We start from the raw sequence: 132,735 nt of genomic DNA on the forward strand, positions 1-132,735 counted from the left end.
TTTACAAAACAGGTTTGTCAGAACTCCGACGTAACCGTGGGGAAGGTACAAAGGGAGCCTGCGTGGGCAGGGGAAGCACAACGTGTCGGTGAGCAGCGAGCTCTGTGTCCCTGTGCGTGGCATGAGACAGGGGCTTGGGTTTTAATCTCGATCTGCCGGGCTCAGCTGTTGGACTCCAGATCCCAACTAGGAGTAACTTCTGCTCCGACCTTGCTGACATGTGAACAGTTTCCCTCCATAAGTCTATACATGCATGCATGGGTATATATGTACCATAGGTATACGTATATGCACATCTCGCCATTCTCCCAGTCTCTGGAGGGGTGTCTGCAGCCGACCTTGGGCGCTCTCGGCCATGGTTACCAGAGCAGTGATGGAGCCAAAGCCCCGTCCTTGCCCCACGGGCTGCAGGAAGGTGCTCGGTGGCTCCCAGTAAGCGCCGAGCAGCCTCGCCCTCAATATTTGCTCATTGAATAATTTGGAAAGGTTAAGCTTGATAGCTACAGAAGGAAATGTGTAGGTAGTACCATGAGTAACCAGACTGTGCCTGAGAGATTAGACACGCCGTGCCAGCGATTACCAGCATGATTTCCCACCAAGTGTGCAGGGAGGGCACGCGAGAACCTGCTCCAAATGCGAGCCCTGTGCAGCAGTTCAGTTTTGCTGATGCTTGCCACTCTTCGATCCCAGGCCTGGGGTCTCGCTGCTGCCGGACTGACCTATAGGTGTTTAAATGTAAAACGTAGAAAGATTTTTCATCTATTTATTTATTTATTTTACTTCATAAAAGTGTGTCATGAATTAGGCGCATGGATGTCCTCAGAATTGGGCCAGTTAGATGAAAATTACGACGATGGGGGGACTCCAAGGGCCGGGTGGCCGCAGCGCGGAGCTGCCCCGGTTCCCCCTTCCTCTTCTTCCTCCTCCTCCGGGGTTACACGGGGAGAGGAGCCGAGCGCGACCCGCCGCCGGCCCCGGGCGTAGGGAGCACCCGGCCCGCGGGGCTCCGCCGCCGGGGAGGGACCTCAAAAACCGGCTTTTTTTTTTTTTTTTTTCCTCCGGTGCTGCGCCCCGGCAGAGTGGAGTTGCCATAGAAACGGGGGGAAACCCGGCGGGGGGGGCACCCGCGCCGCCGTCGCTTTAAGAGCGCAGAGGAGGGAGGCAAATTACGCAGCTGCAAGGCTCATCCCTCCCTCCCTCCCTGCCTCCATCCATCCCTGCCTCCCTCCCTCCCTCCATCCCTCCGCCGCCGCGCTCCCCGGCCGCCCCGCCGCACCCATGAAGGCCGGCGCAGGTGATGGAGGCGGGGGAGGGCGCGGGTCGGGGTGGGGGGTGCACGGCACCGCGCTCCGCTCAGCGCCCCGCGCAGCCACCGCTCACCCCCCCCGCTCTCTCCCTTCCCCGCCAGGTCGCTGAGCCCCCCCCCGCCAGCGCTGCCGCCCCGGACATCGGCGGGGCCCCGCGCAGGTGAGCGGGGCGCGGTGCGGACCGTGGGCGGGGGGCGGCGGGACCCGGCGGCCGCCGTGACTCATCCCTTTCTGGCTGCAGACTCGGGGGGGGGGGGGCGCAACATGGGGCTGCCAGCGCCGCTCCGCATCGCGGGGCGACGGGGGGGTGTCCACAGGGCAGAGGTTGCTTGGGGCGAGTCATGCATCGGGCCCGCAGCACACCCGCATTGCATGCACCGGACCCCCACGGCATGCACCGGACACACGTCACGCCCGCCAGACCTGCAACGCATGCACCGGACCTGCATTGCATGCACCAGACCCACGTCACACGCACCAGACCCATGTCACACTCACCAGACCCATATCGCATGCACCTGGACCCACATCCTGCACACTGGTCCTGCATCACAAGCACCGGACCCATATTGCATGCACTAGACCCACACAGCATGCATCGGACACACATCACGCTCATCAGACCTGCAGTGCACTCACCGGACCCTCCCTGCGTGCACCGGACCCTCCCTGCGTGCACCAGACCCTCCCTGCATGCACCAGACCCTCCCTGCATGCACCAGACCCACATCTGCTCATACAGCATCGAAATGTGTCTCCCGGCACCGTGGGGCGTTGCAGGAGTCGGAGCTGCTGTGCAATTGAGATTTTATTATTTAATGGCTTAACGCTTCATCTCCGAAGGGATACAGAAAATACATGAGCTGATTGATGAGCCGGGTGCTCCTTTTCTCTCTTCTCCGCAAGGTCAGTGCTGCCTGGTTGTCGCACAGAAACCCGCTGCTGTGCATTTGTTGTGCTTATAAAATACTGGCGTTCCCACCCTCCCTAGGCAATGGGTGCGTTGTGCCTTGACCTTGTCCAAGAAGGTGCAAATCCTGGTTTCCAGGGCTGCAGAGGTCCCTGGTTGGAGGGTCAGGAGGACACAATGCCTGTGCTCTCACCCCAGCAGCTTTGCCGTGGGCTGAGACAGGAGATTTGGCGTGTTGTTAAAGTAGGCCATTCCCAGGTGCAGAGACCCAGGGCTAATCTTCTGTGACCACCATCTTTCCCAGGCCTCGTTCAAGGTGGATGGTGGTTAGGGGAGACCTGTTTCCGCCATGCCGAGACTGCGCGGGGGTGTGGAGGGGAGGAGTAGCTGTTGTGCTGGAAGCTGGGTTTCTCTTCCATGTTTTTGCCTGTGTATCCCAAAGGAGTGGGCTCTTCCTTCTGCTTACCGGACCTCAGCTCGGCTCCCCAGCAGAGCCCCCGCAGAGGATGGGCTGTGCATCCCCAGCCTGCCGACCTTCCCAGCCTTGGGTAAGACCATAGGGTCTGCATCCCGGGTATCCTGCTCCTACTCTCATGGCAATTGCTGCTGCTACAGCATTTGTCACGGAGCTCTTTTCCCTTTTCCCTTTGCCTCCAGAGGCCACAGCAAGAGACCAGCCTGTTCTCTCTGGTCAGACACCTTATTTTTAGCTAGTGAGGGCCAGGAATTGCCACCTCCCTGTTTGGCACTGCAGCCAGGTCAGCTGGAAAAGTGATGAGCTGCATAACCCGATCTTTTCGAATGGTCTCTATTTTCCTGTAATCTCTGGGTGTCAACTCAGCATTTGATAACAAACAAGAGAATAAAAGGAGATGCTCCTGTGTTTCATTATGTGATCCAACAACTCTTAGCAAAATTGATTTTTCTGGTGCTGTTGTATAAGCATCCTGTGCATTTTGTCCCTGCTCTTGCCCTGAGCGCTCTGCTCTGGTGGGAACTGGAGCATGTCCCTCTGTCCAGCACCCAGGTGAAGCTCTGCTGGAGCAGGGAGCAGGGTTTCCCAGCCCCTGGAGATACCACCGCTCCCTTGGAAACTCCCAAGCAGGAGCAAAGTGGCCCTTGGTCCTGAGGAGCATGAAGCAAAGTGGGCACCAGATTGGCCTGAAGTCTTACCATTTATTCAGTGAATTTCCTCAGGAATTGGTCTCCCAAAAAGTGGCAGAAGGAGGAGCGCGGGCATGGCCACCGCCATGCACCGGGCAGCTGGTGTTTGCCGCTGGCAGCCCCGCGGTGCTGCCCCCCTCCTTGGCTGGACTTGTGCCGGCCTCGGCAGCGGCCCCGACTGCCAGGTCCTGCTTCTTCCCGCTGCCACCCAAGTCCCGGTCCCTTTTCAAACACCAACCAATCCTGGCATTGCCACTGTTTCGGGGACACGGCTCTCTGTCCCAAATCAGGTTGCTGGTTGTTTGCCATGTTCAGTGCTTTGCTTATTTTTAGTGTGAAGGAAAAGCAGAGCCTGTGTCAGAAAGGCAGGGAGGTCTCCTCGGGAGCCCTTTTTGTTCCCCGGAAAAATGAAGCTGTGATTTCCCTCCCCCTGTTGCTCTCTGCTTTTAATCTTGTTAGTACTGGAAGGCTGAAAATCTCCCGGCCACCCCCTGCCCAGTGGGGAGGAACCCGCAGGGAAGGCACGGTTCTTCTCCCAAGGTTTCTGCAGAATCAGTAAAGCTGCTCTTAGATGCTTGGCCTTGGTGCCACCATTGCAAAAGGCTCCTAACGCAGGATGTGTCAAGGAAAACAAGGGAATACGGCAGCGGGCAGGGTGATGGGAGCCCTGACAAAAGAAGCAGTGAGCGAGAAATCCAGGCAAATCCAGTGGCTGCTGAGCCCGGGCGGCTGCGTGCCGAGGGCTGGGGCTGGTGCTGCCAAACGAGCCCGCCTGCTCTTGCACCTTCTCTGCGTGTTCCCCGCGGGGACGGGATGAGCTGGTGGGGCAGCTCAGGCCAGCGCAGCAGCTGGTTCCTTCTGAACCCTGCAGAAGTCAAGCGAAGAGAGACTCCTCAGAAGCGAGAGCCTGCGGCGGCAAAACCCCCAGAGGAACGGGCCGAGGAATTGTCAGAGGTTCACTGAGCCGATGGCAAGGGTCTCTCCGGGGGTCCCGTGGCCCCGTTTCCCATGCAGGAAGCTTCTAGGAGGAGCGATGCCTGACCAGCCCCGTCTGTCTGTTGCTGGCGCAGTCAGACGATGGAGCGTGGAGTGGGGAAGCAGCAGTGTTCAAGCCAAAGAGGCATCTCTGCAGGGCAGCAATACCAAAATGACCGCCGAGCCACAATTCTTAAGGAAATCCTCCCCTGGGGCGCCGGGCTGAGCCTTGGGGTGCTCTGCTGGCACTCCGTCACCGCTCTGCCACTGCTCTGCCACCCACCTGCCTTTGCATCACTGGCGTGGTGTGATCTGTGGGGCGGCAGTGCCCCAGACCCCCTCTGCGGCTGGTGGGAGCTGGGGACCCGCTGGGGGTTGCAGCTCAGGAGCACGCAGAGCCCCATGGTGTCACCCACCCCAGGGCGGTGGCAGCGTGGGGGACGTGCCGAGGTGCTAGTGGGGACCCGGCTGAGCGACCTGTGCTGGTGGGGACAGGGCACATGCCCTGCCTGGGGGTGCTGGTGCCGGACGCTGTTACCAGTGCGGGTGTGGGGAGCCCTGCCCAGGGCTGAGTGCTGCCCGGGGCTGAGCGCTGCTGACCACAGCAGGCACGGAAAGTGCTTGGAGCGGTTACGGCACAATGTGCCAGTGAGGAGGGTCTCTGGTCCTGGGGGCGAGAGGATCTTGTGCCCGGTTGTGCTCCATTCCACCCTGCACGGGGTATCAGCTTTTCGTGCTGTAACTCCAGCTGTTTCCTTATCAAGGACCATTGCTTTTATTTGGTGTGAATTCCCCAGGCTAGTTGTGTTGCACAGAATAAGCACTATTTCGTGCTGTTGTTTTTAAAAGAGCTGCCTTTCTGTTCTGCTATGGGCCGGGAGATTCGCAAGGAATTTTGCTGTTGATGTCTCCAGGAGGGAGCATTAGACCTTGCAACAGGCAGTGTTCATCCCACCTGTACCCCAAGTTGCATTTTGGGGTGGTTTGCAAGATGCTGGAACAGATTTGGATGGTTTGCAGCATGAACTCTGGATCTGATGCAAGTTGGACCATCAGACCCTGGCCCATACCAGCATCCCTGGGGAGCAGGAGTGGCTGCAGAGCTGGTGTGCTGAGCGGGGTCCCACTGGTTCCCCCAGCACAGGGATGAGCCAGCGCTCCCTGAATCACCCTACCATCGCTCCTGGTGCCTGTGCACTCGCACTGGTGGTGGCTGTTAAAATCTCTGTAGAATTGCAAGCTCGGGCTGCGCTACAGAGCCAGGACTGCGCGTCTCGGTGGGGTAACGGTGCGGAGATGAACTCTTTGGCTGTGGGGATCAGCATTTGCAGTTTGTGTCGCTGGGCTCAGCGCCTGTTTGTGATACTGGTTTACTGCTGCTCGGGGTCCCTCCAGAGCCTGTGCCACGGACACGTCCACTCTCCTGGGGCACAAGCTGTTTTCATCAGCTCCATAAGGGTCCACCCACAAGCAAGGGATTCTCCTGCATTTCTTCTTTGTCCTGCAAGACGTTCCCCATGTTCCTCATTCTGCAAAGATGAAGGTGAAATCCCTTCCCCACACCGGCTCTCAGCTTGCACGTGACACCTGGCTTCATCTCATCCACCCTTTGCACGACTTCAGATTTGCGGCCAGGAGTCGACACATCATCCTCCGGCCCCACAGGTTTCCTCTCCCTCTGCTGAAGCTCCTGATGTTCGTTTTTGGGGTTTTGTCCCTGTGCTGAGCGGGAGCTGTCTTCCCATGGGCAGCTCTGCTAGCCCCGTCCCCGATGCTTCTGACACGGAGCAGCAAGCCTGCCCGCCCTCTGCCCTGGCTTGGGTTGCTTTCCACCCCCAAGGTTTTATGGGATTTCTTCTTTTCTGCTCGCCCTTGCAGCTTTGCTCTGACTTCTGCCTCAAGCCCCATCCATTAGATGTTTTTTAGGTTTTAGTGACCTGCTTGGTTTCTCCCCGGTGTTTCTTGGGCCTCGCAGCTGCCGTTGTCTTCCTTGCTGGGAAGCACGCATCGTGCTTGGGGATGCGGTTATTCATCTTTGAACACTTTTCATTTCCTCTCTGTGCGTTTTTCCTAACGCCTAATTGATAAGCAGCCACGGCAGCGTTGCAGGGAGGTGGGGGCCAGGCTGGCGTGGGCTGTGAGAACGGACCCCTCTGCAAATCACCAGGAAAGCAGAGGTCTTCTGCTTCTCCCTTGCTTGCACTTCAAATGTGCTGAGATAATCTTGGATTTTCTCATGCTTCCATGGCGAAGCTCCCTTTGCCCTATAGCTGCTCATCCTGGTCCACGCGACAGTGGTAATTCTGAGTGCAAATAAGTAATTCCCTTTGCCTTTAGGCGCAAAGTAGCCACGTGCCATGTGGGAAGGTGTGTTTTCAGCTTTGGTGCTAAGTCTGCCCAACCTGCCTGTCCTTGGCAGCCTGTGGGCATGGTGAGGCTTTTGGGGAGGTTGGAATGGCCTGTTGATTCCTTGGGAATAAAGGCAGTGACAATTTATTACCGGTGATAACATGCAAACCTGCTTGTTCAAGCTGCCCTGGGGCAGCCCTGTGAGGCAGAGCTGGTACCCGGCTGGGACGGGACGCACAGCCCGTCGTGTTTGTGAGACCGGGGCAGGGTGCAGGATGGTGCTCCCCCTTCCATGGGATTTCCGTGCCCGCTGGCAGACCTCGGCCAGGCTCCCTGTGGCAGCAGCATGGGGCTGCTCTGAGTTTCTCATTCCCTAAACCTGCCGACACCACGAGAGGCATCGAGCCTCGGCGTGGGCGCCAGGTGAGTCTGCAGCAGTGGGAGGAGGAGGAGGAAGAGGAACTGAGCTCGCCAGGCATGAGGCCGAATCCAGAGCCATTCCTGGCTGTGGATGCTGGGACAGGTACCTGGGGTGCAGCGAGGGGTGCTTGCAGGACCCCCCCCCCCCGGCACGGTAGCAGCCCGTGTGCTGGACACACACATGCCATCTGTCATGCTGCCACTTGCCTGGTGCTGCATTAACCCCCCAGCACCGCCGGGGAGAGCAGAGGGACCCCCGAGCGGAGAGGTTTTGTGTGCAGGTAACTTTGCTGTGACCAGGGAAGGGCAGGAGGCAGCGGCGATGCTGGGTGCTGCCGGGCTGCGTCGGGCCAGGGCACGGGGCTTGGGGCTGCGAGAGGGCAGGGAGTTAATCCCTGTGGCCGCAAATCTCCCTAAAGCCCTGCCTGAGAGCTGCTCGGGGAGCACCCTGCAGCATGAAAAGTGAGGGATGGGCTGTCCTCACCGCCCAGCTCTGCGGGGTCCCATGGCTGGAGCCTGGGCTGTGCCGCAGCCCCGCACGGCGCTGCTGGAGGATGCTCCTGCTGGTGCCGGGGCCGCGCTCGGCTCTCGCGCTGGATGCTGATTCACGCTGCTGCATTAGAAAAGCCTACAGCCGCCTGCCTGCGCATCCTGCCGACCCGGGAGCAGTTATCTGGCGGGGCAGAGCGCTGCCTCCCGCTGCCAGGTCCTCCCCCAGCATGTCCATCCCAGAGGGGAGCAGCAGGGCCCCTAAATCCCAGTTTCTGTGTCCCAGTGGTGCTGGCACCCCCCCAGTGTGGGGCACCGTGCCTACCGGGGCTGGGGGCTCACCATGGCTGCACATTGCCGGTTCCTCTACTCTGGTTCTCTGGGCTCTTCAGTGCCCTGGTTTGGGGATCAGGGAGCGGCAAATCCTGGGGAGAGGAGAGCTCTGGGCTGGCCGCTGCGGGCTTTGAGCGTTACACAGGAGGTAGCCCGGAAAAAACAGCCCTGGGGCGGCAAATGCAAAAGGCTGCACTGGGGTGAGCTGGCTGTGCTCCCTCCTCTTGTCCTGCTCCTCACACTCCTCTGGACAGGGGCCGAGCAGCAAACCACGTTTCCCATCGATTATCAGCTGGCCAGTCCCATCACTTGTGTTGTTCTGGGCCGGAGCTGCCAAAATCTGGGACAATACCGACATCGTGAATGTGCTCGGGGATGGGGAGGGATCCCGTGCGGTGCCCCCGGCCTGGTCATCCCCGCAGCTTGCGAGCGCAGCGGGGCATGGCAGCAGTGCCATGGGAAGCTCGGCGGCATGGATGTGCTGAGCAGATGCTTTCCGTAGCTCCCCTCCACTGCGGCAGTTCACATCCCTGCGTGTGCCCGAGCTGCTGCCTCCTCGAGCAGCTCCCGCCAGTTGCTACAAGCCTCTGGATCTGGCCTATTTATTTACAGGAAAATGGGCTCTGTGTTTCCTGAGGGATTAGCTGCTGCTGCCACATCATGCAGTGATCTGTGCTTCCTTACCTGATTTCACTGGTGAATGGGTGATTCTGACTTAATTAAGGAAAAGCAGGCGCCCAGCCTGCTGTGGAGACAACCGCCAGCCCGGGCAGAAACTCAGCAAGGTCCGGGGCTGGGTGTCGGAGCCCTCGTCCCATCTCTGCCCCGAGTAATGTCACTACCATGGGCACCCTGCGTGCCTGTGGCAGACCTCCCTTCCCCGGTGGGGACGGGGACCTGGGGTCATGGGAAAGCTTGACCTGTGCCCAGAGCCTGGGGGGAAAGGAGCTTTAGACCAAGGGGATGGAGCAAGACCGTGTTGTAGGAAACTGCCTGCTGGGAGGGAAGATGAGCAGCGCAGGCATGGGCAGGTACCTTTGCCTTGTAAATGGAGGAAGCATTCATCCTGCACCCTGCCTGCCAGGGCAGGACCCTGGGCATGCAGCATCCCGGTGTTCCTGGGCCATGGGGGGCACGGGCAGGGAGCGGAGCCCAGATGTGCAGGGGATGCAGTCCACATCTGTCCTCATACACGTGGCCTGAGGGTCTACACTGATGCCCTGGTGTGGGGGCTCACCCCTGCACTGGTGCTTTGCATGGCTCCCGTCTCGCTGGGGCGGTTTCCCTGCCTTCACCTCCTCTCTCTGTTGCATTTAACCCGCAGTTCCCTCGCGCCCAGAACCCGCGGCACCACGGCAATGTCTCTGCCGGGGAGCAGACGCTCGTCCACTGGATCGCGAAGGTGAATATGCTTCGGGCTCTGGCCCCTGGGACCGGGCACTGGTGCCTGCCCAGCACTTCTCCTGGCTGGCAGCAGGGAGGGAACGATCCCCACCTACACCACAAGCTGCCACTTTGCAGCACGAACCCCCAGCCCGGCTTTTGGGGGGTTGCATGTCGCTGCCTGCCACACAGCACTTCCAAGTCCGTGCATGCAGCCCCCCAAGCGCTGCACCCCCCCTGTCCCTCTCTGTCTGTCTCTGCTGCAGCCGGGACCAACCCCTCTGTCCGTCTGGGCAAAGGCAGGCGATGACAGACCCCAGCCCCGGGCAGTGGCACAGGGGCGCTGGGGTGGGGATGGTGAAGCTGGGAGGTGTGTTAGCCCTTGAAAAGCCTCTCCTTGAGCTGCAGTGATAAAGAGCAAGCAGAAAAAAAGAGGAAAAGAAAGCATTTATTCCCTTCCAAATGTGTCCATGACCTGGGCTGCCGTTACTTAGGAACTGGCTGTCAGCAGCAGCATGGGTGGAGAGAAAAAGCAGATCTGCCCACGTGTAGGTACTGACCCGGAGTGGGGTGGCTCGAGCTCTGCCAGGGCCATGCTCCCAGGCGTCTCCCAAGGGGCTCCCAGTCCTCGGGGTGCAGGGATGCCATGCTGGCATCCTGGGGACGCCAAACTGGGGGGGAGCGGGTGGACAGCCCCCCTAGCCCTGCCTTTGCACCCATTGCCGTGTCCGTGCCATTTTGATCCCTGCTGTTTGTTTTGTCCTTTTGTCTTGTGTGTTTTCGGTGTGGTGGTTGGCAGTCGCGGGGTTTATGGACGGAGTGGCTTTGCCTCCTTCTTTAAGTCTTCAGCGCCCTCAGCCACTCGGCCTGAGACACAGCCTCTTCTCCCTGCCTCCAGGCGCCCCTCGCCCCCCGGGAGGGACACCTACGGCACCTCCTCGCTGAGCAGCAGCAGCAATTCTGGCTCCTGCAAGGGCAGCGACAGCAGCCCCACCCCAAGGTAACCCATCACCCGTGGCCCCAGGGCGGCTGCCGGGTGCCCCTGGGCAGGGGGGAGCAGCACCCGTGCTGCCAGTGCCCGGCGGGGACAGGAGCGCAGGGGCCGGAGGAGCGAGGCTGTGCGCTTGGCAGCTGGGGGAGCCGGAGCTGGCGGAGCCGCTGGTGCATCTCGCAAAGACCCCCACCATCCTCCTCCAAACCTCTCCGCCGTCATTGTCGTGTCTTCTCCCTTCCCGTCCCCCCGCCTGCCAGCCCAGTGCCCCGTCCCCTTCCCTCTGTCCTGCCGTGGCTGTGGCTTGCACGCTGCACACATCCCTCCCTCCGCTCCTGCAACCCGAGGGGCACCCCGGGTCCTTCGGGACCAAGGGCGCAGCGGGCAAGAGCTTTGTTTCCATCCCCTTGCGCTGCCTAGCAGAGGTCTGGCGAGAGTGGGTGGCAGCCTGGCTTCTCGGCAGGGAGCTCCCGCTGCGCTTGGGTCATAAACAGCCGAGCACCGAGCTGCGGAACGGGCACCAGCTCCGGCCCTGCAGGCACAGCAGCCTATACTGGTGTTTCGGGCCATCCCCGGGCTGAGCTCCTCCTGCCTGTCCCCAGCCACCTTCCAGCTCCCAGAGGTGGCATCAAATCTGGGAGGATGTGAAGGGTAACCTGATGGTCAGAGCCCGTGCACACCTCAGCAAGGAGCGGATGGCCATCCCGTTGCTGCGGGGCGTTGCAAGGCCACGGTCCTGCCTTGCTGCTCCTAACGCGATGCTTATGTCTCTGGTTGGAGGCTGCTGGGCTGCCTGCTGCCATGCACGGGGGTTTGGGGCTGGCCTGCCTCCATGCACACAGAGTACCCACCACCCTACTGTCATGCACCGGGGTTTTGGTCCACCCTGCTGCAATGCAGGAGCGTCTCGCGCTGCGCACAGCTCTCTGCGTGCCTCCCAGCCCTGACGTGCAGCCCCGTCCCCTGGCCAGCCCCTGCTCTCCGTGCTGCCCTGGGCTTTGGGCCAGAGATGTCACCTCATCCACCCCGGTGGCGGCAAGAGGAAGGTCCGGACATGCCGCTGTCCCAGCCTGGAGCAGATGCCGGATGCCCCAGCTTGCTCTCCACAGGCAGGATGGTCACTGGCTCCAGACCTGCTCCATCCTGAACCCTCCCATTACCCATCTTCCATTGCCATCTCCAATGAGGCTGCTCCCACCCTGGGGTCTCCATCCGCATCTGCCATTCCCCAGAAAGCTCGCTCTGGGCACACAGACCTCGGTGCTGCCTGCTCCCAGCTCTGCTCGTGCACCCACCACCCTGGTGAAGCTGCGGGCTGTGCCAGCGGGGTCGGGAGCTGCACAAACACCCCCCCCCCCCCGCACCCCGAGAGGAGGCCTTTCCCTTGGGGTCCCTCTGCTGAGCCTGCGCCAGTGCCAGCACCGGTGAGTGGGTGACGGCCGTGTTCCCGCAGGCGCTCGGCCAAGTACAACCTCTGCAGCGACAACCATGGGATAAAGCCGCCGACGCCGGAGCAGTACCTGACACCCCTGCAGCAGAAGGAGGTCTGCATCAGGCACCTGAAAGCTCGCCTGAAGGACACGCAGGAGCGGCTGCAGGATAGGTGAGCACGGCGGCCCAGCCACCAGGTTCAGGGCTTTGCAGCGGCTTTGCAGGCACATGGGTATCTGGCACTGCTGCCCATCTAACCGGGGAGCCATGGATTTGGGGGGGGTGGAGCCTGTACGTCCCACCTGCAGCGGCTGCGCGCTCCCCTGCACTGCCCATTAAGTCTCTGCCATGCTTTTTCTGAATTTCAGCGTCAGAGGGTGGCTAATCCCCATCTGCTCCTCTCGGGCTTAGGCACGTCCTTGCCGGCGTGCCAGCTGCCACGCACCCGCCTGGGGCACCTGCCCGTCCCCACGCAGCCCTCGGGAGCCCTGGGCTCTGCAGCCCCTCCAGGACAGGGCTGAGCATCGCTCCCGAGGGTCCCTGAGCATCACTCCTGAGGGTCCCCGAGCCGCTGGATCCATTCCTGGGTCCCAGCTGTGGGTTTTACTGGGTGATCTGGCTCCAACTCAGGGCCGGATATGTGAGGACAGGGCTGGCCCCGCAGCCCCCTCAGCGCCGTGGCGGTGCCCTCCCCGTCTCTCGCAGGGATGCTGAGATCGAGGACCTGAAGACGCAGCTGTCACGGATGCAGGAGGACTGGATCGAGGAGGAGTGCCACCGCGTGGAGGCCCAGCTAGCGCTGAAGGAGGCCCGCAAGGAGATCAAGCAGCTGAAGCAGGTCATCGACACGGTGAAGAACAACCTGCTGGAGAAGGACAAGGGGCTCCAGAAGTATTTCGTGGACATCAACATCCAGAACAAGAAGCTGGAGACGCTGCTGCACAGCATGGAGGTGGCGCAGAATGGGGCGCTGAAGGAGGAGGGGGCCGGCGAGTCGGCTGGGGGGTCCCCGGCCCGTTCCCTCACCCGCAGCTCCACCTACACCAAGCTGAGCGACCAGGGGGCCGGGGACCGCAACGTGGGGGGCTCGCAGACCATCTCGCTGGACGAGGGGGCCGACAGCGGCTTCGTGGGGGCAGAGGAGGCTCCTGGCCATACGGACCCGTTGGAGGGGGGGGCCGAGCCCGGTGCCCGCCTGCCCCCCAGCTCCACCTATGAGAAGCTGCTGGGGCTGCGGGGCAGCGTGGAGGCCGGGGTGCAGGCCAGCTGCATGCAGGAGCGGGCCATCCAGACGGACTTCGTGCCCTGCCAGCCCGACCTGGACACCATCCTGGAGAAGGTGATAAAGTCCCAGGCTTGCAGCTTAGGCAGCCCCACCTCGGCTTGGGTCTCCGAAATGGAAGACATGATGCCCGGCCCCGAGCTCTCCAACCCTGCTGGAGCCATGGACCTGCTGGCGGCCGAGCCCGACGCCGCGACAGCGGGTGCCGGTGCCGAGGTGGGTGCCTCCTGCAACCCGCCGGTGCGACAGCCCGTCAGCGCCAGCCCCTCCGTGGCCATCGCCTGCATGGCAGAGGAGGAGATGACAGAGGTGACCGGCTGCGAGGCCGCTCCCTCCAAGAGCTACTGGAGCCGCCACTTCATCGTGGATCTGCTGGCGGTGGTGGTGCCGGCGGTGCCCACGGTAGCCTGGCTGTGCCGCTCGCAGCGCCGGCAGGGCCAGCCCATCTACAACATCAGCTCGCTGCTGCGGGGCTGCTGCACCGTGGCCCTCCACTCCATCCGCAGGATGGGCTGTCGCCCCGTCACCAGCCCCGGCCCCGGGGGTAGCGCCCAGCCCTGACAGCCCCCCGACACCCCCGCCTGCCCCCACGGACCCGACCGCTGATTGTAAAGCCCCGGCATCCTTCTTTGGCTCCGGCTCGTTACGCAGCCCCAGGGCGTGGGAAGGGGCCGGGGGGGTGGGGGGGGTCTGTGGGTGCATCAGGGTGTGCTGTGCCCCCCCACACCCTGCCCCCCCCACCTCCTTTGTCCTGCCGGAGGGAAAGGATCGGTGCTGGAAGGGAGGTGCCAAGCAGCAATGTGGGACCTGGCAGCAAGCATCACACTGCGACCCCCTGCCTGATGGACGCCGCTGCCCGGCTGCTGCTGCTGTGCCTCTGGCTGCTGGGGGGCTACGAGGCTGCACCCCCACCGGGTGGGCTTTCCTTTCATTGCACTCGCTTTCCGGTTGTCCTTGCCGTGCCCCGAAGCCACCCCTGCCACTGGCGGGCAGCGGCAGGGAGAGCCAGGGGCCACAGCAGGACGCCCTGGATGTGTTTCTTGCTCCAGGTGCAGGTTGCACTGTGACAGCAATGCCTGGCCACGGGCAGGAGGATGGGGGGAACCCACCCAGACATGGGGACGGGCTCTGGACTGGGGTGGGAGCCAGTGGGAGCCTGTGGGGCACCTTCACCCTGGCCCGCTGATCCACTTTGGTGTCCGTCCTCCTCCCTCCAGTAGGATGGTGCCCTGGCCAGGCCCTGCTCAGCCCCTCTTCAAGCCACCCATCGCTTGGGAGATGCCTCCCCGCACCGGAACGGAACTGGGCTGTGGCTCCTATGCCACTGCACGAGGCCGAGCGGCCCCGGAGGAAGCCTTGGACCCTCCCTCCCTTTGCTTTGCACTATATTCACTTTTTTTTTTTTTTTGGTACAGACTGAAGCCCTGTTGTTGCGGGGGGCCGAGGCAGAGGCAAGCGGGTGGGGGAAGCCCCAGCCCTGGCTGTGGCTGCCATGGAGCGGGACTGGGGCCTCTTGCGGTTCCAGCAGCAGCGATGCCGGTGATCCTGGCCTGGGCTGGAGCTCGGGGATGCCTTTACTGGGAGGCAGCGAGGGGGTGCGGGCAAGGCTGTGCAGGCAGAGCTGAGCGTCTTTGCCTGTCCCAGTCCAGCTGAATCCTCGCTTTGTTGGTGGCCTCCGGAAAAAAAAAAAACGCCTTTTTTTTTTTTTCTTTGAAAAGCAAAGACAGCAATGATTGCTCAGCGGGGGCTGGCGAAGCGCAAGACTTGGGGCTCCCCCGAGCACACGGCGCTCCCACCCCACGAATGTCTGTGGCTTCTTCGTGACTTGAACTACCGGTGTTTCCCCACCACCATCCCACTCCACCAGCCCCTGGGTGCTGCCGACCGGGCGCCCTGGGAGTTGGCGACGCTCCACGCACCGGCATCCAGCAGACCCCACAGGGGCATGTGCCATGTCCCGCATACCCCGTGCTTCCCCGCATCCCCCATCCGGCAGCTGGGGCACGGGGCAGCGGCTCTGCCCGCGCTGGGGGGTGGCGGAGGCAGCGGCAGGCGCTGGCACAGCACCGGGTGCCGGGTGAAGTATTTGGGCAGAAACGGTGGCAAGGCAGCCAGGGCGGCCGATGGAAGTGGAGCTAGGATATACGCCTCTTGTGCAATGTATTTGTGGATCTGTGTACACGTCTGTTAGACTATCCAAAGCTTTGCCAAGAAATAAATGTAACGATTATATTTGAAAGACAAATCTATATAATATATTTTTTAAATACAGAACTGAAAAAGCTGTAACCCCCCTTTTCTTGTTTCCCCTGTCCTGTACTCGCTGTCTGTGGTGGATGTAATAAACGTCGCTGGGTCTGTGTCTGCTTTGGCTGGAGCCGGCCTTTGGCAACACGGGGGGACACAGGGACCCCAGGGACAGGGAGAGACATATGCCCCATCCCTGCTGATGAGACACAGGAGAGGACCGGGGGGGACACAGTGGACATCCCAGGCTGCTGGTCCCCCCCATGCCGCCCAGCAGCCACCAGCCTCTGTAGGGATGAAGGTTTTTGTGCTAAAACAGCTGCTTTTGGGGATGCTGTGGGGGTACCTTCAGTGGCCCCTCCAGGCTTCCAGAAGCGTGTTCAGGCTTGGCTGCAGAGAATGCCAGCGTGAGCCTCCCCCGGCACGGCAGGACAGCAGCGATCGCATCAGAGGTCGGGGATGGAGTGATCCATGGCCGACTTCACCAGCCCCGCCGAGAGCCTGGGCACAGGGATAGGTGCTCAGTGGGGGGAGCCCAGGGGGCCCTTCAAGGGGCCCCATGGGGTCACAATGGGGTAAGGGTGGGCACCACAGCCCCACGGTCTCACCGTTTGACCATGTGCTCGTAGATCACGGTGGGAATGATGGTCAGCGTGACCACGTTCCCAGCCCCTGCCAGCACCTCCGTGAGCTGCTTATCCTGCAGGAGAGAGCGGGTGGGTCCTGTGGGTGCCCAGCTCTGCCCACCGTCCCGCGGCAGTTCCTTACAGGTCCCCTGGCCAGATCCTGGGCACCCCATGCACATTTGCACCATCAGTTGTGCACAGCCCCTACCTTCATGCCGATGACGTTCTGGCCATTCACCTCGCAGATGTAGTGGTGGGTAAGGAGGCCATTGCGGGCAGCAGAGCTGTCCTTGGCCAGCGACACAATTTTCCCCTTCTTGACCACAATGCCAATGTTGCCGCTGCTATCCTTGTGCACGGTGACGGTGCGCTGGAAAGGCCTATGGAGAGAGCGCAGTCAGTGCCAGCACCGATGCCAGCACTGATGCCAGCACCGCCTGTCCACTCACCTGTCCCGCACCACCATGACGATTTTCTCCGGGGATGCCTTCTTCAACACCCGCTGCGCCTTGTCGCTGCTCCAGCCCGTGCAGTTCTTGCCATCGATCTGCAGGATCTGGTCACCGAAGCGCAGCCCCACCAGTGCTGCTGGCGAGTTGGCCTTCACCAGCTGCACGAAGATGCCCTGGGGACATGGGGGGAGCGATGGCATGGGGTCTGGGCAGCTGTGCCATGCCCCTTACCATGCCATCCCATGCCACGTACCACGACGTGCCATGCCACGCTGTGCTGCACCATGGCATGCTGTGCCATTTAATGCCACACGTTGCCATGCCACGATGCACTGCGCCATGTCATGCTGCACTGTACCGTCACGCTTGTGCCTGCCTTGCCATACAACGTCATGCCCATGCTGCACCGTGCCGTGCTGTACCATGCCATGCCGTGCCACACCGTGCCATGCCGTGCACGGCCCTGCGCCAGCCCAGCCCCCTCACCTGGTCAACGTTTTTCAGCTGCAGCCCTGTCTTGCCCCGCTCGTCCTTGCAGAGGTGGATCTCCCTCACACCAGGCTTGATCTCTGCCCGGCGCAGCCCTGCATTGTTCCCGCTCAGGGGGGCGACCAGCTGGCCCGGAGCAGGCCCGGCGGGGGTCAGTGCCTGCGATGGAGGTGGGTGTCAGCAGGGCTGGCGACGGCATGGGGCCCTGAGCACATCAGCCCTCGGGGGGATGCGGCGTCCCTTCCCCAGGCAGGATGTGGCCCCCGAGGGACCCCCGCCAGCAGCGATGCCGTGGCATAGGGGCCCCGTGCAGGGCAGGCAAGAGCCACCAGCCCAGACACCTACAGTGCTGCCTTCCGGGTGCAGGTTCTTCTGGATCTCCTCGCTGGAGAGAGCGAGCCCCATGTAGTTCTCCAGCTCGGCCAGGTTGGGGTACAGCACGGGCGGCGCTGCGGGACACACCAAGGGCAGCATCAGCTTGTGGGGTCCCCAACCCATGGCCATTGCTTCCCCCCCACTGGGAGCCACCTGGGACCATGGGCCAGCAGAAAGAAATCCCAAATCCTGTCCCTTAGCCATGCACTGGGCGGGGGGGGTGTATGTCTCAGCTGAGCCCCCCTGAATGGTGAGCATCACTCCCCCCCACCCTCAGACAGCCCCTCGACAGGGAGGGCCGATCGCAACCTGCATTACCAGTGTCTGAGACAAGCTTTGGCTTCTCCGTGACCACTGTTGTGGCGGGGGTCCTCACCCCAGCAGCTGCCTGTGCCTGCCAAGAGATGGGGTTTGCTCGAGGCTGTGCCCCCCAGCCCTGGGGACCCTCCGAGGGCAGGACCCCACAGGGACCCTTCGGGCCCTGCTCACCCCCCCTAATGCTGCTGTGCTGACACTGACCTGCAAGATCTGGTGGCCCTTCATGTCCTCCAGGGAGGGGTAGAGCGTTGCCATCGCTGCTGGTGCCACAGCCGTGCCTGGGGATGGGATGGTTCAGGGACAGGGTGCCTCTCCCAGAGCATCCCTCCCTGCCTGCATGCCTGGCTCCGTGTGCTGGAGGCAGGCTGTCACCCGAGGCATCTGGTGTGACTCAGGGCCGTGTCACCAAGGCCACCACCTCCACCACTTCCCGGCAGCCAGGACACAGGCGGTCGCGTGCTGGGCACAGGCACCCTGGGCATCGTTCAGCTGGTGGCGGGTCCTGGTCCCCGTGTCCACCTGCCCAGCGGGGCCATTCCAGCATCACCCAGACACGGGAGCAGGATGTCCCATGGGAACAGCCGCTCTGACTCCTCCTCGCAGTCCCTTGTGCCCCCCCATCAGACCCCTCTGTCCCCCAACGCGCCTCACGCTGTGCCCACGGCAAGGCTGTGCCACCCAGCCCTGCCCCATGGTATCGTGTGCCCCAAAATGCACCATCCAAACCTCAGGGTATAGGGGACAAATCCAGACCCAGCTCTGAGCCCTGCAGGAACCAGGCAGGATCCCACACACAGCCAGGGACCACAGCAGCATCCCCCGATAGGCGACACCCCCAGAGCCCAACCCCAGCACCCCAGCACTCACCTGCCAACAGGTCCCGGCTCCCTCTGTCACCCTCTGCCCGGCCCGGGGCTTTTATAGCCGTGCCCAGCCCAGGGAGGGGCCAGGCAGCCTCAGCTGACCGCCACCCCCGCCAGGTAGGGCACAGGTGAGGAAGAGGAAGGTGAAGCCAAAGCTGCTCAGGGCCCTGGCACTGCAGGGATGGGGACAGGGATTGGGATGGCTTTCTGTGGGTTCGGGCATCCTGGGCGAGCAGGGATGGGGCTGTGCCCCCCCTTGGCCACCACGGTGGCCCCCCCTCCACTGCCTCACCACTCCTGCCGGTACCGGCACACGGCTTGGCCCCACCGCAGCCCTCATGCCCCACTGTGGGCCACCACAGCTCGGTGCCCCAGATCAGGGACCAAGGGTGCTGCCGGGGGGGTGCCAAGTGGGGTGCCCCACTGCGAGCAGCCCTGCGTGGGCGGCTGGCTCCTGCTGACACTTCGCTGCCCAGGCGCGTGGGGCTGATGCGGCCGTGACCGGGATGCCGTGTCCCACACCCTTCCAGCCGTCACCAGTGGCCCCAGGGCACAGTTCAGGTGTGACGGCCCCGTGGGAGTCCCACGCCACAGGTGGAAAAACTGGGCGAGCACAGAGCTTGTCTAAGTCAGGGCACGAGGCGAACACGGGCACCTCGCTGCCGTGGGACATCACTGTGTCGCCCTGGGATCCAGCCTTCCAGCACCCACCTGCGGCATCCCGCTGCTGACACCGGGGATGCCATGGGCCACCGTGTCCCCAGGAGCCAGGCAGTGGGGTCCTGTGGGCACCCAGCCAGGCACAGAGCCAGCGGCACCAGCCCAGGACCTCACCGGCACAGGGCCAGCCCCGCCGCAGAGCAGCAGCCGGGCACGTCCCAGCTTCCTCTGCCTCCGCTCCTGTGTGCCAGGCCAGGAGGAAGCGTTTTATTTACTGGTGCTATTTTTAGCCTGATGGTGCCTGGCTGCCTCGGCCAGCCCAGGAGGAGAGCAGATCGACCGCTGATAAACACAGCCAGGAGCAGGGCAATGTCCTACAGCAGCCAGAGAAGGATGGTTCTGGGGGTCTGTGCCTGCCCTGAAACCCTCATCCCTGCCAAACTGGAGCTGGAAGGACCCGCACCCCATCCGCACTTGTGGGTGCAGCGGGAGCCGCTGCAGGGGACTGCATGCTGAGAGCATGGGGGGCAGCAGCTGGCCCTGAGGGCACTGAGCTCCCCCCAGCCTCCTGCCAGCCCTGGCTTATCTCCAGCCAGAAGCCATGGCACTGCCTGGCATCAGTTAATAATTAAAGCAAAAAGCTTTGCAGGCAGAGAAACTCAAGCTCTCCTTGAGTCTCTGTCTAGAAGTGGTTGCAGCGATGTGCAGAGCATGATGCTGGCACCCCAGCAGCTCCCTGTTCTGCTTAACTGAGTAACAATTAAGGGTAGTGCTAATATCTGCACAGCGTGGCCCCAATCCCACGTGATCCTGTGCAAGCATCGGTGTTCCCGAATGCAGCCCAGGCAGCAGAGCTGCTCCTGCCCCACAGCCGCTGTTCCCTCCAGCGCCTTCCCCAGCCTCCCGTTAAACACAGACTTTGCTCCCGACAAACCTGCTCAGGGAGCTGGGACTTGCTTGTTATTGATCATGGCCGCGTTATTGATCGTGGCAAATGGAGCAAAGGCCGTTTGTGGAGGAGCTGGGTGCTGGCACGCAGCGGTGCCCGAGCAGCACCCATGCTGCCAGCCACGCAATGTTCACCAGCCGCCACTGGCAAATGTCCGAGCTGCAAAAGCAAAGATGAGAAGCGGGGGCTCAGGGAGCCCCACCAACCAGGCGCAGTGGGGAATCATTAAGAAAGGCACTGAAAAAACCCCAGGAGGCTTTTCAGGTCTGTGGTGATCTGGCCCGCAAATACCAGCTACTGGATGTGCCATGTCACACGTTGGAGTCCAGCCTCCAAAGAGGACCAAAATAAATACCCAGGGATGTACCGATATGCTTCTCCGGAGCCAGAGGAACCCTGGGAGCACACGTCCGTCTGCCTTTCACGCTCCCAGTCCAGGCTGAGTCACAGCCCCAATGGCGAGAGGCTGCGAGGGCAATGCTTAATAGGTTATAGTAAGGCAATTAATTATGCAAATTCCAGCAGGCCACCATCACCTCTCCACAGAGCCCAGTGAGTCCCAGGCATCCCTCTGTGCTCCCAGGGCCAAGCACCCGAGCCTCACGCCAAAGCAAGCCAGCACAGCCAGAGGCCGGTCCTTCCTGCTGCCACAGCACCGCACCAGCCCAGCACAGAACCCCGGCACAGCACCCACAGCGCCCCGTGAGCCTGGCACAGCACCCATTGTGCTGAGCGACAGACAGGCGAGGGAAAAACCTCCAAGACACAGCGTTGAGAAAAGCCAGCATAAAGCGTTTTTATTGCAATAATAAAACTTGATACCTTTATGCAGTGGAGAAGGAAGTGAACGGCGGCAATTTCTCTTACCAAATCACTAGGCAGGGCGGAGGGAGAGGGCAGATAGGACAGCAGCAGGGGAAGCTACGCATCGTATGAGACCAGACAAGCGGCGATGACCAGCATCAGGTGTCAGAAGAGAACGGTCAGGTGTGCTCAGACCGGGGACAACTGGGGTCTGATGTTTCCTTTTCAGGGGGGAGAGAGGGGATGGGGGTGTTTTCTTTGAGCTGACTCCCCACCAGCCCTGCCACCTCCCCTGTAGACAGCACCTTCTGATTGCTGTTTTCCTTTTTCTTTAAAGAAAGCTCAATGTAAGCTACTGAGTTTTCAAGGTGTGGTGGAGCTCTGATGGAAACCCACCTCCATAAATTCAAAAGTGGGCTGGGGCAGGGAAGGAAGGTCCACCGTGAGATGGCAGAGTGAAGCAGGGGCAGAGCAGTCCCCCTTCCCGGGAGCAAACCCACGGTGCCCACAGCAATGCTGCGCCCTCCCCAGAGGGCCGGGAAAGGACACGCTGCTCCCTTGCCGCCCCAGTTCCAGGCAGGGTACCTACACACAATCCTAGCGCTACTTTGCTCTCCGCATCCATTCAGCCTCGACAGCCTCACTCTGCTATGGCTTTTGCAGCAGCAGCAATTTCTGGTTTGAAAATACCATAGAGATCTGCACCAAAACAAGTAACTAACAGGTTTCCTTTTGTTCAAATGACTCCTATCTAAGGTCAGCCCATCTGCGTGCTACTGGTAAAATGTAGTCTACACCTGGAACGAAAATAAGATTAAGAACTTGACCCAAAAAGAGTTGAGGTTTACGGCGTATAGTTTAAAAAGACATAAAAACACGATACAAGGAGGAAGAGTCAGACGCAAAGCTTAGTGACCAAAGGCATTCAATCAAGGTGTAAGGTTATACAATGAGTGTAGTGGACTATCAGGAAAAGCTCCGTACAAAGTCATGTGCACTCTTCTTGAAGCTGAGATTCTGGATTCCTCCATGTGCCAAACCTGCTGGGAGAGAGGAGAGGCAGCGTGACAAAGCCGCCCGCCTGCCTTCCCGCTGCCTGTGAAGGAAACCCGGCAGAGGAGGGAGCGCGCTCATGAAACGGCTGTCTCATTGCAAACCACAGTTTGCTCAAAGCAGAAGTCAAGCCCCAATTACAGAGGGGTAGCAAAGCCCCATCCTGCCTGCACCGCCAGACCCACACACCTCAGAGCACAGCCCCATCCTGCCTGCACCACGGGACCCACACACCTCAGAGCACAGCCCCATCCTGCCTGCACCACGGGACCCACACACCTCAGAGCACAGCCCCATCCTGCCTGCACTGCCAGACCCACACACCTCAGAGCACAGCCCCATCCTGCCTGCACTGCCAGACCCACACACCTCAGAGCACAGCCCCATCCTGCCTGCACCACGGGACCCACACACCCCACAGTGCAGCCCCACCCTGCTTGCACTGCTAGACCCCTGCACCAGCAGCAAGAAAGGCACGAGGGGGAGCAGGCAGCCAAGCCCTGTAGTGCAGCAACACAATGCAAGGAACCCAAGGCACAGTCAGCCGGCACCGCAATGCCTCCATGCCATGAACCTGCTCTGCCGGGCTGGGAACTCTGCTCGTACCACTGTAGTGATCCCCAGCTCACCAGCCTCCTGAGAGCAACTTCCACCCACAGCCAGAAATTCGCCCTGTGCTTCTCATACGCCCCACTGCCATCACCTCCATCCCACCTCCCCACACTGGCCTGAGACAAAAGACAGGGGCCTTGAGTCTCCCCCAAGCCCCAACACCCCCCGCCAGCAGCTGCCCCTCCTTACCCAAGGACAGGGTGCTGGGGTAGGTCATTCCAATTTCATGAGCTCCACGTCAAAAATTAGAGTGGCATTTGGTGGGATGATCCCTGGGTGGCCAGTAGAGCCATAGGCGTAATCTGGGGAGATGGTCATCTTTGCCCGCTGACCAACGCTCATCTGGGGACAGGGAAAGAAACACAGGGATGTCAGGAGATGTGCGCAAACACCACGTGAGTGACAGCAAGAAAGATACAGACCTGTCCCCAAGAGGGACACAGACCTGTCCTTACTCCTTTCCCTACACTGGGACAGAGCAAGGACCCAGGCTGGACAAGCCAGAGGGGACAGAAAAGGAATAGGAAGAACATCAGAAGGGAAATGCAGGCAGCAGGGGTTGGAAAAGGAGTAGAGCTTGAGATGTCCTTCACACAAGTGTTTTCTCAGACTGGCAGGAGTGCCAGGCCATTCCCTACAGCCACCAGCATCCCCAGCAGCACACAAGAGCTGGCCACAGTCACACACACTGGAGCCGAAGCCACAGTGTGCCCACTAGCCCTCCCTCCGCGTGGGCTTCGCAGCCCAGGAGTCGTCTCTGCTCGGAGCGGGAGGCCTGAGCACTCCCCACTGCGTTTGTTCAGAGCTGACTCAGTAGAGAAATGTCACCACTGAGTCACTGACGTGCCGTAGGTGTTCCTGGGACCCGGCCCTGCTCCATTCCTGCCATCTGGCAGGTGGCAATGCAGAAGGTGATATTCACACCCACACCTCCCAGCACCAAGGGGGCGGAGGGGCGGAAAACACAGGGGAATAAAAAAAATAAAGTAAAATAGAGAACGAGCAGCACACAGTGATTTCTGCCCACGCTGCAGCTCCCCAGGCGCGCGGCTCTGCACAGCCCTGCAGGGGAGACCGCGAGGTGGAGAAGCACCGGGCACCTGAGCGACTCCTTCCTCCCAGCCGCGGATCACCTCCTGCTTGCCCATCACAAACTTGAACGGCTTGTTCCTATCGCGGGAGGAATCAAACTTCTTCCCATCCTCCAGCATACCTGGGGAGAGAGGGAGACAGACGATGGTGACACAGGGACAGAGCCACGCACACCTGCGTGAAACAGGCTGTGACCTGGCAGCCTGAGTGGGTGACAGTCACCCCTGGAAGAGCTCACATGGCCTTGAGTCAAAGATGTTTCTCAGCTCAGCCTCCTTTCCCCCAGGGAAACACCTGCACTGGGCAGCCTTGGGGGGCGGGGGCAGAAATCCCCACCAGCACCCCCCCGGGGCATCATCCAGCCCGGCAAGAGTAGCCCTGGAGCAGAGCAGGATTGCTCCTGGCTCCTTCAACCCAGAGAGAAGCGCTTCTCTGGGCTCAGACCAAGGACAGATGAGGGGAGCAGACGGGGTGGGGGGACACAGGACGACATTTCGCGGCCTCACAGCACCACTGCCAGCCGTTTTGCAGGCAGCAGGATCCCATCCCACCAGCAAACATGCCTCCTGCTCCTCCCCACAGTCAGGCTTCCATCCTCAGGCACCCAAAACCCAAGTCAGGGCTCAGTGCCCCATCGTGTCTGCTGCTGACCTCTAGTCCTCCCCGCACCCAACAATATCCTGCTGATCTTCAGGCAAATCACTCCCATACCCGGGAATGACGATGGGGAGAGGCAGCACCAAGTGTTGGACACACGTGCCCAGGGCAGCCCTTGTTCCCCTGGCACACGCTGCATGGTGAGGGCTGAGCAAGGCTGATATCCCCAGGGCTAAATATAACTTCTCAACATGAGCAAAGGAGGAATCTCCTCCCCTCCCTTGCTCCCTGCCTGACCTTCTTGGGGAATCTTGGAGCTGGAGCTGCCTTATAGGAGCAGCAACTCCGCTGGCCGGTGGACTTGCTGCTCCTGTAAGGCAGCTGCAACTCTGCATTAACACAGCCTGTGCCCTGTGCAGTAAGAGCAATATTATACCCTTCTCCAAATGCTTCTCACTCCTTCACTTCCCAAAACAGCCTAAAAATCTGTTTTCCTGGCTGGAAACTGCTCTATAGTCTTGAAAAACCAACCTTGTCCAGCAATGCATGAGGCACAGCGATTTCCCTTCACCAGGGCACTGCCCACGGGTAAGAGAAAATGCATCTGTGCATAAGATGGGTCAGGACATCTCAGCCCTGGCTCATGATGCAATGGCGGCCAGAGTGAATGGCAAACAAACACGGGCAATCGTCGTAATGGGAAGCACTGAACAGAAAGAAGGGAATGGGGAAAAAAATACATCACCTTTGCAGGGGCAATGAGCACCAAAACCTCTGGGCTGCAGGAAGATGCAGGGGGTGGGAGCCAGCAGCCCCTCGTTTCAGTCAAGGAGTAGAATTAAGCTTTTAATTTCACAGAAAGGAAAAATCCCCCTCTAGGGCTCTGAGCATCAGCACCAGCTCAGCCAGTCAGGCTGCAGCCCTGGACTTTGGAACAGTAAATCTGCAGTTTTCTCGTTTCCTCCTTCCAGGATAAACCTCTTGTCGTTGAACCTGCTTCCAGCTCCGTCTGGCGCTGCTCCACGCTCCTGTCCACTGGCCTTTCTCCCACCCGGCGGGGATGCTGGCAGCAGGGGCATGGGGCAGGCCATGCCGGCTGGCACAGGCAGCGTCGCTTGGCTGTGATACAAGCTGACCCTGAGCTCAGCTCTGAGCCTTCAGGCATCACAACGAGCTGGGGTGGCTGCAGAAGGACAGTGGGGACAGCTCACACCTGCCACCCTTCTCCCCGGGCACCCGCAGAGGAAAAACCCCGAGGGCCATGCAGCACAACCCTCCTGCTTGTCACAGCAAACAGGGACCTGTGGGATGCTTGCAGGGCACCCGCTGCCTGCAGAAGTGCATCCCATTTAATGCCCTGGCCAGGGGGATGTAAAGGCACCATTAGTGACACAGAAGATGCTGCAGACCTTCTGCAGGAGCGGACAGCACTGCCCACCCCTGTCACCGAGCTCACCTGTCCAAATCCAGCCTCGGGAAGCATTTTGGAGCTGGCAGCACACTGGCTGCAGGAGAAAGGGATTAACAAACTAAGCTGGTTGCAGTAGCCCAGGGAGATCGATCACTCAGGCTTCCCCTGGCCCAGGATGGTGCAGGTTGCACACAGGAGCTTGTCCCTGCTCCCCAGCGTGGGGCTGCTGCGCTCCCCCCCATCACACCAGCAGAGAAAACAAAGAGGCTCCGATGCTTCAGAGACAGCATCCTCATCTCAGGCACTTCCTCTGCCTGTGAGGCTCCCGGGAGATTTCTCCAGCCCTGGACAAGTATGAGCAACCATTTCCTCATCCCTGCCATCCCCAAGCAAGGAGATAACAAGATCTTAAAGCTATTACAGAGGCAAAGCATCCTCTGGCAAAAGCAGTCGCCTGGCCAGAGCCCCAGGAGCAGCAGCCAGCCCCTGGCTGGGCCCCTTGTGCACGGCCAACACCAGCCCCAAAGGGAGGGCAGAGCCCACCAAGGTGGGTCACAGAGACCCACCTGCCACAGCTCCCAGCCCAAGTGAAAGATCTGACCCCCCAGGAGGTCTTGGCTGGATGATACGGACACCAGGGGGTCTTGGAGGAACCAGAGCGAGGAAGGACATGGACCCCTGTGGCTAGGGCTGTGCCAGGTACAAGATGGAGGGGGGCTCCAAAGAGCAGCCCCAGCTCCGAACAGGCAGGCAGCACAGCCCTGCCAGGTCTCTGCCACACTTGGCAGGCAGCAGCCGGGAGACGCCGGCTGCAACGTGCGACTTGGCTCCAGTCTCCCCTGGGTGGGCAGAGGCAGCAGAGAGCGGCGCTGGAGCAGGCAGGGGCAGCCCTCGAGATAAACCTGCAGGTTCGGGTTTATCCAGGGAGGTGGAGCCCCACCCACACCCCCTGCATCCCCCCTCACCCGGGGTCCTGATCCTCCGCATCACTGTTGCCCAGGGGTGCCTGCACAGAGCCAACTTCCCGAGGAGAGACAGGGAGAGATCGGAGCACCTGGGCAGGTACCTCTGCCCAGCCAGAGGAAAGGACAGGATGGGAAACCCTTCCCAAAAGCCCTGGGATACCCGGTATGCTCCTGACCCCTGTGTCAGGACAGGGCTGCCCAGCTGAGGTTAAATCCTGCCTCCACCAGCAACCTCTGCCAGATGCTTTATATCCCAGGGCCCGAGCTACCTGCACCCATCACCCAGCCCACCCCCATCACCACCCGTAGCTGGATGTGGGAAGGGGCTCTGCCCACCGTTTGACCCCCAGCGCAGGTGGGGAAGGTGTGCTTTGGAAGGCACCGAGTTCCTACAACCCACCGACCAGCAGTTGCACACCTCGATAGGAAACGTCTCTCAACCGCAGAGTGCTGCTGCTACGCGAGCATGGCAGCACCCAGACACAGCGGGGAGGGAACCGCACACCAGGTGCCGTGCAGACAACAGAAAGAGCTGGCAGCTGAGGCTGCGTCCAGCCCGCGCAGCAATGCACGAGTGCTGGGGGATGGACAGTGGTCCCCTCTGCACTATCCTGCCAGAGAAAGCCAGTTTTCTTGAGTGTCCTTCCCAGCATTTCCATCCTCCGGCTCCGAGCCCACCTCCCTCCCAGATGCAACAAGCTAGGTGCGCTTTGCTGCTCTGGCAAGGCCATTTCGCCAAGCCCAGTCAGACTTACTCCTAACCCAGCACTCCCCAACACAGCCACAGGCCCCCACTTCCCCTCCAGAAGCACACTGGGGTGGCTGCAGTCCCCCCTCGGTTTAGTTTCCTTAACAGCCCTTTGTAGCAGACTTCACATCAAAGGCTGTTTTGGACACGCTGCCGTGCAAGCTCTCCGACAGCGCTCCCCCTGCTCCCCACGGGTTGCAGGTCCTGCAAAGAGCAAGGACCTGGGACCAAAGGAGGGGGAAAGGGTCCAGTTCCCCCAGCTCTCCCCACACGTCTCCACCTCTGCAACCCCAACACGAGCAACCAGTGCCTCCCCAGTGGGGGCCTAGAGGATGCTCTGCTCTCCACCTCCTTCCCCAGTGCAGCCTTCCCGCACGGGGGCTGTCTGTCCCTCGCCCCTGGGATGAAATAGCTGCTCTCGGTGGGGCCAGGCCCCACACAGCAGGGGTTTGGGCACAGGCAGAAGCAGCGGCAGCCGCTGGATGGCCAACCAAGCTAGGTCCCCACGCTCCTTCACCCTTGGGTCACCAGGATTTTTTTTCAAAAATGTTTTTTAACCAAGTCACTGCACGTCCGTAACCCAGCGGAGCAAGAGCTGAGTTGCCGCACACCCGCCACGGTGCATCACGGGCTGGATCTCCCCACCACCGGCAAGTTTCTGCGCGGGAGCAAAGGGCAGTTGGGGACGGAGCTGACGCAGGGCTCTGGAAGGAGCCTCGGAGAACATCACCTCCCGTACCGCGCTCTGCCGCCATCCCTGATGCTGCTCCGGGCTTGGCAATCAAAGGTTTCTAACGTTTCCCAAGAGCAAAGTCGCACTCTGGCCTCTTGCAGGGCAGGCTGCGGGGAGCCGCGCTGCTGATGCAGGCAGTGTTCAGCAACGAAAACAGCGTCAGGGCCTGAAGGTGTTTGATTTCTGCTGCCTGCCGAGGCCGGGGGCGGGGGGGGGGGGGGAGAAGCTGCCTGCAGAGGGAACTGGGGGGGGTAAAGGACAAAAGGAGACAATAGTAACAAACAAACAACAAAAAAAGGAAATTACAGAACCGCTCCCACGCGCAGCGGATCGCTGCTGCTGGGGAAGGTCTGTCAGGAAAAAGTCACCACGCAGCACTTTGCCTGAAGCGTGGGGATGGAAAGCTGGTGACCCACGAGCAGCTCTGCCGGGGTGGGGGCCGGAGCCGGGAAGAGCAGCAGAGCTCTGGCAACACCGCGGGAGGGGAGAGACGGCACTGAGAGCCAGGAGAGCTGGCAGGCGGCAGGGCTGGCCCACCGGGAGCCACTTGACTGCCTGCCAGCCTCCCTTTGTTCTTCCACCGGCGGAGGAAACCGGGCGGCTGGGGGAGACCGAGTCGCTTCCTCTGCCTCCTGATGAAGAACGGGCCGGGGGGAGATGGAGGAACAGCAGATGGGCTGGATGCCCACCGAGCCCTCCCGGCAGGCAGGGCTGCCTGGGCCCCGCTCCGCAGAGGGGGGCACACTCGGTCTCCCACTGTGGGTGAGAGGAGGGTAAAAAGCACTGTGGCAGGAAGGGGAATCGGTTATAAGCAGAACCAGCCAGAAATGGGTTCACTCGTTTTTAGCCCGGAGCACAGCAGCCACCCTGATGAGCTGTAGTTGTTTGAAGGGCAGCCGAGGGGAAAAGGAGACCCCCGGGGTGACCCCCAAACCATTTTTTGGGGTCCCAAGGTTAGTTTCTTTCCCCAGAGCTCGCAGAAGGCTGCTAGAGGACACCATGCGGAGTATGACTCTCCCTGGCTCTTAGGGCAGCCCCTCATCAAAATACCATGCCTGAACCCCAAAAAGCACCCTGCATTACCCACACCGGGGTCCGCCTGCCAGACTGGTGCCCCATACTGCCCAGCCCTAAAAACGGCCCAGGGTGGGCTGTGGGTCTGGGCCTGCCCCACGGGCACCCCTGGTGTCACCCCCACACGGGAGAAGGGACTGGGGCAGCAGGGTCGGTGTCGGGGAGGGGACCATACCCCTGCAGGGACCGCTGGCAGGGGGCACCCCGCTCCGACACAACAAACCCCAAAGCTCCTGGGGGGCTGACTCGCTGCCAGCCGGGGAGACACCGGTGTCCCGTGGGAGCACCCAACGTGGGGGCTCCCAGCTCGGCAGCTCCATGGCCCACAGACCTCTGCTGCCCTAGGACCCCCCAGGGACCCGCTGGGTGCTGGTCAGGGGGTCCTGCCTGCCAGGGGTGCCCCTGCCCACCCCCTGGGCCGTTTCCCGGTGGGAAAGCCCCCCCACAGATGAGGCAGTGGGGGAGATGGCTCCCACGGACACCATCGGGGCCTCCCCACGGCCACGGGGCACTGCCAGGACCCCCTTCCCCGCCTGGGCACAGCCAGACCCCCGCCCTGGGGCACAACCCCCCCACACACACACCGGGAAATCCCTCCTGCCCCCCGGCCCCACAGGGCGGGGCAGGTCGGACCCCCCTCGGTTCGCCCGGGGAGCGCCGCGGCCCAACCGGGCCGCCCACACGGGCCGGGCCCGGGGTCTCCGCAGGGCTGCCGGGGAGGAGGAGCAGACCCCGCTCCCCCATCGCGCCCCTCGGTCGCTGGGCCGGGCCCAGACGACCCTTCCCCGGTAGCGACGGGGCAGCCCCACCCTGCAGGGCCCGTGGCGGGCAGTACTCACCCGTGTAGTGCACCACGCAGGTCTGGCCGCGTTTGGGGAACGTCCGCCCTGCGGGGAGATACGCACTGTCAGCTCGGCACCAGGACCCGCACCGGAACCGGGACCCGGACCGACACCGGAACCGGGACCAACACCGGAACGGGACCGGTCCGGAGGGAAGGAAGAGGAGAGGAGATGAGGGAGAGGGGAGGGCATGCCGCAGCTCACCGTCGCCGGGGGCGATAGTCTCCACATGCACGCCCATGCCGGTGCCGGTGCCGCTCGCGCACCCGCAGCGCCCGCAGCCCGAGGGAGGAGGAGCCACGTGTGCGCAGCCTCGTCCACCGCGCCGCCATAGAGCCCGCCCGCCCGCCGCCTAGACGGGCCCCGCCCCTGGCCCCGGCCGCCGCCATCTTCCGCACTCTTCCCCCCCCGCCCCCAGCCTCCTTCCTGCCCGGCCCCGGCCGCCATCTTGGCACCGCGCGGTTGCCGTGGAAACGCGGGGGCCCCCGCGGTGAGGAAGCGGCGGGCCCGGGCAGAGCCGCCCCCGGTGCCCGGCCAGCCCTCCTCCCGGCCGCCGCAGCTGGGTACCGCAGTGTCACCCTGGCAAGCCCCAGGGCTCGACTCCTCGCAGGCTTTGCCCATTTATCCGCCATTTACAGGCCCAAGAAGCACAGGGCCTGGCAGCAGCGAGCCCGCTCAGCCCCGGGTGCGTGGGCCGGTGCAGGCCGCTGTGGAGGCCCCGGGACCCCGAGGTGCCAGCAGGGACTGGCCACACCCCCCAGGCTCAGACTTAATTATTGCCACAGTTCCCAAGACTAGGCTGAGCCTAAATAGATAGCGTTGGGCATATGCAGTGACTGTTCAATAGATGTGTATTAACGCTGCTCCTTGCAGCTCTGGCAGAGGTCAGCACTGTCCTTGTGTTTCTGGGGCAGGTTCAGCAGAAGACACACAGGTTTGAACAATCCCACATTCAAAAGGCCTTTCTTCTGGGAACAACAGCAACTACTTTCTTTTTTGGTAAAAAAAGAATCACTGCAGGCACAGGATTTTTGCCTCAAAGTGTCCTATTTCCTTACTTCAAGGAGACAAACTTGAGTGTCCACAAGGGAACAGAAGTTCCAAGGACAGCCAAGAGACTAATAAAAAGTCAGTATTCTCAGCAAGTGCATTAAAATGGGACACAAGAGGAAGAGATTCTTAAAATAACAGATAATGGGATGAAACGAGTTTTAATTGCTTCTGTTCCTTGCTTGCATCTTTTAAATACTGAAGTACCAAGATGGTTTGGTTTTTTCCCTGCTTTATAGAAAAGCATTATTTTCCTATGTTGAATCTGCAACACACAGATGGCGCCTGTGGTCCCCAACTTTTCACAAACACCGGTGAAATGAAAACAGGAGAAAAAAGGGTACGCTCTCATCCTTCCTGATTAATGCTATTTCATTAAAGAGGGCCAGCAATAAACAAAGAAAATACTGCTTCACGTATGCCCACACTACAGCCCTTGCCATGCTGGCGCAAGCACGCTTGGACGAGTCAGACACGGCAGCTCTCGCGCTGGGTGGGGTGTTTTGGGTTTGGTTTTTTTTTTTTTGCTCCCTGGCATACCCTGCTCATCTTGCCAGCAAGCAAGGTCACTGCAACAACCAGGGACAAGGAGCTCAGCCAGGTTTGACCACCCCTCACTGCTATGGGTCCAGCTGGTCGAGACCCAGGAAAGGTTCAGGTCAGATTCTGGTGTCTGAACGCTGGAGAAAACACAAAGTTTTGAAAACAAGTGAATTCTGCCCAAACTGCTCCCTGCCTTCTGGATCATCTGCTGGCAGAACTCACAAAATAAGAAATACCAAGAGGAAAAAGCATGACCGTTCAGATTTAATACTGTAAAAAATAAGTGGGACATTGTTTGATACACAGCAGCACCACCCCGGGCGGCATCAGGGTTGGCAGGCACCACGCACGCCAGCAGCAGCTCCCTGCTTTGCACCAGGTCAGGTCTTGCTCTGCAGTGGCCCATGGCCCGTTCACAGCCCGTGCTACAGGCTGGAAGCTCCAGATCAAGCCCGCTCCTCTGTCCTGAGGAGCACATGCCTTTGAAGACAATTCATGCCTTCTGCAGGGCTTTAAGCTCTCAGCAATCAGAGCGTTTCCTTGATGTTCAAAGGCACTTGCTCGTTCATAAATCCATGGGCAGCAAGGCTGAAAGCAGCGTGGTGGCAGAGGGCAGTGCATCCCAACACCTGGCTGTGGGCTTAGTCAGGCAATCCCAAGGGACATCCTTCACGCTCCAGAAAACAAAACAACAAAAAAAGAAAAAAAAAAAAGGCATCTGAGAAATTGTTCTGAATCTGGACTGCTGCAACGATCCTGCAGGTACCCTGACGCAGCTCTAAAACACGATCTCCCCCACTGACTGCAAAGTTGCACCACAAGACTTAAGGCTTAAAATTAATTCAACGCACAACTGGGGAGTAATTTGCTCAGATCCTGCCAGTGTGCACCAGACTGGAGAGCTGCAAGGTCAACCAACGGTCAGATACAGCTCTAGCCCTAAAAATAACCAGCCTCACCCTCTGCCTCTGCACAAGGCTGAACACAGCTCAACACTACCAGCCATGAGATGTCTGATTTCTCCTTTCTTCCCCCCGCTGCGCCCTCACTGTTGCCAGGAGAGATGTGGAGGTGCCGAGCAGCTCTTGCAAGATGCTGCTGTGGGAGATCTAGCAATGGGCTATGATTTAAAAGCGACTCAGCTCTTCTTGACATTTGACACTTCTACCATAACTTCCCAACCTGGCAAAAAACAGGACAAGCTGCTAGAAACCCACCCAGCTGCCTGACCGGAGGTAGTGCAGCCCATTTCCATGGCTTCTTGCACCAAGAAGCTCCTGGTTCCCCAGAAGTGACTCAGCTAACAAGGCCCAGCCAGATGGACGGAGCTAGTTTCCACCACCCTACTGCCAGATGTCGTTGTTTCTGCATATGCTTTAAAACACTGCTGGCTTGAACTTCACCCTTGTTCAAAGAAATTCTAAACCTGTCTCTGTGAAATGGCAGTGCATGTATTTGTGCTTAGACTATCTCAGCAGTCTATCTCCCCTAAAACCTGGTCAAAAAATAGTTTCCTCTCCAAAGCAATCCCTGAGTTCTTTGTGCATGCTTTCACACAAGGTTAAGTGACACCTCTGCACCCCAGTGTGTGCGAGCCCTGCTCCAAGGCTGGTGGGCACCTTTCCTCCCCAGCATTGCAGTCTCTCCCAGAAGGAGAACGTGGATCTGCCTTGCCCAGATCTGTCAGGACCTGCCAAAAGACCATTGAGGCCAAGCCCTGGAGAAAGCAGCTCTGGTGAGGTGGCTGCAGCAGGACCCCCTCCCCATCCTGTGCCTGCCAGCTGGGAGAGGGAGGGGGTCAGGATGCAAACCAGGCCTTTGGGACAGGGAACAGGAAACAACAGGAAGCGATGACTTTCCCCGACAGCAGCACATCCTGACAGCACAGCAAATCCATGTCCTTCCCGATGAACTCACCCACTTCAGGCCTGGGTTAATTCTCTGCTACCGAGCTGTACCTGATGCCTGTTAAAAGGCACACGAGCACTCATGACATCTGGTGTGAAGTCAGCAGCCCCAAAAATATCCCCAAACCCTTCAGAAAATGCACCCCTAGAGAGGATCTCAGCCCAACCACGGGGACCTGGACTGGACACACGCAATCCCTCCACCGTACAACATTTCTGTGTCAGGCTAGGACTAAGGCAGATACCCAGATTAGTGCTATGTGACCCAGCTCCTTCAGGGAACTTGAAGTTACCCCATTGTCTCCATCTCCATTCTCATCTGCTTCCTCCTCTCCTCATTGATGGGATGAAGGCAGAAGATGACTATGGCAATGAGCAGCAGGCTTATGGGGACTGGGGCCATGAGCAGCTGCAAGGTGAGGATGACTGAGGGGTTGTATGTGCAGTCTCCAACATGGTAACCTGCAAAACTAAAGGGGAGAATGGTTTTCCTTCCCCCAGCCCCACCGGGTCACTGCAGAAAGGCAAGCAGGCACCTCCATTGCTGTCCTCTAGAGTCTGGTATCAGAGGCCCAGTTTTGGGGAATACCAAAACCATCTGGTCCTCTTGCTCCCAGTAGATGTTAGAAAGGCAAATTTGGATACCCCTGTGACTCATTCCAGCATCTCCTATCAGACATTCTAGAAAACAGCAGTAGAAAGTGCCTGTGCTGGACTGACAAAATAGGGGAGGTAGTGTTTGGGGCTTACTGTAAACTCAGCGTTGATATCCCCACAGCAAGGCCACCTGCAAACTTGTTGAAGAAGACATAAAACGAGTAGAAGAGAGCCTCCAGGTTGAGGCAGCTGGGGTTCCTCAGCATGAAGTCATCCACCGTATCTGGCAGCATGGACCTGGGGACAGACAGCCCCACAGACACATGGGTGACACCCACACCAGCACCTGCCGAACTCAGCTGCAGCTGCTCCAAGGCCTCTCCAAGCAGCAGAGAGAGACAGAAATCCCTTGCAGAACCCCACTCTGGAGACCGCTTTGTGCCTGTCCTCTGCCTTAGGCAAACAGGGCAGAGAGCATCTTACAGAGAGGGTGCGGCAGCTGCTTCAGAAAAAGAGAAGAAAAACAGTGCCTTGTGCAATGACTGGCGTCCTGCTCCTGAACCCAATCACAGAGTGATCGATGCTGCTGGGGAACCACGGATCACATCCACGTCCCTTCCCAGTCCCACCTTCACGTGTCTCTCTGCAGCTCAAAAGCCGCCGTATTGAGCAAACAGGCAGTCTTGGCACATCATGGGTAGCGCTTTCCCCAAAACCTTCCCCTCCTCTCCACCTGACAAGCGGCTCAGAGGTGCCTCTGCTCACCACGGTAAAAGGTAGAGCACAGCCATGCTGCAGCCTGCCATGATCACCAGGAAGACGAAGGCCAGGAAGTTGTGCATCACCTGGGTGACAGCTACCAGGGCTGGGATCATCAGCTGTGCAGCAAGAGGAAAAGAAAAACCAAAAGCACATAGGTCCTCTCTGCTGCTCACAGGCCGCTTGCACTCCTCTGCCCAACCAAAGGCCACACTTCCCCCTTCCCCACGCATTTCATAAACAGAACTGCTCCCATTCCCTGTGCAGTGCAGCATGGAGGCCCTGGACAGGCTGACACTGGCAGCGAAACCTTCCTCATGGGTAAAGAAGGGATGGTTATGGAGGGCAATGGAGCTGGGCGTTTAAACTGGAAGGCTGGATCTGCTATGGATTGCACCCAACGTCTGTGAGGAAGGCATCTGAAGATAGATCCTCAGTGGGATTTTAGGACCTAATTCTGAAAAAAAACCCTAAATGGGATTTCCTTGCTGACCTGGAAAGCCAGGCAGCAGCTGGGATGCGTGTCTGATGAGCAGGCTGTTTCCTAGCCACTACCAAGAGTGGTGCACAGCCCTTCATTCCCTCACCCATGCCTCTCATGGAACTGGCTGGCAGAACTCAGATCGCTTGCATCAAGCATGCAAGATCCTGGAGATCCACAAGATCCACAGAGGTCACAGGATGATGTTTGTGTGAGCACATGAGACTGGTGCATTGGTACAGTATCTGATCACACACTGCTCACCAGATCTGCAGCCACAGAGTCTTGGAGCTCGAGCCCTTGTTTGCATGATGCTGCAAAAAAATCATTTCCCCACTGTCCGAGGGACGGTCCCTCGGCCTCCCTGCACCTCAACACAAAGCTCTGTGGAGCAACGGCCACTGATACCAGCAGTGACCAGATACAAGGAAGTGCAGAGCTGCTATCAACTACTGGCTTAACTCCTAGTCACCTGCAGTGCAGAGGACACTGCACTCAGGGCCATCTCAGCCAGCTCTTCTCCCCAGACACCATGAGCGGCTAGGGGCAAGGCTGTCCCCTCACAGGGCTTCTCAGTCCACAGCCCCACAACCATGGGCAAACTCACCACCAGGCCCAGTGATGCTGCTGTTTTCTTCCCAAATCTCCTCAAAAAACACTGCCAAAAGGGAATAGAGAGGGAAGCTGTGACCTGAGGAGAGAACAAAGGCGAGGGTCTTAAAAATGCCCCCCAGGACTGCCAGTCTCTGCCTGGTGACGTCCTTGCTGATGGGCAGAAGCAGCAATGCATGACTCCACGAGGCTGAGCTGCCCATGCTCGAGGACTGGGGTGACCCAGGGATCAACCCCCTCCACCAGGAAGGCCTCCTCAGGGCTCACTTACCAACATGATAAGCACTAAATGCTGGAACTTCCCTGCCAGCCCCGCGGCATGAGTACAGAAGAAGGCAAAGATCCCCTGTGTGATCTGAGAAAGGAATATGGAGAGTTTCATGTCTGGGGGTCCCAAGTTCACTGACTAGATAACTTGCCCAGACATCTCATCACCCAAGTTCTCCTACTGCCATGGCAGGTCTCGTACCTGGAAGGCCAGGGATGCAAAGAGGAAGCCACACAGCAGCTGGGTGTAGGGCTTGTGTCCCATGATCATCCTCAAGCAGCTGGCAAAGGGCAGCTCAACCTTCCCCAGGGGGCTGAGGGGTCCTGAGAGGAGAGACAGCAGGGCTTGCACTGGAGCTGCCAGAAAAAACGCAACGGGATGGGAGGCACAGGGGGACTGTGCCGCTATGTCTGGGGTTCAGCTCAGCTGGGTGAGGAGCTATTGGAGTCTGACATCTCAGTGCAGAGACAACAGCCATGGTGTCAGCTATGGGCAGGATTTTGCCTCTTTACACTGTGCGCTCGGGCTGGCCTGTGTAGCTCTGCAGGGTGTGCGTTGGTGAGACTGGCTCAGTGTGAAGCAGTGAGCTACAGACCCAGGCCCAGGGCTCCCTGCAGGAGCTCCCAGGCAGCCGGAGCCTTCCTTTCTCCATCTCCCCTCTCCTCTGCAGGAGCAAGATGCTGCCAGCACAGACCAAGGAGGGTCTCAGCATCCAAGTATGTGTTGTGTTTCTGAGCCCCACACCCAGAGAGCCATCCCCCACACAGGAGCCCAGCTCCTCTGCCTCACACCTTCCTCTGCAGCCTCATCCTCACCATCCACTGCCACTGGGCACCCTCCAAAATTGCATCTAAATGGACCTTACCAGGCTGCTCCCTGACTCCAAAGATGAGAATCAGACAGGACAGGCAATAGATTGAGCCCAGGGCCAGGGATGCAAACACATAGGCCCTACGCTGGAAAATGAGAGACAATGCACAGTGACAATGCAGGTACCACACACAGAGCTGGCAGCACAGCCAGCAGCGCCTGCCCCAGACCTTACGGGAGGAGCAGAGGGGCAGCCGGGCCTGCCCTTACCGTGTTCTCCAGAGAATCGGTGAGGCTGTAGATGCTGGTGTTGTGCAGGGTCTCGTTTGATACGTAACAGCTGTTCATCGTGTGGGCATGGTATCTGCCCACAATCTGCCCCTGGATTCCTGACCCAAGGAGTGTGCTGAACACTTCCATCCCCATTCCTGCCAGGAAAACCAGGAGAGAAACCTCAGTCCCACTCCCTGGCTGATGGGACACATCCCTCAGACAGGGTAAGAGATCAGCTTTGGGAACAGAATTGGAGGCATCAACATCCAGAGCTGCCCCAGAAGAAAAGATCTGCTATTTCCACCTGCTCTGATTTTTTCCCTTGGCTCCAACAGTAAATGCTCTGATGTTTGAAACCAATAAATCTGTGTCCTGAGTCCCCTAGGGATGACACAGATATAAGAAATGTTTCTGCAGGCAAATTCTTTGCAGCAGATGACTGGTTTCATCCCTCTTTTCATATCCCTGGTGTACCCCATCCACTGTGCAGCCTGATCAAAGCCAGATGAAGTTCACTTCTCCTCTGGGGAGGGTCTCCCAGAACACAGGCAGACTGGGGCTGTAGGGGCACAGACACTTACTGTAGGCAGTGGCCGAGTCACGGTCTCTCTGGGTTCCTCCCAGGAACATTGTCAAGGAGGAGTATGGCACGTGGTGGCACTAGGGAGAGCACAGTTCAAACACAGTTCCGGCTGCTACTTCCTTGTTTTGCTGGTCATGACCCCCCTCCTCCCTACACACAGCAGATAATGCTGCCTTCCGTGACACCCCTGCACACAGGTGGCTTTTCACCCTCTTCTGTGATTTTCTGCATTCCCACAAACCTGTGATGGAGAAGTTCACATCACCATACACAGGCAGCCCAGCCAAATCCTCAGCATTCAAATGCACCCCTCCATCTCACCATCCCTGCAGGGATGGCTGGCAACATTCCGCATCCCGCACCGCTCCCCAGCTAGAGTTCTCCCAGACACCGCTCCAGGTCCCCTCCTGGAGAGGCTGGGGCTAATACTCCCCAGCTGACCATGTTCCCATTGCTGTATAGGATGATGTGTAAGACAGTCAGCCCCAGGTGCCATGTTCCTTACAGTCATGCAAGTCTGGAAGAAGCTGTACATGAACAGGTGCCACAGGAATTTCAGGGAGGTGGGGGTGGCATCCGAGAGGGTGAACCACATCATGCAGTAGCAGAGCACCCCGAATGGCATGGAGCATGCGATCCTGGGGAAGAAGCAGAGCTGGTCAGATGTGACCCTCAATAAGGTGGTCACACTTCTCATTGCACAATCTGAGCTACGTAGCGCAGCCTCTTCCCCAGCTTTCAAACCACAACCCAGCTACTACAAGATCAAGATCTGCAAGAGGAAGCAGCTTTGCTCAAACTTCCATCAGTCCTGTCCATCAGTCAGGCTGGTGGTAGCTAAGCACAAAGGTTGCGAGAAAAAGTAATGTCCAAGTTGTACAACATTTTTTATTCTCTTGCTTAACCACTTCAAGTCCTTGCCCTGCAGCAGAACCTTGGGGGCAGCTGTAACCCTCTATGTGCAAGATTTGCCTGTGGTTAAAGCCTGGTGGAGACCTGCTGGCAGAGCTCACTACTAAACTCTGTACGTACCACCGCGTGGGACTCTCAGAGCGCTTAACCCCACGTGAGGCCTCAGAAACAGCAAGTATACAAGTTTGCAGTACATTCCTCTTCTTTCATTGCAATGAGATATTGACCTCACCGCAAGTTATGTTAAAGTGTCCTTGTGATCTTAAAGTTTTGTAATTCCCAATCACATTAAACTCCCAGTGAGGCATCCCAGCTACCTCCTTGTGCTAGCACTGAAGGAATTTGAGCCCAGCAAAGACCCTTCCAAGGCTCCAGCCTGGACACTCACCATGGGACCAGCTTGCCATATTTTGTCCTTGGGCTCTTGCTGACCAGGAAGCCAATAGCAGGGTCAGTAACTGCGTCCCAAGCTCTTCCAAGGAAAATGATCAGAGAGGCATGGAATGGATCCAGCTGGGAGAAATGGAAACCGCAGCTCAAAAGGGAAAGAAGTCCTGGCAAAAAGCTGCAAACAGTCAGCACGATCCAGCTTGCTCTAGCCAATGTTTCATCTGCAACCCCTGGAGACCACTCCAAGCACTGAAATGGCCTGAAAACGTCTCCTGCACACCCACCAACGTTTACATCACATGATTTTGATCCAGTTTGAATACTTAATTCTGATAAGCATTTATTTCCATGGGCTTTGGCCACCCACCAAACTCTACCCTTGCCCCGGTCTGCTGGGCTTATGCTAAGCTCCTTTGCAGATAACCCCATCTCACGCGGCCACTCACCTGCACAACATCCAACAGGAAGATTTGGAGGAAAAACCCAAGGGCGTTGCCTGTCATCTGGTAGGGAATGCCCCCAACAGCATAGCAAACCTTTCTGCAGAGCGTCAGTCCTGGCTTCTCCTGCAGCCGAGACACCAGGGAACAAGCCCACCTGAGAAATGATACGCACCTCTGGCCAACAGCCAACCTCCAGCCGCTGCTTGTCCCATCCGCTGGGTTCTCCGAGGGCCACTTAAACCCTGAGTCACGTCACAACGCCCCCCCAACCTGCTCAAGACACACATACCTGTCCTTTGGCTGGACATCACTCCACCTGATACCCACGAGCAAGGTGGACATGGCAGTTGGGGTGCTGTAGGGTGCTTCCCCATCTGCTGGTAATCTTGGTGGGTCACGCACAGTGCTTCCTACACACGACTCATCCTCGGGCAGCAGCCTGGCTCCCGAGGTCCTGCTCAGTGGCGTTTCATATTATTCATAAGCCTTCAGGGTCTCTTGCACAGCCTCTCTCCTTGCTCCAGCCCCTCAGCCCACATCCACTCCTCCACCAGCCAAAGCCCCAAGGCAAGAGCTGATCAGTGGGCATCTGTCTCATTTGCCTGTCTTGGGCTTGTCTTGTCACCAGGACCACATCCTTGGTGTTTCACCTTGATTCTCCTTGGCAGCATGTTTGCATGAAATCACAGGCTGCTAACGTAAATGAGATACATATCTAATGCCAGACACAGAGCTATCTGCTGAGCTGGTCTAACATTGTTCTTTCCTATTCTATTGAGCCACAATCCAGTGGTTCAAGTTCATTAATATTAAAAAGTACAAACTGCATCCGGCTTAAAGTGACTGTAACAGAGGCAGTCTGAGGAGAGAGACTGCAAAGGCCAGAGCTCAGGGGATTTCTATAGATCAACAGGGAAAGCACAAGGAACGTTTCAGCGCGCAGGAAAAGGGCTCATGGCAAAGCTTCTATTTTATTTGGATGTGGTTAGCTTTAGTAAATACCATGCCAAGCCTCAAGTATCTGGCAAGTTCCCAGAGGCAACCTACAGCACTGACTTCCTCCCAGCCCTGAAATGAACTTGCTGCCTAGCATGATACACCTCTACATCACACAAGACTGGGAGTATCCTGCAGAATACAGGATGAGACCACATAGAAAGCAGGCTGCCCGTCCGGGCTCAGCTTTCCACTTGGCTGAAGCAGCATGCAGCCTTGGTTGCAGCTCAACTCTCCTATGAGCAGACCACTGCTAAAGGTCATTTCTGTCGGGATAGGGTGAGCGGTGGTGGGGTCGCAGCACAGACACCTGGAGACCAGGGCTGACCTCCCATCTCAGCACATGGTCCCTGGGATGATGCTCAGGTCTAACACAGTCATCGGCGACCTAGGTTCCTGGTCTATACCACGTTTCGGCTTTCCCAATCATTGAGCAGCTCCAGCACAGCTCAGGGCATGGCAGGCAGGTTGCTGTCCTGCACCCAAAAAATACACAGCCCTTTCTGGAAAGATTTGGAAAGTTTCCCTGCACACGCAGGGCAGATGGTCATCCCAGGCGACAGGCCTGGTCCAGGCATGGCTATAAAAGGCTGTGAGCTCCTCCAGCAAGAGCTCTGCAGAAGAGCAGACAGTGAGGAGGGATGAACACTTGGCACAGAGGCAGCTGTGCAAGAGGCTGGGCTGAGGGACAGACTGCAGGGTCACATCAACAGCTGGATAACAGGGAAATCAAGTCAGGGATCGCTTCAAATTCCCACTTGCCCTCATCTGTCATGGGGTGAGGGAGCAACCTGCCAGTTCCCCAGCCTGTTTGGGCTGGAGATGGCTTGCTGTGCCTCTAACATCAATCACGCTGACAGCCACCCTTGAGGGATGGCAGACCTTCATTGTAATGGTACTAGGGAGCAGCTTCCAAAAACACAGGCACAATCCCAAAAAGCAGCATTCCAGAAGGCACCGAGCACATTTCCCTCACACAGTGATCAGCAATAACTCCTCCACAGCCCACGTCACAGAAAAAGCACTGACGCTGCTGTACCCACCAGGCTGGAGGGCCCAGCCTCTTCCTGCACACCCAGGAGAGCGGAGCGCCTGCTTTTCCTGTGCCAGGTAACCGTGGCAGTCCGGTTGTGCCTTTCAGCTTCTGGTCCCAGTTCACTTTCTGCCTTTTACAGCATGCAGTGAAAGCCAGGTCCCTTTTATTTCAAATTACAGGCCAACCGTGTCCCGCAGGGATGGCTGAAGCACTAGGCTTGCACCACCACTGAGGAGCACTTATGCAACATCTTGTTTCCACAGCAGCTCTCTTTCTAAAATTACAAAGGCATTTTTCTCGGCTGTAAGGTTTCATGGCAGGTTTTGTTCCCTTTATGCTCTCAGCAGGTAAGACAGCGCTCGGCACGTCTCTGCCCATTTCACTTGAAAATCAGCAGCAACAAGAACAAAATGCAAAGCCTTGCTTTAACAATGTGTTCTTGAGCTTGAGTCATAAACACCTCGAAACACTCCCACACCCTGTGGCTGGCAGGCTCTGCGTGGGTGTGCATGCTCGCGACGGTTAGCGTGTACATGTGAAATACATTTCTGCGTGTAAGAAAGAAGCACCCTGGGACACTGATCTTACCTCTCTGTGGACCACTCTCCTCTGTGGAGGAGCTCCTTCTTGGGTTAACCTGTGCAGCTCAGCATCTTCGTGACCACCTGGAAGCATGACTGCAGACACGACCGCGCACGCAGTGGGGAAGCAGAAGCTTCCTCACTCAGGGCGAGTAAGAAGTTGCCTCGTACGTCAAAGAGCACACCACAGACGCAGATCAGAGCTGGATGGAGATTTGACAAGTGAACATACAACATCTGCGGGGCCCCAGTGGGAGCTGATGGAGGGGAAATGACCGGCTCTGAGGGAGGAGCGTGGGCAGACTCTGCCCATGGAGGCAGGAAACCTGCTCACAGTGGGCTCACAGTGCAGCATGTGCTCAAGGCAGTAGCTCCCAGTCTCTCTGCAGTCAAGTGGAGAAATCCAGTGCTCTTCAAATCTCAAGCTGGGTGCAGCACTTCCTCCCCATCCCAGAGCTGCTCCCACGCTGGGATCTTAGGGGCGTGGAGAACAAGTCCTTTGCCTGAGCTCCAGACTACCACAGGAACATGCTTGAGCCAGTCCAGGACTCCTGCCTCAGCACCAGCAACCCCCAGCTGCAAAGAACCAGCATGTGAAACCTAGAGCAGGCAGCCAAAGTGGCTGGAGCAGCCAGGGAGAGGGCAGCAGGAACAGGCAAGTTCTTGCTGTGAGTCGCTCCCCACCAAAGCCCCTCTCTCCCAAGGCAGTCCAGGAAGACCAGGAGCCCAGCTCTGGCTCCTTATTCGGGGCTGTGGAAACCTCCTGTCCCTTTGCTTTGCCCTCTCCTTAATGGGTGCGAGATCTTGGCACTGCCTTAGCTCAGGACAATGTCAGTGAGAGTAGGAGGCGTGGGATACATTTTCCTTTCTTTATTAAGCGAGATCAGTAATTATCAACCTCTTTCAGTGTGTGAGCTCCTGAGAGATCTCCCACAGCAATGCAGACTCCACACAGTATGTTTTAGCCTAGTGAGAAGAAACGTGCTTTCCTTAGTCCCCTTTCACAGACCCTTCATAGCCCCTACAGCCCAGCAGTCTTTGTATCACAAACCAAAAATTACTCGTACATTAAGAGCAGTAGGAGCCTAGTTACTCTGTGCTGACTGTGTGGGAGCAGCCAAGTTCCCAAGGCAGCGGTGCTCACAGCACGCAGCCAGACACTGTTACGAGCACTTGGCAAAGCAAAGGCAGAGGGAGAAATCGGCTTCAGAGGACAGAAGGCACACAGCAAAAGGCTGGCAGGAAAGGGATCACACTGCCACTCTGCCCACTAATCATGCATTTGGCACATTACTCTCATCAGGCAGCTCTCTAAAAACAGGCTTCTCCAGCTTGATCAAACTCAGTCTCCAAGACTGAGCTTATATGCAGCAGCCGGGGCAGAACAACACAGGCAAAACCCTCTCCCTGCTCTCCTTCCAGGTTACCAAAAGCCACTGGGAGCATTAAATCCACGTTAGTGTCTCTGCACCGCCACCCATACCCAAGGGGAACGCAAGCACCCATTCTGCAAGCTTCATCACAACACTGTTAAAAAAATGTGTCATCTTCAACTCAGCCTTGCCTTGTCCAGTGGGGGCTAATCTAAAAAAAACTCTGAATTTTGCAGGCTGAGTCAGAACTTGGTTAATAAGCCACAGTACAACTGAGTCAGCAGCATCTCTCTTCACTGCTATTTTACTGTCATCCCAGATAATGAATATCACTCACGCTGGACCCTAGCCAGTGCAGTGGGAGCCAAATCCCTGTCTCCCACCAGCATATCTAAGCATACATCTCTATAGGAAAGCAAAATACATCTCTCCCCACCCAAGAGGAAAGGGGAAACTCAAAAGGAAATATAAAAACCTGACTTTTTTTTTCCCTAGGCCATTTTGTACCCACTCACCACACACAATTACATATGGATAGACACAAGGTACCTTTGGAAACTGTACTCAGCACTTAATCCTCTGGCTCTTTGGCACTCATTTACTCTCCAGGTGCAAATAGCTGCCTTTTCTGCTCACAGACTAGAAAGCCAACAGATGACCAACAGTTACCTCCCAGAGGAGCTGTGTAGCTCTCGCTCCCTGGCTAGTTCAGTGCACAATTATCTTCAACACAGGAAAGCTTTATTTCTGCTCTGCTCAGATCCTCCCAAAGCCTTTTGTCATGTTGCTCAGTGCCTTACACAAGACAGCATCACCCGTTGGGTCTAGACAGGATGTCACGATTGCTAGAGCAGCATGGGGAGTTCTCAGCCCGCCTCTGCGCAAGAGTGGGGTACAGCTTTGTGCTGGAAAGGCACATTTCGGTGAAAAGCACCGATCTCACTGGTAATCACTGGGCTACTTGCTACAAGCAGTGAGCTTTCTAATAACACCATGTGCCAAGGCCTGAAATCTAACCAAACCGGCTTGCTGTGTACACCAAGGGTCTGGAGCAAAAGGACGATGCCTCTTCCATTGCTACATCGATCTTTTGCTATCAGTTGCTTAGAAATAGGTTTGAAAGAATAGCAAGAGCACTCAGCAACACTGCAGCTACACCCATTTTTCTGTTGCACAAATACTCAGCAAAAGGCTCAGAGAAGCCAAAGCTCTGCAGTTTAAGAAACAAGGTCATGTTGGAGTTTACTCATTGCAAAGGAAAGGTCCCTTCCCCAGAATCCGCTTCTCCACTGCAAAAGCATGACATCTTATCTCTCAAGGCAGCCCAGGGCCCAGGAATGTGTGATACAAACAACTCCAGTCCAAGCCATGCTAGCTGAACAGCTTTTCTCAGGGTACTATGACCTAGAGATGGGCTGCTCAGGCAAGGGAGCCCCACTGGAAAAAAACAAAAAACAAACCCTAAAGAAGTCTAATGCCAGCAAATGGGATTTTTTTTGGCACAGAAGCAAATGGCAGCATTTGGATACATTCCACTAGCAAGTCCTCCGAAGGTTTACCCCTCCTTGACTGCTTCTAAGCACAGCCAGTGGCTCTCGTGTTCCCCATAGCACAGCTATCTTCCCTTGGTAGAACTGGAGTTGTGACTTCAACAGCCACCGAGATGGATGAGAAAGGAAGTGCTGTTACGACTGTAGGCCCCATAAGCCAATAAAGAGTTAATTTAATGTAGAGTCATGAAATGTACCTGAGTAAATAAGAACATCTGGAATCTATTCAGGAACTCCCAGTGCTGGGACAGGCAGGCACAGTGCAGACAAGACAGAACAGCAAATAAGATAAACATTTAGGAATGTGGTAAATAAGTCAGAAAATGATAAATAAGTAAATCGAGAGGTGCTTGACACAGGAGCTGTTCAACTGCCAAAGATGTGGGCCTGTTGCATAATTAGTGTTATACTACTCTCTGTAGAAGTGTCTAATTGGGAAACGTGGGACTCATTTGGAAAAAACATTTGCTAACAATATCTAGAAAGGATTTCTCTTCCCGTTTCTGTTGAACTCTGCAGGATCCCTGCTGACAGCCAGCCCATCACCTGGCCAGCAGCTGCAATAAGCTGCTACCTTGGTTTAGACTGTGTGTGTTTCCTTACTTGTTCCATCAGTGTTGCCGTAGGAGTCCAGTTAGCACTTTGGCAGCAGCCAACACATGAAAGTCCCCGAGCAGTCTGCAGTGACACACACTCCACCAGCTCCCAGAGCCACTCAGCGCCATTGTGCCCGCTGTATGTTTATGCCACGTGGTACAGCACGAGCATTATTTACCAGAGCAAGAACAAGACTTGCAGCTGAAGTCTCAGCAGACATCACTTACCTTTAAGCTTTTCTCCTTCCTAAAGCAAAGTCAAACTGCCTAAAACACACTACAAAAGCTGGCAGGGCAATCGTACCTCATTAACAAGGGCTGTAGGTGAGGAGATCCAGCTCTGCACGATTCAGCAAGTGAGTGTGTGCGCAATGGCTAATTCCCTTCACACCGGGCAGAGCACCGATGCATATGTTCATCACCGCTGTGCCTGAAGGACAGGTACAGAAGCACACGGCTTGGAGAAGCCTGGTCTGAGTCTTGAAGTGCGAGAGGAGCTGAAAGTCTTTTCTTTCATCGGGGAGGCGGCTGGGTCGCCAGGAAAGCACGCCTGGCAGCTGGCATGGCTGAGAACCACGCTCTGGCTTCCCAGCTCTGCCTCCAGTGACTGTCAGACACTTCCCTGGATGAGGCTAGGTGTTTACTATACAAGCACCAATGGAAACCCACAACCTGGTAAGAAAAACAACTTTGTTGCTTAATTAAATCTGTCATTTAAAATCACCAGTCTCCATCTATAAACACTCTGGTTCACCAACAGGAACAAGACCATTTAGAAGCAGTAAGGGAGTAGCACTGTCTTGCTTTCACAATCTAGTAATTCTTCACACAGGCTTACCTAGAACAGCAAACTCCTGAGCAGACACCAGCTCCTGCCCAAGGATTAACGCAGACATCACAGATCCTCCCCTCACGGTGGTGGGCTTTGAAGAAAGCCATAAGTGTCTTGTTTTACATGACTATGACACCAATCCCCCAAGCCAGTTTTCCGCTGTAACTACAGAGTCAGAGAAAACATCAACTCAAGGTCCTTTTTCTTGATAACAAATGATCTGTAAAGCAGTGCTGCTTTCAAAAGAAAACTCTCCTGACTGAACTTCCAAAGAACATCCCAGGAGCAGACTGACATCCTTGTGATCACTCCTCTAAAGACACCAGGGAGCTAAAGACTCACTCAAGAAGCTGCCATGGCACAAAGGTCACTTTCTTCTTCTGGAAAGATTTAGTGTTGTCCAGCAATGAGGAGCAAAGACTAAATTAAATATAACTGATTATAACCAAAAGCAACAAGAAAAAAAAAAAAGCCAAAATTTACAGTCATCCTCTGTAGGTGCAGGTGTGCCCATTGAGATTTTTTGCTCCCTATCTCTTGTCGCTGCTTCCATTTATCCACTAGCTGAGCTACCTGAGTTTTGTGCCAAAACAAGCCAACCAACTAGCTGGTTGAGATAAGCAGACCACTGACCGTGCAAGAAACACGGACCAGGGAACATCCTGTGGCAAAAGCAGCATTACAGAGGGGAGGCAAAGTTCCCAGGAAGTGGTGCAAACCAGACTTTTGTGGGGAAGTGCTATCAGAAAACACAGAAACTAAACGAGGACATGTGAAAAGGGAAAAGAGGAAACAATCAACTGCGTGAACTGTTAAAATACAGCACTCAAAGAAAAACACTCAGATACAGTGAAAGACATCAGCCCCAGATAGGACAGCACAGTTGTAAAACTATGCTGTATTTTATCATACAGAAATTGAAAAGAAGTGACTTTTCCCACGAGATGTGGAGCACTGCCTTAACACCAGTGTGTGAAAGAGCAGGAAGACAGGCAAGACTCCCTTGTGGAGGGAATAATCAGAGAAAGAAAGAAAAATTTCAAAGTGAAACACTTCTCCGGGCAAAGGAGAAAAAGACACTTTTTTGCAAGCATAAATGTCAGTTTTAGAAAAGCCCAACCTCAGCCTATGACTCTGTTAAAACAAAGAAACGGAATGGTAAAGGAAGGAGATTTTACTAGAAAGTCAAACTTGCTAACAACCATCACGAACTATAGGAGTGTCAGAAATGAGCATTTATTTTCCTGCAGGGGCACATCAAACACCAAAGAGCAGCACAAGTGACAAGGAAGGTGATTTTCTTTACAAAATCAAGTTGTCTCTTTTCCACCACCACCCCTTTTTCCTGTTCTATTATCCCTTCCCCATTAATTAGCCTGGCTGTCATTTTTGCTTTATAGTTTATAGTGAAACATTCCACCAGCTCCCAGAAGGAGATAGTTTAATACAGGAGATTGCACATATGTTGCTTCCAGTTCGTTCCACAGGCTCTTTTGTCAACTTTGGAAGATACGTCTATCTTGGTTACTGATACCGTTTCAGTGCTCCACTCAGGCACACTTCAGATAGCCTGGCGGCAGGGCAGAGCAAATCCTGCTCACCAGGAGATAAGGACTGCTCATTACTTACAAAAACAAAAAACAAGAAAAGAATCAGAGGAAGAAAGAGTCGGCAGCAGCATCCCACAGGGGCTCACAGACATGCAGGAGCGCAAGGTGCAGCTCCCCGCAGACAGCTGGGACCTGGTAAGAGTTTCTTAGCAGTACCCTTCGAGGTGGAGAGAGGCTTCTCTGCACCACTGCCACCCTCCGGCTCAGGGGGAAAATTCGCTTTTACTGGGAGGGAAGCGTCTCAGAGCCCCTCTGAATTTAGCACCTGTCCATCCCACTGACAAGGAGAGAGCTGGGAGAAAACTTGGGCGGTGAAACTTCCCGTCGGTGAGCAGAATCTGCACAACAAAATCCTTGAGGTCAGCAGCTAGATGAGTTGCTGTCTAGCTGCCAACTCTCATTTAATTTTGGGGAAACCAATGTGGCCAGTTCATCCAGCCAAAGACCGCAGACGCCAGCTAGTCACCACCTCAGTCCTCTGATGCCACCAGCTAACCAAGGCAGAAGCAGGAGACAAATAATTTGTACTTTTTCTGTTAGAGAAACTTTCTTTCTGGCTCTAGGGGTGCATCCTGGCCAGCAGTCTGTTGTCCCAGGTCCCCAAAATGACGTGTGGAGAAGATCAGGATACAAGAAATCCTCTGATGAACAATTAAAAATGTGTGACTTCCCACAAGGCAGTTGTGACTATATTTAGCTCCGAGGGAAATTCCCTTTATGAATTCTCTCCGTACTGGTTCACACAGATGATTAAGTTGTCATACTACACAACGTCAAGTGATGCAGGCAGGGAAACCCCAAGTTCACCTGTCAGAAAAGATCTTTATAAAAATGCTGCTGAGGTTTTTAATCTCATTTAGCTGAAGCCAGCTCAGCACTGGGAAGCCTGCTCGCAACGCAACCCAAAGCGGTGAGTAGACATCCACATGTACATCATGCAAAATATGAGAACAGATGGTAGCCATTATTAGAAAGGGTCAAACGCTGTTTTCCTATTTTGTGGGCTTTTAATGGTAATTTTCACAATAATTTACAAATTTGCTGTTACGCACACTATATATGCATTTAGTAATGAAAAATGTAAGTTAATTTAGCTCTCAGTTGAGAAACTGTTGTAAGAATGCCCTTGCTAAGCTCCGGTATCTACTCCCGCAGTTTTGTATTAATACAGGCAGCCAAGCGAGTTTCTCACGCTGAACCTGTCCAACTTGCTGGCCCTCCCCCAGCCTCCTCCTCCTCCTCCCTACAGCTTGTTCTCTGCTCTCGCACCAAGGTGAGGACCTGGAAGCTTCAGAGCGCTGAGGGGAGTGGACTTACAGCGCAGCAGCCGCAGTGCTCCAGTAACTAAGGCGGGAAGTGGACGACACGCTCCAACCCTTCGCATGGCAGCAACGCAGCCGCTCTCGAAAGGATACTGCTGGTGCAGCGCGGCTCCCAGTTAGCTGGTGTCCATGGTTCAGCACAGCTCAGAGTTCTGCTATGAAACCCAGAGCCAGGATAGCAAACATGTCACGGGTTGGTGCAAAGTGCCGTGGCACAACACTAGATGGCAACTTATACGTGTGATGCTACACCAGCGTTACCAGCCCCTCACGTCTAGGCGTAATGAATTCGCCCGCGGGATTCTGTTCAAAGCAAAGAAAGATTTGGAGACCTGAACCCAAAACACAAACAGCAGAACAGACCAAAACTGGAGAATTCAGCTATTTTAGCCCTCAGCAGAGGAAAGAAAATAAATCAGGGGGTACTACAGCCTTGAGTTTTTCCACCTGAACTGTTTCCATCATCTCAATAATTCACCTCTTAAAATAAAACTTGCTTTCCAGTGAGATAAACTATTTGCCTTTTACTTTCCGTCACTTCAAGCTAATTCAGCTTTGTACCTTCTTGGAAACAAGTCAGCAGCAAGTTGAGTTTCTCAGAGAAATGCAATACAGCAAATTAAAACTGCAGTCAGTCTGGACTGCTGGAGAAAGTGCAGGCAGGGCGGGTGGGTACCACAATGAACACCCCTAAGAGTTCTGCTGAGGGAAGGAAAGTCAGGACTTTCTCTCCACGAAAGCCCAAGAAAAGCATTAAACTTTACAACTGCACAGACACATCGGAGTTTTCCCCACATTGAGCAACAGCTGTTTCACAAAGACTTCCCCTAGAATGCTTTTACAGTAGTGTAACCATTATCCTGACAATCAGATCACCCATTCTTGTATAGATTATATTTAATGTGCGAAAATAAAGGGAACACTTTTCAGCAGTCCCTGGAGGAGAGAGAAAAGCAAAAGGATTCTGATGAGCAGTCAATTGGCAACAGATAGAAACTGCTCCCTGGGAGCTCCCTTCCCCCTTACCTTCCTCCCCTCTAAAGAGTGCAGTAATGCAATCCACAAAAGTAACTGAACTCTCCTGGGAGAATTTGTGGCACAATAGGCTGCAGCTCCTTTCAAAATGGATTCGTTTCGTTTATTTATTTTAAAGTCCACTGATCATCGTCACCAAAAAAAAAAAAAAAACCCAACCAAAAAAACCCCACCACATGGGAAATGCAACTAAAGAGAAAAAAAGTCCAACCAAGACCTAAGAACCCAGAGCTACAAGTAGATGCGAGCCTGTGTTGCACAGGACCAGACGACACATGCGCACTGCAGGCAGGCGTGTGGCCAGAGGTGGGTTCCTTTATGTTAACCGCTGAACAATGACAGCATTGAGCAGGTTGGCTTCCTTCAGGGTTTGGTTCTCATCAGTCAGCTCTTTATTTGGGAAGGTGGTCATGAGGACGAAACTGGTGGCAGCCATCGCTGGCCGGGCATCTACTATGAAGAGCCGGATGTCACGGATCCTGTCCAAAGGGATCAAAAACACACAAGGGTGATCCTGTTACTGAACATCCTGGAAAAACACATGGCAACATCCTAAATTCACCCTTTCCACAGCACGCAGCCCTGCAGTTACTGCATTTGCTTTTCAGCTAACAGTAGAGGCCACAGCCAGACAATTGTGATTTAACCTACTCCTCTGTTGGCTCCCATTTAGTGAAACAACACAAGCTGCTTTATAGGTTAAAGACTTTCAGCTAACTGTTCTTTCACACTGCCCAACTGGAACGTTTGTGTTGTCAGGCAGCTATCTGAAACTGAAGGCTTCTGAACCCTTCAAGACGAAAGGATTATTAAATTGCTTGACACTAGCTGCTATAAGCGACTGAGCACATCACACACAGCATAATCTAGATGATCTTAACTCCCAAGAGCAGCCACAACAGCAACACTGGATCTATTTCCTACACTCGATGGTAGAAGAAGGAGGTTTTTTTAACTTTTTGCATCATGCTTGATTCTCTCAGAAACTGGAGGAAAAGTATGAACAAATGGCCACGCTCTCCGAGATCAGGTAGGTGAAAGGACTTCAGGAGGGAAGTCTAACGAAGCAGCAGCGTATACAAGGCAGCTTTCCTTGTCCAAGGGAACTAAACTGCTGTAAGAGCAGCCCCTGGGGCTCGACTCAGCACAGGGAATAGCCCAGTAAAAAAATCTGAACTGAGAATCAGAACAACTCATCCAAGTTCCTAATTATCTGACAGTTTCTGAAGCCCTTAGAAGAGATTTAGTTTTTTTATAGCTGACATTAAGGAAAGTTCCACAGATAATACTGAAGCTCCCAGGTACAGTATCACTGGCTGTAATCCATCACTATTTGGAAAGCAAATCTTATCTTTCCAACACTTAACGACTGCCTTAAAACCTCACAATGGTTTTATTCCTCTTCACCTATACCGAAGGATCCCCAGAGCTCCCTCTAGCAGGCTAGCCAGGATTTTAACATCTGCTCCATCTGTGCACGGTTTGCAGTGTCATTAGTAACTTGTGTTTCCTGTTGCGTTTGTACCTGTGATTGTGGTTAAACTTCTGGACCAGGCGCCCACCATCAGCAAGCCGAATTTGGATGTTGGTGATGGGCTCAGACTCATCAATAGCGATGGCAGAACTGGCTTTGGCTTCATTCTCTGCCTGCTGGGCTGGCGAGCTGGTGCCCATCACCTGGGGTGCAGTGCTGAGAACAGAGACACACAAGGAGAGCTGTTAAAAACCAGACGACTCACCTGGCCACAGGGTGCCAGAAGTGGGGCAGCTTATCACCTGCTGGGCCCAACTACCAGGGTTCCTGGTGAAGAGACACCAATGCAAGTGGGAAGTGAGATTTTTAGGAGTCAACTAGGCAGCAGGAACTTGCTTATGACTTCACCTCTACCATCTCCCTTTGTAGCACCACATCGTGGGTCTTCACACACCCGCAGGAACAGGGGCAGTGTAACTTGGAAAAACTGGAACCGCTGTGGTATGTCGCATGCAAGCAAACTAGGGATCCGCCTCCGGCCACAGAAAGGCTGAGCCATCTCACAGTACATGCCAGGAAGCCTGATGTCCTCTCTTAGAGGAACACCTCCCATACCACAGGCACCGAGTGCCTTTTCTTCAGAAAGATGAGAGCTTTGCTACATTGAGCCTTTTGATTCAAGTGACTCTCTCACATCACACACACAGCAAACCAGTGCTGCTATCTTCTCACCTGCCCAACTTCTGTCCTTCTCCAGTAAAAGCTTTGAAGACACTTTTAGGTTTCACATACTCCTCATCACGGTGATCCTCCATATCCAGGTTCACTTGTCCACCCCGTGCTAACCTGCGCAGCTCTGCCGGGACTTCCCTGCAAAGACAGTGTCCTGAGGCAGCTGCCTGAAGAAGCGAGTCAGGAAAGTGTGGAGAAAAAGTGCCAGCCACAGACCTCTGGAATTTCAGGAATCGCAGTGAGCTCTTGCTTAATTAAGAAGGCAGATGCACACCTCCTCACTGGCAGACACAAATTAAAGGTTACTTTTCCCTGGTCCTCACCTGGAGTGATACCATGCATTAGAAATGTCCAGCCCAAATATAAATGGCTGTTTTGTTCATTTCAAACTCTGAAGGCCTCATGCAAACCAAGGCCACTTCCCATTTATGTAAATGTTCAAGTCTGCCCTCCCATAGTTTCCATATTAAGAATCTAGCTCTATAAGAAAGCTCAGGTGAGATGTGCCATTGAGCCAACATCCTGAATTCCACAAATGCTTGTGTTTCAGAAAACAGCTATTCTTTCTCTCCCCTCTTGCTACATACCCTCTGCGGATATCATCAAGAAACTGGGCATTGGAGGGATCCTGGTAACTCCTCAGTTCTCCGCTGTCCAGACTGAATCCACTCTTCCAGAGCTTCAGTACAACATGCACCTGCAGCAGCCCCCAAAAAACAACAGGTGTCACTGAAGCATCTTAGTAAGAACAACAACCGGATGCAAAGTGAAAAGTTCCTGACTGGCAGAGGAATTTCAAGCTGCACAAAACATTCTGACGAGGTTCCTCTGGGCTGAGGGAAAAACCCAAAGCACTGGCTGTGTAATGGTCATGCATCAGTTCCTAGAAGGTGGCATCACAGATGCCTTTTTGATAAATATGGTTGAGGAGCCAAGAGCGTGTTAGGCAAGGAGTCTAAACCAAGCTCCCACCAAGGCCTAGATGGGTATTTGCTCACAAACCAAGGAGGAGAACCTTGCATTGATGCTGTTAGCTCCACATCTTTTCAATGGATAAAGAAGAGTTAATCACCCAGTGCTCTTTGCAAACTATTTTTCACAATCCACGCTTTAGAACACTCAAATTTGTAATTAGGAGTTCATCAGAAAACTGCTTACCCAAGACCCAAGCATCTATTATTTTCTAATCAGAAATCCCATGAGAAGCTGGATTTATCATACGTCTGTCCTCTTGAATTTTTATCAAGCTTTATAACTCTCTGGGCTCACAAGCTGTGTAGCTATAGCAAAGAAATCCCTTGGGTGACATCTACAAAACAGAACAGAGAGATACTCACATCCTGAGCAGAGTTCTGTCTCCTCTCTCCTGCCACATAAGCAGATTCCTCCTCTGGAGTAGCCCCAAGGCGATACCCTCCCCCTGCAAAAGGCTGCAAGAGAGGGGTGGGCAAAGAGGTTATAGAACGACACAAACCCAACATAGCTTGCTTCCCTTTCCCCAACACCATTACGGGTGAACAGGGGCTTCATGGCATCAACAACATCTATTGTGCTGTAGGCACAGCGACCAGCTTGAACAAATTAAGAAACATGGCACAAGAAAGTGGCTTTTCCTGCCACTGTGACACATGAACTAGAGCTGTGCTAAGGGAGGAGACCCGACTTAGCTGTCCTTTTAAGATAAATCCAGGACTCCACAGTACCAAACCCGGTACTATCATGGTGGGAGCCATACACGGACAACGACTGAAATGGGGAACCGAAGGAAGAACAACTCATCACTCACTTTTGGCTTGCTAGTCTCGCCACCGCTCTTGGCTGTCCGATCAACCGCCACTGCACCGTGCTCCTTTGCTCCTTTGAACAGATCCTCCACCAGCTCATTGGGACTCTTCTTCCTCGGAGGACCAACAATCTGCTGTCCACTTCTCTCTGAGCCACCGGCATAAAACCTGACAGAAAGCACACGGTTTCTGGGTAAGCCCGGACCACTGCTTCTCCAGGAGATGTATGTGATAGAACCCAGCAGTTTTACATCAGGATTCACTTGTTCATATTTGTGCAGCTTAATGAAACAGCTTGGATCTACAAACATTAGCTACTACCAGTATATCTCCTACTGTGGCCATTTATGAGTTCCGGTACTGCAGAGACTTTCTTTTTATTTATGGTCAGTTACCGTAAAATTATCCATCGATCAATAGCAATAAAGCGATGACTCTCTCAGACCTAGCAAGAGAAACAGTCCAGCCTGACAAAGCTCAGTTTCAAAAGCTAGTACCAGCTATATTACCAAGCTGACCAAGACTTCCAGCAAGTCTCTGATGTGTCAGATGGAAGAAAATGGGCAACATCAAACTGGTATTTGGAGGGAAGGCATACAATCATGCCACACTTACAGATCACCACACACACGACGGATCCGAACTGGAAGCAATGAATGTACATTCAGTGAAGTGCAATTAAGCACTTCTGGAAGAGTGAGTTTATTAGCTTCCAGCTGGCTTGTAACACATACAGAGCAAGCTCACATCTGTTTGCAGAAGACCATGCAGTCTACGTAGGTTGAGCCACCTTAAGATACATCAGTTCCATTCAATTTACCTTGCCTGTTAACCTTAAGGCCATTTAACTACTTACAGCTGACACTGTAGATGACTTTCTCACTAGTACGCCATGTTCGCATCGGAAAGGGGACCTACATTTTTCTTTTCACCTCCATAATCCATTACATTACCCTTAAGCAGCATTAAAAAAAAACCCAAAACCCAAAAAACCCCACCAACAAAAAACCACCCCCAAAACCCCAAGCAGAAATAAAAACAATCCCTGCATTACTTCCATGTTTCCATTCTCTATGGACACAAATGATGATCTGGGCTTTTTTCTACTCTTAACCTAGAGCTTCCACATCCTATCTTAGGCTTTCTCTTGCAGCACAATTCAGCGATGAAAACTGGTGCTTATACAGCCATGCTGAGCACATGCTTATGCACAGACTTGGCACTGACCAACCTTTCCATGTCAAACCTAGTATTTTTCAGTACAGGAATTTCATATCGACTTAAATCTGCTTTTTAAAAAACCCTGTACACAAGCGGCAAGCTATCACAAAAGGGCAGGGATACAATCACAGGTTTGAAGTCTTTAACTGAAAACTTACCGCTGTCCCTCCTCCTCTTCATCATCATCCTCCTGTGCATGAACAAGGTCTCTAAATGACGTTACTCTATGGTCACTGCAAAAGCCAATCAGAGAAGTACGTCAGCCTCATGACACATTTCAACCACATAAGCAAAAGCTCCTGAAGGCAGCAGTTAGGCTGACTCTGTTCTGCTTTTAGAGTCTGATTCATTACTCTATGAAATGACAGGTCAGCACTGGTGTGACTGAGTGGTGAAACAAGCTCCTGGACCTCTCTGCCAACTACACCAACAGGAAACAGGAGCGAGCACACTGGAGGAAGCTCAGACGGTGACTGCAGACACAGCAGAAGCGGTGAGTCTTCAGTCACCTTCCTTTCTTGCATCCTGGATTTTGTTGCCTGTTTGGAAGAGCCGCCACGTCCCAACATGCACAAGCACAGGTTTCTCTTCCAGGCCCCAGGACAGCTTAGCCTCTCCGTCCTTCCCCTCTTGTCATTTCTGCTGAGCCTGTTAGCTCAGATCCAACTGAAGCAGGGTTCTTCTGCAATATGGACTTTAACCACCAAAGCCTGAACTGAGAGCGCTTTTCCTTCAAGACACAGTCAGCAACTCCTTCTCTTTAACATTGGATAGTATTTCCCTACTGCACAGGGATTTGGTAAGGCAAAATAAACTTCTTTTTGTAAAACGCTCAAATTGATCAGACCAGGTGTCATACAAAATTAGGAAATATTTGTCCTAATATCAATCTGCTCAAATGAAAGCATCACCAACCAACTGTCTTCTAGCCTCAAAAGACAAATCAAATTTTTCCTGAGCAATGAGGCAAGTTGTCCTAACTGATCTTTGGATTAGTTGTGCAATAACATCTGCGCTTGCAATATATACATGCTGATGTTTTCACAATTTCTAAAGAGCCAAACGAGGTGAAGTAGATCTAAATACAGAGCTACTTCTCCTGAAAATCAACATATAATTAATGCTTTAGAGCTTGTGTTTTTACATAAATAGTTTCCACCATCAGGTTTACAAGCTGCTGATAAAGAGATTGGTCTGAGCTGAAGCTCCCTCCCCACCTGGCTGCAGTGCCTCTAGAAATAGAGCTGGGTGTTGGCTGGGGAAGAGTCAGAATGTCCTCATCACCCCCATCCTCGTAGAAACTGGCAAGCGCAATCTGGAAAGGAACACCACAGGAGCTTTTCAGGATGAAAACAAACATTCCAGAACAATGGAAAAACCACACACAAGTAACACAGCTGAAGCTTTTGTCATGTCAGACCTCTTAAGGCACATCAACACTAAAGACATTTCATGTAATTTCCCCCTTTGGAGGTCCTAGCAAAGATCAGGCTGTGCCAATGTCTCATGTTTGGCTTTGTTATGGCAGGAAACTCACCACTACAGGTATGCCACTGCATCTTCCCCAATCAGAGGCCCTTATTCTGCAATATTTCTACAGAGCTTATGCTAAAATTACTGCTCTGAAACAGCTGCTTTCATGACACCCATGAGTACACTCAGAGTTAATTAAACACAGCCAGATCGTTTCAGAGGGGTGGGAGACAGGGGCAGGTCAGAGAGGTGGCCCATCTCCTCCTTAATTTGGGGGTGCTGGGACTGCTGCTGACAGCACCACCAGCAGAGCTCTAACAGCTCCCCGAGCATTCAAGGAAAACCTACACAAACCCGGCAAAATCCAGAACCTCCCAGTTCCTCACGTCGTGCTAGAAATTAGGGATGTTCAAATTAACGAGAGAACGAGGACAAGCTTGGGCCCATACAGGCCCACGGACCCGCGGTACCGACTCAGCCCGACCCCGGAAGCCCGGCCAGGGACTCAGGAGCGGCCACCGGGCGAGGCCTGAGCCTGCAGGAGACCGAGCTCCCGGCCCAGCGCTCCACCCCCCGCCATCCCGACGCCCTCCAGGCCGCGGCCCCCACCCGGCGCTGGCCTCGGCCGCACCCCGCCGCCGAACCCTCCCCCTCCTCAGCGGGCCAAGGAGGGCGGAGTGAACCGGGGCGGCGGCGGAGGTACCTGGAGATCCCATCCGGCGGACTCCAGAAAGAACCGCGCTCGCTCCTCCTCGACACCAGTCACGGCCACAAACTCCCTCAACGCCTCCTCTCTGCCCGCCATCTTGCCGCGGTGCAGCACCCAAATCCCGCCGGGGGCCGCGCCAGCCCCACCCCGCCCCCTGTGCGCCAACAAACCCTCCCGGGCTGAAACAACCCCGCGCAACGCGCATCGCGTTGCTCCGTGCACAGCGGGCCCTGGCGGGCGGCGGGGTGATGCGCGGGGCCCCGGGGGGTGCAGGGTCCCGTCCCGGGGGGTACAGGGCCCGGTCCCAGGCTGTGCAGGGGCCAGCCCCGGGAAGTGCACAGCCGACCCCGGGATGGGCACCCCCAAGCCCCGGCGAGGGCGGCTGCATGGGCTGCGGGCACCCGGGACCAGCGGCGCGGAGCAGCCCAGGGCAGTCTGTGCATCCCAGCCTGTTTATTTCCAGCTACGCGTGACAAAACTGGCGGCAACCCAGCCCCTGGGACCCACTCCCAGCGCTGTGACCGGACAAACCGCGGGCTGACATGGAGCAAGATGGGGCTGCGGCCCCGGTGTTTCCCTCCTCATGCCCTCCCGCGCTTGAAGAGGAAGATGAGGAGGCCGCCCAGGAGCCCCTTCTCCAGCAGGATGCCAAGCCACAGGCCGGGGCTGGACAGGACGCTCACACCTGCGGTGGGGACAGTGGACGTGAGTGGCCGGGGCTCAAGGACAGGCATCCCGCAGCCCCCACCACTGCAGGGACCCAGCAGCTCTCACACACCGTTACCTGACTGGGACCGGTCGCTCAGCCCCTCCCTGGCCGGGGCGACGATCCGCAGGGTGGTTATCCTGTCATCAGGGGCCTGGGCATCGTGCACCACCCGGCAGGTCAACACGGACCCGTTCTTCTCCTCCGTTGCTTGGACCTCCAGCTGGCTCCTCAGCTCAAACAAGCCCGAGGGGGGCTCCTCTGGCCGGGAGATGTTTTCCTCCTTCATCTGCGTCCCATTCTCCAGCCAGGTGACGGTCACGTTTCCTGGGTAAAACCCTTTCACGTGGCAGGTGAAGCTCATGGTCTTGTTCACCTCCACAGGGCTCGGCGGGTCAGGGAGCAGGCGGATGCTGGGGGAGACTGGGAAGAGAGGCAGCGCCTGATAACAGGGTCCCCCAGCTCCCCTGCCCGCAGGGTGCCCCGTCCCCGCCCCAGGACCCCCAGCCCCATGGGAACCGGACACCCCAGGCGCCGGTCCCCACCCAGCCCTCACCTCGCAGGGCTTGCCCGAGCTGGTACGTCCCCCTCAGCGGGGCCGTCAGCACGGGGTGCTTCACCTCGCAGACCAGCCGTGAGCGGACATCGTCCTTCTGCAGCGTCACCGTCACGGTGCTGGCCATGTTGTAGGAGGAATTTGTCTGCCCAAGGGTGATCTGGGGCTGCTGAGCTGAGATCTGGGCCTCGTCCTTCAGCCATTTCACATCGATGTCCTTGGGGAAGAACCCTCCAGCTGTGCAGGTGAAAGGCACTGACTGCCCTGGCTTCTCTCTGTGGCCGGGCCCAGACACGACCGGGTGGGTGGGTTTGGCTGCGGGGAGAAGCGTGGGGCCGTCAGACCAGGCTCTGCCCCCCCACGCCCAGTCCTGGGGTTGCAGGGAGCGAGGGGTCCCGGGATGGCCCGGATGTGCCTGGGGATGGCCCACAGGACCCTCCCCTGGGACCGGCCCCCGAGCCCCCTCCCTGTCCCCACTCGCCCAGACCAGAGCCCACCGGGCTGGGATGGGCTGGGCTGTGCCGGGGACTGCGCCCAGCAGGGCTGGTTCCCAGTGGGAGCTGCTCTGGGAGCCCCACTCACCACGTACAGACACCACCGTGCCCTTTCCACGCAGATACGGCTCATCACCATCCAGAGATCTGCGGAACTTCACGCAGTAATAGGTGCCAGCATCCTCGGGTCGAACATCCCTGATGTGGATGGTCAAGTCCGTGTTGGACTCATTCACTGCCCTCGTCACGTGGGGGAAGAATCCCGTCTGGTCATAGATGGTCTCATTCCCAGTGCCCCAGCCCTTCAGCCACTTCACAGGGCCGGGGATGGAATTGGTTTTGGTGGTGCAGTTCAGGGTGAGCATCTGTCCCGCTGTCACCACCACGTTGTCCTGGGGCTGCTCCAGCGTGAAGTCCTGAACCGCCTGGGCACCCGCACCTGGGCACAGTGACAGGAGGTTTTGGGGCTGACGAGGGGCACTGGAGCTCAGGGCAAGGGACAAAGAGATGTCCCCATCCCTCACCCCTTGGGGCAGCCGGTGCTGCTGGGGACTGCGGGACCGGGAAGGCATGGGGCCCCTGGGGTTTGCTGGAGTAAACCAAACTCTTTGGTTGGGGACAAAAGCAAGCTGGAAGGGAGGCAGTGAGAGAAGAGCCCCAGATGTCCGTGGGCACAGGGAAGGATTGCCCTGCCAGCGGTGCAGGGGAGCGTGGCGTGGGAAAGGTGCTGGGGCTGTGCGGGGCCCCCACTCACCTGGGGCTCTGCGGAGCAGGAGCAGCATCAGGCCGGTGAGAAGCAGCACCAGAGCCATGGTGATTCCAGAGTCCTGCTCTCTGATGGCTCAGCTCAGCTCAGCTCAGCAGAGCGCTGGTCTCTCTCTGGCAAAGAGGAAGGAAGGGGCTCGCTGCTGGCCAAGTTCCTCACGGACCCCTTGCACAAGTCCCAGCCAGTTCCCACAGCGCTCACACCATCTCACATCACGACGCCGGTCCTCTCCAGCCGTGTCAGTCCCGCTCCCTCTGCGGATGCGTGCCACGGGCACCGGGCAGCCACGGGGAGGGGCTCCGATCCGGCACGCTCCCCCACGCGTGGCCAGACCGCAGCTCGGCAGCCCGGGGTGTCGGGGGACACCCAGCCCTCGCCAGCAGGAGCGGGGCATGGGCCGGCGTCTCCCGGGGGCCCGCGGTGCAGAGCTCGCCCAGGGCTTCACCCGAGCCCCCCTGCAGCCAGCGCTCCGGCCGGCTTGCCGAACCGGGGAGGGCAGAGCCGCTGCCCGGTGCCCAGCTCAGTGCCTCGGGGCCGGGGCGGACCGGGAGGCGCTTCGCCCTCGGACGATGCCCCCGGGTGATGCCCTTTGGCGGGGAAGCCCCGCGGAGCTCCCGGCCGGCTCTGCCGCTGCCCCCCGCCCGCCCCGGGACAGGCACTAAAAGCGTTAACAGCCCGCGCCCGCTCGCCTCCGTTTCCTGTGCAGCTTCTCCTTTTCCTTCTGCCGGAGCCGGAGCCCAAACTTTGGGCAATGCCCATGGCTTGGCGCGCCGCTGCGGCGGCTCAGCTCCTGCTCGGGCAGCTCAGCCTCTTCCCGCTGCGGCTCTCGGGTGAGTAGGGAGCGGGGCGGCGGCGGCAGCCCCCCCGGCAGCTCTCCCGCTTCCCTGCCCCGCTGGCTGCTGCTGCTGCTGCCCGGGGGGGACGGCGGGGGAGAGGCCCGGCCGCCGCAGCAGATGGTAACGCGAGCAGGGCGGCAAAGAGAAACAGTGGTCGGGGGGGCCTTTCCTCCTCCGACCACTTTTTGGGGCTGTGGGGGGCAAGGGGGGGCAAGGGGTATGGACTGTGCAGGGTCCAGCCTCGGGGTGTGCAGGGTCCAGCCCCGCCGGTGCGGTGCCGAAGGTAGCAAGGGGGTTTGGGCAGGAGGGGTTTGGGTGCTGTGCTTGGCTCTGGGGCTGCGCATCCCTGCTCAGAGCCGGCTCCTGTCCGGCTGTGCACAGCCCTGGGCTGTGAACCCCACTTTCTCACAGAGCCCCAGTAATCCTGGCTTGTGTTGTACATTGCTGGGGCGTTAATGTTTAACAGCACTCGGGAGTTTTTCCTGCCCGGAATTCCCCTTGGCTCCCTCTGTACCTCTCTGAACTCCAAGCACCTGCAGTGCCTCCTGTTAACCGCGCGACAGGGGATGCAAATTTGGCCCTTGTTCATTTTTAACGTGGCTTCTGCCTCTCCCAGTGCCTGTGGTTTGTCTCTGCCATATCCAGGGATATTTCTCAGCTGAGCTGCTGCAAACTCAGAGCAAGCTGGGGCTGCTCTGCCTGTGCCACTCGGGGTGAGTGGAACAAGCCCTCGCCCTGCTCCAACACTCAGCCCCTGCCCTCCTGTCGCTGTGCCCAGGTGCGGGTGTCCAGACGGTTCAGGACTTCACGCTGGAGCAGCCCCAGGACAAGGTGGTGGTGGCAGTGGGGCAGACGCTCACCCTCACCTGCACCACATCTGAAAACAGTTCCATCCCTGGCCCTGTGAAGTGGCTGAAGGGCTGGGGCACTGGGAACGAGACCATCTATGACCAGACGGGCAACTTCCCCCGCGTGACGAGGGCAGTGAATGGGTCCAACACGGACTTCACCATCCACATCAGGGATGTTCGACCCGAGGATGCTGGCACCTATTACTGCGTGAAGTTCCGCAGATCTCTGGATGGTGATGAGCCGTATCTGCGTGGAAAGGGCACGGTGGTGTCCCTGCATGGTGAGTGCAGCCCAGCGGGACACTGCTCCTGAGGACCCCATCCCACAGCCCCTGCCCTGCACCCACCACCCTCTCCCAGCTCTGCCTTGTATCTCCACAGGATCAGCCCTGGTTCCCAGCATCGTGGCTGCAGCTGTAGTGGTCTTCCTCCTCCTTCTCGGCCTCTTCATTGCTCTTTGCGTGTACAGGAGGAAGCGCAGAGGCAAGGCGGAGAGCCAGTGCCTAGCTGGTCCGGCAGCCATGGGCAGCTTCTCACCCATCCCTCTGCTGTGCTGTGCAGGGACCACCAGCACCCCTAGGTTTGTACCCAGCACCCCCAGGTTCGTACCCACCAACCTCTTCCTTCTACAACTTGAGATAAGCAAACTGCCTTATCCACCTGTCTTATCCTGGTTTCCCCTCCCTCTGGAGCAGTAATTTTCCCCAGAAAAGGTCCTTTACTCACAGGCACATCACTGTGCTGTGTTGCTTCTGTCTGTGTTTCACAGGAGCATGCGGTGGGGAGCGCCCAGCGCCGGGGAGCTCCCTGCAAGCCCCTCACCGTGATGTCTGAGCCTAGCCCAGCCACGCAGACAGCACGTTGTCCCTCTCTTCTGCCTTCAGCGTGGGTGTCGTGTGGCCACATGCTGAAGAGCTCAGCTAAAATTTGGGAGGGGAATTGAGGAGTGCTGCACTGGGTGGCGTGGGGAGGGGACCCAGCTTCCTTTAGCTCTAATGGCTGTCCTTCCTCCCCAGCAGCAAAGTCCTGGATGCAGAGACCTCACATCTACCCAACCAGGTAAGAGTTGCCTGTCAGTTGAGGGGACGAGGATCCTGCGCCAATGTCGCAGCTTACAGGGACTCTGCAAGGCTCCGGGGCCGGGGGGGCATTGGGTGAGCAGCAGCCGCTTGCATGCGGTCCTGGCACGCTCTGCATCACAGCGCAGGGCCACCCATGCAGCTGTGGCACTACTGTCGCAGCTTGAACCTGCTGTTAGGGTTATTTCTGCAAGATTTGTCTAGTGACAGCATTAACCATTTGTGTGCACTTCTGCAGCAAAGCAGCAAGCAGGACGATAACATCCACTACGCCGATCTCCAGCCCCTGCCTGCGGCCCTGCGGCATGGCAGGAGCCCCGGCGCAGCCTGCTCTGAGTATGCCAGCGTCGTGGTAGCTGCCAAATGATGTGTGGCACCGCAGCCTGCAAGGCCAAAGAGCCCATTTTGGGGGAGGAAGCAGGGACATTTCTGCAGGGCACAATAAAGAAGTAGATCTGTTTGCATGGCACATCCCAGTCCGAGCTTGTCATGCTCGGCAAAACTCCCCTAACTCATTCCTGTCTCGGTGGCCACACAGAGCAGGATGAGGCTCAGGGCCAGACCTGCCATGCCAGGGCTCATCAGCAGCTCTCCCAGGACCCAGTGGCCATCTCGAACACAGGATCAGGCCATGGGGCTGGGCACCTCTGCCTTGTGCAAGCCGTGCAGTGCCAGTGGCTCCAGGAGGAGCCTGTCTCCACCAGCACGGGCCTCCACTGGCACTTTCCTGTCTCAGCCAGCCCATAATTTGTGTTATCTTGTCACTGCACCAAGCCCATCCTCATTAAAGCCAGCAAACAACGGTGCTGTCCTGTCGCTGTATTCAGAGCAAGAGCAATAGTACTTGTCCCGTGGAGTCCTCGGAGAACGCACGCCCTCCGCAGCCCCGTGCCAGCTCACCCCGTGCTGCTGCCGGCTTGTGCTGAGCCCCACGGGCAGTTCCCACCTCCCACCCTGCCCCCAGGCAGCTCCCCTGGGCAGGGCAGCTGCCCGGCTCCCGCCAAACCTGCATCTTCTGACCACACGTGGGGCAGCTCTTGGGAACAGCCCTCGGGAACAGCCCTCGGTGCCACTTTGCTCATGGGATCAGCCCTTGTCTGCCTTTCCCTGCCCTTCCGAAGGGGCCAGTATTTGGGAACGGGTTCATGATGCTGTGCTAAAATCGGGTCAGCTGGCAGCAGCCTGCCTGCCCTTCCACCCTGTCCCCCTGATCTGCGCACATCTGTTCCAGCCAGAGCCAGTCCACGCACGTCTGCTCCATGCACATCCCCTGCTCTGTGCAAGTCTCCTGCTCTATGCTCATCCCATGCTCCACGTCCCCTGCTCTACTTCCCCTGCTCCATACACATCCGCTTCATGCACATCTCCTTCTCTATGCACATCTGCTCCGTGCACATCTGCTCCGTGCACATCACCTGCTCCATACGCATCTGCTCCGTGCGCGCACGTGCTCAGTGCCCACCTCTGAGGGGAGCAGGCCGGCGGCCGAGGATGGAGCGTGGCGGCAGCAGGAAGCCGTGGGGTGCACGCTTCACGCCGGGCACCGCCGCAGCACCCGGGCACACCCTGGCACGATGTGCGCACATGCACCCACCCATGGCGGCAGGCGCTCCCACCGCGCCGTGTGCCGCCACACGCAAACACCCCCTTTATGGGCACGGGCTAAGGGCGAAACTCGCTTTTCAGGCAGAGGAACCTGCTGTTTCTGCCGCCGCTGCTGCCTGTAACCTTGAAAGCTGCTGCAGTTGTGGGTTTCCAACTTAGCTACTTTTCACTGTGAAATGAAAAAAGAGAAGTGAAACAAGACAGCATGAAAAAGCAGCGTGTGTGTACCCGGGGGAGCCTCGCCTGCCAGCGGAGATCCTCTCAGAGAATTGTTATGGGGGGAGAAGAGCCACTGCTGAAATTCATTTGCACGACTGAATAAGCGTCCCCTGCTCCCGGTGACATGCCCTGGGGACAGTTTTGAGTCATTTCTTTCTCAGGCACAGCTCGGGGGCACTCAGCACCCTGTGGGCACGGGGGGGGGGGGGGGGGGGGAGTTTGCCACCACCACTGCCGCCCCCCAGCACCCATTCCCAGCCTGGCCCCTTCTGCACCAGTGCCGGCGGAAGCGAGGGGCTGTGGTGCGGGGGTGCCAGGGTGAAGCCTCCGGCAGTGCCGAGTCCCGAGCGGAGCCAGAGCTGCACGTGGCAGTGGCTCAGTTGCCGGTCAAGGCGGCGGCTGTTGCCCAGCCTCTGCACCGGGAGGACACCAAAGCTCGTGGAAACCTCACGTCAGGATTGTGAACAGGAGTATGTAAAATATGTGGGTGAGACCGAAACCGGGGATAGACCTCGCAGACAAGGGGAAATGAAATTCAAGGGGATTTAGGGCTTTTCAAGCACTGCGCTGATTGAGGAGGGGGGAATCCAGTTTGATACAAGCATATGCAAAGCAGCGAGCGAGCAGAGCGCCGTGGAGCACTCTGCACCTAGAAAAGGGCCCAGGTCTGCGGCTTACTGCCCAGGGGAGGGATTTGGTGGTTATTATAGGAAAATCCTTTAAGCCACCAGCCCGGGGTGTGCCGGCAGTGAAAGCACAAACAAGCGCCTGAGCGTGGACACAAGGTAGGAGCGTGCCGGGGAGCGCCTCGCTCGGGGGGCAACACCTCGCTCAGGGGGGAGCGCCGGGTGACGCTGGGGTCAGGAATTTACTGCTCGTCTGCAGTGGTTTCCTGGTGCCGTCGACTGTCACGCCCCACTGAGTCGCCCGCTGGGTGCTCGAGCGAGAAATGCAGGCGCTTGTGCCGGGTCAAGAGCTGCAATGGCCGCAGTGGGCGCGGGGCGATGCTGGGGCCGGTGCCCATCAGGCTCCTCCTGCCCGCAGCCGGGACCAGCAAAGGCAGCGTCAGCGCGCGGAGCAGAAGCAGTGGCTGTATGCGTGGTGGGGAGAGGCTCGGCCTCCCAGCCGGGGAGGGGACACACCAGCTCCAGCCAGGGTTTGGGCTGTGTCCCAGCGCCAGACCCCCTGCATGGACACCCTGGAGCGGTGCCATGCCGGGGCGAGGGTGCAGCGGAGCGAGTGAGGCCGCGGTGGCATGTCCTGGAAAATGGGCCTGGCAGCGGCCCCCGCCACGGCGAGCAGCTCCCGGCGTGTGGGTGGTGTGGGGGGTTTAGCTGGGCTTTTCCTCTGCGTGGTGTGTGTGGGGATGGGACCTCATGGGATCGCAAAGCCAAGCCGAAGGGCTGGGGAGAGGCTGGGCTGGGCTGCGCGGCCCCTGCCCTGGGGAGAGGCAGAAAGCAGGAAGAGCTTCCCCGGGAAGAGCCAGGGGATGCTCAGGGGCTGCCCCAGCATCTGCTCCACTCCTGGCCCCGGGAGGTGGGAAACCTGGAGGTGCCAAGGTGAGAGGGCTGGCAGGACCTGCCGGGGCGGCGGCGTGTACTGTGCCATGCCGTGCCATGCCGTGCCGTGCCGTGCCATGCTGCGTCATGCCATGCCGTGCTGGGGAGCCAACGTGGGAGGCATGGGCTGTGCCGAGACCCAGCAGGGAGCACAAGCCTCAAATGGAAAACACGGAATAACAGGAGCAATTAGTTTGGAGAGCATGACTGATGGATGAGGTTGGCCCTGGCAGCGAGGGAAGGGGGAAGCAATGATTTAATTAACGCTGAGGAAGAGCATGGTCTCACCTAGTGCATGGGGCTGGCTGAAGTAGGGGGATGTGGGTGTCTCCTTGGTGTCCTGGGGGACAGGAGAGGGCTGGCAGCACTTGCTGGGGAGCGGGACAAAGCTGAGCTTGTGCTGGAGCCAGGGCTGAACAAGGAGAAAAGGGGAGAGACGGAGATAAATGCCTCATGCCCTGCCCTGGGATGCTCCAGCTCCTCAGCAAGAAGCAGAGCCCCCCCACACTGGCAGTGCCTCTCACAGGGATGGATGCCCAGGGGGTATCGCGTCTGCCAGGAGCCAGCATTGCTCCAGCTTGTCCCCTCCAGTGGCTGATGGGGCAGCATCCAGCCAAGGCCCTGGTTTGTGGCTCTCTATCCAAAATGACCTTGTGCTCCTGCTCTGTCCCCATGCCTGCCCCATCCCTGTCCCCATCCCTGTCCTTGCCACCGTGAGAGCGTGATGGCCACAAGCCCATCCCCAAGGAGAGACAGGCACATCAGCAGTGGCCAAACAGCCGTGGGTCCAAGAGCGTCTGATGCCCCAGGGACCCCACAGAGACCACACAATGCCACAGGCACCCAGTGACGCCCTGTGGACCCCATGATGCCACGGGGACCCTGTGATGCCATTGGGGACCAGGCGATGCCATGGGGATGCTGTGCCAGGACACTGACGGGGAGCAGCATGAGGAGCTGGAGGAATGTCTGGGGTCCTTTGAGGGGTTTGGAAAGGGTGAGAGGGTCTCAAGGACACTTTGAATGTCTCCAAGAAATGCCACATGGGTCTCTCCCGTGCCTGCTGACTGCCCCGAGCTGAGCTCCTGGGGCTCCAGGGAACTGGAGGGAGAAGCCCTGGGACGCTGCACGGCCAGACCAATTCCACTCCCACCAATTCCACCAGCTCGCCCCTTCGCAGGTCCCCACTTCTCACTTTTTTCCTTGGAAAGCAAGGAACGAAGCCAAAGTAAAACTGTGACATGCTTTACGCTGTTCCTGATTTATTTCACGTCTTACTTATTGAATCTTATTCCCCAGTTTCATGGTTGTGGTGGATTTTTATTAAAGGGGATAAACAGGTCTGGGATTTGGGGTTGTCATAGGAACTGTTTCGGTGCCACAGCCTCACTGCCAGCCTCATCCTCCCCCCGGGTTCCTGATGTAGTGAGGGCTCTCGCCAGCACAGCAGAGATTTCTCCAGCCCCCCAAGCACAGCCCGAGTGAAAACCGAGTGACGGGACAACCGCTGCCTGGCACCGGGGCACCCTGCGAGACCCCCCCGGGGAGAAGGTGGGCTCCCAAGCACTGCCCGGCCGTGCCCACCCCGCAGCCTGGCCCTGCAGCCACAGGGAAGTGAACCGGGACCCCCGGGCTGAGGTCCAGGGCTTTAAGCTGAAGAGAGGTGGAGGTGTGTGGAGGATGCTCCTTGTCTGTGTGGATTCTCTGGTGTCTAATAGGAGGTTGTGCTATCGCAGCTATCACTACTGGGAACCTCTCTGCCCGATTTGGAATCATTTTTATTAAATCCCTGGAGCTGAGGGGACGTGGGGCAGACACAGGGCTGCCCTCCAGCCATTCCTTATCTCTTCTATCGCGGGCAGAGGGGGCAGGCAGTGAAAATGAAAGCGTCAAACGCATTTCAAACCCATCGATGAAAGGAAACCCTTTGCGCCCAACACTCCTTTGGCCCATGCAGTTCTGCACCGCAGGATGTTGTGGAGGCCAAGACTCTGGTAATGATTAAAGAGGGATTTCCAGGACCGTGGGATGAACAGGAACATCCAGTGCTTAAGAAAGACTCAGTTTGTGCTTTCGGTGTTTGACAGGACATTGCTCAGGGACAATCGCCCTCCAGAGCCGGCACGGGGAGAGCGGATCCAGCTGCCGTAATTGGTCCTGCCAGCACCCGAGAGAGGGTCTCAGGGTGGGCAGGAGGGTGTCCTACCTGCACTGGGGATGCCTGGGGCTGCTCATGTTGGATCAAATGACGGTGGCATATTGGAATGGTCCTGGTCCCCTGACATCCACACGTGCATTGTGCCACAAGCAAGCCACACACGCTCCCAGGGATGCTCCGGTGGGTTTCATCTGGGGAAAAGAGCCGGGAGCTGCCTCTCAGGATGGGGAAACCCTCTGGGGAGCTCCCCTTCCTGTGGGTAGTGCAGGGCATCCCCTTCAGCCAGCAAGGGCAGGATGCTGCGGGGTTCCTCAGGGATCCCCACTCCTCCTGGTACGGAGCGACCTTAAAGCTCAGCCGCACTTGGCCGCAGCCCCGGTGCTGGCAGCGCCCTGAGCCCGACACAAGTGTCCCTCTGAGGAGAAGTGCAGGGAAAGGAAAAAATATTTAGAGAGGCAGGAGAAGGGGGAAAGCAGGCGCTGCAGGAGGGAGCCATGGAGCGGGCTGAAAGCGCGCTCTCAGTGGGCTTTTGTTCACCCCGGACGTGCCCAACGGTGCTGCCAGCACGGAGGGGCTGTGCCGGTGCCGGCGGCTCCCAGCATGGTGCAGCCAGGCGAGCCCGGTGCTCTGGCAGCCTGCCTGGCGCCTTGGCCCAGCGACGTGCCCGTTACCAGGATGCGGCCCCTGCAGAGCCTTCGGTGGGGAGCTCCATCATCCTGGCTTGCTTGGCCCCTTGCTGCCGGCCGCGGGGTGGGAAGCGCGGCAGGATCAACAACGCGCTCGCTGAAATAATTGCTTCTGACAGATCCATTTCTTCCGCAAGGTTCAGGCTTAATTTTATAATGGTATCGGTAACTATGGCAACGTGTAAAAATAACGTATCCCCGAGCCCGGCAAATTCTCTGTAAACAGCTCCCATCTCCGGGAGCCGAGGGAGGGCCTGGCTGAGCGGGCAGCAGCAGCCCCCTGCCCGCAGCACTGCCACGGCCAGCTGCCTGCGCCTGGGTTAGTGTTTGGGTTAGGATTCACGCGATGACTAATTAGCAGTGTTAACTGCTTATGCCTTGGGATGATGATTTCGTTCGCTAATCCTTCAGGCTAGGCAGAGCTCGCAGCAACTAATTGGGTGGATATCATTAATGCTGGCGGTCAGGAGCTGCTGTTAAAGGGCTGCAGCGCAATGAAGGCTGGAGCATCCATGGTGCAAGTCGCAGGGCAGATGTTTTGCCACCAGTTCTCCAGGTTCCCTCCTGGAGGGAGAGAACTGGTGGCAAAACATGCTGTGAGACCCAGCACGGGGGTGGCAGCCGCCGGGGGCTGTGCACAGCTCAGACCCAGCAGAACCACCGGGTCAGCAGCCCCATTCACACCTACAGCCCCATCCCAGAGCTGTTGGTGCTGCACATGCATGCACGTGTGTGCACACACATGCAAACACATGCACATGCATGCATATGCAGAACAGGCTTCCCACATGCGTGCACCCTCCCCTTAGCAGACATCAGCTGGTGCCGACGTGTGTCTCAGCTCAGACGTCTCTGGTCACCACTGCTGGTAGATAATCCCAGGCAATAGTTTCTAAACCTGTTAGACATCCCACAGACCCTCTAAATCCCTGATCCCCCTCCACAGCTCCGGCAGTCCTCTGGCCCCTGGCCCAGCTGCCTGGCCCCACGCCGTGCCCCGCCAGCCTCGAGGCCGAGCTCCACGGTAGGATGGCAGCGTTTCACAGCTCTGATTTGCAGCTCCTTATCGGGGCCAGGCCAGACCCTTGGGACCGATGCAGTCACCAGGAGCATAGTGAAACTCGCAGAGCTGGAATTAATCCTTGTGCTTTTTGTTGCCCTTCAGCTTCAAAAAAAAAAAAAAAAGACAAAACAACACAACGCAGAAGGATTTTCCTCAAGCTCCCAGCAGCAGGACCAGCATGACCCTGTCCCTGCGGAGCTGGGAGTGCTGGGCCAGGCAGCATGGATGTGCCTGGTCTCAACGGGGCCAAAGCAAACAGCCCCAAGCTGCGAGGCTGCTGCAGGGACAGCATGGGGACAGCCACCACGGGGACAGCACAGTGTCAGGGCTGGGGATGGTCCTGGTGGTGCTGGGGGCTGGTCAAGACAGCAGGACCCTCCCCCTCCAGGGCTGGGTCCAGCCGGTTTTGGGGGAGGGCATCCCCCCTACATCCCAGACGCTGTGCAATTGCCATTTCTGCCATGATGCGTTACATACGGCACTTTCACGAATAACCTCAGGAAAAGCCCTCGCTGCCAGCCACACTGTTATCTCTCGTGACCCTCGTTAATAGCACTCAGTAAAGGGTGATGCAGGGTTGTACCGGGTCTCCCACACCCCATACCCCCCCTCAGTCCTCCACTGTGGCATCTTCCCAGCTCCAAAGGTGCAAGTGCTTGGCTGACCAAGGTCCAACAGCACAAATCCCTGCACCAAGCCTGGGCTTCAAAGTCCCACAGCCATCCCGGTGTCTCCAGCGAGAGCTCTGACGAGCAGGAAGTGATCGCCTGAGATAGTTTAACATGACAAATCCCCCCGCGTTAGCATTTTTATTTTCATCTGCAGCTGCTGTGGGACTTATCAGGCAGCCCAGCCTGCAATGAGATACAGCAGCCGTGCCTGGGAGCACGCAGAGCATTATCTGCTATTTCAGCGTTGGATGCGCTTTCATGATAACAATTTGCAATCAACAAAGAACTTTGAGAGGATGCAGAAAAAAAAAAAAAGACAGAAGAAAACTGAGATGATATCGCTCCTCCCTCAGCCAGGCTCCTCACCCCGTCATGGCCCTAGCGGTACTGCCGAGGGGAGACCAAAGTCTTCTCCAGCGTCACCCCGCGGGGCTGTAGGCTCAAAGGCACCCGCTGGTCCCTTGTGCGTCCCCGCAGCTTGCACCCTGTCCACCCGCCTGCGGCACCCCAGGAGTCCTCAGCCTCCAGGCTGTCCCGCACAGTTCCCAACTGATCTGGGCACAGGCACGGCACTGGCAGCCCCCAAGCTAAGAGCAGGGGGCAGCTGGAGGAGGATGGGCCGCGTCCGACACGGGGAACCATCAGCAGCTCTGGCAGGGACCTGGCCCATTGGGGAGAGCCAGTGCTGCAGGGGCTCAAGCGGGTGAAGTAAATTTGCCTGGCATCAGTGCAACAAGGCTTCCCTTTAGCCCTCAGTACAGAAATTTGGCTGTGGGGAGCTGCCTGTGCATCATGGGAATCTGGGTACCGCACCACCGCCACATCCCCGCAGGCCAGCACAGTGCAAAGCATCCCCCTCCAGAGTGGGGATGGAGGCTTCAGCTCAAACAGCTCCTAGGAGCCCATCAATGATTAACGCCCAGCTCCGAAATGTCCCCTGCATGGCTGGAGCTCCCTGGCTGCCCCTGCCTGCCCTTCCCTTCCCACCGCTTTCTCTTCCACAGCGCTGCTGCTCCTGGGACTGAGCATCCCTTCCATGTCCAGCCTGGGGTGGGGAAGAGTCCCGAAGCAGGCACCTCTCAGCGGCCACCGCAGCATGGGGGCTGCCTGCGGCTCTGGGGCCCACAAGAGCTGGGGCAAGCCCTAGCCGTGCCCCCCAGCCAGCGCGGATATCCCCCACAGCCCCCGAGCTTTGCAACCACTGGCACTAGGGGTGCAGGATTGGGGCCACTCTGTCCCCCCAGTGAACTGCCCTGGGTGGGAGCTGCCTCACGCCCCGGTCCCCATCCCTGCACGTGCTGCAGACCCAGGAGGCTGCAGTGTGGGACCGCTTCGGCTTTGCTCAGCTGCTGCACCAACGAACGGCCAGTGAGCAAATCCTCCTCCAGAGCAAAGGGCAGGATCCTGCCTGCGAACAAAGGTCATCACAGCCCTCCGAGTGCTCACGGCAGCTAACCAGGCAGCAAGCGCCAGCCCTGCCACATCCCGTCCTTCTGAGCCGCCCCCCGCAGCCAGGTTTTCCCAGCCTGTCAGCAGTTTCACCCTAAACCCCTGTCCCTCTGCCCATCGCCTTCGGGTCAGCCAGGGCTACTTCCAGGCCAGGCACAGGATATAAACCACCTTTCCTGCTCTGACACAGCCAGGAGGAATTCCCCCAGTCAGAAGCGTGCAGGGCTGTGTTAAGGAAGCCTGGCTGAGTTACCCAGTTTGCAGCGCCCTGCGGGGTGCTGCTGCCGAGCGGGAGCAGCCAGGGAGCAGCCCACGAGCATTGCATGGCCCTGGCACGGGTGAGCCGCGGTGAGGATATGGCCCCCACTGCAGCCCACATGCTTCTCGTTTTGCTCGGTGGACAGCGGTGGGACGGTCCGACGCCAGCCGGGCTCTGCCGCCGCTGCCAAAGCCCAGGGCAATGGTGCGTGACTGCCACAAAGGCACCCGGAGCAGCGCTGTGCCCGGGGAAAGGCAAGTGCCAGGCAGGCAGTGCCGGAGTCCCTCCTTTGTCCTTCCTGAGAGTCAATTTATGGACTTGGAGGGGACCAGCTGATCCCGGCAGAGCACTCAAGGGCCACTAAAATTAAGTGGGCTGCGATTAGGAACCTGGCTCCCCAAGGAGGCTGCGGTAACAGGCGGTGGGTCCGTCCCGCACGCGCAGAGGTGGGCTCCTCGGTAAATCCCCCGCGCTGGGGAGCACTTCCTCCCTGCTTGACCCCAGCACCATCTGCACCGCTGGGGCCCGAGAGCTCAGCCGAGGACAGGAGACATCTCAGCTCAGCCCTAAATCACGCAATAAAAGCTTGGCCAAAGCAATTACAGACAGTTCCCATGAGCATGCACACACACCTTCCCCTCCCCCCCCCCGCCCCCCCCAAAGCTCCAGCAGCCTCCACAGCCCCCCCTGGCCTTTCTTCTGGCAATCACAGCCTTAACGAAGCTCCTGCAGCTCATTACCCCCCCAGGGCGTCTCCCACATAAGGGAGTGGCTGGGTGCCCCCCTCTCCAGCTGCGAGGTGTTCCTGGTGGTGGGTGCTGCAGCAGGAGGATGTGGTGAGCAGACAGGTATGATACACGCCTCTGTTTCTTAAATCAGTGTCTGCAGGGCTGGGTGCTCCTGCTGTGGGTGCCTTTGTCCCTTCCCTGGGTCATGGTCTGGCTCAGCTGCCCTGTGTGCTGCTCCTTGCAAGCAGGCTGCAGGTCACTTCTTTCCATTCTCGAGTTAACATGTTGCTTGTTACGAGTTAACATCAGATAAACTAATTTAAGTTCCTTCTGTACTGGATGTCTTGGATTAAATTGGCATGGTACCTAATGAAGCTGAAGCTCCATTTGTTGTGCTGGAAGCCCTAAATATCAGCAGTGTAATTGGTGCTACCTACTTTAGAAGACATTTGTGTTGGTTTTTTTCCTTCCAGCTAAAAGCCCTGTTGAGGGTGTTGACACTGAAGCCTGAGGGGTGGTGGGGAGAGGCAGGAGGGCTGTAGGGCACGTCCACCTGGCCCCTAGGCTGGAGGGGTCTTGAAATTTGGCTCTGGAGATGGAGGACAGATGGCGTGAGTGTGCCCAGCCCCGTGCGTGTGGTGTTCGCTGGCTTCTGCACACCAGAGCAGACCTCACGTGGGTGCTGAGGCTGGGCTCGGCTCTCTGATGTGGTTGCACACCTTGTTTTGTTGTGGTGAGCTGTGAAAGCAGCATCTCTTGGGGTGCTGGGCCTGGGCCACTGGGTGGCTCTGAACCTCCCCAGGGCAGCGAGTGCCTGCAACCCTGAGTGCCCCAGCGGGGGCGTGCGATGCATTATTTGGGTTTGTCGTGGAGGACTCCTATGGGTGCTTGCTGCTCACTAGTGCTTGGGCATGGTTCTGCACCCATGGCCCCAAGCCAGTGCTGCTGGATGCTGGTTTTAGGGTGTTTTCTAGGCTGATGTCCAAAGTATTGGTGTTTTTCCTATGTTGATCTCTAAGCTTTCCTTGCTGCTTTGGGTTTTGAGGCTGAACCAAGCCCACGAGCTCTCCAGCACAGCCACTGTGACATGGCTGGTCAGTCAGGCCATAGGTAACCTTCCCATTGTGCTGTGCCATGCTGGTCTGGGGCTGAGAGGCAGGGATCCCGAGGGAGAAAGTTCCAGGCAGGGAAAACCACAGTCACCTCCATCGTTAGTGAAATGTGGCTCATTAACAGGCCCAGGTTTGGTACTGCAGGGCAGGAACTGAAGCCTTTCCCAACCCCATCACTGGTGAATCCCCTTGCAGCAGATGGAGCCACTGCTGTCCCTGTGGGCTGTCAGTGCTGGGAGGGGATCAGTCAGGCTGCTAATTAGGGGATGAAAAAGCAGTCTGGGCAAAACCAGTGCTGCAAGACTTTCAGGTGGGATAGCCCTGGTGAGGCTGTAATTGCCCCCTTGGATGCTGCCAGGCTCAGACAAGAGGGTCTTTTTGGGCCCCTCCCAGAGATGGGGTGCTGCTGCTGCCCCACGTGCCAGAGCGTTGCTGCTCTGTGTGGGGAAGGGTCCGTGCGCAGCTGGTGCTGCTGCCCATGCAGAGCTTCCCAGCTGAAAATGGGGAAATGCAAAAGCACATTGGGCCCCAGATTACTGCTGGGAGCAGTGAGCTCTGGATGGAGCCTTCACCCTGGGAAGGGGACCAGAGCCCTGCGGGGGTGGGTGAGCCCAGCCCACACTGCCTGGAGCACGTGCCTTCCCCGAAAGGGTGCTGGCAGTGTTATACAAGTTCCTAGCTGTACCTCAGAGCTGTGAAAATCAACTTATTCTTGAAAAGCTCTCCTGAAATGCTGCTCTGCCACCCCCCCATGCTGGCTGCTGCATGGCTCCTGGGGCTGGGGGGACCCGGGCTCCAAAATCATCCCTGCAGGAGCAGTGGTTTTGAGCTGAAGTATGAAGAGGCTGCAAGAGCAAGCGCAGCCCGGCTGCCCGCTGGCAGCACAGGGAGTCTGGCAGCGCTGCCCGCCCTGCCAAACGGCGCAGCAGCCTCTTGCTCGCTGTGGGTGGTGCAGAAGGAAGCTGCTAATGGTGGTGGTGTGCCTCCCAAAATGCTGCGCTCTCGCTCTGTCTCGGGCATGTGAAGGAGCGGAGCGCTCCTCTCTCCCAGGTTCACTGCCAGCCTGCGGGGCAGGGGCTGGCCTCCTGGGGTGCATCCTCCAAACCCCCCGTGTTTGAGCAGGCCCCTGTGATGCTGAGTGGAAGGGCCGTGGGCAGGAGGGGAGGCAGCTGAGCCTGCCCATATGCTTCCTAATGGGGAGCAATAGCAGCTCTTGCTGGGAAGCTCACGCTGCACCATCTGCTCTGCTGCGGTACCTTCTCTTGCAGAGCTTTTTTTAAGCTTTAACTTTCCTTCCCAAGCGCTCCACGGCGGCTGCTTACGTACAGGCTGTCTATACTTTGTAATCGCCTTGAAACAGGTTGTCTGAACCTTCAACGCTGAGCGGGAGAACAGCCCCGACAGGCTGAAGTCAGCCAGGCCTCCAGGAACTGTGCTTCCATTTAAAAATAACCAGGAAAGCAGCTGTGAACAGCTGCAGCGCATCCCCAGCACCTTCCCTCTTGGCGGGCACCCGCTTGCCTGTTCCCAGACTCGGGCTAGGTGAGATGCGCTGCCCATTGCGGTGTAGTTGCAAGGTTTCCACAAACCACTGCTAATCCCGTGTCCCATCCCTATGCAAAGTGATTATTTATTTCCATGCCACACCACACGTGCCAAAGGCCAAACCCAACTGCTCCTCTGGGTCCCTGCTGCCTGCTCACGCCCTCGCCAGCTGTGCAAAGGGGAAATAAAAACAATGGCTGCACCAGGCTCCCCAGGAGCAGAGCTGGCCACAAATTATTTTACAGTAGGAGTAGCAGTGGCCGCAGTACTCGAGTGCAGCCTCCAGCTGCCTGGGGAGGGGTCCCAGAGGGAGGTGCAGTGCAGATGCCTGGGGAGGCCGGTCCTGGCTCCCAGCAGCACAGTGAGCTAAATTAAGGCTGGATGCAACACATGGGCGTAGCTGGGGCCGAGGGGGAGGCTGGTGAGGATGGGAACGTGCGCAGGCTGACGCCGTGCGCGGATTGATGGTGCCAAGTCACTTCGGATATCTTTGCTGTTTGTTTGTGCGAAGCTCTAAATAAAGCTGACAGCCCCAGCGGCTGCCTGGGGAGGGAGGAGGGAGCCAGCAGCCAGTCCCCCAGCGTGGCACCCAGTGCTGCATTTGGGGCCTGGCCCAGCATGGGAGAGCAGTTGGGTGTGATCTGGGATGCTGTGCGTCGTGGGTACTACCTGGGTGTGTTGGGAGCCTTGGCTCAGCCCTGGTCTGCAGAGCATCTACCCCATTTCTGGGTGGCCACAGGGGAAGGCAGGGTGGCTTCCTGACCTGCTGGAGCTCCTGCTGTGAGCTCCCAGCATCATGTCTGGCTGCATGTGACTGTGCCCCATGGGTGGGGGGCAACAAGCTGGTCCCTGTCCTGGTCTTGCTGAAGTGCCCACAGGTGGTGGAAGAAGCTCCAGCAGGCACAGACAGTGGGGGACATGTCCTTGTGCCTCCCCGGGAGGGATTTTTGTCAGGGAGAAGCAAGGTGGTGCAGGGACAGGCATCCCAAGGACGCTCATGTCCAGATGCCCTCCCTCAGCCCTGTCTCCTGTTGTAGCTGTCTCATCCTCAGACCCTCACCCCTCCTTGCTGCAGGCTCCTGCTAAGCCTGTCCTGCTGAGGGATGCCCCCGTGCTCCCAGGGTGTGTCTCCAGGACCCCCTGCAGAGAGGGGTGCAGGTGCCTCCTCTCCCTCCCCATCTGCCCTCCAACTGTGCTGCTCCAGAGTCCTCTCCTTCCTCTGACCCGAGCTGGCCTGTCCACGTGGCACCTCCAAAATGCCTCTGCCATGGGCTCTCCTGTCTTGGCTGCTGGCCTTGCATGGTCCCTTGGGTGGCACAAAACACCCTGCATTTTCAGGACCCCCAAGGCTGTGTGCTCCCTGGTATCCCAATTCCAGCGCAGGGATGCTGGGCTGCATGCTGTGGCCGTGCTGGCCCTGGCGCAGGAAGCCTGTGGCAAGCGGGGGGACCCTCGCCACTCTCCTCGCAGCCCTGGGGCCACTGAACCATCCTTCCTCTGCGCCAGCTGCTTCCTCTGCCCCGTGTCCTGTCTGCAGTGGGTGCTTCCTGCCTGCCCCGGGGGAACCGGGCACCGCTTCGACTCGTGGGCTCCTGGCAGCCGTGCCCGGGGGTCTCCCCCAGCCCACCTTAAGGCAGCAGCGGGCAGCAGCACACCGGGCACGCCGGGGTGACCTTGCCAAAAGCAAGTTTGCTCCGGACCGGGCGGTGCTGGCTTCGCCTCTGCCGCCGGGGAAGCGGCCTTAAACCGGGGCTGCTCGGAGCCGCGGGGAGGGGGGGTGGGTGGGTTGGACGCGGTGGGGGGGGTCTCCGAGCCGGGGCCGGCCCCATCCCGCCCCGGTGCCAAGGCAACGGCGGCGGCGCGGCGGCGGGGAGGCAGGCGCGGCTCCGCTCGGCACCGGGGCATGCGCCCGCCCGGGGCCCCGCTGCGGCGGCCCCGTCAGCGCCCGGTGGCGGAGCCCGGGCCCGGCCAGGTCAGCGCCCACGGGCGGCGGCGGGGCCGTGCGCGTGTCTGTGCTCCCCGCGGCCGGGGGTGGGGTGGGGGGAGGCGGGAGCCCAGCTCTCCTTCCTCATTTTGGGGTTGCGAAGAGCGATTTCCTTCTCCAGCCGCAATTCTGCTTTTTTAAAAAAAAAAAAAAAAAAAAAAAAGGCAAAGCCTAAAGCCGGAGCCGCGCTCTGAAGCCACTCTAATCTCTGCTTCCCAGAAACAGTCGACGATGGAGCTGCTTCCCCGCGGCCCCGGCCGTGCCGCCTGGCCGCTGACCTGCCTGGTGCTGCTCTCCCTGCGCGGCTGGCCAGGTAAGCCACGGCTCCGACCTGCCGCCCTGTCCTTCTGCTGTGTTTTCTGCTTTTCCGTCCTTGTCTCTTCTCTCTGCTGCCCCTCCGCCGCACACCTCCCGTACGCGACATGATGCTGTCTCGCTGCGCACGTTTGGTTTGACCTTTCTATGAGATGACCTAGAGTGCGGTGATGGCAGAGGGGAGCGGGGACGGGGGGTGCTCCTGCAGGGCCCTCGTTCGGCTGCTCCTCTAGAAGCAAACTTCAAGGCAGACATTCCCTTTTCCAGCAAGACAAGGGAATTAGGCAGGGACATGAAGAGGCATGCTGTTTCCACCCATTTGCTAGCACCCCCTGCCAGCTATGTGAGAGGCAAATCTCTGCAAGCAGCCGGAATTCCCACTCGGAGGCTTCCCGGAGATGGGGAGGGTGGTGGAGTGGGCAAGAGACGAGGCTCTGGTGAGGGCCGCCTGTCTCTTCCGCCGGGAACTTGTTTTTCTTGTTACCCCCCCTGCTTTACCCCCACAGTTCTTGCTGCTCTGTCCAACTGTTGAGCACTAAAGCAGTAGGACTGCGCCATCCTCCCAGGCGCCTTGCGCCACCCAGCCCTGCTGCAAGCCCTGGGTCACCTCGGGCTCCTGCTGCTGCCCCCCTGGGTGCCTCAGCCCTCCCCAGAGCTTGTGGCTCTGCCAGTCCTTTATAAAAGCTCTGGGATGCAGCATGAGAAGGGATGATCGGAGCGTGCACTGCTCCCTGGCTGTTTCCCTTCCCTTGCTAGCAGTGAGAAGTTTCTGACCCCACCAGCCCTGTGGCGGCTGCTGCTTTCAAGGATGTTTCCTTTCTAGGATGTTTCGTTTCAGTGCTCTTCATCTTGGGTGATATTGCTGAGGAATTGCTTTCCTTCCTGCCCCTTGCTGCCTGTGCCTCTGGGGAGGGACGGGGCTTTTTGTGCACACCTCCTAGGGCAATAGCAGTGCACATTCAAGGGCATCTTGCTGCTGAGCTTTTCGCCTGGTCTGTCCAAATTTCACTCCTTCTAGCTGGATCCCACTGCAAATACCCAGCCCAAGCTCCCACATGGGTGAAACGTCATCCTGCATGAAGGGAAGGCTGCACTCTTCCAGGCCCATCAGAAGTATTTACTGTTGAAGCTTTACTTGGGCAGAGAGTTGAGCGCAAACTTGAGCAGAAAGCAAATGCTTTCAGCACAACACTCCTTGCTTTGAGTTGCTTGATCACAACTGAGAAGTGTTGGCCCCAAGCTGAAAACTCCTGGCTGCTGAAAGCCGAGAAGGCTTTGGCGGCAAGTGCAGCTTCTCAGTGAACCGCTGCGATTTCCTGCCATGAAAGAATGGCTCAAGAAAAGCTCTTGAGTTTAATTAAACATGGCCTTGGAGTAAGACCCCCATTTTTCCAAGCCAGCCATAGGAAAAGAACCATCCTGGGGTAGAAAGCCCTGGGTTGGGAGGCGATTTATGTCCCTGATTGCAGGTGCAAGCATGCAGATCTCTCTCTTTTTTTTTTTTTTTTTTTTTTTTTTTTTTCCTTCTCCCCTGTCTCCACGAGGTGAGAGAACCCTCTTGCGGTGAATTGTCCTGGGCTATGGCTCAAACTAAGCCTGAACTCTGGAAGAGCTGGCCCAGGCTCCTGCTGCTCTGACAGCACTTCTGCAGAAGCAAAGGGGAAAGGGAAGGTCCTGCAGGAGATCTTCCTGTAGTGCAAAGAGGAGTGAGATGTTGGGAAGCCAGTTTGCAAAGCCCTGTTGCAAAATCTGCTCCGTGCAGAACCCTTTTGTGCAGGCGTTTCTTGACAGAGCATTTCAGCTGCGCTTCCCGGAGCCTCCTCTAAAGAGGAGATCTGTTTGGTTGTGGGGCTTTGGCTTTCAAGCTGTATTTCTGCTAATGCTGTAGGAGGGAAGCTCGCAAATTCTGTGGCTGTGTGTGATCCGAGGCATCCTCTGATGTCACGTATGTAAAATATAGCCTTTACTATAACCGTCCCCAAGCTGCTCTGGGATCTGCATGGTGCTCGACGGCTATCCCCAGGTCTCTCTTCTTGTCTTCCCCCAAGCTGCAGATTCCAGGCCCTTTTTATAGACAGCACCTGTTAGTTTCCCCTGTGGGCAGCCCTGCTGCAGGTGAAATTCCAGCAGGATTATTTTGGGGCTTCTCTTGCCCATCAACCTGTTCCTTCAGCAAGTAACTGTGGGGCTCTGGATGCCAGTGACCAGCTGCATGTTGCTTCTGGAGCATGCAGCCATCCCAGAGCTCCTTACCCGGCTCCTTCAGTAGAAAAAAAAAAATAAAAAATATCTATTTTTATCAGGAAGCATCCAAGCAGCCTCTCCTGAATTAAACCCCGGTCTCTTGCAATCTGTTCGGTATCAAATACTTCAAAAGGTGGAATACAGAAAAAAATGTGTCACCAAGATGGAAAAACTTGCACCACAGCGAGAGAGCTAGAGATTATTTTGCTCTCAAATTAAACTGAATAACAGGAGGGAGGCTCTGCCAGACCAGGCGCAGCACGACGCCTGTGCTCGTGCCTCTTCTCCGGGCTGGAAGTGCTCTGGATCTACATTGCGAGGGTGCTCCCACCTACGTGGGAACTGTCAGGTGATGATTTTCAGGGCTCTAAAACCCTTTGCTAATTCTGGAGTGTAGGATAGAGCAGATTACAGGGTCAGAGCACCTAAATTCCCCTTGATCTTGGGGGCCAAAGGATTGACTCCAGGTGGTTTGAAGTCAAAGAAAATAGTGTCGTGGGGTGGCACTGGGAGTGTGGTGGTGGGAAGCAGGCTTGCATTGAAACAGTGCTTGCAGTTAGAAATTGTGGTGTGTCCTGCCCATTTGCAGCATGAAGACCCCCCCCGCATCCTGCTTCTGGTGCACAAGCATGTCGTGGGCATACAGCGCTCACACATTGCTGGCAAATATCTGCTGGGAGGGGGTTTGGCCAGGCTGCTGGTCCTACCAGTCCTCAGGGTGAGCACCCAGAAAGGGGAAGGAGGAGATAGATCTTCTGCTGGGTGCAAGGAGAAGCTGCATTCAGGGGGAAGGGAGGAAAGGAGCTGCAGTGGAAACTTTGCATTTTCTAACTTGCATATTCTGGGGTTTTGTCTCAACTTCCCCTTTGTGTTTTCCCATCGCAGGGGGGTGGGGCATCGCTCTGAGCGCTGCTGCTGGAGTTTGAAGGCGTTTCTGAGCACATGGTGGGTCAGGTTGGTCCTGGCGTAGGGCTGTTGGGTGCAGGGTAGGCAGGTGGAGAAGTTGGGTGGTCTGACAGGGACTCGTGCTGGGAGGTGTGAGCAGGCCTTGTTAAGGCGGCATGATGTTAATGTGGCATATCGTGTATAATAGATCTCCTGCAAACCCTGGACGGGGTGATCTGAGGAGCACCGATCAGAGCTGTGTGTGAAAGTCTCTAAAGTAGATGGTGGCTCACAACAGAACAATGGAAAAATACCCAAAAGCCACAACTTAGTCCTATCTGAGAGGCTACCTAGAGCCACACAATGTTTTCCGCAATGACCGGGAGAGTGAGAGCTGCCAGTGGAGCCTCCTGGCAGGCGGCACCGTGGGCAGCGTGAAGCCCTTTGCTCCCTGGCTGCTCTCGGGGCCGCTCTGGGAGCAGCAGCACCGTCAGAAAAGCCCCGTGTTTCAGCGGCCCTGCTGCAGCAGCACCCCCAGCAGCCTATCGCTGGACAACAGCGCACACGCTGCCCGCAAATCCCTGGGCGCAGGGAGCAGGCAGGGTGCTCGCACGCTGCTGACTGGCAAGGAGGTGATGTGGGCTCAGCAGCGAGAGATGCGTGCAGACCATCCGCAGCCCGGCTGCAAACGTGGGCTCTTGGAGAGGCAGCCCTGCTGCCTGCAAGGTAAATCCCTGTGACCCCAGGAAGGCAGGAGAGTTGTGTTGAGGTGGCAGCGAGCTACAGCCCCCGCTGTGCACCGGGCACGGCTGCACCCAGCCATGGTCAGTTTAACTGCACGGCGCTTTTGCGAATGCTGCTCTGAGATCCTGTTGCTGCAACCAACAAATGTGCTTTGGGGTTGAGCAATGCCTGTGCCGCTCACCCTGACCACGCTCTGGTGTTGGGGTCAACTCTGGAACACCTAAACAGGTATTTCCCCCAGCTCTCTCCCCTCCGGCACAATGTGTACCTTGCAGGGAGATGGACAGATGGAGAGAGGGAGGATGAAGAAGTGCTGGGCTTGCTGCAGGCTGGGCTGGGCTCGCTGTGCGGGGCGGTGCTGGCCCTTCTGAGCAGGGCGGCCCTCCCCAGCGCAGGGGACCCTTGAGGGGATGTGGGGGGGTCACCACCCTGTAGAATTCTTATGCAGGATTGCAGAGGGGAGCAGTGAGCAACATGTTCATCATGGGGTGCAGAGCCTCTGTGCTGGGGAGGGGACCTAGTGCCTGGCCGTCCGCTTCCCACGGCCCTTGCTGCGTTGCAGTGCCACCCACTAACGAGCGGTGAGACAGCGCAGGCCTCGTTTGACCAACTTGGTGGAGCGAGCAATTAGCAATGTTGTCACCCTGGGTGTGCGAAGGGGCTAGTGGGTCTGTGCGGTGGGTGGTTAGGGGTGCTGGTCCGTGTGCCCAGAGCAGCCCGGTCCCCTGCCTGTGTCACGTCCCAGTGTGGGGGCTCAGTGAGAGATGGATGATGCTTCTGTGCTTTCAAACTTCCTGTGCGTTTCTCAACCGCTTCTTGCGAAAGGTCTGAGGGCAGCAGGCGATGGAGAAGCTCAGAAGATAGCACAGCAGCGGAGCTGGCTCTGCATGCCCCATGTGACTGCTATGCTCTGCACATAGGGTGCATCAGCCCCCGCTGAGGGCAGGGGTTCTGCTCCAGGGCTGCTCCCCCGGATTTGGGTGTCACCCGAGAAACACGGGCTCACTTTGCAGAAGCTCAGACTGCTGCTGCTCAGGCAGAAGACTGAGGCTCAGCCTGGATGATGCACTTGGACGTGACACAAACCAGGTTTCTGTCCTTTTGTGCTTGTCTTCTGGGACAAACTTGTCTCAGTATCAAGTGCCGCTACTGTGTTAGCCTTGACGTGGCTTTGAAGGGAAACACCAGGGGCTGAAAGTTTCGGCTGTGAGCATCAGCCTGGGCTGGAGATGCAGTGGACTAATGCCCTGGGCAAAAAGCCTTTAACTTGGGGAGTCTGGTGAAACTGTGTTCTTGGTAACTCTGACCATCGAGATCGAGTAATTGCACAGACAGTGAGAACATCTGTGGGTACATCAAATACTACTGGAAGTCAGGAGGGATTAACAGCTGCCAAAAATCCTTTCCAGTCTCTGTGGAAGCCAGAGGCCAGGAAGGGTCAGAGCAGCTTGTCCTACAGCGGGTCCTCCTGGGAGCATCCAGCCAAGGATTTTGTCCCATCCTGGGGATGGTTATGGCAGGGGGCTGTGGGGGTACCAAGGGCAGCCTTTGCAGGAGTTGCCACCCTGGGTTTTTCTGGTGCAAGAGATGTGGGGTGCAGCTGCAGCCCACCAACCACCAAGGTTGAAGAGCTGGCTGTGCTGCTGTAGCTCCCACCCCACAGGATGCTGGTCCATGCGCTCCCAAAGCCACTCAGCTTCAGCAGGAGTTACCTGCTCAAACGTGACGGTCCGTGACACCAGTTGTGCATGCCCCTTCCCAGCTCCAGGACTGCAGCAGTCAGCAGTGCCTGGCCCCTGTTCTCAGCAGGTGGATTTCAGTGGTTCTCTCACCTCACTCGCATTGTTTAAAAATGTTCCTTTAAGCTGTGACCTGTATTGAAATCTCATTCAATTCGGTCACGGTAACTATATTGGCATGGCGAGTATTGCCAAAATTAACCCCTCGAGGAGCCGTGTAGGCTTCTGGGTGCTGAGCTCTGCTGCTGCAGCTGATTTTAGGGAGCGGGGAGCAGCAGCATTGCTGGTTCCGGTGGGGCTGAGCTGGTTGGCTCCTGGTGCGTTACACCTGCACAGCAGTGAGCTCGGACCCCTGTACCCTGCCAGCTCTGCAAAATCCTGAGGTGGATTTTGTTATTGCCTGCCTGCAGGGAGAGCGGAGCCTCTGCGGTTTTCCTGGAGGCCTCAGGAGTTTCTCCCCGCCTGACCGTACGTGCAGGAAGGTGCATTGGCACCCATGGGTACGTGGGCGGGGGTTACTTGGGATGGTGGCTTTCTGTTTGTGCGGCGAGGTGCAACGCTGTTGGCTGGATTAGGGAGCCTCGCTATTGAGATGCTTCGAAGGGACTGTTCTCTATCGGTGACCAGCAGGAGTGGCGTTTGCCTGACTGGCACCAGCTTCAGCTAATGGCTGGGATCCACCGGAATGAATCCGGGCTTAGATTCAGTGCAGTAAATGGGACAGATTCAGTGCAGAAAAAGTGATATTGGATCTGTATTTGCAAGGGGAGCCTGCCTTTTGGAATCCCTTGTATTTTGTGCCCTTGTTTCCTCCTGACTGACAAAGCCAAGCGGCCATGGGAGGCAGCACGGCGTGCCAGCAGGCATGGGCAGCTGGGATTTGCTCGACGTACTAGCTGTACAGAGCACGGCACGCGGTCATCTAGCAAAGCTCCAGCCAGCTCTGCTGCTGAGACCTGCAGGCAGTAACCATCGCTGCTCTTGGCGCTGGCACAGCCCTGTCGCCCATGGTCCCCACTAACAGCCTGCCCAGAGCTGTGTGGTCAGCCTGGCCCGCGGGCGGGGAGCTGGGCTGGGTGTGCGGCGCCACTTGAGACTCGGGCTGTTTTTTCCCCAGGTGCGGGTGCCCAGGCGGTTCAGGACTTCACGCTGGAGCAGCCCCAGGACAACGTGGTGGTGACAGCGGGACAGATGCTCACCCTGAACTGCACCACCAAAACCAATTCCATCCCTGGCCCCGTGAAGTGGCTGAAGGGCTGGGGCACTGGGAACGAGACCATCTATGACCAGACGGGCAACTTCCCCCGCGTGACGAGGGCAGTGAATGGGTCCAACACGGACTTCACCATCCACATCAGGGATGTTCGACCCGAGGATGCTGGCACCTATTACTGCGTGAAGTTCCGCAGATCTCTGGATGGTGATGAGCCGTATCTGCGTGGAAAGGGCACGGTGGTGTCTGTACGTGGTGAGTGGGGCTCCCAGAGCAGCTCCCGCTGGGAACCAGCCCTGCTGGGCGCAGTCCCCGGCACAGCCCAGCCCATCCCAGCCCGGTGGGCTCTGGTCTGGGCAAGTGGGGACAGGGAGGGGGCTCGGGGGCCGGTCCCAGGGGAGGGTCCTGTGGGCCATCCCCAGGCACATCTGGGCCATCCCGGGACCCCTCGCTCCCTGCAACCCCGGGGCCGCGCATGGGGGGGCAGAGCCTGGTCTGACGGCCCCACGCTTCTCCCCGCAGCCAAACCCACCCACCCGGTCGTGTCTGGGCCCGGCCACAGAGAGAAGCCAGGGCAGTCAGTGCCTTTCACCTGCACAGCTGGAGGGTTCTTCCCCAAGGACATTGATGTGAAATGGCTGAAGGACGAGGCCCAGATCTCAGCTCAGCAGCCCCAGATCACCCTTGGGCGGACAAATTCCTCCTACAACATGGCCAGCACCGTGACGGTGACGCTGCAGAAGGACGATGTCCGCTCACGGCTGGTCTGCGAGGTGAAGCACCCCGTGCTGACGGCCCCGCTGAGGGGGACGTACCAGCTCGGGCAAGCCCTGCGAGGTGAGGGCTGGGTGGGGACCGGTGCCTGGGGTGTCCGGTTCCCGTGGGGCTGGGGGTCCTGGGGCGGGGACGGGGCACCCTGCGGGCAGGGGAGCTGGGGGACCCTGTTAGCAGGCGCTGCCTCTCTTCCCAGTCTCCCCCAGCATCCGCCTGCTCCCTGACCCGCCGAGCCCTGTGGAGGTGAACAAGACCGTGAGCTTCACCTGCCACGTGAAAGGGTTTTACCCAGGAAACGTGACCGTCACCTGGCTGGAGAATGGGACGCAGATGAAGGAGGAAAACATCTCCCGGCCAGAGGAGCCCCCCTCGGGCTTGTTTGAGCTGAGGAGCCAGCTGGAGGTCCAAGCAACGGAGGAGAAGAACGGGTCCGTGTTGACCTGCCGGGTGGTGCACGATGCCCAGGCCCCCGATGACAGGAAAACCACCCTGCGGATCGTCGCCCCGGCCAGGGAGGGGCTGAGCGACCGGTCCCAGTCTGATAACGGTGTGTGAGAGCTGCTGGGATGTGGTCCCTGCTGGGAAGGCTGTGGGGCATCACCCCCTTGAGAAAGCTCCCACCAGAATCTGGTTCACGGACACAAAATCTGCATGTTGGGGGGTTTGGGGGTATGTGATGCTGGCAGGTACTGAGCTGTCATCCTCAGTGCTTCAGGCATCACCAGACCAATCCCATCTGTAAGGCTGTAGGGACTTGGTACCAGTGTTTTCAGGCCTGCAGTGACCTTTTTCATTCGTGTTTCAGGCAACTTGCTCATCTATAGCGTGGTGGGAGTGGTCTGCACCGTGTTGGTGCTGCTGGTGTCTGCAATTCTTTACCTCATCCGGGCAAAGCAGAGCAAGGGTAAGGAAACCAGATGTGCGCAGGGAAGCAGCTGCTCCTGACCCCCTTCTCCCTCTCTCTGGAGTGTCAGTGCTTGGACGCCGAATTCACGGCTGTGTGGCTGCAGCTCCTGCCCAAAGGGGAGGATGGAGTAGAGCTCTCCAGGTTGTTTACAGGCTGCAGGGGAAGCTCTGCCTGGTGCCAGTGCCTGCCAGGAGCAGGGTCAAACGTGCTCGTTATTCCTTGTACCTAAAATACCTGACAACCCCCTGCACCTTTTGCCAGGAACAGTCCTGCAGTAAATGGAGTGAAACTCCAGAAAATTGCAGTCACTCACCTCTGGGAAAAGATGTGTATCTGCTCTTGCAGCAGTCTCTGCATGTGGGCTTGCGTGCCTGGCGAAGCAGGGGTGGGGTTACGTTGTTTCCTGAACTATTTATTTCCTAAACTATTTCTCTTCCGGCAGGTAAAAGCTCGCCGTCTGCTCGGTAAGTGCTGATCTCTAGTCACTGAGTAACCCGTGGGCACTCTGAGGTGGACACCTCCAGCCTGCAAATGGAGTCCCTTGGGGTCTGGGTCCCCAAAAGCTCGTTGTGAAAGGGAAGGCAGGAGCGCAGGCTCTGCCGATCTCCCTGGTTGTGGTTTTGCCCCCACAGTGATCTCGTACTCAAAACGTTTGGCTTTTGTTGAGGCTGAACGAGTGGGTGGGAGCTGGGTCCCCAGCCTGCAGAGATGTAGCTGGACCAGCATGTGAGCAAATCCTCACTTGGTGAGGACTCATCCTGTGCAGGGCTGCTGCAAGGACCTTGCTATGCATCTGAACCCCCCAGCTGCTCCATCTCTAGGGAAGAGGCAACAGGGCACTCAATCTGACTTGGTTTGTTCCCCCTTTCAGGTTACATGAGCCAGAGAAGAGCAGTGAGGCCGCTACCCAGGTGCGTTGCTCAGCCCCCCGGGACTTGAGGAGGGAGAGTAGCTGGGAGGCACCAAAAGCAGGAGTGGAGGGTGGTGGTTCCTGCATGAAACATCTCTGTGCCTCCAGTGGAGGGTGGTGGTTCCCCTGCGAAACATCTCAGTGTCTCCACACTGTGGCAGGAGAGGGAGGAAAAGCTCCAGGATGGGGTAGCCACTTCCCAGCATCTTTTCTGCCTTCACCCTCTCTCCTCCTCCTCTTCCCAAGAAAGTCTGGGTTTGTGTTGCCTGGAGAACCAGCTGTGCGATAGCCAGCCAGGCTATTTGTGGAGTTATTTTTGCTTTTGGTGATGCAGTTACAAACAAAGTCGTGATCAGCAGCAATCTGTCCATCCCACCCAGCCTCTGCCAGCTCCTGCGTGGGCATCGCTGGGCAGGCTGGCCCCTGCCTGTCCCTAACCAGGATGGGGTGACAGGGCGGTTGCAGTGGTGGCTCTTGAATCGTGGTGGTGGCTCTGAAGCCTGTCAAGTGGCAGTGGTGGCTGGTGATTTGAAAGCGTAGCACGGGGTGAAGCATTGCTGTGGAATAATCCCAGCCAGCTGCTGGCATCGTTCCCCCCGTACAAGCAGAGACCGAGCTGTCCCAGGTTAAGCTGCAGTGGGGGGCTTTGAGTTGGTGCATGGGGTGGGCATCAGAGGGCTCGTCACTCCTCCTCCCAGAGGAGGAACCCTTGGTGTCTTGTGCAGGAATCCGACGCCAACAACCTGACCTACGCGGACCTGAACTTCGACAGAGAGAAGAAGACCATCCGCCGGATGGAGATGAACCAGCAGTCGGAGTATGCCTGCATCCAGACCAGTCAGGCACCCACCAGTGACGACAACCTCACCTACGCCGACCTGGACATGGTGCACCTCAGCAAGGCACCCAGGCGACCGGCCCCGCACCCTGAGGAGACTGGCTCAGAGTACGCCAGTGTCCAGATCCCGAAGAAGTAAGCAAGGCTGCAGCGGCTGCCAGGACCCCCTGCCCCGTGGGGAGCCACTGTGCTTCTCCCTGGGAGGATTTTCTTGGAAGCACCGAGTGTGATGTGAAGATGCGCTGTGGTACCTGTGTTTTGGGGTGGAAATGCAGCCTGTGTTACTGTGGGGGTCAGCTCCCATCCAGAGAACTGTTTTTTGGAGGCAGCTTGGTCCTGAGGTTGCTGGCTCCATCCCTTTGGGATCCCCCGCAGCCACGGGGGCTGCTCAGCCTCAGACCACCGGGTTTGCCCGCAAGTGCGTGAAGCCAGCAGAGCAGCGGCTCCTCGGGAAGCTCCAGACAGGCTGGGGGGATGGGACAGCGCCTCCACGCCAGCTCCCGTGGGGATGCTGCTGCCTGGCCAGGCTCACACAGCTTCCCACAGCCCAGTGGGACTGGCCGGAGCCCCCGTGCTGCCTTCTGGGGGTCTCTGCCACCAGCACCTGGAAAACAAACTCTGGCTTTAAAGAAAGGACCTAAGCGTCCACCTCTCTCTTCCCAAGTGTCCCTTCTGCGGGACCTCAGTCTCGCACCAAGGCCAATGAGGCTGGGAAGGCCGGCGAGCTGAGGCCCCCCTGCTGCGGGCTTTCCTCCATCCTGCTGCCCAGGGAGGCTCCGTAATGGCTCCCCAGCACCGACCATCCTCCTCCTCCTCCTCCTCTGCACAGCCTTGCCCCACACCGGGACCCACCAGCGCTGCCCCAGGCTTGTACAAAGCGTGCAGCTCTGGGCTGGCCGGGCTGTGGGTGCCCCCGCCAGCCCGGCTCCCTTCCTGGGAGCTCCCTGCAGGTACCGTGTAACATGTTTTGACTGTTTGACATGTAACTGTTAATTTTTAGAGCTAAAAACCTGATGTTTTGTGTTGTACGTGGGTGTACTGCTGTGTACTTAACACTAGAATAAGATGTGCAAAATTAAGACTGAGGCCTCAGTAAAGACCCCTAAACCTCGTAGGGTTTAAAAGAGACTTACACGACCCCCACCCCCCCACCCAGCTCTGCCATGGGGGCCAGGCACACTCCTCCCCCAGCCCACCCCTGGGGACAAGCGTCTTCCATGTGCCCCCTCCCTGGGACACTGCATGGGGCCACCATCCTGTGTTGGCTCCTGCAGCACCCGGGTGGCCTTGCAGCAGTGGGCATGCATGGGGCTGGCCCCCCACGGCTGCTGGTGGGGGGCTGCTGGGGGGCCTGGTGATGCTTTGAGAATGATGTGACTGCCTGTACAGACTTTTTTTTTTTCTTTTTGCTTGCAAGATATTTTTATAATAAAAGTGAAGAGTCCTGTGCTGCTCCTGCACATCAGCGTGTCCCAGTGGTCAGGGTGGTCACCTCATCATCTGTCCTGGGGGTGCATGATGGGGGTCAGCATGCCCTGCAATGGGAGGGGGGCCTCATCCTGCACAGCCCTGCTGTGTGCTGCAGAGGGAGAGAGGAATATGGCAGCAGGAGGCTGGCTATGGTGATGGTCCTTTTGGAGTCTGGCCAGCTCTCCCCATGCAGCCCTCCTGCATCTTTAGGTGCCCCCTTCCATGGGAGGTGAGCTGGGGTGCCCAAACTGGGGTGCAGGCAGGCTGGGTGCTAGCTGCAGCCTGTGCTGTGGGTGAGCTGAGCACAGCAGTGCTCTGCAGTGACCTTCTCCACCCCAGAGCTGGCGCCTTGGCTGTGCCTGGCACACAGGCTCTGTCTTACTGGGGCCAGGAACTGTACTGTGAGGCTTCCCGCAGGGATGAGCGATGGGGAGGGTGAGTCTATGAAGGTCAAAAGGGAGTTTGTTGCCCAGACTGGGCTTTCTCAGCACCGAGCTGCTCTCCTCAAAGTGTGAGCGGGAAGGGGACAGCCTGGCCCATGCCCTTGGCACAGCTGCTCCTTCCTGGCTGGGGCAACTGCTGGGATTCCCAAGGGAGCCTCCTCTGGGTGTCCTGTCTGTCCCCCCCCAGCTGTGCTGCAGGAGGGGCCCTGCCAGCACCCTGCACATGCCTGGGCTGAGCATCCCTGCCCTTGCTTGGCTGGGGGGGCCCTTCCTCCCTTGGGGCATGGCTCCAGGGGCAGCAGCAATGGGTTGCATGGGCTCCCACATCTTTGGCACCCATGGAGTTGGGAGGGTACCACCGCATGCTGCCTGCAGGTCTTGTAGCTGGCACCCAAGCCCTGGGCACCCATGGACCCCCAGCCCACCTCCTAAGCCCTGGTTTGGAGTGTGTGGTCCCTTCATGCCGAGGGCTGGATCTGCCCCATGGAGAATGCTCAGCACCTGGCACGGCTTTGGCTTTGTTGGCATCTGCCTTTTATTGGCTGCGGGGGGAGCAGGGGATGGGGTACAGGTCCAATCCTGCCTCTGGGGGTCGTTCTCAGAGGGGGAAGCTTGGGGGGAGGTGGGGGATGACCAGGCAGGTGCTGGGACGGGTGGAATGTGGCGAGCAGCTCGGGGAGGGGAGTCGGGGTTGTGCTCAGCCAGCTCCCTGTGCTGGTGACGGTGCCATGGTGCCAGCCCTGCCCGGCCACCTCTCCCCACAGCTGTGCTGGCTGCGTGAGCCATCTCCCAGCCCAGAGGGCTGCGATTCTGCCCCAGCTCATCCTTCCTGGTGCTCGGACACCATCGCCTCGTACACCAGCTGTGATGGTTTCCAGACCCTGTTGTCCTTCTGTGGGAAGGTGAAGGATATGCGTTTTCCCCTCAATTTGCACCCAAGAGCCCTGGGGCTGGACCTGCAGCTGCACCGCCAGCAGCCGGAGGGGTGGCACTGTCCCCTCGATGCACGGGGTCCCTAAGGGATGGGCAGGTGAACCAAAGAGGGACAACTGAGGATGGGGACCCATGGTCCCCCAGAGGGACAAGACAGGGATGACGCTGGCCACGCCAGGCTGGGCAGGGGATGGGGCCAGGGGTGATGGCGCAGTCCGGGCCGGCAGCATGGGGACTGTGGTGCCGCCCGTCCCGTGCCTGGCTCTATAGGTCCAAGACCTCCCCTGAGTAGGCGCTGGGGTCCTCGTCCGACCGCGTGGTGACCTTGAACTGCCGCCGCAGGAAGCCCCCGTAGCGCTTCTGATTGTCCCACTTGAGCTTGGGCCGGATCCGGCGCATGAAGCCACCGTAACGCTTGTGCAGCTCTGCCAGCTCCTGCCCCTCAGACCCGGCACCCGTGGGCTCCTCGCCCCCGTCACCTGCTGGCTCCGGTCCTGGGTAGTCCTCAGGGGCCGCCCGCTCCCCTGGTTTGCGGCCAAAGCCCCCAAACTTCTTGCTGAGGCCGCCCTTGCTGTGGGCGTTCTCACGCAGCAGGGAGAGCAGCTTCCCCTTGGCCATCTTCTTCATGAAGCCCCCGTAGCGCTTGGCCGGTGCCAGTGGCAGCTCCCCAGGACCTAGCTCCTGCTCCTGCTCTGCCTCGTCCTCCTCCGCCTCCTGAGGGGACGGGTCTGTTCCTTCGGCCAGGGCCACCAGCGGGACCAGGAGCGCCAGTGCCTTCCTGCACGTCTCCCATTCGGGGCCGGGCGGTGAGGAGCCCTGGCACTCCCGCAGGCACATCTGCAAGACAGCGGCCGCAGCGGCCCCAGGGCACCCGCTGGCATCACCCTGCTGCTTGAGGTGACCCCCCCGCCTTTCTCCCACCCTGCCCAGGGGGTGCCCCCACCCCAAGCCCAGGGTTCCACACCTGCTCTGCTGACAAGCTCAGTGAAGAGCCTAAGCTTGCACGTTGCCAGCACCCCAGGGTGCCCATGCCCACCACCCCAGCAGCACGCAGCTCTGCTGACCGTGCACTGGCACCTGCGATGCTCCCGTTGCTGTGACCCCCCGGCTGATGGCTGCATGGGGCTGGCACTCACCAGGGGCCAAATGCTGCTGTCGGCACCGCGGGTCTGGGCAGCGCAGAGGGAGCACTGGGTCATGCAGTCGGCAGATACCACCATGGCCAGGGAGAGGCAGAGCGCCAGTGCCAGTGCCCACCGTGCCATCTCACGATGCAGCCGCTGCCTGGGGAGGGCAAGACAGCACAGAGCCCATCACCTTCCCTGCGCCAGCCCCGGGGAGTCCATCGCCGCCCCGCTGGCACCCTCGGCGCTGGGCACCTACTGCCTGCACAGCTGCTCCTGGGGATGGGCACCGGGACCTGTGCCTGCACCCACACGACTCACCTCTGGGAGCTGCTCCTGTGTTCTGGGATGGGGAGAGAAGGGGACAGGAGTGACCTGCGAGGACACTGTGGGATGTGATCCCTTACCCTGGATGCAGCCTGATCCTTGGCACAAGCCCTGAGCCGTGGCCAGGCCCCCAGGGCCACCAAGGTCCCCAGGGCAATGACCACCATCCCATCCCACCCCATCCCACCCCATCCATCGCTCCTTCCATACCATTAGAAAGAAAAGCCCCTTTTTTTCTTTAGCGTTGAGTTTCTCTGCAGTATTGCAATCGCCGCGTTTGCGTGGCACGAAGGGAATGAATCACTGGTTCTCCCCCTTGGCCTTGGGGAAGAAAAGCACGGTGATCGGAGCCGCCAGCAGAACGGGGACAGGGGGATGCCATCACCCAGTACAGACTCACTCTGGGTGCTGCACCGTGCACCGGGGCACCCCAGCTCCCCTCCCTCCCACCTGCTGCTTCTGCTGGGCTGGTGCAGCAAGAAGCAGGGGAAAAAAAAAACAGGTTTCAGGTTCAAGCCTCCCTGCAAGCCATGATTGCCATCCAGCCTGCCAGGAGCCGTGTCAGAATCTCACATCTGTGGATGAGACCAGGGAGGGCTGATGAACCAGGGAGGGCTGATCACACCGGGCAGTGGCTGGGAGAGGGGCTGTGCCGGCGGCAGTGCACGGTGTTGCTCCAGAACCCCCTGGGCGAGGCTGGAGGGGCCAGTGCCGGCCCCGGCTGCAGTGCCACAGGACTGCAATGCCACCAGGACCACGATGGCCCTGGGAGCAAGAGCCGACCCCAAAGGGGTGTGCTGGCAGCAAGCACCCGCCTGCCTCCTTGGCTGCTTTTATCTGGGGTGGAAAGGCATGACCCAAAGGGATCTGTTACACATTAATGACGCATATCAGAGACTATTGTATTCTCCAGCAGTATCTGCTAATGTACCGTAATTGGTACTGATGAAGAAATGTTAATGCCACAGTATTCATGCTAGATTAAAATTTAATTTGAATTATCTGCACCATCGTGTGTCAAGCTGTCTGCATTCCTCGGCTGCACTGCGGACAGGCTCCGTGCAGCCCTAAGTGCATCACCTCCACTCACCCTGGCAGAGCGGCAGACGCTGGGGCAGGCAGATGCCCAGTACAGGCACCGGCACGGCGGGACCTCAGCCCACCCTCGCCGCTGAGACACAGTGATGGTCCCTTACCGCCTTGCCACCACCAAGACAGCACCGATGAGCGAGAACTCACCAGCCGTGCGGGTAGGTGCCAGCTGCAGCACCGAGGGGAACGAAGCTCCCAAGAACAACCGTCGGCTGCTTCCCAGCAGCCCCAGTGGGAATCCTTTTCACCCCCTTTTCCCATCCACTTCCCCTCCCTCACCATGCTCCTCTGCTGTCGGCAGCCCCATGCCCCATGCCCCGCTGCAGCTGAATTCATGGCACTCAGGGAAGCTGCAGATCTCCAGGGCACAGTGGGGCCATGGACCCTCCATGCCCAGGCACCCCAGGACACCCTGCTGCAAACGTACCTTGTCCAGGCAGTGCCACAAATACCCCGGCAGCACTCTGCCTGCTCCTGCAACCGGGGTGGGGGGGGGACTGGCAAAACTGGGGCAGGAAAAGGAGAGGAAAACAAAGGGCTTTGAACAAAAGTGAAAAGAAGCACACAAAGGGAGGAAGAAAAGCAAGTTAGAGCTTAATCCTGTGTTACCTGGAGGAGCCCCGAGGCTCCGGAGCCATCCCTCCTGCAGAAATGCAACAGGATTGTGGCAGCATCTGGCAATGCCAGCGGTGGGGCCCGGCCGCCACGGCTGCCCTCAGCACGTCCCACCTGTGTCAGGTGTCTGCTGGGGTCCCCTCCTCCCCTGTCCTGTTTCTACTCAAGGTTTTGGTGCCTAGGCTTTGCTCGTGCATGGAAAAGCCCCAAGCTGCGTCCATGCACCCCGGGAGCCGGTTACGGACTCAGTAACCCAAGGAGGGATGGGGAATGGGGACTGTGTGTGTGCCAGGCAGCACAGAGACCGACCTCCCCAGTTATGATTAACCTGTGATTATTTGTAGTGGGGGATGTGAACAAATCTCCCAGGCTGAGCAGGTCTCTCCTCTCACACAGGTCTAACTCAGGCAGGTTAAGACCCTGCAGGTATTTCTGGTGGAGAAAAAGAATCACCTTCCATCCATTCCTTTCCTCACCTTTAAAAATGACCTGGAAATGCCTTCAGGACAAGGCTTCTCAAAAAAGCCGATGACTTTTAGGACAGAATCACAGCAAAACCCAGCATTGTGGCCACCACTGCTGCTTGAGCCAAATGGGGGGAGACAGAAACCTCTCCCCTGTCCTCTCCCCCACTCCCTTTGCCCCTCCGAGACCCAGGTGTCCCTGCTGCTGGGGTAGCAGACATGGCATCAGCATCAAAACAAACCCCAGCAAAGCTCTGGACAGCAGTTCACAGGCTACAAAACCTCTCGAGGGACGAGAGGAGCACCTGCGGCCAGGCAGGAGCCCATCCTTAATAACGCAAGAAGCCCAACCGTGAGCCACTCTTGGCACCGTGGCTCAGGGGGGTGTTTTTAAACAGAGTCACTCTTTGGTGAGCAGGAGCTGCACCCGCGCAAGGGAAGGGGAGCGGGATGGTGACCCCGGCAGCCCTACCTGCTGCTGCTCCCCGTCCCGCCGAGCACCCGCTTCGCCAAGTCAGGACGGGTCGTGGGTGGTGGGTGCTGGGTGTCCCTCCACGGGCGTCAGGCTCAGCCGGTCATCGGCGGTGGCAAGGCCACGCTGGCTGGTGGCCCTACAGCGGTGCCCGGGGTGCCCACCGGACTCGCCGCCCGCCGGCTCCCACCCGGCTTTTATGGCCACGGAGTCTCCTCCTGCAGCGGGGCCCGGCTGCGCTCGGCGCCGCGGAGCCAATCGGGGCGAGGGAAGCTGTGAATAATCAGCCCCGCAGCATCCTCGCCACCTCCCGAGCAGCTCTCCCGCCGCGCCGGGGCCTCCCCGCACCCCCCCGGCCGCCCCGGAGACTGGGGTGCGCATCCCACCGCTGCACTGCCGCCGGCCGCGTCCCTCGGGGACCCCCGTCGGGGCCAGCCTCAGTCCTCGGGGCCAAAACGCGTGCCCCAGACACGGGAGGTGGCAGGGGACCGGCACCGGGTCCGTCTCCCCCTCTAGCTGCGTGTCGGGGAAGTTTGGCTGCTGGAGGTGTGAATTCCCCCTGGGCACCAAATTCAAATCCTGCCCAATAAGGGGGGAGATTAAGCCCTGAATCCCCCCCCCCCTCCCCGCCCCGCTCCCCAGGCTGGGGACAGGCACCGTCCTCATGGCGATGCTGGGGAGAGGAGCGAGCCCAACTGAAGCTGCCAGGAAGGGTGAGAGGGTCTTCACGCCCTGGGAAAGGCTGGTGCCCCCCAACCCACCCAGCCCAGCTGCAGTTGGGCAGCAATGTCCTCTCAAGGAAACCCCCCACCTCTGCATCGATGGGGCTGGACCCACTGAGCTTCCCCCCACTGCCCTCTCCCCGTCCCCCCTCCTCCTGGGGACAAACCCAAAGAGATGAACCAAAGGGGCAGGGGCAATGGGGTGGGGGGACAGAGACCCCCCCCCCGCCTTCCCTGCTCAGCCCCAATTCCCGTTCACACATTTCTGAGCTGAATTTGGGGGTGAAGGAGGGCAGCGCTGGGCATGCCAGGGCATCCTCCGAGCCCAAACACCACTGTCACCCAGCACTGTGTCCCAACACCCCTCCAGCACCCACCCCACTGGGAGATGCAGGGCTGGGGGCTCTGGGGTGCAGACCCCCTGGGGCCAGGCCAGCCTGTCCCATCCCCTGCAGCCCCGGTGGGTGTGAGCACATCCCACGCGCTGCCGGCAGTGCAGCCCGTCCTCTCGCTTTGAAGACACAGCTATTTTTATCGGAGCTCAAGAGGGATGTTTCCCAGCAACCTGCCTTTCTCCCCGGCTCGAACACCAGCTGCTGGACCCCGTGCCCCCTGCTCATCCCTCCTGGCACTGGCGAGGGGCACGGGGGCCATCGGCATGGCCGGGACCCTGCACCAGGCACCCAGCAGCCACGGCTGGGTGAGCAGGACAGCCTGCACCAGCTGCCCATGGTGCCCCATCTCCAAGGATGATAGCTGCCTCCACTAGCACCCACGTTTGGGGTGCCAGGCTCTGCTCCCCCCAAAGCATGTGGGACCCCACAGCTTTTGCTCAGAGGTGGATTTTTGGCTCACCTAGGCTGGGACCGTACCAACACAGAGGGACTAAGGGAGCAGGGCGAGGCAAGGGCAGAGCACCCTGCATTTCCCCAGGGCCGACAGAGGAGATGTCCCCTGCAGGACCCATCCCGGGAGATGGCAGCGCTGCGGCGAGGGGGGACGGAGATCGGGCCCTGTGGAGGGCATGGGCAGAGGGCAGCCATGGCCCCCCTCACTCCACGTGCTGGGCTGAGCAGGCTCAGAACAAAGCTGAGGAGAACAAAACACAGCTGCAAACCACCACAGACACCCTTTGGCCAGGGCCTGCAGGCATCTTCCAGGCAGGTTTAACCCTTGCTGCCAGGACTAGTGTTCCTGTGGCCACCACAGACACAGCGAGGAGGAGCATTTCTTTCACCAAAGCCATTATTTCTATCAAATAGCCCTCCCAAACCCATGAAGTCCATCCCTAAAGCCTGGCTTCCCAGGCTCAACCTGCCATTTTGCAGGCAAATGGCTCCATCCAGGAGCCACGGTCTCCAGGTGAGAGCAACAGCATCACCCCAAAGGCTGGTGCCCACCTGAGGACCACGGAGTGCAGAGAGGGGCAGCGTGGCCGCAGCTGCTGACAGATCCCCACCCCAAAAGCAGACCTGCTTGCAGCATCCTCCCAGAGCCCAACGGCCCGGGGTGCATCCGCCTCCCCATACAGGGTAATTACACCGGAGGGAGATGCGCTTCTGGAGACGGAGCAAACCCCGTGGGCAGAGAGAAAAGTCATTTGTAATAAGGTTCCTTCCTCAGGACTGACTCCCTTTGCTCCGGGAGGGAGGTCGAGGTACTCCTGTCCCCGAAGCAGAGTCGTCTTATTTTCTACGTGTGCCACACATGCTGAGATGGGCGAGAGGGTCCTCCCTGGGGCCAGCTGGGGTCTGGGCAGGTGTGTGGGGTGACAGGGTCCCCCCGGGAAAGGAGCTGGGAGCAAGCCCACTCACCAGCAAGTTTAATTAATATTCATCTTTCGCTTCCTAATGGGAAACTGTCTCTGAGTCACACTGACATTTCCCTGGGACAATGGTAATTAAGCACCTGGGTAAGAGAAATGTGCAGTAATAGAAAAGTTAAGTTTTCTTAACTACATGAGTGAAAAGCAGGTTCACCGAGGAGGGGGACGAGCGTGCGTACCAGGCTCCCGCGAAAGCAGGTGGGAGTTAATGGCAGCTAACGTCACACAGCACTGCCACTCTGCCCCGACGCCCCCAGCCCGTCCCCGGGGACTCGCCCCCAGACCAGACAGAGCACCTCGAGGGTGCCCGGCTCCCCATCCTGGGATGGGGTAAATTGTCCCCACAGGTGGGACGAGCCCTGCCAGCCACCTGGGCTCTCCCTGAGCAGGAGGATCGCGACCCAGCAGTGCCGGTGGGAGCATCCTATGGGAAGGCAGTCGTTCTGCTGCAATTCCTCCAGCACCGTCAGCTTTATCCTATTCAGTGGGACGGGGCTTTTCCAGAAACGGCTCCATTGCTCACTCACCCTCCCGGCCCTAAAGCGACGCCAGGCTGCTGCGGGCAGGGTGGGAGGTGGCCTTTTTGCAGGCAGGTGCAGACATGGGGCAGCAAGAGCTGCCTGCAGCTGCTGCCTGCTGCTGGGGCTGCAGGGCGAGGGATGCGCCGGATGCATTTCATGGGTCATGAGAGACTCTGACAGTTCTGTGGGGAGAACTGGGGGGGGGGGGCTAAGCCTGGGGGTCTGCTCCCGACTGCCCACGGGAGCCGTGTAGTCTCCAGTTGACCACGACAGCACCATAGCAAACCTCCGGCAGCTGCACTGGCACAATCTGGAGGCAGATGCCAGGCAGGCAGTGAGGAGCAGAGGAAGGTCACTGTTGGGGGGGATGCGGCAGCAGGCAGAACAGCGGCGTGGGACTGGAAGCCGATTCGGACCCTGCCTGCGTCACGCCACGGCAGCTCGAGGTCACCGTGCAGCCCAGGCGGGCACACGTGCAGGCACGTGGTGACCTCCCTGCGTAGGCAGGAGGCACAAGTGGCCACTTGATGCTGGTATAAAAAGCAGAGCCCACGTAAACGTGGCGAGTCACGTCGCTGCCATCATCCCCGCTGCCGGCACGCACCGCGCCAGGCTGCCGAGCGGCACCAGGAGCACGGGGCTGCGGCACGAACCCCCTCGCTCCTGGCCTGGGAGGTGAAGTGAGTCCATTTAAAAGCAAATTGAGTTAAAACCACTGGCAGGAGCTGCAGCTTGCGCCGTGCCGCTGTGCTGCAAAGGGTCAGCCCCGCCGTTGGAGCCATCAGCCGTCCCACACGCCAAGCCCCGGGTGCCAGTGGCTGCAGGGGTCTCTGTCCTCCTGGGGGGGACGGACCAGTGTGACACAGCCCAGACGTGCTGCAGGCTGCGTGATCGGAACGGCACATGCCTCAGAAGTGAGTCAAGAAACCAGTAATTTTTCGAGCTGCTCTGTACACTGGCTCTGCAGATGTTCTCCTTGACCGTTGGCTGAGCGCTGCTAACGTCACCCACGCGGGGGGCAGGAAAACGTGGGGACAAGTGGCTGGAAAAAAATGTTTGGGGGAGCGGCACTGCGGCATGAGAAGCCCCAAACCCTGGGGACCGCCGGCTGCCCACCCCCAGCAGCACCAGCCGCAGCGGCCCAGTGCCAGGATTAGACCTCCCGCACCGCCCGGGGCGAACAGATGCTCGTGAAGTCCCCGGCCGGGGGGGTGAAGAGCAGCTTGGGGATGGTGTGTGGGACAAGGACCCCTGCGTGGGGACACAGCGATCCCATACCACCTGCCCGTGGGAGCCATGCGGCCAAACCGGCCCCACGGGGAGCCAGGACCCAGGTCTCGGGGGATGCGGCCACCCCCGGGGGACACGCTGCAGCCCCGGGGGCTCCCACCCGCCCCCCTGCCGCCCCTCAGGGTCCCGGCGTGTGGCAGTCGCTGTGCCCCGATTTTGGTGACCGATGTACTTCCCGTCCCACGGGCACTCAGCGGGCACCGCGCCGCCCCACGCCAGCTGCGGGGCCCCGAGAGCCCCCGTTGCACCAGCGCCCGCCCAGCACCGGCCCCCGGGGATCTGAGCCACTTTCCCGGGGAACTTCCAGCTGGAAAGCCCCCCGGTGAGCCCCGGAAGCGGCGTCGGACCGTCCCCGGCAGGATGAGCGCAGCGCCCAGGAAGGGCCCCCGAATTCCACCGGGGCTCTCAAACCGCCCCCGAGCCCCGCGCCCGCCCTTCCCGGTGCGGCTGCAGAGCCCCGGTGCACCGCACGGCCACCGCCAGTGCACCGGGTCCCTCCTCACGCTGCACGGCCCCCGGGGCATCACACACCCCCCCGCCGCGGGGCATCACCCCCTCCTCCCGGTGCACCGATACCCCTCCCGGTGCACCGAGCACGGCTGCACGGCCCCGCGGTGCACCGACCGTCCCGGCGCGGTGGGGGGCGGGGGGGCGGGTCACCCCCGCCGTTACATAAGGGGTTACGTCAGGGCGCACAGCCCTGCTCTTATCCCGCCGCCGCCCCGCCCGTTCACACGCCGCCGCGCAGCGCCCGGCCCGGAGTCCAGAGCCCGCCGCCGCGCCCCAGGTGAGCCCCGTGGGCCGGGCCCGCGCCGCCTCCCCCCGTGCCGTGCCGTGCCGTGCCGTGCCCTGCGGGGGGGGGAACACACGGACGGACACCGGGGCGACCACCGGGCGCCGCCACCCCGATGACCGGCCTGTTTACACCGGGGCGGCGCGTACCACGGCGGCAGGGTGGCGGTGGGGCCGGCCGCCGCGCTGAGCCCCCGCCGCGCTGAGGCGCCCTGGCGGCGCGGCGCCCCGGTTACCGGGAGCGAACTGGAGGACCCGGACCGCCGCCACCAAAGCCCGCCCCGCCGTTGGGGGGAGGCCGGTTCCCGGCGCGGCCCCCGCCGCTCCTCCCCGCCGCCGCAGTGGTTCGTCCCGCGCCGCCGCGATTGGCCGAGCGCTTAAAGGGGCAGGCAGGGCGCGCTTTTCCGCCCTCCGACGCGGCGGCGCGTGCCCCCTCGCCGGCGCGGCGCTCCCCGTCGCGCGGGGCGGGGGGGGCAGCGGTGGTGGCGGCGGCGACGGGCGCGCGGCCCCCCCGCAGCGGCGCCATGGAGACGGCGGACGGCGGCCGCCGCGGGACACAAAGGGCGACGCGGCGGCGGGCGGCGCGGCGGGGCCCCATGGCGGCGACGGTGGCGGGGCCCGGCCCGGGCGGCGGCGGGGCTCCGCGGTACAGCCTGCTGGCCGAGATCGGCCGCGGGGCCTACGGCGTGGTGTACGAGGCGGTGTCGGGCCGCAGTGGCGCCCGGTTGGCAGTGAAACGGATCCGTTGCGACGCCCCCGAGAACGTGGAGCTGGCGCTGGCGGAGTTCTGGGCCCTGACGAGCCTCCGGCGGCAGCACCCCAACGTGGTGCGCTTCGAGGAGTGCGTCCTGCAGCGGCACGGCCTGGGGCAGCGCATGAGCCACGGCAACAAGCGCAGCCAGCTCTACCTGCGCCTCGTGGAGACCTCCCTCAAAGGTACCCGACCCCCCCACGCCCCCCCGGGGCACCGCGGCACTGCTGCCACGCCGAGGACCACTCCACCCCACCCCCCCCCCCCCCGGCCTCCAGCATCCTCCTCCCGGGATGCCGCCCACACCCAGGGCCTCCTGTCCGTCCCCCCCCCGGGTTATCCACCCCGGGCACCCTGCGTCTGCCGCCTCTGTGCTGTCATCATCACCCTCACAGCAGGTGACCTCTGGGATACCCCTCACAGGACACCCTGGTGTCACCCTCCTTCCCTGACACCCCCACTCCAGGCCCCGCTGCTGCCCTCCCTCGCTCCACAGCATCACCCCATTGCTCAAATCCCTCCTTGGTGTCACCTGCCCTCAGAGGAGCACCCAAAGCCCCCCCGCCCCTCCCCACCAGCTCTCACAACACCCCTCCCTCCACCTTAACTCACCACTTTTCCAGTATAACTGCCCCCAGGCTGCCCCCACTGCACCCCTGGTTGTCCTAGTCTCCTCTGCCCTGCCCGTGGGGTCTCTTCTTGTGCCCTGCACCTCTGCAGCATACCAGCCTCGTGCCTCTCCTCCTGAGGGACCCCATTGTCACCTCCAGGTGCAGACCCAGCCCTGGGGACCATCCCTGAGTTCTGCCTTCAGTCCTTCTCTGCACCCCCTGCCAGCACTTACCTCCTCCCCCATTGCACCCCCCTCCTGGGGCTCCGTCCCCTGTCCTGACCTGCACCACAGCCCATGCGTGTCCCTCAGGGACCTTCATCAGTCTCTGCCCCAGTCACACCAAGGGGACATCTCCCCCCTCTCTGCCTGACACACGTTCCTGTCTCCTCTGAGCACCCCAAGGCTGCAGGCTGTTATAGTGCCCTGCCTGCTCCTCAAGCTCTTGCAGCTTTGGGACCGTTCTTTGTGCTCTCCTGTCCCTTTTCCCCCCTCACGAGTCCTGGCTCTGTGGGAACAGCCTTGGAAGCACCAGTGCCTGTAGCCTGGGCTGACACCCCCATCTTCCCCTGGGGTCCCTCAGCAGCATCATGGGGCTGTCAGGGGTCACCTTCTCCTGCCACAGTCGATGACTGCGATGGTGACATCTCTGAAATGCTCCCTCCCTCTGCTCCCTTGGCTGCTTGTCAGACCCAGCTCTGCCAATGTGCAGTGAAGATGTGGAACAATACCGTAGCCCTGTATCCTTGATGCCCCTGTGCCCCCCCAGCCTGTCACAGCCAGAGCCAGCTCACCCCAACCCTCCCCCCAAACTTGTGTGTCAGGACTCCTGTATGCTTCTTGGGGAGCTCGGTCTCCCCATGCCCCCCTGACTGAGCCCCCCAGCGTAGGCAGCCTCCAAACCCTGTGCCAGGCACAGGCTCCCTGCAAGGCTGCCCAGACCCATGCTGTGAGCAAACCTCTGGCTCTGGCTGTCCCTGCCGCACTGCTGGGGGAACATGTCCAGGAAGAGGGGACATGTCCAGACCTGCCTGACTCTCCCCCACACAGACCTGCTCTCCCTTCATGCTCTATGCACAACCACCCAAGGGAGCCTCCCCAGGAAGGACAGTGTCTTAATTTCTGTATAGCCTGGGTGCTTCCTTAATGTGCTGTCATGGGCATGACTCCCTGGGAGAGGAGCCGACTCTTCCCTTTGGGTGTGTGTCCAGCTGTAGCAAGTCAAGCTCTTTCTGGCAGGTATGGGGGTTTCCTGCCCCCCTTTGTCATGGTACACACCCTGAGAAGAGGTGGCATGGCTTGGGGAAAGCTCTTGGGTAGCTATAGGTGCCCCCCATCTCTAAGTGGGGAGAGAGCCCCCTGACTTCCCTGCTGTGGGGAGGACTTTGCTTGCCCCGGTCCTGCCGCAGCCCTTGGAAGAGGGGAGCACAGCTGGGCTCTCTGTCCCAAGGCTGGAGAGCAGCAGTTTCACTCCCCAAACCAGAGTGCATTCTTCCCTCCATCTGCCTGCCTCTTGACTGCTCTCCAGGCTGTGTTGTGCTGGCCGCAGGCTCGGGCAGAGGCTGTGTTTGCTGCCTTCCCAAGCTTTGGGTCTGATATGGCACTGGTAAATATTTTCACAACAAAAAGTAGAGCTAGGTGAGCCTCCCAGGTCTGCTTGCTCTCCTTCCCCATCTGCAGCACGCGGACTGCGTGCATGGAGCTGCCGTGCTGTCGCTCCGGCTGAAGTAGCCGGCACGTAGCTGTGCTGCCGTGCCATTCTGCACGACCGCAGCTGGGCTATTTATGGGCCTGCACAGATGCTGTGCCAACGCACCGAGGCTCAGGGCACGGGGGGGATTAGTCGGAGACTTTATGAATTGGGAGCACAACTGTTGGGATACCAGGCGATGCTGGGTCTCAGCTACAGTGCAGAGCCTCCGCCTTCATCATTTTAATGAGATGTGGAGTAGTAAATTTAAGGGCAGAGCGCAGAAGGGAAGCTGGAAGCCCGGCACTGAGCCCGGAGGAGAGGCACATACTTGAGCAATGTGCTTGGTGCCCTGATACACGTGCACCTTCAGGGCTTGTGCATGGCCACGTGCCTGTTTCGTTGTTCCTAACCCACAGCAGTGATAGAGCCGCCTCATTAAATGAACAGGTATAAGATGTTGCTTCCTAGCATGTCACCTGTGGGGCCACCAACTTCCCACCGGTGCTCAGCCTTACTTGTGGGCTGCCCTGGCATCGCCCACGGGTGTTACCATCAGTCCAGGCACCCAGGCTTCATGCCGCCGGCTCTCATCTCTCTGGCGCAGCCTCTTTGCCCAGAGGGAGTCAGAAGTTACATGTGGCAGTGGGATGCTGGTTCTGCTATCATTAGATTTTTTTCCTCTGTGTTGCTAAGCAAATTAGCAAGCTGTTAATGAGCTCCCAGGATAGGTTGTGGGAGGGCTGCTGCAAGGATGGAGAGGTTGGTGTGTGCCATCCTGTGTTGGGGCAGGGAGCGCACGGGGATGCTTGCTTCATGATGGAGAATGGGTCTGGCCTGTTGTCTGCATCTCTTCAGTTCTTGGCTGCTTGACTCCAGTTTGCTAACATCTCATCTTTAGGAAGCGGCTTCCCAGCTCTTTATGTTTAAAGCTGTTTGTTTTGAAGGCAGGAAGATGATTTAACAACTAAAACACTTTCAGATTATAGAAAGAAAATGAGGAAATATTACTCTTGGCTTAAGCCTCTCCTAGCAGCGCTCCACCCAAAGTGAAGTGCATGGTGCTTGCAGCTACTACTGGGTCAGCAGTGTCCTCCCTGCGCTTGCTGAGGTTCAGGGGCCAAGTTTTAAATCCGAGCCTTCGTTATGCTAAAAACAAACCTTGGCTTGTCAGAGCCAGCAGGTTCTGGCTGCTGGTGAGCCAGTGTTTGAGCTGCTTCCCTGTGGGAAGGGGCTGTCGGCAGTGCTACCGTGTGAATGCTCTCACCCTCCCACCTGCGTGCCCTGGCCTGATGCTCCTGGCTGTGTACGATGGGCACTGGGCTCTGCCGTGCTCCCCATCGTGGTGTGGTTCCTGGCTGAGAAGAGCCAAACCCTCCTGCTCCCTGCGTTGGGGCTATGCGGATGCTGAGGGGAGCAGGAGAGCAAAGCCCTGAGCCCTGCTGCGACATTGCTGGGGTTTAGCAAACCTGAGGTGGCGGCAGCGGTGTGAGCTGGGGCTCTCCTGGCTGTGCAAAGGTTTCTGCTCCCGAAACGAGCTGCCTCTGCTTCAGTTTCCATGCTGTCATGCTAGTCTCACCAAAGGGTGGCTTGCAACGGAGAAGCTGCTTTTCCTGGTTGGTGTTTTGGTCTCCAGAGCCAAGCTGTCCTGTGCTGTTCCCAGTTGGCCCTTTGGCTCGTGTGCTGAGTCCCCCTCCAGCACTTTGGGGACTCATTTGGCCCCTCAAAGTGTACCCAGTGCCCTGTGTTTTCAGCCTGTTCACAGTCCCTCCCATCCCCCAGACCTAACCTTCATCTTCTGCTGAGGGCAGGGAGGTGCAGCCAAATCCTTCTGTTGTGCAGACTTTAATTTCCATAGCAGTAGCCATGGATACAGACTGTTTGTGCAAATAACCAATATTCCCACCCACACCGATCACTGACCATTGCAGCCATGGGCGCCGGGCAGCCCAGGGCTTGGTGTCCCTGGTAGTCCTTGGCTTTACCTGCTGCTGGAAGTTTCCTTTCTCAGATGCTCTCTAGGGCTTTGCTAAAACAAAACCCCAACTTTGTCAAATGGGTGGAGTTACTTAACTGCTTTCAAAACACTTGGATTTGTCTGTGTGACTTGTTAACTGTGGTAGAGGCGAGTGGTGTCCTCGAGCTTCTCCCTTATGGTGCTTGAGGGTAAAAAACCAACCAACCAACCAAAAAACCTAGTTCCTAGAGCAAAATGATGCCCTGGTTGTGCGTCACCTGGATGCTCTGTGCAGATGATCTGGGGTCTGGCAGCAGGATTTGCATTCTGGCATTGGCAAATGGGGCCGGGTCTGCCGCTGGCGCTCCCCAGGATGCCCTGGGGAGTGCTGGCGGCAGACCCGGCCCCGTTTGCCGATGCAATGCTGTTGCTCTTCTCTGTGTGTCTAGTTTATGTACAAGAGTGGTTTGCCTTGGCAAGGGTTTGTGGAGTGAAGCCTAGATACAACAAATTGGACCTGAGATGTTCTGAGCTTGAAGAGCTCAATGAGTTGTCTGGTGAAGGAAGAAGCTGTTTTGGGGCATAATATTGAGTAGCAGCACTAATGAGCGAGGCAGCAATTATATTCATAAGTATGGCTGAGATTGCACTTGTTTGCTACTTGGGCCTCCCGTTTCCTCTCTTTAAAGACTTGTTGGCACTTAACAAAAGCTGTATGAAGTGGCAGAGCTCCCCTAGCACAATCACAACGCTTAAATGCACAAATTTAGTCTGAGAAGAGCCAGCGTGCTGCAAGGCTTTGACACTGGTGTGACTGCTATTAGCAAGGCTGTACTGGCACAGTGTTAAGGGGTGTGATTTACTCCCCACTTGCAGTTATACTAGTGAAACACAAGGTATAAGCCAGTCTTTGCCTCCTGCGGCAGAGCTCAGGTGGGAGAGCTGGTGTTCATGTAGAACCGATTTTTTTTTTCACATAGACTTGCTGCTAGCTGTGCTTTTAGTGATTGTTGCTTTGGCTTTCAGAGCCTGGGGAGAATTGCCTGATGGTAGTGAAGGAAAATAACCCTCCACTTTCAAGTTCCCCGCAAACACCTGGGAAGACACATGCTTGGTCTCTCTCGCACACCTGCACTTTGCTGGGAACAGGTCCCTGAGCTGGCTCCCGGGCAGTGGGCTCAGATAAACGTGGTGCTGGTGTGTGACAGTCAACGGGATCCTAACGCTTGAAGCCACAGCATCACTGCTGGTATCCTGCAGCACGCTAGGTCCTGGTCACGTTCTTAAGGCCTTTACTATCCCCATAAACCAGACCCATTCCTTGCCTGTGCTGAGTTAGTGTGGACATTTTGTAATGTGTCTGAAAAACCCACTCTTGCTTTTGTCTCTTTTGGTTAGGTGAGAGAATCCTGGGCTACGCAGAGGAGCCTTGCTATCTCTGGTTCGTCATGGAGTTCTGTGAAGGGGGAGACCTCAACCAGTATGTGCTGTCACGAAGACCCGACCCAGCGACAAACAAGAGCTTCATGCTACAACTGACCAGCGCCATTGCTTTCCTGCACAAGAACCATATTGTCCACCGGGACCTGAAACCAGACAACATCCTGATAACCGAGAAGTCTGGCACTCCCGTTCTCAAGGTGGCCGACTTCGGGCTGAGTAAGGTCTGCGCTGGCCTGACTGCTCGGGGCAAGGAGGGTGGGCATGAGAACAAAAATGTGAATGTGAACAAGTACTGGCTGTCTTCAGCTTGCGGCTCCGATTTCTACATGGCACCCGAGGTTTGGGAGGGACACTACACCGCCAAGGCTGACATCTTCGCCCTCGGCATCATCATCTGGGCCATGATTGAGAGGATAACTTTCATTGACGCAGAGACCAAGAAGGAGCTGCTGGGGACCTACATCAAGCAAGGGACCGAGATTGTGCCCGTTGGGGAAGCGCTGCTAGAAAACCCAAAGATGGAGCTGCACATCCCTCAGAAACGCAGGACTTCCATGTCTGAGGGGATCAAGCAGCTCTTGAAAGACATGTTGGCTGCTAACCCGCAGGATCGACCTGATGCCTTTGAGCTTGAAACCAGAATGGACCAGGTTACATGTGCTGCTTAAATTCAGGGCAGGGCACTGCTGTGCTTTGCAGCTGGGTAAGTGATCTGCAGTTTTTGTGTTATTCTGTCTGCTGTATCAGCCCGATAATGTACTTTGTAGTGACACAAAGGAGTCTTTTATGTTCCCAGAGCTATTTCTATAGTGACTCATCAGAGCACTGCTTCTGAGTTTTTCTTCCACCTATTCTACTGCAAAAATAGAGGTGGGAAACAGAATTAGCGGCTGCGTGTCTCGCTGCTGCCCAAAGGCCCACCAGAGCTGGCAGGACTGGGCAGGAGCCCTGCTCCTCAGAGGTCCTGGCCAGTGGCTGAGACAGGCTGGTGCACAGCGGAGACACCCACGAGCACCCTCTGACGTCAGCTTTGCATACGTCCATCTCTCCCAGGGGCAGGGAAGTAGCTGCCAGTTCTGCCTCTTCTGCTGCGTGGTGTACTTTCAGTGGTCAGTGCTGTCTAGCGCTGTCCCCTTCCCCTCTGAGACTGACAGGACACCTTGGGCCTCGGCTGGCTCAGTGAGCAGGCACCAAGTTGAGTGGCAGGTCCATCTCAGCACAAAGCTCTTTCCTTTGCTTTCACCTACGAGGCACATGGGTCCGTCTTGTTTCATTACCTTGCTAAAGGCAGGACTTCCCTTTGGTGCCATCTGCAGTTGCCCAAACCCGGTAGGATGGTTTTGTCTCCAGCATCTGGGTTTGTAGACTTGTGTCTGCTCAGGAAGGAAGCTTACAAAACAGTTGTGTCCAGACTGATCTCAGCTCCCTTCAAGCAGAGTCCCCTCCCTCTTCCCCCCAGCTTGGTTCCTAAATAGTCCCAAGCCCAGAGGTCCCAGTCCTGAGGCCTGGGTGGTCATGCATGGTCTGGAAAGGCCCTCCCTCCCCAGGGACATGGGGTAGCTGGCGGTGTCACTAACCTGTGACACCAAATGACTGGGAGGTGTTGCCTGCATGGCAAAGCTGTCTGTAAACAAGAGCTGTTACTAGGGATTCTCCTGGCCAAACAGAATCACAGAAAAATTACAGATTACAAGGGGGGAGGCTGATGTCTTCCCAGCCCAGGTCCTTCTCAAGCTCCTGCAGAGCTGCCTGACTGTTGCTGGTCACAGGAGACTTCTGAAAGCCTGCCTGTGTCAGATGCTGGCACTGCATCTTGGGGTCCCAGCCCTTACCTCAGCCCAAAACCACACAGATCCTGCTGGACCAGAGCAGACCATAGATAACAAGACAGCAGAGAGGGACAAATTGGCTGCCCCGGCCAGCAAACACCCAGCCTTCAGCCTCGCAGCCGATGGCTTTGTGCCTGGCCTGCTCCCGAGAGCGAGCCTTCAGCGGCAGGGTGGTGGGGAAGGTGGGGGCATTTTGGCAGGTTTTGCTGGGGGGAAAAAAAAAAAAACCAACCAAAAATCCCTAAAAACCTTCTTGCTGCCCACCTGAGGGTTCCCAAGGTTATGTAAAGCCTGTCCCCTCTGTGTGTGTGCGCCCAGGTAAGCTTTGTGCTGTTTGCGGAGAAATAGGAATATAGAAATGGAAAGGCCCATGGGGTAGGTCTAGTTCTGTCACTTCTGGTTTGTCCAAACTGATCCACAACCCATCCCATCTGCACCCCTGGCACAAAATATTTAACGCCCTTAAGATCTCCAGCGCAAGTAATTGATGTGACTGCTTCTGCCTGGGGCTGGGTACTGGTCTCAGTGCAAGTGTGAGCTGGGGATTAGGGTGGGGGAGTGAGTCTGCAGAAATGTGAGCCCTTAAGATGGGTGTGATAAAGTCCTGGGGTAAGAGCGGTCCACGTTGTGCCCCAGGGTGAGGCATGGATCTCCTCTGGGTGCTGTGTGGCAGAGGGTCGGGATTTGCTGTTTCCATCTGTGATGGCTCTGTGCTGACACGATGCTGCTGAGTTATGCAACCAACCCGTGCCCTCGGGGGAAAATTCATCCTGCGCATATCTGCAGAATAGTACATGCGGGGATAACAAACACCGAGGGGACAGTCCTACCCCGGGGTTGTTTGCTTAAAACCCAGCTGCCTTCTGCAACCCCCCCACCTCCATCCTCGGCTGGAGCCAGCCGTGAGTCTGCACTGATCGGTTCTGTCGGTGACACAGCTGCAGCAGAGATGGATGCACTTACGTAACGCAGCCTGGCATACGTAGTGTGGCTGCTTGGCCCAGATAAGAGCCCGGCGCTGGCCATATGTTCACTGCAAACCCAGAGCGTTGTGCTGTGGGGAGCGTTCCTCTGGCTTGTTTATGGGGCGGCAGAGTATTTGGAGTGCTTTCCTATAGGGTTTTTCTAATGCGTTGTGTATTTGTGCATTTGGATCAGCCTACCTCTGGCTGTTCTTAAATGCAAATCTTAAATTGGAAACCTACTTGAGAAGCTTAAAATGGGATTTAGAGCAGGGCCTGAATTCTACTCTCAGGTAATTTAAGTTGACCGAGAAACTCAAATAACCTCTTCCAACTGAATTGTGGCACTGGTGTGGAGCTTATAGGGCTGCTGGGTCATGCAGTGAGTTCCTCTTCCCCAGGACAGCTTCAGACTCTGCTTAGCCTTGGTTCATGTCATAACCTGGAAAACTGTAACCCTCCCTGATCTAGGCAATCAGATTTTTGCTTACTCTTCAGTATGCCACTGAACACTTCCAGTTTGCTTCATGTCCCAGCAGCTTTGCCTTTAGTTCTGCTACGGATGCTGCACGCACCTGCCAGTCAGCAGGCTTCATGCTCTGTTACCCTTCTAAAATGTAGACATTAAATATCAGTTCTCAGCCAGAAAAGTGTTCCTGGCTTGGTTTCTGCTGGACATGAGGGTGTCTGGCGTGGAGGCTGCTTAGCTCTGTGCTCCTCTCACTAGTGCTGCTGGTGGCCCTGGGGCAGTAGGTCCTGTAGAGGTGGGCGGCATTTCCCTGGGCAAAACGAAGTTATCTTTCTTATTTGAACACTGTGCTTCCCCACCTTCTGCAGAGGAGTTTATCTAAAGCTGAGATCTCTGTTTCCAAAAACATGCCTTTTGGGCAAAGAGGACAAAAACCTTTCTAGCACAATTAGGGAGTGGCTGGATTGTGCTGGGTACCTGCTGAGTGTCTCTTGATTGCCATGTGATAGTCCAGCACTGTGACTGCATTTCACCCATCCTTGTCCGTACCAGAAGCTTGGGGCCACTCTCTCCTTTCCTGCAATGTGAACATCTTTTTTTTTTTTTTTTTTTGGCATGTCTGTCTTGTAGCTGCCATCTGAGTTCCCCAGGGCAGGCGAGGGGCCTCCCATGGATACTGCTTCTGTGGGACTCTCTGCCATTGTGGGTTTGTGCAGTATGGATTGAGCACTTCATAGACAAGTCATTGAGGAGCGAGGCACAGCAAGAGCATGTGGCTGTTGCTGCTCACTGGAGTGGCACCAGTGGTCTCAGTCACAGAAATGAGAGGAGCAAGTGGCAGCAACATCACCCACCACCTACAGCTATACATTTAAGAAACTTTGTAGTTTTAATTCATGTAGGACATCAAAGTGCAATGGTTGTGCTCATTGTAGAAGGCAGCTTGTTCTGGTAGATTGTATTCCATGATAATTTCACTGTGAATAAAACAGTAGGTCTGATTTTGGGGGGCATGCTCAAGGTGAATGGCAGGAATCTGTGCATGCAGTGTGGTGCAGAATGCAGCATCTCGGGGGCTGGAAGGTGTCTGGCAGCCAAGGCCAGCCTGGTTCACTCCAGCACTCCTCCTCTGTTGCTGGTTTTGATCATTCCAGTTTCAACTGGAAGTAACTGTTTGCATTGTTCTCCTCTTTGCATTTTCAAAATGCAACGGGAACTGATGCTGAACAAGCTCTTCTGCTCTCCCTGCATGATGGTGTCTGTCCCCAGTGAGTGCCGTGCCCAGCCGTTCCTGAGCACCACTAATAAACTGCTGCCCTACGGAATTTCAGAGCTGGAGGGCAGGGATTGGACACACATCAGCAGTGTCTGTGATGGTGAGCTGCCAGCGAGCAGGGCCGTTGCATCGAGTTAGGCCTCCTCTGTTAGCATCACTTGACTCCTCTGCGGTAAAAGTGCCCTGACCCCACTGGACAGGATCAGGTGAGCAAGTCAAGGAAAAGGATGGTGGTTTCATTTCCGAAATAATGTTGGTTTTGACTGCAAACTGTTTTCAGTTTGTGAATCTTGGCATGGTCAAAACAAGCCATTGGACAGTAAAAGTAGGGTCAGTTGTTCCTCTTGGCTATAGCAGCGGGCAGGGTCACCCCACAGAGTGGTGGCATCTTTCTGGGCAGCGGTGGTTCTACCTGGAGAGGAGCAGGGCCCTGAGGATCAACTGGACCATGCCACCTCTGGCCAGATGTGTTAGTGTTTTTGTTTGCTCACCGTCACCCTGCTCTCCCTCCTGGGGGAGGCCGCTGCAGCTGGATATAAGGGAGCTCCCAAGGAGTGCGTACAGAGTGTGAGGAGATAAAGCAGGCGCTCAGCCCCCTTCCCTTGTACCCTGTGTTCCCACGCAGGGGCAGATAATGTGATTACCATGAGAAGGTGCTGGGTTCTCTCTCCCTCCCCTGTGCCGAGTCCTCTGCTACCATGCAGGCAGCATTGCCACGTCCCATCTCCGTCGTGACCCACGCATTAGTGTCATCTTGCTTAGGTGCTGGATGAGGACTCCATGGGCTGCTGGTTCATATCCTCCTGATGCCGAATGAACATTCGAGCTGATTAAAACTTTAAGTGGAATCTGTGGAGGGATTAAAAGCTCTTGAACAAGCCCCTGAAACAATGTGCGTCAATGGAGTGAGCTCTCCTGTCTCAGAGCTGTGAGCTTGGGGCCGCTCAGGCAAGAGCCTTCCCTGAAAATGCTCTTACTCCAGGGAAGCACAAACAGAAACGCTGCCCTACTTGCTAATGAAGCTGCACCACAGGAGAAATCTTCCAGAAAATTCCTTGCGCAGTTCCCCCTGACCTGATGTATGGGTGCGTCTTGCAAGCCTGCCTTCTCAAACAGAAAGGCTTTTTTCTGATTGCAGCCTGCAAAGGCGGCATCTCCTGGTTAACCTCTCCTGAAAAGTGGCGTGCCCATGGCCCTGGCTTCTGCTCCGAGCAGCAGAGGCAGCCTCTTCCTTTAGAAATGTGTTCTTCAGGCATGGATTTCTTTAATGAGATTTCCTAGGGCTAAAGGATTGGAGTAATTTGCTGGGCAGTGGCAGTTTTTATTCAGCAGGTCTCTCCCGCTGCTCCATTGCTGTCACTCGTTCCTGGTGGGAGGGGACCTGCTGCTGCTGAGAGGGAGTTAAATCCACCCCCCAATTCTTTTCCATGTAACTGACTGAGCTCAGAGCTCAAGTTTGGGGGAAAATTAAACTGCTGTTAACTCCTGGAAAATTACCACCCGTGCAAAGCACGAGGGGTGATGAGGTGAAGCAGGGCCCTCCCCTTGGGTTGAAGGTTTGCATGTGTTTCAGTGACTTCCAGCCCCATCCCCTACTGCAGGAAGCCCTTGAGGTGCCAGCAGGCAGAGCTGACAGCAGCGGGGAGACCTCCGGCTCCCTCCGTCGGGCAGGTGGGTCCCAGCTCTCATTGAACCATCACCGCCACTTCCCAGCACAACCCCTGGCCTCAGCTCTGCTGGTCCCTCTGAAGGTTGGGGGAAATATATCCTGGATGATATATTTCCCATACATAAGTAACATAGCATGCATGTGTGCTGTTCCTCTGCTGGGTCCAGCCCTGCTGCTGGATGGGATGTCTGCAGGGAACTTGCTGGGTTGCCAACAACCTGGGAGGAAAATGCTGGTGGTGTATGTGCGGAGTTGAGCGTTTCCGTGTCCCTGAGCTAGGAGGACAGGAGAGTGCGGTGCCAGGGCTGTGGAGGAATCGGTGCAGCACCTGTGGCACCACAGGAGCCGTGGGGGATGCTATATGTTGGGACTTAGGCCAGAACAGAGACTGGCACAACAAAGATCTTCTTGTTCTTCCCTAAAATCCCTGGCACTGAGCATCCTTGTGGGTTGTCACAAGTGCAGCACGGCTGTGCTGCAAGCCCATCCTGCTCTGCTTTCAGTTGCACCGAAATGGATTCTAACTGCCTCCTGCCACTTGAGAAGCCTGAGCTGCTGCTGACGCACAGGGCGAGCAGTGCAGGGTGTCCCCGATGTCACAGCTTGTTCCACCTTTCCCGGTGGAGGACCGGGAGCCAGCGCTCGCAAGCACATCACGTGGGCCGTCAAGGCCGGGCTGTGCTGCAATAACGTTCGTCCTTGTTCCAACCGGGCTGTGACTGTGGTGAGCCCCACAACGTGGGGCTGTGTTACCGGTTTGTGGGGTGATGCTCAACCCCACGTGCTGGGGTAGCTGGATGCGTACCGACCTTGGCAGCGTGCTCTGTGCAGGGCTCTCTGAATCACTCCTGAGAAAGCAATGACGGTAAACTGAGTCCGGACCTGTGGTGCCTGGATCAGTAACAAAAGCACTGCAAAGTAGAGAGATGTGGCAATGCCCATCTCGGGCTAACTGGGACCAATGGGAAGGCTGTGGGAGTGGGCACCCTCTCCGCAGTGGGGTCCTCCAGCCCTTCCATCCAGCAGCTGGATGACTCCAAGCTCCAATCCGGTTACCATTGCACCTTCCACCTGGTGCGGTTGTTCGTAGACATTGCTGTTTGCAGTCATTATCTGGGGCTCTGGAAGGAGAAGGCGTGCACTTGTCTTGAGTTCTCCCAGCCCCTCAAATGATGCTTTAATTAAGGCTTGGGAATGAAAGGAGAGGTGCAGTGAGCACACTGAGCCAGCGATAGTGCTTGCTTTACCCACCTGCAGTCTGGGTTGGGTGGCAGTGGGAGGGCTGGCAGGATGTTGTCACAATGTAGTAACTGGGACAAAACCGCTGATGTACCTGACCTCTCTTTCTCTGTTCTTTTTTTCTTGCAGGTTTATTTACCAGGGACCCATAATCTCCATTATTTACGTGCAAGGAGGGAAGTTGAAGATAAGGGAAGATGGTGATACAGAAGATTCCTGGTCTGCAGGATCTCTGGCAATGTGAAATCTTTGGGTGTTACTTTATTTTGTTGGGAAGAGGTGTTCTGGGGGTGCGGGAGGGGGCTGCGGGGGCTTGTAGAAGAGCACAAGCTGGCAGCTATCATGCTCACGAGACTTTTAAACAAGATCTGAAGAGCAAAGCTTCCCTTGCGCAGCCCTCCCCGTGTCTCCTGTGCTGCCATTGCCTCAGTAGATGTTTCTAGAGAAGATCTGGTTCCATAAGGATGTGGGAATTGGCAGCCCAGCAGTGAGGTGCGCTGCCAGGCACCAGCTCTGAGTCTGGCTGGGCACAACTTTGGGTTTCCAGCTGTTGCTTTCACCTACGGGAAACGGGAGCAAAGCGATTGCTAGGTTTGCACTGGGAGTGCAGTGCTTTAGAAAAAGTGAATGTCTCGGACCACATGTTGCAAGCAGCTAAATAATTTCATAGCCAGGCAGCTTCTGAATAGGTGGATGCTGCCCAGGCTATGAGCAGTTGACATTAGGATACGGTAGCACAAACAAGTTGGAAAGCTGTTTGGCAAGGCAGGTCTGCTGCTGCGACGGGCAGACCTTTGTTCTCCCCAAGCTGGATTTCACTAGTGACGTTTGTTACAGTCTTTCTGTACAGAGGGCAACGGGGAGCCCCTAAGTACGTTTTCAGGTGGACATCATCTGTATAAAAGAGAAACAAAGCAGTCCACTACTCTAATTCATTTAATGCCAAACTTCAGTTGTTAGGAACAATACTTGGGAGAGGAGGAGGTTTGGCCTAAATGGCTCACGGGCTGGATTCTAGCCTCCCATGAAATATTCCCTGCTAGATAATTATCTCTAGGAAGCAAAAGGCAATGCTGCTGTTTAGGTTTGGTTACAGTACAGCTCAGGTAAGGAGATTGGAACCTCAGGCTGAGCAGTTAATACTTGATTTCCTTGCCTATATTTAGAGCAACACTAATATTCTGGGGCTGACCCCGAGTTGATGGTCTTCAGACTTTGCTCACTGTAAATGCAATGTAAAGCACCACCTCTTCTCCACCCTGCAGGTTCTGAACCAACTAAAACATTTCTCACCAGGGTAAATCACCCGGCAGCGGTTTGGGGAGCGGGCTGGTCTGACCCAGCATTGCTCATGAGCTGCCCAGGTGCTCAGCCCTTACTGCAGCCGTAAGTCCCTGTGACCCCCTTGTCCCTGGCTGTGGGAACTGCTCCTTGCCTGCATGCAGGCTCCAGTTTTCCTGTGTCATCACTGGAGGGTTCCTGAACTGGCAGCACTTCCTTGTATCTGCTCAGTGTAGTTTGCTGACCTCACGGGAATGAATGGAAGCGCAGGAAATTCAGGTGGGTTAAGGCAGAGCTAAAGCAGGGAAGGGAGGGTGGGGTTTTTTCTCTTCCATCTATTCCAGGACACAAAGCTAAGGCTGTCACTGCAGGAAGGCCAGGTCCCTCTTAAGAGGACGATGCCAGGAGGCTGCAGACAATCCGTCTGTGACTTTTGAAGGTTTGGACAGCACAAATTTGGCACCAAACCCCAATTCCCATGCTGCTCTTCTCTTTGTTCCTAGGGATGCTTCTGTGGGCTGTGGCCAGCGACAGCCAGACCATGACTGTACAGACTCCTTCCAGGCTGGTTACTGGGGTTTGAGCAGTGTGGGGTTGGTTAGCAGGCGCTGTGCTTGGCCCTGGCCGCAGAGCACTCGCGGGGGCTTTGAAGGGCACTTTGGCTACTCTCATTTCTCTCTGACTAGCAGCAGATCCCTGCAGCGGCTGTGCCGAGGAGCTGCAGGTGGGTTTCTCCCCCAGCTCCCGGGGAGAGCTTGCAGAGCCCTGCGTCCCGCAGGAGGGCTCTGGGGAGATGAGAGCTGAACCCTGTAGTTCACAAGTGCAGCATTAGTGCCCTGATCATTAGACCATCCTTCCTCCACCTGACAGAGCCTTTACAAGCTGTTACAACTGTTATAACCTAACCCTGGCTTGAACGGGTGCAGTAAGAGGGCTTCACCCTCCCAGCCCTGCTCATGTGGCTTTCCCTGCTGGAAGGGCTCCTCACCAGGTGTTTACATCCCAGTTGAAGGGAGCTTCCTAGTAGGAGGTTTCCATGTGTGGAAACCAAGCCCGAAATGCAGGATGTGGAGGTGGAAGGTGGCGAGTGGGTTGCTCAGCAGGACCGCTGCCTCCAGCCAGCTGCCAGCACCCTGCTCCTCTCTGGGGACAGGAGCGAGCTGGGCAGGCAGGGTCCAGGCAAGCCCTGGGAGGGTCAACCTTCTTGGTCCACCGCTGTTTCAGGTCATCTTCAAACCACACATCTCCACCTCAGCTTTTGCATTGCAGATGTGTTTTAAAAGCAGCATGATGTTAGTGAGCTAGACCGTAGTGCCTTACTTAGGATTTAGCAAACACTTCCAAGGATGAGTCCTAGGGCTGCTAGCCTTTGGCCAATGTGGATGCTTCCCTTATTAGTTTGTCCTTTTAAGAGCATTTCTCCCTGATGATTTTGCTGCTGTTTGTGCTTGACTCCCATGCTATACGGGAACCTGCCTCGTGTTTACAGCTCCTAGCATCTCTCCTCCCAGTTACTTTGGCCCAGACCTCCCTCTAGAACAAGGTGGGAACAGAGAACAGCTCAAATCCGCACGTGCTGTGGGATGGAGGATGTTTAGGGTTCTCTTCCCAGCGGGGTCTATTGGGCATCTCCAGCCCAGCTCCTGCAGACTGAACTTCTCCATCCACTGTGGATGTTCTTGGCATTAGGATGCGCTGCTGGGAAAACTCAAGCTTAGGAAAGCAGCGCCGAGCCTGCAGCCCGTTGCCCAGCCCGGGGCCAGGCTGTCTTCATCTCTTCCTGGCTGCAGCGAAGCTGAGCATCCAGGTGCTGGGGGGTCCTGGTCAGTGTGGGGGGAGCCAAGCACCCTCTCGTGAAACCCTGCTGCCTTCTGGGCTTGCGGGGCCCCAGCTGGTGCCCGTGCAGGGGGAGTGATTGTATGAAACTGTTTACTTCTGACTATGCTGTTTACAAGAGGGATGTGGGATGGGTGGGGGGAACAAGCCAAGCCTCAGGAGGATTGGGAAATGTGTTATCTGCACCAGCCTGCAGCAAGGCTGACACCGCCAGCATCGTGCAGGTGTCGTGGGGATCTCTCGGCCACTTTTGGTTCATGGGGAGGAGAAAGCAGAGGTGGCTCTAGCCTAGAGGGGTTAGATTAGCTTCCCCCTTGTCCCCTTGCTGCTGTATTTGAGGTTCAGCGGTGCTAGTGACAGATAAGAGTTACCCCTGTGGTCTTCCTTTACTCCTCAGGACCCAGCTCCTTCACATATCAGAGGCTTCCAGAGCCTTGCTGGAGCAATAAGACTTAAAACAAGCATTACCATCGTCATGGAAATCCTCCGTTGTGTGTGTTGTACGTCTCCTCCGTATGCAGTACCGAGTCTGGGTTTAAGCCTGCCAAATGTGACTGCTTCAGGGCACAAACTGGGACACGTTTCCCTGTGCTTTCTGCAGGTCCCGAGAGCAGGGAAACATGGCTGCTTCCCTTTGTTACCTCAAGGCATGCCCAAACCTCACACTACAGCTGCCTGGGGCGAGGGGGGCTCCTGGTCTCATTTTGGTGATGCAGCTGCAGGATGGGCTTGCGGTGCTCAGCCCTGCGCCAGCTCAGCTGTGCTGCAGGAGCAGGCTGCGTGCTTTACCCCGGCTCCTCACAGCCTCCCATCCCATCAGCCAGGCTGTGCGGGTCCAAGGCTGGGCCGAGGGGCAGCAGCTGGAAGGTGGAGCCCTGGCTCCCTTGGCAGCGGTGGGAGCCGTTGCTAGCGGTGGGAAGAGCCATGGCGGCAGCTCCTCTGCTGCTCAGCTGGTTACTGGACACATCCCAGCGTGTGGCTGTTTCACACTTTAGAGCAGGGTGTCGGGGTGGTGGGCACAGCTGAAAGAAAACTGCAGGGAGCTGCTCTCCTCCAGCTGACAAATCCTGTTTCTGTGCAGTCTGCCCAAGTGCTTTTAACTCCAAGGGTGATGTCCAGGCCGTGGGAAGCGCTTGCAGGGGCCACATGGGAGTGCTTGGTGGCCCCAGCCCAATGCCTGTCCCCTCCCCAGCAGCTGCCCAGCCCACCCTGGGCCTTCAGCTCACTCATCCAGTAAAACCCAGCAGCTTTGCAGAGGCAAGCGGCTTCCCTGCTGTGCTGGGGGTGCTGGGGCTGCAGCAGCACAGGGTGAGCCCTGGGACGGGGACCCTGGCCTGGCCCTGCTCCGGGCTCCCCCTGCTCCCTGCAGTCCCTGTGCTGAATTAACAAGAGCAGGGAGCTTAAACCCAGACTCGAAACTAAAGATAATGATACTAGTAAATGAATCTGTATTTTTCTTTTTTTTTTTTTTTTTTTGCACAGAAGCTGGTAATCTAGGACCTATGTGTGAACAACTTTATATAAATATTTTTTGTACTTGGTTTACTTGGGTTGGTATGAGATGTTCTATTTAAGTTCTTTGAACACTGTGGATACCCTGATGTGTATGAGTGGCAGAGGCTTTGTAAATTAAGAGACGTTTGTGTGAATAAAGCTATTTGATGGGGTTGAAAAGCCACACACAACTTGAAACACAAGCTCTGTGCGTTTGTCCTCAGCCGTGCTGCCAGCAGTGGGTTTGTAAGGAAGGGGAGTCCCTGAGCAGCGGTGGGCGGACCGCGTCCCTAAAGCAATACCTGCTGTGTCCCAGAGGGCAGGTCTAGCTAAGCCAGGGCTGGGCTACCCAGCCTGACCCAGGGGCTTAGGGTGCTAAAACAAAGGCACAGTGGCCAGCGCCAACCAGACCATGGCTCCCTGGCATGCAGCACCCGCGGCCATTCATCCTCGCCCCAGATTAGGATTAACCCCGTTCTCGCTGCAGACACCACGTAGGCCATGGTGATTAGCTTGGCCTCTGCCTACGGAAGCGACTCCCTATGCTGCCCTTTCCCTGGCAGCGCCACGGTTTGGGAGCCAAAGAGGACAAGCAGCTTCTTGCCCGGCCAGCCACCTGCTCTAGAGGTGGCTATAACCCAGCAAGGAAAACACCCTGCAGATTTGCACCTTTAATAGCCACAAATATTTCCTCCCTTTGCACAGATCCCCTGCCCCAAATCCCAGCTGCACAAGCCAAAACCAAGCCAGTCACAGCAGCTGGGAGCCCCGGTGCTTGGCTGACATCCACGATGGGAAAAGCACAGCGAGGCTGAGCCGCATCCTGCAGTGATGGGTTTTCCTTTGGGCAGGGAACGGCAGCAGGTGACTGCCCAGGTGTCAAGCAGCTTGGGGCCACCCTAAGCTGGTGTGAGACATAGGGTGTCCTGGCACGCAAGGCCATGCACCGCCGCTCACCAGCCCTTGTGCGACGGCTCTGCAGCCTCACGCGACCCGGGGCAGCCGCAGTGCCCGGGCTGGGACGTGCTCGGTGGCCGGTCCTCCCCTCCTGCTCCCCGTCTGGTGGCCCCAGCACTGCCGGGTGCAGGCTCCCCCCGGCATGGCCATCAGCATTGTGCTCCCTAATCGCTGCCGACGGGGACCCAAACTGAATGCTGAGGGGCCAGAGCTGCCCCACTCACTGGCAGGGAAGCAAGGGGAGGTCCAAGCTGCATTTCCCCGTCCCCACAGCTTCCAGCTGGGTTATCTTGGGGCTGAGGGGCATTGACTGCATGGCACCCGCTGTGAGAGCAACCCACCTGGGTGCCCAAACATCCCCCATGGTCCTGCCTAGAGCATCCTGCCTGCAGGCAGGGAAGGGGCTGGGTCAGCTCCTGTGGCACTGGCAGTGGGTGTGGGACAAGGCCTGAGACTGTCCCTGTCCTGGTGACAAGTGCAGCTGCAGAAAGCGGCTGTGCCACACTGCTGCTGCTGCATGGTCACCGGCTCGGTGCTCACTGGGTGAGTGGGGCTGCTCACACCGTCGCCACAGGCTGGGGAGCAGGGGAGGCCCTGCCACCAAGTCCAGGTCCGAATCACTGCATCCCGCCGGATGAGGGAGAGGAGGTGATGCAGCAGAGGAAAGGTTTGTTGGGAGACGCACGCTTTGACCTTGCCTGCAGAGATGCCGTGTAATCCTACTGCCCTGGACACGGCTGGCTGTCCCCCACCACATGCAGTCACCCCCCCAAACTCCCCAGCACATATACTGCTGCACCTCCAAGGAGGCTCCTTTTATTTCCATGACTTCCCTCTGTTTCAAGCTCCACCAGTGACAAGGATCACTTTGCCACCTCCAGGTTCATGGCACCATGCACTTCTCTGTGACCAGACACGTAACATGCTCCGGGAGCTCCCACGGCCCCTGGGCCCCTGACTCTCGTTAGCTTGGCCCCCTGCAAACGTGCTGAAGAGGAAATCCAACAGGAGCTTGGGGTGGGAGCCCAGGTCAGCTTGCACGTGTGCCACCATGCCGCAGGCAGGAAGCAGGTAAGGGCAGGTGACCGCAGGGCGACAGCTGAAAAGCTTTTAACATCGTTAGTGGAGAGGTTGGTGTCAGTCACCAGGAGAAATGTTTCACTCTGGATTTGCCCTCTGGAGACCTGCTATTTCGTATGCAAAGAGGGCTGCTAAGCTCCACAAAGACGTTTCAATTACTTGCTAGCTGACAAAAGTACCCCAGCACCAGCCATCCCCTGCTCTGCTGCTCCTTGGGGACCTCGAGAGGGCACATGCTGCGGTGGAGCTGCACGTGGCAAAGGGCAGCGAGCAGGCAGCAGGGCGAGGGTGGGATAGGCAAGGACACCCACGGCCACGAGGCCAGACACGGTCCCAGGTGCCAGCTGGGCAAGCACCAGCATCACCCCTGAGGGATTCGATGGCAGAGAGCCATGGTGAGATGCTGCCACCAGCTTCGCTCCCCCCCCTGCATCGCCACGTGGTACGAACATTTTCAAGAGCCTGCTCTCCACAGAGGCTCTGGCACTGCATTTTACAGCTAGAGCACTAAGTCATTCAGTGCAAAACATGAGTCCATATTTCTTTTAAGATCTCTTGAGCTCCTCAAGGAGCAGCCACTTAAGCAGTCCTTGCTGGACCACAGAGACACACCAGCTGCTTGAGCTGGTAGGAGGAGAGCAAGGCTTGTTATATTGGTACAGGACATTCATCTGCCTCATCGCCACGTTGATGAATAGCTCTATTTTACCCCGTGTCAGGCTCCAGCAAAGCAGAGGATGAACAGCTAAAGCTGCAGTAAGCCCACACACTCCATTTAGCCGGGAGATGACTCAGACAAGGCTCTTCGTGCGGGTGGAGGTGATGATGAAATGCGAGGGTACGAAAGCCGACACGCTGGCGAGCGGGGGCTCTGCTCTCCACACCGGCCGCTGTGCTGCGAGGCAGGAAGGTGGACCATCCTGACCCTCTGTCCCCCTGTTTGGTTGCAGGACAGTTGTGGGCGTCCTTGGCACAGGGACAGCCCAGCCCCGGTGCTCTGCCGCACGGCGGGTAGGACTGCGGATGGCACTGAGCTCTCACTTATTAAACACCCTTTATCCCATTCCACACAGCATCCCAACAGCTCTCCAGCACCAACTCGGACAGGAGTAGTGCAGCCCTCACCATGCGTGGGACGGCCACGGCCACCCTGTCCTTCCTCCTGCAGAAACCCCAGGCAGCAGCCCCAGCCCTGCCCAGGGGACCCGGGGGATGGAGCAGGGGGGAGCAAAATCGCCCAAATCACCTCCCAATTCCAACCAAAGCTTCAGAAAAGAAAGGTGGCAAAAAGTCAGAAAGCCAAATATGTATTTTGCCTGCTATCTGCCTCGAATGAGCATTTGTGGAGCCGCACAGGGTGCAGGGTGCAGGGTGCCCACCCCGCGCACACTCCATCTGCCTCTCCCCGCAGCGGGGACCGCACGTGGCAGAGGCAGCAGCTTCGCCCAGAGCTTTGTCAGGTCAGCCTCAGTTCCCTGAACAAAAGCCACTTCTTGTCTTCAGCTTGTTTCCTGGCAGAGTTAATGGTCTGCGCTCCTCTGGGGACCCAGCACTTGTGAAGATGCACTGGAGGCAAGCGGCAAGGGAGGGAATTAAGACCTTATTTCCTCTGCCAGAGATAAGATCTTTAAACAAGCTTCTCAGCCAAGAACTTTAATTTTTTTTTTTTTTTTACAGGTTTTGCGAGAGAATCTTGTTCTCCAGAATTGCATCCGCCTCCAACCCACTTAGAGCTGCCAAAGCCTGTGCTTCCCCGGGGACCAGCCTGCGAGCGGCAGAGATGGATGGGCTGACATGGGCATGACTTCACCCTTGCTGTCCTGCCACGGGAGCCGGGAGCTGTCAGTATTCCCAGAGCGACAATCCTGCTCTGGCCCTGCGCTGCAGCCCCGCCAGCCCCCACGGATCAAGCACAGGGACCACCCCCATGTGGTGCCACAGCCCCCTGCCCCAGCGTCAGGGCCGGATGACGCCCCCGGGATGAGCATCCCTGCGAGCAGCAGCAAAGCCTGACTCAGTGGCACACCGCTGCAAATTCTAACTCTGCTCCCTCCGCGTGGATTCGGCCCTACGGTTGCTCCTGTTTTAACCTGGGAAGGGCCAGCATCTGTGGTCTTGCGAAAGATGCTCATTCTCCCTCTGAAAAGCCTTCTGGAAATCAGTGAGGGGCACTAAGCTGGCCATGCAAGGTTCACCTCTCCTCTTCCACAAACCCAAGCAGGTCATTATCTCACCGTGAGCCTCAATTCCCCCTTGTAACACAGAAATGCCCCAGTACTGGCCCTGCGTTTGGGAAATGCAGACAAATGTTCCTAAAACCACCATAGCCTTCAGTGGCAAGAAATACATGCCCTTGCCTTGCTCATGCCCTGGGGGTTTGCAGACTCTGGGCTGTTTTATCCGGCACGTTACATCGGTGCTGCACATTAACGCACCAGCCCCGAGAGATGGAAGGGAGTGTGAGCCAGCCAGGCGATAAATCACAGGACGCAGGCTCCAGCTCTGCCCACTGGTACTAAAGGTGCTGGTCACCCAGTTCCCAGCGGGACAAACACTGGAGCCTCGGAGCCGCTTTCCTGTCCCATGCCCTGGGGAGGGCGGACACCCGGCTCTCTGGGATGATCATGTCCCAGTGTTAGCCCAAACGTGCTCCCTGCCAGCGGCAGCCCCGGGCCAGGACTGACCACAGGTGACAGTCATGGGACAAGGCTGCAGGCTCAGGGAGTTTCCCATTTTCCATCTTCACGCTTTCTCCTACATCCAAGCAAGTGTCACACACACACACACAGAGCCCTCACTGCTCGGATGAGCCTGCCAGCAAGGGCTGTCTCGTGGGCTCTGGGACACGACAGCCTGCCTTGAACTTAAGCTCAAGGGCGTCTGTATTGTAAAGTGCAGCACAGCACAAGGATATCCGAATGGGCTTTTGATGAGCTTCCAGCACGATAAACGAGCTTCCGTGACCCTGCTACATCTTCCTGAGCTAGATCATCAGTAAACCAACCGCTGCTGTAGCCCGCAGCTCAGACGAGCTCTCACCGCTCACATCCCACACACGTGTACTTAGGTTAATGTCACCGCTGGAGAATGGAAGGTCTGCCCGCCCTAGGACTCCCCTTTGGTGCTGAGGACCTGTCCGGGCTGTCCAACCATCAGACACCCAACAGGGGAGGAAAGGAGAGCTAACAGACACAGGCTCCCTTTCCCTTACGGGAGGAAATCCCGAGCACTCAGCCCTGTATGGGGCAGATTTCCCGGCTGGGCACAGACAGGGAAGATTTTTGCCCCAAACCAGCCTCCAAACCCACAAACTTCTTGGCCTGCTGTAGGCAAACAGCTGCCCCAAACTCCAGCAGGGCTAGGCTGTGGGGCTCCCTCCTAGGGTGCCATTAGTGCATGTAATGAGCTGGAGATAATTGTTGCCTCGGGGACACAATTAACTCCTTCCTGGCCTGGTCCAGCTGGGGCTTTTCCATCTCAGGAGAGCAGTTGTCCCCCCCCCAAGTTCCTTTGAAAACTTACATCCCTCTTCCTTCTCAAAGTGAGCCTTCTGAATCACAGCCTGACGAGCAAAGCGAGTTCACTGATGTGTGGTGATGATTTAGATTTGGGATATATCTGGAATGTATAATTTATTTCAGGTACATGAGGCACCAGTGAAACTGGGAGCAAGCAGTGAGTAAATCAGTCGCACCCTTGTGATACCGGGGTTTGAAGCAGCTCAGTGCAGCCAGCCGATGGGCAGCCCTGCTCTCAGAGTCCCGCTCCCATAACGACGAGTTATGGGTACCCTTGGGGGCTGCAGGGGCACAGTCAGGAACCCTGGAGGGGGTGGTGACATCAGGAGACTTTTATGACAGCGCTGCCAGCCACGGCCCTGGTGACACAGTCTCTAGCAGAAAGGTCTGTGTTGAGCAGCCCTCTGTCCCTGGGGGCACCTGGAACCAGGCGCTGCCCAAAGCGCTGCTCCAAACCTGCGCCTTCACCCATGGGGTCCCACCTGGAAGGAGCAGAGGAAGAACCAGGCACAAAGTTCATCCTCCTCCTTGTCCCCGTGGTGGTTTCCTTTGCAGCAAATTACTGTTTCAGACATGAAATATGAAGACAGAAATTGCCAGCGACTTTTAATTTGGGTTCTGCCAATTTCTCTGTTCCAGCTATTGATTTTCCATAAAGATGAATCCCCGCTCCCAGCTCTCTCTGACAGGCACTGTCTGGGTGTTTTGCTTACCCCGAGAGTGGAAATATATGTTTTATTAAGTGTCAGAGCTCACTAATGAGAAGAGGGAGGAAAATCAATTGTCTCCTTATATCTTGATCTCAAAGACAGGACTAACAAGTTCTTTATTTTGATGCTGTGGGCAGGAGGACAGGGCAGAATGACAAATGTGGCAGGCAACGGCTGTCAGCTCTGCTACAGAGACAGCTGAGGAGACAGGGGGGAAAAGGGGTACACGGTGTTCGAATACTTCAAACACATTTGTATTTGTATTAATTCATACAGATTCATAGAGTGCTATAAAATCCTACAGTTGAATCGATCCCTGATGCAAAGCTACTGAAAACAGTAAAATTTCAGCTGCAGACTATGAGCAGGTTTATACACATATTCCTAAAATCAAGCCAGAAGCTTGGCCAGCTGTTCAGGATAGGGGCAGCCAAAGGGGTTCCATTTTTCCATGCTAAATTTGGGACGAAGGTTAGCATTTATGACAATGAGAAGTACAAGCAAGCTCAGTGCAGAAGTCTCTGCACAACTCCAGCAATAAACCCAAACGCGCACTTGCTGTGGTGACAGAAAGTGCTCAGCTGACATCTTAACCCTGCCAAAATGATGAGCAAAACTTGCTAAGCCCAGGGCTTCACCTTTGCTGCGTGAGAAGCTCAGCCACTGCACTCAGCTCAGCTGTGCAATACTTTCATCTTCTACCTTCACCTTTTTTTCAGGTCAGTTCTGGGGTACAGGAACACCCTGAACAGCCTAGACCTCACCAGCTCGAAGGCAGACATGCTCTCTGCCAAGAGCTATTAAATACGAAGACACCCCCACATCTTCAGAAATCATGGGATGGGAGGGTGCAAGGGAAGTGGACACAACGTGCAAGACTTGCTTTAAACACCTCCCTGGGTGTCTGGCACAGGCGGTGGCTGAACAGGACGTGAGGTTAGCTGGACCTCCACAGAACAACTCTCACGTCCTTAAGCCCTCAGACCACCAAGGCCAAGGGAAAAGAACAAGTCCAGTTCCCAGCACGCACAGCCTGAACGACAGGATTGCGATCCGTCAACATTCATTTCCTGCAGAAACTTGGTGTTATTACCAAATACTGATCTCTGCTAGCCCTCCTTGTGCCCCCAAGCAAGGCTATCAACCTTCTTTCACTCATATTTGTTATCTTCCTTGTCTGTTAGAGAATCACACCTGACAATTGTACAGTTAATCTCTTGGCAGCTGTGAAATGAAATGGTAAGCTCCGGCTGCCTTGAGAAGATGCATTGATTTCTTAAAATGACAGATCGCCTCCTCCCTTGATGTTCAAGCAGAAGCTCAGGGCTGGTGTTATGGATCTTGCCTATCATTCAATTAAAAAAGCTTAGCAGAGGTGCACCAGCTAAGCGTACAAGACAGCATTAAGGCTAAGCCCTGACCCAAAGATTTAATCACAGGGAGTATGAAGGCACCTTCAGACGCAGGACGCCTGTCCGGTTTGCTGATGAGCACACTGGTCATGGTATTGAGCTTGCCACCGTAAACCAGACAAGCCAGTCTCTGCTCCACAATAAAACAACTGATCGGCCAGTCAGGTCCCACAGCAAAGCAGAGCAGGAAAACCCCTTCCTACCCAAAAGGAAGTTTGCTGTACTTAATGGAGCAGTTTATATCCTATTTCAACACATCTCTTTAATAAAGATTATGTGTTTAAGTTAATAAAACTCCTGACGCTGTGTGAAACAGCCTGAGTCTCGCTGCAGAGAGCAAAGCACCAGAGTGTGTCTGGCCTCAGATGTAAAGATTCACCCTCAAAAAAGTGCAAACACCCCCACCCCACAGCATGCCATAAAGCCCAGCGGATCCCATTAGTACCCCAGAACCACCTGTGCTTTCCCGGGCAAATACTGGCACCTGCGAAGCAGCAAAAAGCCAAGCGGAAACATATCTGTGGGTATCCCAGATCCACCCCACGCTGGGTCAGAGCAGGTCCCAGGCAGAGCAGCAGTGGGATGCTGACGATGATGTCCTAATGCTCAGGAACTCAGGGCAGGGTCATTCAGAATCCTCCTCCCAGAAATGCTACAAACAGCGCAGGTGTTTGGAGCAGCCCGGATAGCTGGGGCTGCGAGGATTCACTGGCCCCAGAAGCAGAGGCATACCTGCACCGGGCGACTCAAAACCCCAGCGAGGTGCCCACAGTGTGAGAAACAGGTCAGCCGTGTGCCGGCACAGTGCTTCACCGAGCGCACCTCGCAGGGTGCCACTTTGACCTTAGGGCTTCCCAGGACGGAGCCAGCTTTTCTGCTCAGCGCTGCACTCGTCATGCCTTCCTCTGAGCTAGCGTGCTGCGTGGACGTGGCCAGCAACCGTCTTCTGTCTGTCCTGCCTTGGCTCAAGGCCGTGTCCCCCCCGCAGCTCACTGCTGAGGTCTGGGCTCTGCAGGGATAAGAGCTTTAAACCAGCCCGCAGTGAAGCAGCTCAGTTAGGCTCCTTGGCCTTGGAGCTAGGGCTCATAAAACACTGAGGCTGCTGCTTAGCTCCACGGGGCAGAGGTAAAACACGCTGGAGGAGCAAAGGGAACATGACAGACAGGGAAGCAAATCTTTTGGAATCACATTTTGGATTCTCCAATGACCACAAACCCCGCAGTCCTCAGAAAACGGTCCTTTTGTCAGCTTTAGTACTCCCACAGCCCCAGCGCAACAGCAAGGGGGGACTGAAACCAAATGTGCCTGTTCGGGGGGAAGCACAGAGCCGTCAGCCCCTCTGCTCTTCTCCTCGGTGCCTGCCAGGATGGTGGGAAATGCCCAGCCCTGGGCCGGGGGACAGACCCTTCTCACACCTCGAAGCTCACGACAGCCTGCGGATCACACTGACCCCTCGCCCCGCATCAGGAGATACATCACACTGTGATTACAACAGCCTGGCATTGTGTGCTGTAAGCGACCCGACTCACCGCCTTCGCTATAAAACCAGACGCCGCTAATTAAGCGGGCAGAGGCGAGCGTGGCTACGCTCCTCTCCCCACGCATGCAGCCATCTCCCCTCGGGGCCGGCCTGGTGTCACCAAACCCGCAGGGACCCAAGGTACCGCGTTTCCCAGGGACCGGAGGGCAAAGCGGGGGGGCAGCTGAGGAGCACATTACTGAGATTTACGGAGGGGAAGGTACAGACGGCTTTGGGGCTGACAGTCCTGTAGACAACTGGGGTATGTCCCCACAAACCACTGCCGCCAAGAGCAAAATGCATCACGGTGAAAAGCAGGGGCCCCGGGGGGAGAAGTCGGTGGGTGCCGGGGGCTCGGCCCTGCCAGCCAGGGCATGACTGGGTGGTGGAAACCGACTGCAGGGAGAGGGAACGGCTCCCCTGTCCGCCCGAGGTGCCGGAGCCTCGTCCCCGGGGCGGTTTGCCTGGAGCTCCCTGGGCCTGGCGAGGGCAGGCAGGGCCACCCCAATGTGTCACCGTGGCAGGGCCGGGAGCTCCCCGGGGCCTGGCGAGAGGGGTCGGGGCTCGACGGGGCAGGGTAAGGCGGGCTGGGGCCTTCCTGGGCTTGGCCCTTGCCGGAGGGGACCAGGGCTTGTACCCCAGTCCCGGGCAGCGCGAGGAGGCGGCAGCCCTGAGGCGAGGGGCTGGGTTTGAGCCACGGCGAAGGCGTTGGGGTGCCTCCAGGTCCCATGGGTGCCCCCTTCCACTCACCCACCCAAACCTCTGGCCTGGGTGAGCCCGGGGCCGCGCAGCCCCCAGGTTGTGCAACTACAGCGTCCCAGGCTGCAAACATAGCGGCACTACTGGGAATACAGCCGTTTCTGGCAAGAAAAAAAGGGATATAAAAACAGAAAGGGAAAACAAGCACAATCACAGCTCTGTCTGTGGGCAAACAGACTGCTCGAGAGAGCCAAATCACTCTGAAAGCGGGGTAACGTAACCTGGTGCATGTGCTGTCCCTGTTGCGCTCCATACGGGGATGCCAGGAACTGGCACTGCTTTGGTTTAGGTTTGGGTTTTTTTTTTTTTTTTGGGTAGCAAGAAAAAAGTGAAAAGGAAATACAGCTTGTTTTTTAAGTTGACAGCTCTCTTGGAAAAAAAGTTGCTGTGAATGAGCGAATTAGTATAAATTGTAGTGCAGCTAGGGGCCAGACATCTGAAAGGTTTACAAACGCTTGCAATTCCTACGAGGAAGTATTATTAGTTCTGTAATGTATTTAGGGAAAATGAAGCTAAGAAAAATTGCTTTGTCAACTAGATATCACCATCTAGCTTCTACAAGACATGTAAGAATTAAAATATCCCAGTTAGATACTACAAGAACTTAAATAATTATAACCAGAAAATTACATAGAATGAGGAGCGTTACCTGTTGCTAGGGTGTATCATTGCAGTCTGACTGGGGTCACAAGATCTTACTTTCAGAATTCCGTATTTCTTTTTCAAATCAAACATGTTCAGCTTGCGAAAGGCACGTTTTTGCATGTCAAGCTGGGTTCTCATGAAAATATCACTGACAACAGGGACGCGAGCATTTATTTAGCTCATTTCTGTTTATGATACATAAGCTGTGTGAGACACAGGTACTTCTGCTAAAGCACAACTTCCATCTTGGCTCAGCAGGCACCACCGACCAGGGCACGGCTTTGTTGGTAAATGAAAGAGCTAAGACTAAGAGAGCAGATATGGCATCGCAAAGGATCACTACCTCACACCTTCTCACCAGCAAACCGTTATCTCTTCGTGGGTGCTTCACATGTGTTTCATTTTCTTCCTGTACATTGTTCATGGACTAACAGAGGTGTTCTACAAGAAAGCAAGTAGATATCATGGGCCGAGGTGATGCTGTAAGCTAGAACCAAAGAAAGGGAAAGCAGCACGTTGCTGAAAACATTGTGAGGTTATGACTGTCAATCTGCTGTTGAAGGTAGAGGTGCAAGGGAAAATGCTAGCACTCCTCTTGAAAGCTGTTGCGAGGCGGCACTCAGCGTATTGTGTGGTTCTGCCTGCTGCGCACCAGCTCGCCTGGGGGGCAGAGGGTTAATTTGAATCACCAAGGTGATTTATGTAGCTGTAGGAATTGGCTTAGAAGATGGGTCTCAAACCTCGACAGCCTGGCAGATTGCAAAGAGAGAAAAATAGACATCTCCAGAGATGTAGAAGAATTGAAAGAAATTGCTTACAGGAATACAAAGGCATCTAATTAGAATGAAACAGAAGATAATAAGATAGGGAGAAATTTTGGCACAGTGTATCAGAGAATAATTCCTGACAGCGAATCTATTAAGCAGAGGTACAACCTCTCAAGGGGGGGAGCAGGAGACCGGGTGGTTGGAATATGTAAGAGTAGACTATACAAAAAGAAATCATACAACTATAAAGGAAAATTCCTCTGGAACTACACCTAGTCTAACAGTTCTTTCCCATCTATAAATTTATAAGATAAGCTTTATAATCAAGAGAGGAGAGAGGAGTCCCAGCCATGATTATACTCCCTCACAGCTGCTTTTCCTTTGGTTCTTAATGTTATTATTGCTTTCTTACACAGCAACTGAGCTTTGGAATCATGGCTGTGATTTTGAATGAATTTGAAAGCAGCTCAGGGAGTACTGCATACAACAAAGAACAAGACGACAATGCCACCTGGGAGCAGTATTTGGAAAGGCGAAACCTTGTTCTGCAGTTCCTGCACTCCAACCTGAGCGTGCACCACCTTCAGCACCACCAGAACAAAGTGGAGCTTCTGAAGAAGTGTTCCTTTTACTTGGAGACTGAGCCCAAACATGTGAACGTGAGAAACCAGAACCACATGATGCATCGCACTGACGTCTTGCAACTAATAGACCCCTGCCAATTCCAGAGGATGAAGAAGGTGGGGAAAAACCAGACTGAAATCCAGCTGTCACTTTTAACTGCGCTGTTAGAACAGCTGGAACAAGGTCGGGAGGAGCTGAGCTGTTACGTAGAGACCTGGGACATGAGAACCTTCCTCTCCCGGTGGGACTTTATTATGCAGAGACTGTCCAAGCTCTCTGAGTTTATGGAAACTCTCCTTTCCTTGCAAGTGCCGGGAAAGCTCTATGTCAAACACCGTTTGATGCCACATGCAGATCTTAGAGGTACTAGACTCCCCAACATTAGGCTTTCTCTCTGTACAAAGACACCACTGATCTTTGATCGAAAAGAATCATTTGCACACAAGGACTGGGCCAAGCTCACGTGGTTTACTGAAAATCAAGAGTCACACATTGAACAGTGTGAACTGCACTTTAAGTTACTGACAAACGAGAGTCAGACAGAAACGGGATATGGTAGGATTCAGGAAGTCACCTCCAACATGTGTATAGTCCAGGACCTGCAGCCTGGCAGATCATACAAATTCACAATTAGAAGATCAAACACTCAGACATTTCTCTGTGACAAATGGCAGGACAGCATTATATTGAAGACAAAAACTAATGCTGTTGAAGACATGGACAGCAGCGTTCGTGCACCAGAAGGATGAGGTGGCACACAAGAACGTATTTCTGATTTTATCCATTTGAAAAAGATGAATGAGAAAAATTAAAGGTAAACCTTATTTTTAAAACATTTTGCGTAAAACTGAACTCATTCTGTTCTTAACAGGCGCCTTCCCCAAATCTTCCCAGGTTAACAGTAACGCATTCCAAATTTCTCAGACAAAATAAAATCCTCAGGCAGCATTTGGGACTCAACAATTGCTTCCCACTGCCCGAACTCACGGAGGGGGGGCAGCTAGAAACAGGCAGTCTTGCAGGACACCTCAGGTGCAAAGCACAGGAGATAGAAGCATCTCCATCATCCAGTGCTTTCCATCCACCCAAAGATGCCCAGTGCCACCTTCTTGTAATTATGTTGGTTTGGTTTTTTTTTTTTTACCACAAGTTATCCAACCTCCCCTCCCCGTCCTTCCTCCAAAACACCTGAACTGAATCCTAAGCTCTTCAGATCACTCACCCCACCTTATCTCCACCTCTGGTTTCTCTCACCCTCTACATCCTGTGTGTTACAGTTACCTAAGCGTGATTTCATGCTTATCCCTCTTACAATGCATGAAAAGATCGCTCTGATTAAAAAAAACCCAAAACAACA

General features: G+C 57.2%; 11 protein-coding genes across 62 annotated transcripts; 5 read left to right on the forward strand and 6 right to left on the reverse strand.

The window, feature by feature from the left end:
- Positions 1 to 1,215: 1,215 nt before the first annotated feature.
- Positions 1,216 to 15,396, forward strand: SNPH (syntaphilin). 7 transcript variants are annotated; one of them, XM_054845207.1, is made up of 7 exons: positions 1,248 to 1,294; positions 1,409 to 1,467; positions 2,151 to 2,213; positions 9,272 to 9,349; positions 10,173 to 10,330; positions 11,775 to 11,924; positions 12,458 to 15,396. In XM_054845207.1, the coding sequence occupies exons 3-7, from the start codon at positions 2,178 to 2,180 to the stop codon at positions 13,593 to 13,595; spliced, it is 1,560 nt and encodes a 519-aa protein (XP_054701182.1). In that variant the 5' UTR covers positions 1,248 to 1,294; positions 1,409 to 1,467; positions 2,151 to 2,177; the 3' UTR covers positions 13,596 to 15,396. The 7 variants fall into 7 exon arrangements, with proteins under 7 accessions (XP_054701183.1, XP_054701185.1, XP_054701188.1 ...); XM_054845209.1 differs by having other exon boundaries at positions 1,280 to 1,294; positions 10,130 to 10,330; XM_054845212.1 differs by having other exon boundaries at positions 1,280 to 1,294; positions 10,229 to 10,330.
- Positions 15,360 to 20,737, reverse strand: SDCBP2 (syndecan binding protein 2). 4 transcript variants are annotated; one of them, XM_054845264.1, is made up of 9 exons: positions 19,999 to 20,737; positions 17,743 to 17,819; positions 17,542 to 17,617; positions 17,194 to 17,297; positions 16,846 to 17,007; positions 16,357 to 16,532; positions 16,116 to 16,287; positions 15,890 to 15,981; positions 15,360 to 15,782 (listed from the first exon to the last, which is right to left on the reverse strand). In XM_054845264.1, the coding sequence occupies exons 2-9, from the start codon at positions 17,794 to 17,796 to the stop codon at positions 15,728 to 15,730; spliced, it is 891 nt and encodes a 296-aa protein (XP_054701239.1). In that variant the 5' UTR covers positions 17,797 to 17,819; positions 19,999 to 20,737; the 3' UTR covers positions 15,360 to 15,727. The 4 variants fall into 4 exon arrangements, with proteins under 4 accessions (XP_054701239.1, XP_054701241.1, XP_054701240.1 ...); XM_054845266.1 differs by lacking the exon at positions 19,999 to 20,737 and adding an exon at positions 19,116 to 19,334; XM_054845265.1 differs by lacking the exon at positions 19,999 to 20,737 and adding an exon at positions 18,409 to 18,912.
- A 47-nt stretch (positions 20,738 to 20,784) lies between these two features.
- Positions 20,785 to 30,286, reverse strand: FKBP1A (FKBP prolyl isomerase 1A). Of its 2 annotated transcripts, none has more exons than XM_054845287.1 (5): positions 30,149 to 30,286; positions 29,942 to 29,989; positions 23,583 to 23,695; positions 22,672 to 22,824; positions 20,785 to 21,857 (listed from the first exon to the last, which is right to left on the reverse strand). In XM_054845287.1, the coding sequence occupies exons 1-4, from the start codon at positions 30,183 to 30,185 to the stop codon at positions 22,696 to 22,698; spliced, it is 327 nt and encodes a 108-aa protein (XP_054701262.1). In that variant the 5' UTR covers positions 30,186 to 30,286; the 3' UTR covers positions 20,785 to 21,857; positions 22,672 to 22,695. The 2 variants fall into 2 exon arrangements, with proteins under 2 accessions (XP_054701262.1, XP_054701261.1); XM_054845286.1 differs by having other exon boundaries at positions 20,785 to 21,860.
- A 1,497-nt stretch (positions 30,287 to 31,783) lies between these two features.
- Positions 31,784 to 49,044, reverse strand: LOC129214086 (sodium-dependent lysophosphatidylcholine symporter 1-like). 14 transcript variants are annotated; one of them, XM_054845190.1, is made up of 16 exons: positions 46,543 to 49,044; positions 46,009 to 46,376; positions 42,193 to 42,761; positions 39,576 to 39,695; positions 39,128 to 39,252; positions 38,333 to 38,465; positions 37,826 to 37,904; positions 37,242 to 37,399; positions 37,027 to 37,117; positions 36,363 to 36,484; positions 36,165 to 36,248; positions 35,889 to 35,972; positions 34,807 to 34,919; positions 34,195 to 34,338; positions 33,738 to 33,935; positions 31,784 to 32,211 (listed from the first exon to the last, which is right to left on the reverse strand). In XM_054845190.1, exons 3-16 carry the CDS (start codon positions 42,277 to 42,279, stop codon positions 32,103 to 32,105), a joined length of 1,647 nt encoding a protein of 548 aa, XP_054701165.1. In that variant the 5' UTR covers positions 42,280 to 42,761; positions 46,009 to 46,376; positions 46,543 to 49,044; the 3' UTR covers positions 31,784 to 32,102. The 14 variants fall into 14 exon arrangements, with proteins under 14 accessions (XP_054701165.1, XP_054701169.1, XP_054701166.1 ...); XM_054845194.1 differs by lacking the exon at positions 46,009 to 46,376 and having other exon boundaries at positions 42,193 to 42,388; XM_054845191.1 differs by lacking the exon at positions 46,009 to 46,376.
- Positions 49,045 to 49,133: 89 nt separating this feature from the next.
- Positions 49,134 to 58,050, reverse strand: NSFL1C (NSFL1 cofactor). The gene is made up of 9 exons (XM_054845234.1): positions 57,891 to 58,050; positions 56,932 to 57,029; positions 55,873 to 55,947; positions 54,496 to 54,661; positions 54,047 to 54,139; positions 53,297 to 53,406; positions 52,710 to 52,847; positions 52,029 to 52,193; positions 49,134 to 50,982 (listed from the first exon to the last, which is right to left on the reverse strand). The coding sequence occupies exons 1-9, from the start codon at positions 57,990 to 57,992 to the stop codon at positions 50,820 to 50,822; spliced, it is 1,110 nt and encodes a 369-aa protein (XP_054701209.1). The 5' UTR covers positions 57,993 to 58,050; the 3' UTR covers positions 49,134 to 50,819.
- A 282-nt stretch (positions 58,051 to 58,332) lies between these two features.
- LOC129214098 (tyrosine-protein phosphatase non-receptor type substrate 1-like) lies at positions 58,333 to 60,756 on the reverse strand. Of its 2 annotated transcripts, none has more exons than XM_054845232.1 (6): positions 60,630 to 60,756; positions 60,407 to 60,531; positions 59,741 to 60,091; positions 59,159 to 59,473; positions 58,681 to 59,025; positions 58,333 to 58,581 (listed from the first exon to the last, which is right to left on the reverse strand). In XM_054845232.1, the coding sequence occupies exons 2-6, from the start codon at positions 60,462 to 60,464 to the stop codon at positions 58,478 to 58,480; spliced, it is 1,173 nt and encodes a 390-aa protein (XP_054701207.1). In that variant the 5' UTR covers positions 60,465 to 60,531; positions 60,630 to 60,756; the 3' UTR covers positions 58,333 to 58,477. The 2 variants fall into 2 exon arrangements, with proteins under 2 accessions (XP_054701207.1, XP_054701208.1); XM_054845233.1 differs by having other exon boundaries at positions 60,622 to 60,727.
- Positions 60,757 to 61,058: 302 nt separating this feature from the next.
- Positions 61,059 to 63,986, forward strand: LOC129214106 (signal-regulatory protein beta-1-like). 6 transcript variants are annotated; one of them, XM_054845268.1, is made up of 5 exons: positions 61,059 to 61,248; positions 62,033 to 62,386; positions 62,466 to 62,706; positions 63,122 to 63,164; positions 63,423 to 63,986. In XM_054845268.1, exons 1-5 carry the CDS (start codon positions 61,170 to 61,172, stop codon positions 63,549 to 63,551), a joined length of 846 nt encoding a protein of 281 aa, XP_054701243.1. In that variant the 5' UTR covers positions 61,059 to 61,169; the 3' UTR covers positions 63,552 to 63,986. The 6 variants fall into 6 exon arrangements, with proteins under 6 accessions (XP_054701243.1, XP_054701244.1, XP_054701246.1 ...); XM_054845269.1 differs by having other exon boundaries at positions 62,466 to 62,685; XM_054845271.1 differs by having other exon boundaries at positions 62,466 to 62,685; positions 63,125 to 63,164.
- Positions 63,987 to 78,050: 14,064 nt separating this feature from the next.
- Positions 78,051 to 90,251, forward strand: LOC129214088 (tyrosine-protein phosphatase non-receptor type substrate 1-like). Of its 2 annotated transcripts, none has more exons than XM_054845205.1 (9): positions 78,051 to 78,210; positions 78,442 to 78,535; positions 85,267 to 85,617; positions 85,885 to 86,199; positions 86,333 to 86,683; positions 86,942 to 87,040; positions 87,486 to 87,507; positions 87,915 to 87,954; positions 88,652 to 90,251. In XM_054845205.1, exons 1-9 carry the CDS (start codon positions 78,142 to 78,144, stop codon positions 88,928 to 88,930), a joined length of 1,620 nt encoding a protein of 539 aa, XP_054701180.1. In that variant the 5' UTR covers positions 78,051 to 78,141; the 3' UTR covers positions 88,931 to 90,251. The 2 variants fall into 2 exon arrangements, with proteins under 2 accessions (XP_054701180.1, XP_054701181.1); XM_054845206.1 differs by having other exon boundaries at positions 78,052 to 78,210; positions 88,679 to 90,251.
- Positions 90,252 to 91,221: 970 nt separating this feature from the next.
- Positions 91,222 to 95,919, reverse strand: PDYN (prodynorphin). 21 transcript variants are annotated; one of them, XM_054845243.1, is made up of 7 exons: positions 95,732 to 95,919; positions 94,790 to 94,823; positions 94,608 to 94,686; positions 93,299 to 93,409; positions 93,021 to 93,136; positions 92,774 to 92,921; positions 91,222 to 92,474 (listed from the first exon to the last, which is right to left on the reverse strand). In XM_054845243.1, the coding sequence occupies exons 4-7, from the start codon at positions 93,299 to 93,301 to the stop codon at positions 91,902 to 91,904; spliced, it is 840 nt and encodes a 279-aa protein (XP_054701218.1). In that variant the 5' UTR covers positions 93,302 to 93,409; positions 94,608 to 94,686; positions 94,790 to 94,823; positions 95,732 to 95,919; the 3' UTR covers positions 91,222 to 91,901. The 21 variants fall into 21 exon arrangements, with proteins under 21 accessions (XP_054701218.1, XP_054701222.1, XP_054701216.1 ...); XM_054845247.1 differs by lacking the exon at positions 95,732 to 95,919 and having other exon boundaries at positions 93,021 to 93,097; positions 94,790 to 95,718; XM_054845241.1 differs by lacking the exon at positions 95,732 to 95,919 and having other exon boundaries at positions 94,790 to 95,718.
- Positions 95,920 to 101,269: 5,350 nt separating this feature from the next.
- STK35 (serine/threonine kinase 35) lies at positions 101,270 to 127,883 on the forward strand. 2 transcript variants are annotated; one of them, XM_054845498.1, is made up of 5 exons: positions 101,270 to 101,817; positions 107,288 to 108,035; positions 114,906 to 115,016; positions 121,226 to 121,415; positions 123,102 to 127,883. In XM_054845498.1, exons 1-2 carry the CDS (start codon positions 101,406 to 101,408, stop codon positions 107,998 to 108,000), a joined length of 1,125 nt encoding a protein of 374 aa, XP_054701473.1. In that variant the 5' UTR covers positions 101,270 to 101,405; the 3' UTR covers positions 108,001 to 108,035; positions 114,906 to 115,016; positions 121,226 to 121,415; positions 123,102 to 127,883. The 2 variants fall into 2 exon arrangements, with proteins under 2 accessions (XP_054701473.1, XP_054701474.1); XM_054845499.1 differs by lacking the exon at positions 121,226 to 121,415.
- Positions 127,884 to 127,959: 76 nt separating this feature from the next.
- FNDC11 (fibronectin type III domain containing 11) lies at positions 127,960 to 132,127 on the forward strand. The gene is made up of 2 exons (XM_054845969.1): positions 127,960 to 128,064; positions 131,171 to 132,127. The coding sequence occupies exons 1-2, from the start codon at positions 127,960 to 127,962 to the stop codon at positions 132,125 to 132,127; spliced, it is 1,062 nt and encodes a 353-aa protein (XP_054701944.1).
- Positions 132,128 to 132,735: the final 608 nt, after the last annotated feature.

The sequence above is a fragment of the Grus americana genome, chromosome 17 (assembly GCF_028858705.1).
Source record: "Grus americana isolate bGruAme1 chromosome 17, bGruAme1.mat, whole genome shotgun sequence".
In the NCBI taxonomy this organism is placed as follows: domain Eukaryota; kingdom Metazoa; phylum Chordata; class Aves; order Gruiformes; family Gruidae; genus Grus; species Grus americana.

Excerpts from the sequence above, each read along its gene's own strand:
- LOC129214098 (XM_054845232.1), bottom strand. The coding sequence starts at position 60,464 with ATGGCTCTGGTGCTGCTTCTCACCGGCCTGATGCTGCTCCTGCTCCGC. Across the intron at positions 60,092-60,406 it reads CCTGCTCCGCAGAGCCCCAG|GTGCGGGTGCCCAGGCGGTT; the intron begins GTGAGTGGGGGC and ends CACTGTGCCCAG. Across the intron at positions 59,474-59,740 it reads CACGGTGGTGTCTGTACGTG|CCAAACCCACCCACCCGGTC; the intron begins GTGAGTGGGGCT and ends TTCTCCCCGCAG.
- LOC129214086 (XM_054845194.1), bottom strand. The coding sequence starts at position 42,279 with ATGCTTCCAGGTGGTCACGAAGATGCTGAGCTGCACAGGTTAACCCAA. Across the intron at positions 39,253-39,575 it reads TCCTGTTGGATGTTGTGCAG|CTGGATCCATTCCATGCCTC; the intron begins GTGAGTGGCCGC and ends CATTTCTCCCAG. Across the intron at positions 36,249-36,362 it reads TTGCATCCCTGGCCTTCCAG|ATCACACAGGGGATCTTTGC; the intron begins GTACGAGACCTG and ends TTCCTTTCTCAG.
- NSFL1C (XM_054845234.1), bottom strand. The coding sequence starts at position 57,992 with ATGGCGGGCAGAGAGGAGGCGTTGAGGGAGTTTGTGGCCGTGACTGGT. Across the intron at positions 57,030-57,890 it reads CCGCCGGATGGGATCTCCAG|ATTGCGCTTGCCAGTTTCTA; the intron begins GTACCTCCGCCG and ends GTTCCTTTCCAG. Across the intron at positions 54,140-54,495 it reads GCGAGACTAGCAAGCCAAAA|CCTTTTGCAGGGGGAGGGTA; the intron begins GTGAGTGATGAG and ends CCTCTCTTGCAG.
- STK35 (XM_054845498.1), top strand. The coding sequence starts at position 101,406 with ATGGAGACGGCGGACGGCGGCCGCCGCGGGACACAAAGGGCGACGCGG. Across the intron at positions 101,818-107,287 it reads CGTGGAGACCTCCCTCAAAG|GTGAGAGAATCCTGGGCTAC; the intron begins GTACCCGACCCC and ends TCTTTTGGTTAG.
- FNDC11 (XM_054845969.1), top strand. The coding sequence starts at position 127,960 with ATGCCTTCCTCTGAGCTAGCGTGCTGCGTGGACGTGGCCAGCAACCGT. Across the intron at positions 128,065-131,170 it reads CCCCGCAGCTCACTGCTGAG|CAACTGAGCTTTGGAATCAT; the intron begins GTCTGGGCTCTG and ends TTTCTTACACAG.
- SDCBP2 (XM_054845264.1), bottom strand. The coding sequence starts at position 17,796 with ATGGCAACGCTCTACCCCTCCCTGGAGGACATGAAGGGCCACCAGATC. Across the intron at positions 17,618-17,742 it reads AGGGCCACCAGATCTTGCAG|GCACAGGCAGCTGCTGGGGT; the intron begins GTCAGTGTCAGC and ends ATCTCTTGGCAG. Across the intron at positions 17,008-17,193 it reads TGCACCCGGAAGGCAGCACT|GCACTGACCCCCGCCGGGCC; the intron begins GTAGGTGTCTGG and ends CCTCCATCGCAG.
- SNPH (XM_054845207.1), top strand. The coding sequence starts at position 2,178 with ATGAGCCGGGTGCTCCTTTTCTCTCTTCTCCGCAAG. Across the intron at positions 9,350-10,172 it reads TCGTCCACTGGATCGCGAAG|TCTTCAGCGCCCTCAGCCAC; the intron begins GTGAATATGCTT and ends TCCTTCTTTAAG. Across the intron at positions 11,925-12,457 it reads CAGGAGCGGCTGCAGGATAG|GGATGCTGAGATCGAGGACC; the intron begins GTGAGCACGGCG and ends CGTCTCTCGCAG.
- PDYN (XM_054845239.1), bottom strand. The coding sequence starts at position 93,280 with ATGGGGTGGGATGGGGTGGGATGGGATGGTGGTCATTGCCCTGGGGAC. Across the intron at positions 92,922-93,020 it reads CAGGAGCAGCTGTGCAGGCA|GCAGCGGCTGCATCGTGAGA; the intron begins GTAGGTGCCCAG and ends TGCCCTCCCCAG. Across the intron at positions 92,475-92,773 it reads ACAGCAGCATTTGGCCCCTG|ATGTGCCTGCGGGAGTGCCA; the intron begins GTGAGTGCCAGC and ends GCTGTCTTGCAG.
- LOC129214088 (XM_054845205.1), top strand. The coding sequence starts at position 78,142 with ATGCGCCCGCCCGGGGCCCCGCTGCGGCGGCCCCGTCAGCGCCCGGTG. Across the intron at positions 78,211-78,441 it reads CGGAGCCCGGGCCCGGCCAG|AAACAGTCGACGATGGAGCT; the intron begins GTCAGCGCCCAC and ends TCTGCTTCCCAG. Across the intron at positions 78,536-85,266 it reads CTCCCTGCGCGGCTGGCCAG|GTGCGGGTGCCCAGGCGGTT; the intron begins GTAAGCCACGGC and ends TTTTTTCCCCAG.
- FKBP1A (XM_054845287.1), bottom strand. The coding sequence starts at position 30,185 with ATGGGCGTGCATGTGGAGACTATCGCCCCCGGCGACG. Across the intron at positions 23,696-29,941 it reads CTGCGTGGTGCACTACACGG|GTATGCTGGAGGATGGGAAG; the intron begins GTGAGTACTGCC and ends CTCTCTCCCCAG. Across the intron at positions 22,825-23,582 it reads GGGAGGAAGGAGTCGCTCAG|ATGAGCGTTGGTCAGCGGGC; the intron begins GTGCCCGGTGCT and ends CCCTGTCCCCAG.
- LOC129214106 (XM_054845268.1), top strand. The coding sequence starts at position 61,170 with ATGCCCATGGCTTGGCGCGCCGCTGCGGCGGCTCAGCTCCTGCTCGGG. Across the intron at positions 61,249-62,032 it reads CTTCCCGCTGCGGCTCTCGG|GTGCGGGTGTCCAGACGGTT; the intron begins GTGAGTAGGGAG and ends CGCTGTGCCCAG. Across the intron at positions 62,387-62,465 it reads CACGGTGGTGTCCCTGCATG|CTCTGCCTTGTATCTCCACA; the intron begins GTGAGTGCAGCC and ends ACCCTCTCCCAG.